We start from the raw sequence: 114709 nt of genomic DNA, 5'->3' as shown, positions 1-114709 counted from the left end.
TAGGAAGAAAAGTGTATTTAGTTCTTCTCCCGCTGGCTAGTAAGTGACTCTTCTGGTAATTCTAATATTTGTCAGGGATACAAGCTTTTGAGTTCCAGATCCAAGTGACTACATTGGCACACGGCAAAAACAGGAACCCTGATTGTGCTCAGCTGGAAAGAACTTTCTCTGTCCAAATGTGGCTTTTAAATACCTGGGACCAAGTTAGTTTTGATTCTTCCAAAGCCTGGAATTAATAACCCTAAAGGATGAATTTGACTGAAGTCCTAATACAAGTGTTATAGAAACAGTATTTACGAGTCACATACTTCCACTTTGTGTTTGCATCTGGAACTTCTTCTTTCTTGTTGCTTTTCTTTAAGTGCTTAGGAAAACCTTAGTGTGACAAAATAATAAATAATAAAGTCTAGGACATAAAATGATATTGTGTAATGTATTTCTGATAAGCAGTGCTCTCACGCGTGGGATGAGCATCTTGAATGCTCCGACTGTCCTGCTTATATCATCTTGTCTTTGTTGGTAACCTGGCTGTTGTGGAATCATCAAACAGTTACCACTTCAGAAAAGTTTGTTTTAAACAAGGAAGCTTTGTCAACCACCATTAATATCACCACTATTCAGCAGCTTAATTATAAGATTTGTGCTATTTGCTGTTCTCAAAAGTTCTTCCCTCCGAAGATGTGATTAGGTAAAACCTAACATTAAAAGGGGTTAGCCCTTGGGATTGCAAGAAAAGCCTGACATTGAAGGTGCCTAGAAATCAGAAGACAAAAAGCATTTCAAAATATTTGTAGTCATTTGTAAGTCACATTCATGATGCTTTAGGATATACCTACCTGATTTTTGAATGTGCTGTTTTTATCAAGTAACAGGTTCGTTCATCTCTTCCCTATTCCTCCATGAATTTAGGTTAAGCCATTTATTCTCTCCTGTAAATCCACTGAGCCACATGTCTCTCTGATGCGTCCCTGCCAGTAGGTCGGATTCAGAGTAACTCCGCGGTGTAAACCCGCTTGTCCACCGGGTGGCAGTGAAAGCCCGAGTCACAAAGGGACGGCCCCGGTGGCTGAGCGGCTCCACCGAGGCTCCCGTGGAGTCAGTGCCGCGGCCCAGAGCACCTTCTCACTGCACCTCCCAGGTGTCAGGCTGTGGCTTTATCAGCAGTGTTTATTTTATGTTAGGAAGCGATAATGTGTTAACTGGTTTGCTATCTACATCTTTAACGAACTGTAAGGAAATAATTTCTTACCCTTAGGCATACCTTCTGCACAGGGCTGGCGGTAGCGTTGCCAACAGCCGCCAGAATATGTCTGTGCTTCCATCTTATGGATTTTGTGATATGTGATATAAATATAATTAGTTTTATAATGTGCTTTATCACCCGGTGTTTTGTGAACGTGTGCTCCTGCCTTATCCCTTAATACTTTACAACTGTTCCTCTTGCTCTTACACAAAGTGTGGCAGCTCCCTAGCACTGGTGCAGTGCTCCCTTGGGAAATGCTCTGACCCCATGGCAGAGCCCTGTGGGTTCTGGGGACCACTTACCATTCCCTAATACTACTTTTTAAAGAAACCCTTAATTACTTCTTTCACTTAACCTGAAAGGATGCTCAGTAAGTTTTGAACTTACTGGTAACCACCTTTTGCCATTCTTCAACTGCATGATGCCCACCTGCCAAGTCTCCTACTAACTTAGGAAGTCATTCCCCACTAATTCTCCCTGCGAAACAAATGTCTTGGCTTCTACTTCTGGCAAGGATCTGAAAGCATTGCACAGCTGCTTGTATTCAAACTGAAAGTGCAGGGATCAGAGAAAGCAGTCAAGGCCTGAACAGTGAGAAGTTGTCTGTGTTCAGAATAATTAAAGTATGAGTGTTTGGAACTAGCAAGATTGAAATTGCCTAGCTGTAGCCTCCCCAGAAGGAGAGAAGAACAGGTCAAAAATCAAGAAAAGATAATCTGAAAGTGGTTCCTTTAAGAGTAAGCAAACATTCTCTTAAAAAAATGTACAAAATCTAAAATCTAATAGTAAAGTGAAAACTATGGCTTTTGGTCCTTACATGTAAATTCCAAGGATGTCTTGATACGGAGGTGCAGCGTTTGGCTTTGTGATTTTGGTTGTACAGGTCAGTAATAGATGCAGATCAAACACTACCGTTGGCTTTAAACCTACTTACAGGTCTGGCAGCAATAAAGATATCTATAAAGTGTTATGAGTCAAATAGTATGACTTTGTCAGTACTTTAGCTTTACAACCCAAGTACATTTCATTACTTTACCATTTGTGGTGAGGGCTGTTATCACTATAACTGATATTGCCATGTTGTCACTACCTGTGCCACTGCCAGAAGAACAGCAGATTGCCTGAACTGAAACAAGGATGTGCACCTCCCTCTTGCATCAGTAGCGACTTTACTGCTACAGCATTTTCAGCTCCGTTCAGTAGTATTTTTCCAAGTGAATCTTAACTAAATGTAAGCGTGTTTATTTATGTTAGTTACTTTTTGAAAACATACTGCTTTCTGTGTTTCCTGAGTGCACAGCAGCTGATAACAACTACTGCGCTTGTTTATCATAAGTATTTTAAGTACTCAGCTCTACCAGAACGGTCAATTGCCTTATTAATAGGCAGTTTTGTAATAGGGATCTGTTAAAATACTGTTCCCCAAAACCAGCTTGAATCATTATTCTGTAAAAAACAATTACTTTCCAAATATTTTTAATATTTCGGTACTAGTAGTGTCTTGGTAACAGGGTTTTCTTTAAGTAATCTAAATGAGTTATGTACATCGGACAAGGATGTTAAGGATATTCAGGCTCTGTGTTAGATTTGTAAAAGCACTTTGGTGTCTCAAAAAGACACCCTCCTGTACCTACCTATATACGGGTACACATAGACATATGTAAAAATGTCGTTAAAAGCTGGCCTTTAGTTTCCAGCAGAGCTGGACATTGGTATCCTTTAGAGTTTGTGTAAACAATGTATGTTGGATTTGTTAGACTACTGAATATGAACCATATTTGCTATCCCTTTGTAGTCAATATAATTATTTATGCTTGACATAATGAAGTGTAATTTTTCCGAAGTGAGAGGAAGAGTAAGCTTGATCAGGATGAGATGTCTTTATACAAATGGAACTGCCATTGTACTATGGTGTTCTGTGGGCATGATGATACTGGTTTTTTTAAAAAAATATCATGTCCCTAACTGACATAATTATAGCCTGAGCAAAAATTGTGTTTTGAACAGGCTTAAACTTTCTCTGAAATTCTATGAGTTAATATGCTGATCCCCTAGAAAAATGTCTTGAGTAAGAAGGTAATTAAAAGCCTCTACAAATTAAGATCACAACTTTTCCCCAAAAGCAAATATACCTAGTCATACTGAAGCTCAGTATGATCTAGTTTAAGAAAAAATGTCTATACGGATTAAAAGTTATTCCCCTGCAGTGGGGAGAAGGTAACCAGTCCCTGCTGGTGCTACTTCTAGAATGTTTTATACTGTCCATAGCTGCATAGTAGATGCACAGAACAGATAGGATAGCTCTTGAATGGCCGATGTCCTCCTTTAGTAGAAGTGATAGATACTGTAAGTACTTCCTTGTGTTTGCTGAATTACTTCCTTATGCAGCACTCCTTTTTGACTTTCCAGTAGTTGACATCTATGTACGATAATTGGAGCTAGATGAAAACAAGAACAGACTACTGGGAAATGACAAAAATATCTACTTGCTTCTCTCTGTGTCCAGTGAGCCATCGCTTTATGATCTTACAACTATCTGCAAATTCTTTTTTTGTTAAGAGCCAGTTAGATCAAGTTCAGCTGATCAAAATGCAGTTAGGCAGTTGGGAAGGTATTCAAATACACCACTTTGGACTTCTTTGTGGGAATTATAGCCTGGAGATTGTCACTAAACTACTACTGTGAATTAGCTTGGCCGTCCCAACACTTTTGAAAAATTGTCCTTTTCTGTCCCGCAAGCCTCAGGCCTGATTTGCTTTTCATTTGAAATTCAGCTTTGTCTATAATGGAAAATGCAGCAGGGAATTGTTAGTTCATCTTTGTCCAGTGCTTTGAAGACATAAAGTATTTTTGGAAGCTGCTTGGTACAGTTGCCCATATTCTGCTCAGACAAAAGAATCTAACATTTGCTCTCCACAGCCTGCCCTTAGCTGAGCATTTAAGGAGCTCTTGCTCCCCTTCTGTTCCCACAAGGCAACTGGGTGTCTTTACTGCCAGTTCTGATTGAAGACACTGATTCAAGAACTCGATTTATGGAGGGTCCTGAATGTGTTTGGCAGATTTCCTCAGCTGCTGTACTTTAGTGCTCAGTGGGAATCCTATATTTCTGGAATTGCTCCTTTGCTTGTCATTTTTATTTTCTATCTTTCACTGCATTTTCATTTTGACTAATTCTTTTTCAAATGTGCACCACATTTAGAGATTTGATTGATTTAAAATTCATAGGTACTGGGTTTAGATTTCTTAGCATCTATGGTGCTTAATGCCCTCAGATGCCAATTCCTAAAGTAACATAAAATAAGTAATTCAAATATAGTGGTGACAATGCTGCATGTTTTACAGAATACAAATAGGTTTTTTTAAGTTCTTAGATCTCTTGCTGTGAAGTACCAGTAATCCTGTGCTAGTCAACATCTGTGCTGTCTGGATGTAGGTGGTCTTGGTTTTCATTTTTTCAGCTAGCAGAGAAGGAATTGTGGCAACCAGATCCTGCAGGGTTAATACTATTTCTTTGAAGTTACTCCTGATACTACTTGCTACATCTTTTTGTCATCATTTTTCAAAGTATCTTCTCTTTCACTGATTGTCAGTTTAAAGGAATGCAAAATGGGTTAGCAGGATAGGAAAAACTGCTGGTTTAAAGCCACGATAAAGCTCTAATCTTACAAATGAGTGTGATATGCAGTGCACAGAAGCTGTGAATGAGGTTTTGCTTTTATGGTTCTTAATAACAGGCAAGACTTGCACGTGTAAAACCCTTTCCATCCAGAATGTAAAACTAATGATATTATGTTAATAGAAATACATTTTTAAGTCAAGAGTACCCTTCTGATGTTAGTGAATTAGTTATACAGTTTTACTCCATTCACTGAGACACTCTATTTCATAGAATCATAGAATGGTTTGGGTTGGAGGGGACCTTAAAGATCATCTACTTCCAACCCCCCTGCTATGGGCAGGGACACCTTCCACTAGACCAGGTTGCTCAAAGCCCCGTCCAACCTGGCCTTCAACACTTCCAGGGAGGGGGCAGACACAGATTCTCTGGGCAACCTGTTTCAGTGCCTCACCACCCTCACAGTAAAGAATTTCTTCCTTATATCTAATCTAAATCTGCCCTCTTTCAGTTTAAAACCGTTACCCTTTGTCATATCACTACCCTCCCTGATCAAGAGTCCCTCCCCATCTTTCCTGCAGCCCCCTTTAAGTACTGGAAGGCTCCTATAAGGTCTCCCCAGAGCCTTCTCTTCTCCAGGGAGCCTTCTCTTCTCTCAGCCTGTCCTCATAAGGGAGGTGCTCCAGCCCCCTGATCATCTTTGTGGTCTCCTCTGGACCCACTCAAGCAGGTCCATGTCCTCCTTATGCTGAGGGCCCCAGAGCTGGACACAGCACTCTAGGTGGGGTCTCATGAGAGCGGAGTAGAGGGGGAGAATCACCTCCCTTGACCTGCTGGCCACACTTCTCTTGATGCAGCCCAGGATATGGCTGGCTTTCTGGGCTGTGAACGTATATTGCTGGCTCATGTCCAGCTTTTCATGCACCAATATCCCCAAGTCCTTCTCCACAGGGCTGCTCTCAATTAATTTCACTTGAGAATGGTTCACAGCTGCACCAGGGGAGGTTAAGACTGGACATTAGGAAGCATTTCTTTACCGAGAGGGTGGTCAGGCACTGGAACAAGCTTCCTAGAGAGGTGATTGATGCCCTATGCCTGTCAGTGTTCAAGAGGCATTTGAACAATGCCCTTAACAACATGCTTTAGCTCAGCCCTGAAGTGGTCAGGCAGTTGGACTAGATCATCACTGTAGTTCCTTTCCAGCTGTAATATTCCGTTCTGTTCCATTCCATTCCATTCCATTCATTGCCTTGCTCCACCCACCCTGAAAAATACAAACAGCAAGCACAGTACTTTTCTGTTTAGTAACATCTCTGTTTGCAGTTCTGTTTTTCAGTGTACCATATTTAAAGCTTTATTAAAAAAAAAAAAAATCACTGACAGTGGAGAACTGCTGCAGTCTAGGCATCTAATTCTAATAATTCATTACTTCCTAAAAGGAATAATTGATCCTTTCAGTAAAGGTAGCTGGCTCATTTATGACTTGCTTTGCAGGCTCCCTCTTACTTTTCACTTGTTAATCATCTAGAGTGAGCAGATGTTTTGTACATCCCGCTCTCTTTGTCTTTAGACATTTAGATATCTTCGTAAATAAGAAGCATATTTAGGAGCCACAGAACAACGTGTATGAAAACTGCCATAGTCAATAAATTAAATCCCTACAGATTTAGGCTCCTCTGTCACTTGGCTGTTTTGGACAACTTTTCCCATTGTGCTGCATCCCTTTCCATTAATTTCAGCATTTCTTCTCATCATATATTTAATTACTGAACAACTTTTTAAAGTGCTGACCTAAATTATCGAAAGTGATCATTAATTTCCTATGCCTCAGATTTTAAGTGTTCAAATTAAGAGTGGATCTTGACTAGCTGGCTCCCTTCCCTTTGCTTTTTTGAAGCTGCTCAGTTTCCCTGCTAAAGACTGAGATACCCCAAAATCACTTGGTGCTTTTGGCAATTTCAGCCAGTGGATACTGAAGTGAAAGTGAAATCGTCTTAGAATTCTACCACAAGTACAAATTGAATGAAAAAGCAGACACAAAGAGACAGATCTTTGAATTTCCATGTACATTAGAAAATTCCTGATTTTTTTTTCCCCTGGACAAGTTCTATTTGTAAACTGAAATACAGCAAGATCAATGCCATATGCAAAAACTTAAATGTCATCTTTTGAAAAATTGCCCCATTAAACTGATGAGTTTCTAATTACAGTAAGATGTAAAAGCTTTTTTTCCCCATGCTATGTAGGATTTTGTCCTAACAGTTTTTTTAAAGCTACCCTGCTGTTAAAATAATTTAACTGCAGTGTTTGAGTATAATTTGTCCTATATTTCTTTTGCTTTCTCTGAGGAGTTACATAACTTCTTTTCTAATGAGTTTTCCTAAATATAAATTGTGATGTTATATTATGCACCTCCTTTGGCTCCAAACCAATTAATTTGAAGTGGTTCAAGGCCAAAGAGACGTCTAGGATTGCATCCTAGCATTCCTGGTGAAAGGTTTGTTTATGCACTTTTTGTTTTAAATAAATGATTCAGTGGTTAAGTCAATCTTCTGTTGAAATTGATCTTATCCTTTAAATTCATGTAATACTTTAAATTAATAGAGGATCATTTGGATATCTGCATGACCCCGTGTTACTTAGATGCTGTTTAAAATCCATTTGTATAATAGCCAGAACATTGTTGTGCTTTCCTACATCAGATAACTTTAGCCATTTAAATGACTATTTAAATCATAAGCAGGATTAACCTGGGAAGAGATCAGTAAAAGATCAACCTCACTTTGCCCCTAAAGCAGTGATTCCTTGCCTTTAAGTATATCCCACCACTGCTCTCTCCCCAAGTCCTTCTGCCAGAGCTCTGCCTCCTCATCGTCAGGACTGTCACCTTTCTGCCCCAGCTTAGCAAAGTGGTGGGTCTGGTAGGTGGGAATAGCAAGAGGCCTGGAGAACAACTTGCCTGTCAGCACTGCCTCTCCCTTTCTCCCCCAGACCCAGAGCACTCATCTCCCCTGCTGTATTTTGGCACCTTCTATTCACTGAGATGAATCTGCAGGTCTACAGACGGTGTGAGGGGAATCTGCCTTGCAGCACAATTTCTCCCTCCTGCTGCATCTGCAAGCTCAGAGCACTGACTCTCAGAGCAATCCTTCTGGCTTTTACTGAGCTGTATTTTATGTGGGTATATCAGTGGGTATATCACTGATGTTTGCTTCACCATTTGAGAAATGCTGCTCTTGAGAATCTGTCATGGTTTAAACCCAGTCGGCAGCCAAACGCCATGCAGCTGCTCACTCCCCTCCCCCGCCCCGCCCCACCACAGGATGGAGAAGAAAATTGGAGGGCTAAAGGAGACTCGTAGGTTGAGATAAAAATAGTTTAATACTTGAAATAAAACAATAATAGTACAAATGGGTAACGCGCAATGCAATTGCTCACCACCCGCTGACCGATAACCAACCCATTCCTAGCTGGTGATCCCAAAAATCCAAGATCCCAAAACCACAATCCCATGAGTGAGAGAGAACCCGCCTCCTTCCCAGCTGCCCCTCCTTTATATACTGCGCATGATGTTACATGATATGGAATATTCCATTGGCCAGTTTGGGTCTGGTGCTCTGGCTCTGCTCTCTCCCGGCTTCTTGTACACCTGCCTGCACATGGGCAGGACATGGGGAGTTGGAAAGTCCTTGATCTCTTAGCAACAACTGAAAACATCAGTGTATTATCAGCATTCTTCTCATACCAAATCCCATACTGAATCCAAAACACAGCACTATTCTAGCTACTAAGAAGGAAAATGAACTCTATCCCAGCCAAAACCAGGACAGAATCTGAGTGCTTAGAACTTCCTCTGTCTCAGTGTTATTCCAATATGCGGACTATTTTCCTTCTGAAAAATCTTTAGATGTCTACATATGAAATCAGGATGATTAACATTAGGAAGCTCAGCTTGAATAAATGTGTGATGTTTTAAAGAACGTCACAGCTTTCCAATGACCATTTCTCTATTTTCCCCAAAGGAGAATTCAATCTCCTTTCCAGTGATTTTGGAAATAACACATATGAGTTCTTCAATATCAATACCTTTATTTCCATTTGGCAGTTCTGCAAATCTGACAGTAACTGGCAGTAACTGAAAATCACAAATTTTTCATATTGCTGTTTTGCGTCACCAAGGTGTCACTTTTGTTCATGCACAAGTTCAATATCCATTTCTCCATTATCCATTCCAGCATGAATGTAACAATTCTAGAGTTGTTCACACATAAGCCTATCACATACACAAATCAGAGAATAAAATCCTAAACAGGAAGTTCAGTTTTAGCTTCATTTCTGTCCTGGTGTGGATTTACTGGGCAGAGAGAGGGACTAAAGGGGCTATATAAACCTTAGTGTATCTGGTGAGATGAACTCCTGGTTGTTTCATGTGCTAGTAGCCCCGCAGCTGGCTCTACCTGTCTGATTTTGCCATGCATTTCTTGCATCTCCTTTGGTACATCACTTAATCTGCGTTTCCCTATTGCTGGCTAGGAGTTTAATATGATTTCTGACAATTATTGGCTTGTTAAAACAGACTAGTGGTACATGAGCATTTATATGACAATGCTCTTCCTTGGTATTTGTAAGTAACCTCAGATACTGAAGGGGTGGACCACTTGGTGCTTTAGGGAAAATAAACTGCTGGGCACCTGACAAACAACAATAGGTAGTGCTTCTTTACTTCAGCAGAGTTTGTCCCTTTTCATGAATGCTTATGTTGCACAAGCAATTGATGCATTGCACTGCATCAGCACTGTTCCTAATCCTGATTTGGAAACATCAACTGTTAACTTGACAAAGCATGACACATGGTGTGTTGAAGTGTTTTCAGCTGCACTAACACAACAAATTGTAATGGCTCCAGAAGAGCCATTTCAGTTGATTGTGTCAATAAAGTACAATCCCCAAAGAAAAAGACATGCGGCCAACCTGAATAAAGCATAATCAAATCACATATAATAGGTTAATGGTCACAATTTTTATCCTTTTAGAAAAAATATTTTGCAGGAAAAAAACCTGTAATTTCTAGAGCTTTTGCCTGTGATGAATCAGAAGTCCAGCCGTATGGAACTTACCTGTTTACAGTATTTCCTTCATTTTTATATGTAGGGAATGTATGACATTATTCTTCATACTGCTGCTACAAAATGAGGACTTGCCATGTGTTCTCAGTTTAGGTCAAAGCGCAGGCTGTCCCGTGCAACTGGCCTTTCTCCAGATTTTGTGAGGCATAGGCCTACTGTTATTTAAGGAAGACTTCTGCATCATTTCCTGGACCAAGTGCCAGCAGACAGAAGCTTGGCATTACTTCCTTTTTTTTCCTCCATTAGTTAGTTCATTAGGAAGAACTACATCTGCTTGATGGTAGCACAGATTTTCTGCTTTCATAGTTAGGCTGATGGTACACACAGTGAATTCTAACCTCACCGAGACCATTAAGGTTTCAGAGTAAGTAAATCAGGGTACAATCTGATTTAATGAGACTAGCTGCTAGGTCATCAATTCTGTACATTGGCTGCCTTTTCTGTTGCCTGCGTACCAGTCAAAACCCATGAGGAGCTATTGTGTTTCCTCAGAGATCACTAACATTAGATAAAGATTGCTGGCCATGACACTTAAGTGCCTCAGCAAGGATGTGCATTATTTGTTAAGCACCTGGAACTTGCTGAGTTACTCTGTAGAAGTTACAGAGGAGGACAGTTCTTTCCCAACATTTACAAGCCCCTGAATAACCATAGCAAAATGACCTACAGCAGGAGCTCTGGAGGAAAGAGGTGTGCTAGTTTTGAAGACACGTTTCAAATATTCTTTACGTTAATATATACTTTTTTGTATCCTTAAGACTGAAACTTCTGACTAGGAAGCATGCCAGTTTTCTTAGTAAGTTACCTCATTCTTTCTTCTAAAACCATCAGCAGCAAACTATAGTTGGTTATCTGATATCAGAAATGAAATCCTCTTAGCTGCTCATTTCACACACCTGGCAGACAGATACTTATTAGCCACAGATATTTGTGTGTATGTATAAGCACATGCACACACAAACACGTTACATCAACAGTAAAAATGCACTTAAAATGAAAAACAGTAAGCAAAGTATTTTTAATAGTACCAAGTGGCAAGACTGCAGTATCTAGTTGATTAACAAAATGCTATGTAAGGATTTTTCTGTAAAACTAGAGAACTGGATAAAACTATGCCTAGTTAGTGTAAGTTCATAAAAGACAGATTACTATTAAAGAAATGCACAGTGCCAAAGAGAGAAAGAACTTACACCGTAGAAAGGCTATCCAAAATTCTCATTTTCTCTGCAAGGGACACTAAAACAGAGTACCCCGTGATTATGCTCAAATAGCTGAAAAAAAATGCCTCACCAGTCAACTGGGGAATTTACATCCATTCATCTTAATCTGACACTTCCTCACGCACACACTTAATACACAATTGCCCATTGCTTTTGACCATCTTCAGCCAACAGAAGGGCTCAAATATAAAATCACAGAAGCTGGAGATGAAAGGACCTAGTCAGTCAATTTGTTAAACCATTTGCTGTGTTATTTTGGCTTCTATAGTATACTGTCAGATATACTTCTGATCATCGCTGGGACTTTTGATGTCATTTGGATGGGTTCTGAATGACTTTGGCTTCACACACAACTGAATGGATTACACTCATCCATCCGTGGGTTATTCATCTGTTCTGTTCAAGAACACTTGCTTGTAAGACAAGGGTATTGCCAAAGTTAAATAATCAAAGTGCTTCTTGTTTTTTGAGAAACCCCTTCATTTCTACTTACAGGTCCAATTTTCTATATGAAATGAATAGCATATCTTTTCTACTTAACACTTCCAAGTGTGATTTATGAAATGTTACTCAAGTAAGACAAGCTTATTTTACACTTTATTTACTCAGAACAGAACACTGATGGGAAAAATAAACAAGATAGACAAGATGATCCACAGTCAGAGACATGACTTGCTTTATGCCACAGCCAGGAAGGGAATCTGGGCCTCTTACATTACAGACCATTGACCTTGGAAAAAGAGAGATGGAATGCATTTTGGATTGTACAACTGGAACAAACCACATAAGAAATCAGTATGTATTGAGAGCTAATGACTGAACGCCAGCCATATCTGCCAGACACATGGGTCAAGATGCTCCGAACATGTAAGGCTGCAAAAATAAGGCATCGAGAGGTATATAAATGCTGCTGCCCTTATAATGCTCAGAGGTAAATTCACTATTTCAGAGTCCTCCTCTTCTTTATTTGGTATGATCTTCAACAACAACAACAAAATCAGAACTGCTTGCAGAGTAATTGAGAGGCACAACAATCAATTTCTACCTTGAAAATGTTTTGTGTTTGTTTGGGAGTATTCTGTTCTATATTTGAGGTAACCTATTCCACTGAGAATGTTTTAAAAATAAGTATTAGCCCACTGATCCTTCTCATCTTCCAGTATGTTTATTTGGCTGCTGCAAAGGTAGTTATCCAGCCAGCAGTTTAACTAATTAAGTCTTACTTCCCAGAACTGTGCTGATGACACTAGCATTATCAATGATGTTGATGACAAAAACCCAAAGCCAATGAAGGAAAATCCATTGTTCTGTGCCCTCTGAGAAAGAAAGAAGAAAAAAAAAAATCAATTATTTGCCAAAGAGAAAAAAGGTAAAGAGATGACAGGAACCAGAGCATTTTTCTTTAGGAGACCAAAAAAATTTATCATTATTATAAATTATTATAACTTATATTATCAATTATTATTTTAAACTGTGAGACTGAGATCTATTTTTATACCAATAGGATGTTAAACAGTCTTGAGTACATTTTTTTCATTAACTCTGCACTAGACTTGCTGAGATTCTCCTATGCAAAGTGAGTGAAATCATGACTCCAACAAAGTCAACAGGACTTTTTCCAGTGACTGTAACTGAACTCAGGTTTCATTTGCACTCTTTAACACCCGAGTTTGCACAAGAGCTGAAAAGGTTGTAGATGGCTAATGTGATTTTCAGACAAAGTAAAATTCTTCGATTAAAAACAAAACTTACAAAAATAAGGGGTTTTTTTGAGATTTGAAACGAACCCAAACCAACCCTTAGTTTTGCTATGCTCTTCACAGAAAAGCCTAAATTCCCATTAAAGACATGAAACTCTGACTTGTAGGTGGAAGGGCTCACTGCTAAAATATCTCTGGTGGTATTTATCTACACAGATTACAACCTTGCCCATTTTAGAATTAGCCCAAATTCAGCCACCGATGACCAGTGTCTGGTGCTTTCACATGCAAATCAGGAATGCCATGTCTGTAACGTATCAGTTTCTAAGAGAAGCTGTGATCAGAATGGTTTGACTTTTATCTGCAGTTCGCATTTGCACTGAATATTTCTGTGGACTGACAGCTGAATCCCAAGCGCAAGCAAACCCATAGTCCCTGCCCCTTGTGGTACCAAGAAAAATCTTGTCCAAATGGTAGAATAAATATAGTGATGCTGTGAGAGCAAGAAAATTTGAAGTAAGAATTGCAGTCACTTTCAAGTTCTACAGTCTAATTTTTAATACTTCACAATATTTTGCCTATCGTTTGTGCTCGTTCAAAGCACAGAAGGGAAGAGAGGGGCTGCTCATGCTATCATCCGTGAAAAGAGGCAGGTTGGTTTTGAAGCACAGAACTGGCTCTGGGCTGAACACCCGTCTCTGCCTCTCCTCAGGAGCTGCGCATCCACCATCCAAGTCACTTGTTGCATCGCCCTCGGTGGTTTTCCCTCCACACGCTGGGAAGCAACGCACCTGCAACAAAGCCAGTGTGCTGGTTGCCTTGGGTTGTAGGAGACAGCACAGTCAATATGAATCACTTTTTTTTTTTTTTTTCCTCCAAGACAGACGAGATCTTAAGATGTCCTCTCACCCGGGCTGCAAAGCTCTGCAATACGCGTTTACCTTGAAGTGACGCGAGCGCCGGTTCCAATATTCGCATCCCCCCCCCCCCCTTTGCAGAGAGGAAACTCGGGTCTCACCGTCCTACGAGCACGCTCGTCCTTTCCCTGTAGGAACGACTGGAGGGAAAAAAGCAGACGCGCTAAGGACGAGGCGAACCGACCGGTGATGATAAAACCGACCGGTGATAAACCGGGGTGATTGATAACCCCCCCGGCCCTCCCCGCCCCCCGCAGCCGCCGCCCAGCCCCGCCGCGGGGAGGGCGAGGCCGAAGCCCCCGCTCCGCCGCCGCTCATTTAGCGCGGTTTCCCCGCCCGGGGAGCCGAGGTTGCCGCCGCCGGGGTCCCCTGGGGCGGGGGCAGCCCGGCCGGGAGCCCCCCTCGCCTCAGGGACAAGGGGTTGCCGTGAGGGGCAGGGCGGCGGCACTGCTGGCCCCCGCCCGCCCCGGGAGCCGTTAGCGCAGGGAATAGGCGGCCGCCGTGCCGTGCCGTGCCGTGCCAGGGGAGGGGCGCGGAGGGCGGCGCGTCCCGTCCCGTCCCCCCGCCGCCTCTTCCTCCTCCTCCTCCACCTGCTGCCGCTGCGCCAGTAGCCGGCTGGGGGGAGCCGCCCGCCTCATCCCCGCGGGGCCCCTTTGTGCTGCTGCTCCAGAGCTGCCCTCAGCCAGGCGGCGGTTGCGTCACGGCCCAGCCACTGCGGCCGCCCAGAGTCACCCCGCGGAGGGAGAGCTGCCGCCTCGCCCCCCGTTCCGCCATTGCTGCGCGGGCCGCGGCGGAACGACGCCTCGCCGCCCCCCGAGGAAGGGCCGGGAGCCGCGGCGGTGAGTGGCGGCGGCGCCGCCCGCCAGCCCGCCGGCCGCGGGGGGCCGTAGCCTCAGCCCCCGTGAGGGGAGGCCGGGGAGCGCCATGGCGGGGTGCGGCGGGAGAAGGGCGCGGGGTCCCTCCGGGCACGGCGCCGCTCCGGGGGGCCGGCAGCGGGGAGATGCGGGGCTGGGGCGGGGGCCAGCACCGGAGCCCTCCCGGTGCCGCGGGCTGAGGGACGATGCCGCAGCGGGGCCGTGTGGGAAGTCACCGCTCGGATCAGGCTAATGTGTCGGGGGTTTTGGGCTGCTTTTGGGGTTTGTGTGTGTTTTGTGGTTGGTTTGTTCGGTTTTTTTTTTAACTTTGACAATAAAGGCGCTGGCCGTCGTTCTTACTTTCCAAAACGCCGAAATGTAACCGAGTCACAGCGATCAACGCGTGATTTTTTTCTTGCCGTAAGATATTTCGGGTTCCCCGGGGGCTGGGGAAAGGTCTGGTGCATCCCGAGTTTCTGACATTTTGCATCTCTGTGCGTGTGTGCCTGTGTGTGCCAGCAGAAAATCCCTCTATCCTGGAAGAATGGTGAAACTGGGGAATAATTTCAGCGAGAAGAGCACAAAGCAGCCCCTTTTGGAGGATGGATTTGATACCATCCCCCTGATCACACCCCTGGATGTCAATCAGCTCCAGTTCCCACCTCCTGACAAGGTACAGTAGGCTTTAGTTTCCACCCTGGAGAATCACACCCAAATCTCAGGCAAACAACAAAAGAATAGGTTATGTGTAACGAGCAGCTTAGCAATGTCAAGTAATATGGGGTGTTTTAAGGAATGCTAGTTCCCTCTAAGGAAAAAAATTGACAATTAAGCTAATGAAAACCCGGTAGTAGTGATTTACATTATAAAGTAGTGGGAAATGTTAGCAATAAGCATATATAGATTTCAGTGCTGCTGCATGACATATATAAACGTATAAATGCAAGCTTCTCTATGCTGTATTGTCGTAGCCCTTTGTATTGTATTTATTTTTTTTTTTTTTTTGGTATCTGGAAGGTACTGTGTATTCTCTATGAAGGATGTGAATTTTCTCTGTCCAGAAAAAGCCCCTCTGAAGGGGGGATAAAGCTGTGCTTCATTTCTTTGCAAGATGTGCATGGGCAGACTGGCCCCAGAGAGAAAGAACTTTGATGTTCCTTCTGTGCTTCAGTAGGAGATTAATGCTAGCCCCAGATAAGCTGAAATAATGAAATGAGAACAGGCCACTGAGTTTTCTCCTTGGCAACTTACTTCATTCAAAACCCTCCAGATAGGTGATTCAGATGCTCTGGTGCTGGAAGGGGACAGTCCAACGTGCTGCTTACAGGTTGAAAGGGAAGTGTGCATCCTGCATTCCTCGTTACATGGCTTGATTACTAAGGATTTAATTTTAAGGATTTAGGAAGGTGATGTGATAGCCTGTAAATACATTCATTCTTCTTGCAATAAAGCATTCAGTAAGTGTTACCATAGGTAAGGCATACGGTAGTAGGATACTTTTTCAGATATTTCAGTATCCTGTTTTTCAGTATCCTATTTTAGTAGGTTACTTACTTGCACATTTCTCACACATGCATCTGGCAAAAAGCTTTGTGGTCTTTGAAAAATACAAAATTTAACTGGGAAATGGCCAGTAGTACCTTCATGCTGACTTTTATTTTTGGCATTGTGTCTTCCACGAGTTCAATTCTACTTCTAGAGCTATACGATCCTCATAGCTCAATAAAAATCATGTAATCTTGTCTTGGGGTAAAGAATTTTAGCTTGTGAAATTTTCCTCGGTAGAGTGTTGCTTGTAGGCAATACAAATAAATTTGTGACCTCCATTTTAATCGCTATCAATATCATTCTGTGTTATGTGTGGTGACCAGTTGGCAGGCATAAATGCAATAAGCCATAACAGCTGTTAGAGAGCCTGAGGGTCCATTTTCTGCCCTCGGTTACATGGGTGTAAATCTTGTAACTGAGGACAAAATTACACCCTAAGGCTTTAAAACAAGTCTTGCTGTGTCTGATAGGCCTGCCAACTGGTGACTGGATATAACCGATTACCAAGGACCAACATTCAAAGGAATTTGTTACATTACTGCACTGCTAGGCAGCAGTCTGAACTAGGGACCTGTATGGTAATAGGTTTAACCTGAGCAGAGCCTCTGTAGTGAACCCAGGAGGTTTGTGCCAGCCTGGCTGCTCCTATTAGAATGGGGTGGAACTCCTCCCACCTTCACCCGCGTTTGCCTTGAAGGAAGACAAATGTGCAACTAGGCTAGAAGCTAAACTAAAGGAATATTTGATTGGCTCTTCTACTCTTTCCACTGTCTATCTGTATATTAACTTTCCTTTCCTTTTGCAAACATAAAGGAGAAAATAAAACCATGTGTTTATTGGTCCTACCGTTTTCCTTCTGTATCTGTCTGGTTAGTCATGTCAGTGTGTCTTCACTGGTTGCTACGGACTCAAAGGCAGTAGTAGAACAACTGATGTGAAAATAAGTTAAGATTGACACACAGATCAAATTCTGAAGTACAGAGACACTTGTGTATAATGAATAGGAGTACATACTTCATACATCTATGCTTACAAGGCTCCGGTATGGCAGTGAAGCATAACTTCTTGGACAGTAGTGACTACAGCGCTAAGAATTTGATGATTTTGACAGCTTCTAAATTAAAGGGATGAGCTGATTTAAATTCATATTTAGGTACGTTAAACAAAAGAAGACATTACATAACCAAGCAGATAGAACTGTATGTTCAGTGTCAGCTGAATGTGATTTGAGTTGCCTTAGATTATGCAACGTAAAAGGGGGAGGAAGGGAAGTAAAATGTTTAAAAAGCAGTCCAAAAATCTTCAGACAGTTTACTTCCATGATGCTGCTGGGCAGTTGTAAAGTTAAATAGTTAACAATTATTATCTGATTAATTACAGCTGAAAATAGATAGTTTCTAAACCTATGTCACATGTATGTGCTGTAAAAGTGTCTAATAAGCTTTGTGGTACTGAGTAGGTACTAGATACACATTCTAGATACCATTTCAGGGAATTGAGGAGAGGGGAACCCAAGGCTTTAATTTCAGTGCCTGGCTACCTGTAACAATCTTAATTTCCGAATAGTGTAGTTGCTCTCGCTACCACGGGCTGCTCTAAAGGTAGAATCTGAATCTAAAAATCTAGAAGAGTCTAGATATTTATTCTTTGGAACAACAGAGAAAATTGAGCAGAACTTAATAGCCCAGTCAGTAAGATAAACTGCACCCTGTCTTGAGAGTGATACTTTGAAAAAGATCCTAAAAAATTGTAGAAGACAAAAATGAGGCAAATAGGTTAGGTATGTGAAAATTCTGTACACTTAGAATGCCTGGGAGAGCACGAGAGATATGACTGACGTAATGAATATTTTAGGAATAAAGGTAAGGTGCTAAATTGTGTAGCTTGGGGCAGTAGCTCATAGCAAGGACTTAAGCTGAAGTTAAAGAGTCTTGGGTTTCAAGAAATCTCATTAACACCAGGGTTTGTGTGCACTTTGTTGCTTGTAGCTGGTAATTTAAAAGTTAGATGTTAAAATAAGAGTGTGAAGAGCTATAGTCTAGCACTTAGTGAATAGCAACTAGGTGGGTCATTTCACTTCTAAACTTAAAATCCTGCCATCAGAGAACATAACTACTGGTGACATCATCATCTGCTACGTTTCTATGGGCACTTTTCAATAATGGTCTCCAATCCTATTGGTCTCCAGTTTGAAATCCCATTAATGGGATCTCCTGAAACAAATGGAGGTGGCTATTTTCAAACTATGCAAAGTGGGAAGCTTCGTGATTTGAATTTGAGCTAAGCAGATGTTTGCCTAGTGTAGCAGCACAGTACCACCACGGCTGAAAAAATTGAACGTTTGTGAAACTGTTGCATAACAAGTTTTCCTGTAGGTCTGTCCAAACCACTTTGTGAGATAATTTTGTGGATTGCCATGACAGGGAAAATAACAACTTACAGCTTCCAAAGAACTACACAAAGTTGGGGGGGGGGGGGGGGGGGAATACTGTGCTAGATGTGCTTGTAATTGGGTAAAAGAAGAGTTAATGAATAAATCAAGATTCCTGTGGCTAGTTTCCGCGGACAGCTTTTTGATTTTTTTTTTTTTTTTTAAAGGTTGTGGTCAAAACGAAAACAGAATATGAACCTGATCGCAAGAAGGGAAAGTTCCGTACTCCTAAAATAGCTGAATTCACAATCAGCATCACTGAAGGGGTTTCAGAAAGATTTAAGGTAAGCAGTGCTATCTGAAGCTGTTAAGGACTCAGTTGTGTTCACATAAGTGCTTAAAATCAATTGCTGATCATAGTCAAAACTGACTGTAACTGAGTAGCTGTTGGGTGTATAGTTGGACATGAGAAAAATAAATTCAGCGTTATAATAGTTCACTATTTAGCAATTAGAAGCAAGAGCCAGTCTCGCAGCGTTATTGCTTGTAATCCCTCACTGGCAGATGAATTCAGAAGGCACTTCTGTCAGCGTGTGGGTTTCAGAATGTGGCTGGCCAGGGTGTATGTGGTCTGCGTGCAGGTAGCTCTCATGGCATGGATAAAGCTCCTGTTACTGTTGAAGAACAAGAATCACAAGAGTATTTGTTTTCTTTTTGGCTTCTTATTTTTCACTGTGGCCAAGCCATCCTCTTAAAAGCGCTGTCATAGTCCATCACATATTTTTTTTATAGTAAAATGTATGACTTGGCAGCTCAGGGTTGTATATCAGAGCTCTTTGCTATCAATTTTTCTGGTCCAATTGTATCTTACAGCTTGGTGACGGCTGTTACTGGCAGATGGCAGTTCAGCAAGCATCTGACTCAGATTTACTCTTTAGTGTCCACACCCCTATTACTCCCTTCAGGAGTCCCAGAGGAAAGCTGAGAGTTTAACTGGTGCAAAGATTGAATTACCTTTCCCCCTTCTCACTGGAGCATAGGTTTTCATGCTCTGTGTCAGTAAAGCAAAGCAGGAAAGTTAGCACTTCGCTCATGCTTTCCTACTTACTCTCTTAACGAAGGAAGGCTACAGCTTTTTGGTGCTGTTAATTTGGCGTCTTACCCAAGGATGGCAAAGCATTTTTAAACAGTAGGCCACTACACTGTTTGGTGCACAAGTACAAATGCATTCGGAAAGCCTAATGTTTAGTATGAGGGAAAAATGCAGAGTTGCAGTAAAGATGTGGGTTCTCCTTATGTTGCACACTTCTAACCTCTGTTTGCATGATAGTTTTAGGGCACATCCAAAGATTCTAGGTCTGTTGTGCCTGACCAGGCCCAAGCCTACCTTCAGAAGTGGATATACAGCTCTCTGTAGAATGGGAGCATGCTACAGAAAGGGAAAGCTCAAGGAGGAGTTAGACACTTCAGGCTACAATTGCAAAGGAACTTTGCAGAGTGTTGCCAGGACAAATGGTTTAAGTGCAGATCACCTGGTGGAGTCTTCAGCCAGACAGTGAAGCATGTAGATTCCCAGTAAACTGTGTGAGAGCTAATAAGAGAGATTATGGGGTGTGGCAGGGATTTACTGAGGTGAGAGACCTAGTTCCAGTTTTTCTGTTCCCTGATTTGGAGCAAGGACATCCCATCCCTCAGGGAAACTGCTACATTGTGACTAACGTTCTCTCTCCTCCTGCCACCATAATACCAGTCCTGGAGAGTAATCCCCTTCCTCTCAGGTGAGGGTTGTGCACACTATATTGTTGGGTAGGATGCAGATGGACAGCTTAGAACAAGGAGGACTTATGTCTGTCTGTCTTCTGTGTGTGTCCTGGTCACTCAAGGGGATCTGAAAACGCTTACTATGTTGTAGAAGAGAAAGGGGAGAAAGTGTTTAGTTTGAGTACCCTGCTAGGACTTCAGTGCCGAGCAACTGAACAGAACCTATACCTGAGGAATTTTGCACTTACCCTCTAGCTGTAGAGACTAAGGGATTTTATTGCTCGAACATTAAATGGTAGATAAGGAAGGGTTTTGAATATCTTAGTTGCATCTAAATGTTTTGTGCGTTCCTTTGTAGATCTGGGTTCTTTCTGTCTTTCTTGGGAGAGCTGAGCAAATGAGACCTCACTGAACAACAAATAAATAGTTTATTGTGCTGTTGGGTAGTCTTTTCTAATCTGTATAGCTGAACAGCCTGAGCATTTTTGTGTTGTATTTTTATATACCTTTGGATGGCATACTTAAATATCTTTTAGATATGACTTTATGATGATCGCTCTGGGATTAATCTTGTACTAGAGGGTTGCTAGGTTTTGCTGCTAGGTAACTACTGCATCAGAGAGAGGTTTCAGTAAGATTTGGTATCTCTTGAGAATTGCAGGGTGATTCACACTGTGGCTGTAAGTCTAGGCTTCTGAAGAAGAGTGTGGGGGTTGATCAATTAGGAAAATTGTGGTTCAGTTAATTGAAAACAATAGTTTCATGCAGAACATTCAGGTCCTAAAAATGTCCCTTAATCTCTATATAACAGTTTTAGAATTGAATTATGCTGCTTGTAACATTTTAAAGAGAACTGACTGGTTCTCCAGCAGGGATGATTGTCATATTCACCACTCCCAGTAGTAAATATAACATGAATAATTGATGAAATCTCATAAATATGTAGATGAAAAGTACTGATTGTGTGAGGTTTTCTCCTGGGTCCCTATTAATTGTGAACCATCATGTTAACTGCTGCTGTTGATTCTGAAAGAGCAAAAGGATATTTGTTTGAAAATTAAATATTTGCTATAATTATGAAATGCATTATTTAACTGGTGGGATATTGACTTTGGTTTGTGTTCATGAAAAAAGCTTCAGATGCTGTTTTAACGACTTTAATATTGTACATCACTGATGCATAAGCTTGCCACAAGACACAGCCCAAATGTTGTGCTAAAAATAAAAAAATCAGTCATTTTTACAAATAATTCACATGTGTATTCTCAGATGCACTCCTTAAATAAGGACAAAGCAGATTGCATTTTTGGGATTCAGCAGTGCAGATCATCTAAAGCTGTTCTTGAGAAATTATACATTATAACAAATGAAGCAACTCCAGCATGTGCATATGTCATGTAGATCATTTGGTGTTTTAGCAGCTGGGTGAATAAGAAGTTATAAAATGTATTTTCTATGTTCAGTGCACATTACCACAGTTATTACAACATAGCTGAGAATGTTTACAAAGAAAACTGCAAGTACAATTTTCCTGTATGAAGCCATGTTCTGAATTGAAATTGGAATTGGTCATAAGAATGTGAAGATTTCCTGATTCTGAGAACCCTGTTGTCTTAATTTAGTTTTATGGCACTAACCACACCAAGGAAGATGTGATTTTTTTCACTGAAGATTATTTTTCATGGAGAAATAGAAGTCTTGCTTTTGTTCTTTGAACAGTGTAGTCTACTGTGGGGAGTTGGTGCTTCACATCTGGAAAGCAGCTTTGAACAAGGCAAATTTTTCTCTCCTGTAAATTGTCCATTGTACAGAATAACACAACAAGGCTGGAAATGTCATTTCAAAGGAGCCTTATGAATCTGGACATAGGAGGAAGCTGTTGCAGGAGAGAAATCATGGTATCAGTTACCCAAGCAAACCTTTGCTTCTCCCATTGACAGACCAGCATTTTTACAAACTCCGGTTGGATTTTGTAGTGGATCTGTGCTGACACCCATTGAATTGGGCTACAGTTGGCAGTTGTGCACAAACACACCAATTTAAAAAAATGTCTGTTGTATCAAAGCATGAGGGTTTTTTTCTGTCTTTAGGGAAACCTGAATAAAGAACATTCAGAAGTATTTTGAAAGCAAACACTTATGTTTCCCAATAAATTTCAAGCCCTTAAATAAACCCAAGCTGTGGTATGCCTTCAACCATTTGGTTCTGTTCAAAGGCAATTCAATTCTTCAGGCTTTATCCTTGACATCTCTACATACATCTAACTGCAGAGCCAAAGCCTCAAGCTTATTTCTGTGGTAAGACCATATGGTGCATGCCATGTACTATCAAGTAGCAAGCAGTTGTTGAAATGTCTGCATGAGGTTATGGAATAGAAATTGAGACTTCCTTTCAAAATCAGTTCTTGCAGTTTTACCTGGTCATTTTAAGACTGAAAAAATGTATGCAACATATATTTAAATACTCCATTTTTGATCTGTCTTAAAGGGGCATCCTTTAAAACATATTTCTGCCTCAAGTTTTTTTACCTGTTCTTAGTAATACCAATGATTATTATTGTTGCAAAAGTAATCAGAGACAAGGAAAATACTTCTCTCTGTTTCTGTGTGATTACTCTGTGTGTTGAGTAGTTCTTTGATCCCACTTAAAAAGTCTGTTAGATGCATAAGATGTCAGCTGATTCCTGCACAGGATATCGCTTCCTTAAGTATATTCCCTGTCTGTCACTTAGTGCTGGAAGAGTGACAGGTACTGCTGCCAGGAGTAGTTCTGTTTTCTTCAGTACAACTACTCACAGGATTAAAGTTGCTCACAAGTGTAAGCATTTGGCAGGCTTTGAATTTTTCCATTATTACTTCAAGTAAGAAAAATAAAGGAGATTCTTCTTTTAATGTGACCACTATTTTAAAACAATTGATGTAAGTAAAGGCAATGCATGGCAACTGTTTTTTTTCCATTTTTTTAAAATGTTTTATAATTCTCTGATATGACATTGACAATCCTCCTGCTAAATTTTTGGCTAAAAGGAATTTTTTTACAGTCAGATCTGGAATATTTAAGTAAAGTGCGTGCCTAACAGCAGCTCCCCTGCTCTAAGTCAGGTACTCTTTACCACTGTATCCATTAGAAATCCTTTTCTTGGATTAGAACCAGTGACACTGGTGATACAGAAGATGTTTTGGGGTGCTCTAGCTGTAACACACACACAGCCTTTCCTCTTCTGTAGTAACCTTTTCCAGCCTTTCTCCTGGCCTCAATAATATCTTCTGGGTTTGTATGGGAAGGTAAGAAAGTTCTTATCTCAGGGCCACACCGTTTCTTGCGCTGCTTCCTCAGATCTCTGCAGTTAAGAAACTAATACATGGTGCCATGTGATAGAAGATGATGGGAGCACTGTCATGAACCGCTGTGTTAAGCCACAGTGCTAGACTCTCAAGGCCACTGCCTTATCTGTTTTGGCCTAACAGTATCTCCCTCAGGTTTCGTTAATTGACTCCCTTGCAGGCCGATTCTGTTGTCTTGCACTGTCACTGCTAATAAGCTCTGGGTCTGTAGCTTCCTTTCAGTTACTGTCCTTCATGAATCTGTCTGCCTTTCTTGCTGCTACTCCCAGTCATCTCCAGGTAAGTACTTATGCCAGTTCTCTCTTCCTCTTTGTCATCTCTGTTTGAGGACAGTCTTGACTTCTCCTGCTTTTTCTGTACAGTCTACCCCAGAACCATCACCCTCTGTGAGCACAAAGGTTTGATGGGAATACTCTGGTGAAGAAGTGGAGTTTAATAGATAGATACCAGTTACACAGCTAAACATGACATATAATGTTAGAAATACTCTTCTGAAATGAAGCACCTGATTGTCTTTTGAGTCAGTGGTCATCTTGTATATGTATGTATATTCCTGTAGCAAGTATGGGAAAGTGTACCAAGTTGTTCTGTATAATTTGGATTGCTCTGTAGGTGAATGAGTCAAATGTTGCACGTATAGATGTGAATGTTCCTTTTTTTCTTTCATGTTGCCATTTATTTAAAATTGAACATTTCTTAATCCTTAAGTGCATGGTTTCAGATATATTTTTCATGTAAACTTCTAGAGACAGGCCCAGGTAGTAGCGAACAAGAATATATTTTTGGAAAAGCAGGGATGTTAGGGGAAATGGAGAGCTGATTTCAGTGTTCTCTGAGGTGCTGGTAGAGGGCATTGTGCAGCTGGAGGTGCAGGATTTTAGTGGAGAGAGGTGAAATGGAGGTCATGGCCATTTGCAGGGAAGTCAATGTGATGTTTTAGGAATTTCAGTCTGTGGGATGTAGCCAGACACAATCTATTATAATTACGGTCTGCCTGCCTAAAATTCTCTTGTAGTTTAAATTGAATAGCAATAATCTTAATTTCCTGTCCTAAATGGTTGTACAGAGTTGCTGTATTTCATCCCAGAGAGCTTTGCATTTCACTGGTGAGCAAAGCATAAATTGGTTGTAAATCACTTCATATGAAAGGTGCTCTATAAATGTATGTCTTCACTTTTTTTTTGGTGCTAGCACTGAGTCTGTGCCTAGCACTTTATAGACAAATCAGAAATGAAAGTTGTGTTCCTAAGAGGCTGCAATTGAAATAGATAATGCATAGATGTAGAGCAGAGATGAGATGTGACCAAGCACCAGTGATTGAGCAGTGAAAATTACTGCATGTCTTGTTAGTTCCACTTCAGTTCCACTTCTTACAAGATCAGGAATGCTCCTAGGTGGGTTTATGTGCTGAAAGGTACATGACGGAAGGAAAAGCATGAAGGAAGGTGGTGCAAAGCAGCACGGTAAGAGTGGGTTAATGAAAGAATTTCAGGCAAGAGGAGGAGGCATGATGAGAAAGGTGGAGGTGAAAGCAGAGGAAAAACAGATGGCACCTAGGCTTTAGTGGGACAGTAGGATATAGGCAAAACGGAAGGAGATAGAGCTAAGGGGAGCAAAAGGGGCAGACTTTTGCATGCCTTGAAACATGGCTTGTAATTTGTTCAGAAAGGGACAGGCACCAAGAAAGGGTGTGAAGAGAAGCAGGCACAGTTGGTGCAATTGATGAATGTTGCTGTGATATTCCAGCTTGGGTAAAAAGGGAGCACAATAAATGTTAGAGAAGTGAGGAAAGAGCAGACTGCAGTAAATAGGCAGAGAAAATGCAGCTTGCGGTGTTTTGCAGCTGTAGCAAAGTAGGATGGACTGGTTGGGAAGATCTAGCAGATCTTGATGGTAAGGCCTTATCATGGGCTGTTTGCATGTTAGTGTAGTTGTCAGATCTGGGGAGTTCTTTTGTTCCGCTAAATGCTTACAGAGTCTGAAGACAGGGATTTTTTGCTGTGGGTACACTTCATTCGTCATCTCTCATTTCGATTACTGTAATGGCTTCTGACTAGACGTTGTCCTTCTGCTCTTCACTTACAATCTATTCAAAAATCTGCCACATACATAATATCTTGTCATCTTTTCTGTTCACTTAGTTTTGCTGCCAGATCCCCTTAAAACCAACTTTAAAGGACACTCTCAAGATGAAAACAAAACCACACTCTGAGTTCCTAGTTAAAATAAATGGTTGTTTGTGCTATCTTGTAGTTATTTCCTAAAAAATATTTTAAAAGCCCATCACTCATGTGGTGTGACAGTCACCTTGGAGTTATGCAGGATGTACATGGCAGTGAATAATCATAGTAATTCAAGAGACTTCTGCTCCCACTGTGTGGGTCCTGCACTCAGCCAGATGGCTACCACAGAGAGGAGATTCAAGGTTTCCATCCAGAAGAGAGGAAGTGGTGCTTGCGCATGCATTGCATCCTCTCCTACCTTGAACAGAGGAAGAGGGCAAGTTGCTGCTAGTGCCTTGGTAGGAAGAAGAGAATAACTCCTGTAGTTTATAGTGAGTGTGCAAAGTTGCTGTGGAAGAAAGCAATAAAATGACAGCTTTGGTAGTGCTTGTGGTCTAAAGAGCAGCTTGTTGCCTTCCCTCTTTTTATGCTTTTATTTCTGGAAGGCATCTGGGAGGAGAGCACTCTGAAGGTGAGGCAGAGAGGTGGAGGAGAGCACTCTGAAGGTGAGGCAGAGAGGTGGAGGAGAGCACTCTGAAGGTGAGGCAGAGAGGTGGAGGAGAGCACTCTGAAGGTGAGGCAGAGAGGTGGAGGAGAGCACTCTGAAGGTGAGGCAGAGAGGTGGAGGAGAGCACTCTGAAGGTGAGGCAGAGAGGTGGAGGAGAGCACTCTGAAGGTGAGGCAGAGAGGTGGAGGAGAGCACTCTGAAGGTGAGGCAGAGAGGTGGAGGAGAGCACTCTGAAGGTGAGGCAGAGAGGTAGGGTCGCACTGTGTTACTGGTGAGGGAGAGAAGCTGGGGATCTGACAACTGTGGACCATCAGTGGTGAGTTATTAGGAGAGTAAAGGAAAATGGCTATTAGAAGGAAGAGAAGGATTTTCAGCTTACAAGGGAGAAGTTTTGGATTGGATTAATAGGTGATCACCTTGGAATCCAGTGATGGATTTCTTTCCATCTGTGGTGTTTGTATGTGTGACTGTCCTTTACTTAAATAGAAGTTATCATATCCTGAAGAGCAGGGAGCTTCTCTCCTAATAGGAAGGAGACAAGATCTTACTTGATTAGGGATTTGCAAATGGAGTGTGATTGCAAATTATTGGAGATAATGAAAGTAAAAATTTACATGTCAATACCAAAATTAATAACATTAGGAAATACAGTAAGTGAAAGAGAAAGATTGCATGAGAATTATGAACCAGGAGCCCTGAGAGCTCTTCCCAGTGGCTTCTTGTGTGGCAATGGAAGAACCATGCTGGACGTGACTCCTATGAGCAGTGAGAACTCACAGCTCCACATAGGTTGCTGAAACAGATAAATGCTCCATGTCTCAGCAAATCAGCCCTGAGGTTATGGCTCTGCAACTTGCCAGGCTCCAGCAATCTGCATAACACTGGGCTTTTGACTTCTTTCCGAAAACGTAATTACTTTCCAGAACAGTTTAGAGCCTTGAAGAGAGTGCTCCCGCAGTGATTGTGGAAATAAAAATCTTCTTCTATTGTCTAATATTTGGTCTCAACTACAAAATAGCATGTTAGCTTTATAGTCTGTTCCTGAGGCCTCATCTGTATGTCAGAATGGTTCCGACTGGGAAATAATATTCTAATTCTACTATTCCCTGCTAGTAGGATGGTCAGGGAATATGGTTAAAATGCTTTGAGATTTGAGAATATTTTTCAAAGCATTTTAAACTGTTTACTCCTATCTGTGGAGAAGACAAATGTGAGCTGAATTGATCTGTACCACAGCAGTTGTTCTTCTTGGTGTCCATGTCCCATGTCACAGGTCTGTGCTCCTAGAGGGAGCAACCTTTGTTGAAGGTTGTGTGGAATATATTTTGTAGGGCAGTGGAAGCCTCAGCAATAATCCCATCTGGATTTTATCTTTTCTATCCCCACTTTCTAGTCTGTCTTTTCCCTTTCTTCTCTTAAGGGAAAGAGCTGTGACTGTCAGCAAAAGGAACGGTATAACACACACCTTGAGTCAGTGGGAAGTGAATGACCCAAAACCTTCAACTTGGACTGGGCCATGTGTGTGTTGTAGAGCTGCTGGGGCTGGCTGGAGTGCTCCCGCCGTTTTGGTTCCTCATCTTCCCGTGCTACCCGGCAGCAGCTGGAGCTCAGCGGGGGAAGAAGGGCTGGGGCCCAGGCATGGCTGGGGCTCCTTGGCCTGGTGGGGCATCTGCATACAGGTACAGCGTGACACAGGCAGTGTGTGCGACTTAGAGATACCAGCAAGGTGTTAGGGAGGCGGGACAAGGAGCCCCGAATGGGAACTGCAAACTTAAGGGAGAAAGGTCAGTTTTCCTAGAACCTGGAGTTCAAGGACAGTTCTGAGGGGAGAACAGAGATTAAGGCTCGTTATGGAAGGTGGGATGCAAGGTTTGGGCCAAGCCAGAGCGTGAAGCACATGTGTGTGGGTGGGGTAGCTGAGGAAATACGGGAAGGGGCCCTAAACACCCATGGAAGAAAAAAGGGAGAGGCCTGATTAAAAACATATGAGCTAGGGCATAGTTTGGCCGGGAATGGGGTGGGTACGTTGTTTGTTATTAAACTGGGCCACAAAGAATGACCAGAAAGGAAAATGTGTTTTATCTCTTGGATTCATGCAGAACGTGCTGAGACATGGGACATGTGAGCAGAAAACATGAGGCTGGCAAGACAGAGTGATCTATCCATGTTAACCTCTGTGTATGCACATGAGTAATAAACTTGGGGAAAGAATAATTGGATGTGAAAATTGATGTCAGTGTGATGGAGGTTAAGGACATGTTTGGGTTTTTTTGGTAATCAGTGACTGTTCTGAGAAACTGAAGATGTTGCTATTAACCAGAAAGGTCCTTTGCTCCGTGTCCCATTTCAGTTGTCATTGTTACATTAATATCTACATTTCTTCTGCTAAATTACTTTCTGATCTGCACTTCTCCCTGCCTCTGGTCCTCCTTTTTTTGCTTATTTTCCATCTAACAAATATCCTTGTAAAATCCTTGGCTTCAGCAGCACACAATGCTCCCCAACCTTGTTTCAGCCAGGAAATTTAGCACTCACTGTTGTCTGCCCATGGTGAAGTTCGCTTCCCAGCATGAAGTCCCTAAAAGTTCATCTCAGTCCTTCAGTGTACCAGTCCCACTGCCACATGCAGTTTGCAGTGTTGCAAATCCTGTTTGTTCTGGGGTTTGTCATAAAGGGAGTGTGTCATGGGTTTTTTGACCAAGAGGCAAAGCTAGAATTTTTTTTGTTGCTTTCTCAAATACCAGATTATTCTTGTTTGCATAATTGACCCTGATGTACCTAAATTCTCTTTTCAGGAGATGTATATAGCTGGCTTACTTGTCTTCCTTTAAAATTTAGATCATACTATACTTTGTTTTAATTAATTAATTACATAATCTTGTTTGTTTCTGTTATGCTGTAGTGCATGCTGGCTTCTTTCTAACTTGCCAAAAAAAAAAAAAGGCTCAACCACTCTTACTCTGTAATCTCCTTGAGCTACTCATTTGTTTATCAGTAGAAGCTTTAGATTAAGAAGGACACACATCTGGAACACTCTCCCAGGTTATGAATGCTATTTACTCAGCTCACAGCTTCCACAAAAATGGGTCTGAATTAGGGAGCTTTGCAGTGTAACTGCTAGGCCAAAATCCTGTGCTTTCTCTTGTCAGCAGGTAGTTCTGTCTCCTGTCTCACCTAAAATGCTGCTGGTCTCCAGCTGCTTGGAATTTATTCCTGGGAAAGGTTAGCTTGATACTGACACTGTCTTCAGATTCAACTTAAGGCGTGCTTTGTATTTTCCTCCAGCCCAAACTCGGGACCAGAGAGGTCCTTAAGGACATGGCGAGAAGTCAGTGCCATGTAACGTGGTCTGTAAAGGCTTCTCTGAGCACTGTGGAAAGGGTTGCAACAGAACTTCTCAAGGCTAGCCCGATGTGGCAGTGAACTAATGTAGAGTCTCCATGTGATGAAGTAGAACTGTTTCAACCTATACATTAAGGACCATTGAGCAACCAAGCATGCAGACTACTGGTGTAACTATCCATACATTTGTAGGAGGTACAACAAACTCTCATCCTAATGAGAGAGGGCAGATGTTACTTTCTCCTTGCCCTGGTAGAGTCACCTTTGTATTCTCTGGATGACACCTGTGCTAACTTACTGTCACCTGATTCCATTGTCAAACAGGCACAGGGAAAACAAACACGCTTACCAGCTGACATAAACTAGACTTTACACTTACATCATCCAAATACTGAAAAAGCAGCAGACCTGAGCTACCTCGATGTGTCCTTCTGGCCTCATGTGTGCACTGAACAGAACTGCAGCCAAAAAAGCATTGCAGTACAGAGGCGATGGGCCACTGACCAGATCATCCGCTTTCTTCTCTGAGAAGAGGGAGGTAGAAGCACTTATGTACTGCTTCCCTGTTCTCCCTCAATGATTAAGAAGCTGTTTTTATCCTTTGCTTGATTTTACTGTAAAGTGCATTCACAGCTGCCTACAGTAACAAACAGCAGTATAATAAGCAGTGCATTACTAACATAAGCATGTTTTATTTTTCTTTACAGGTAACTGTGCTGGTCCTTTTTGCCCTTGCATTCTTAACTTGTGTTGTATTTCTGGTAGTCTACAAGGTTTACAAGTATGATCATACCTGTCCAGAAGGATTTGTTTTCAAGGTAAATTGTGTATGCATTCTAGAAAAATAGAAGATTATCTAATATTCTGTGTTGTTTTTTGCATAACCTTGATTAAGTCATGCTGTATTGCATAGAAATTTGTGTTTGTTTTCATAGGTTAGTGTGCTTCCTGCTATGTTTCTTTCTGCTTAATTCATAATTGAGGTTGCACTATTGCACAGTTTTCATAATGTTATTATTTTGCTAATGCTTTAAACACTGAAAATACAGCAAAAGACCCAACACCAGTGTCCTTCAAACCTACTTCACCTGCAGTTGTCTGGACAAAGCCCTCATTTCGGTCATATGGTTTAATGTTGCATGTTCCTCCAAATTCATGTGTCTTAGGAAAGAAGAGAATGATAAAACCTGGAGAAAAAATTACTCTGGAATGTGTGTCAATGAAACTGTGGAGTGATGTTCTTATTAAGAGTAGCCATAAGAGTTACCGTAGGGTTATTTTTGTAGAAGGAACTTCTTGTTCTAGAACAGTGACCTCTGAGCCCTACTGCCACAGGCCAAAAGTGATGCCAAAAAAGGGAAAACACATTTATTGGAAAAATTACTGTGTTAACTGAACAGGAGGCTGGGGCTCACTTCATTTGTGTGAGATGGTAGTGCTGGCTCCTCAGCTATGACCTGGGCTGAAAGTCAGAAAGGTAACATTGATGTCTCTGTTGTAAATTTAGCAGGGTTGAACTTGGCTGTAATTAGATAAGAAAAGTAGCAGTAATGATGGCATTCTTCCCTCTAATCTTTTAAGAATATTTAGTCACATAATGAATGAAATGATCTTCAGAAGGATTTAAGAAGGAATGGCTGCCTCAGCTCTCCTTGATGATCCTGTTCAGGACTTCTGATTCTGTCTCTTCAGGCACATGAATACCTTACAAGAATCTAGTCCAAGGTTACAATCACTGATGCCCTCGCTGGACTGACTTAGCTCCAAGCATTCAGCTTTAGGTTACTGCTTTCCCTTGGTTCAAGGGCAAAAGATACTGTGGTTAGAATACTTGGCTGTAACCCAGGAGATCCAGCTTGGGGTTCTGCTGTTGGTTTTTTGTGTTGTCTCAGACAAGTGCTGAAAGCCCACTGTGCTCATGTCTCATGGGATGATAGCCCTGTTTTTCTAAGCTTTCTCTTGGCTTTGAGCAATTTGGGGTAGGGACTGTATGTTCCTACCGAGCCTATCTTGATGTGATCCTGATTTGACAGGAATGGCCAGTTACGTGCTCCTGTCATAAGCCTAGTAACAGTCTGCTGCTTCTGCTTCCTTTCATACCACTTTGTCCTCTCCTTCGAATTGCAGCCTTTTGGCTTCCTTTGTCCTTTCTTCCTAGTGTCGCAAATATTTAAGGGGAAAACAGTTTCTTAGCTATATTTCAGTTACACTGTGAACAGAATCTGGTTGGGTTTCTCTCCTTAGGGCCCTGTGTGCGAAACAGAAGTTGGGCAGCATGTCCCATAGCTCATGCTTTGTTTTTAAGGTGCAGCACATACACAGGGCTGCTCTACTATTGCTCTCTTCCAGTGTGGGGCTTTGTGGAGGCTGTTTCCTAGCTGCTTGCTGGCATAATGCCAGGAGACAGCATCTTTGGTCATGCAGCCCAAGAGTTTTACAGGATAAACACGTTAGCAAATGACACAAGGCCTGAAACTAGCAGTGTTGACATGAATTTGTATTTGTTGCCTTTGCATCTTTTTTTGGGAGAGTCCCTAACACGTCATGGCGTAGCTTGGCACAGATGTCCTCAGAGGGATGAAGTTGTCTGTCACCTTGTGACCAGTGCCGCTGTGGACTGGCTTCGTGCTTCAGGTGGACTCAACAACATTCTCTGGCCTGGATGTCCCCAGGCTTTGGATGCTGATGGGATTTCCTGGTTAAGGGCAAAGGTGTCCCCTGCCTCAGGAAGCCTGGTACCATGGGAATTGCTGCATGAAGGCTGCGCTACCACAGCTGTGAGTCACTCTTCTCTGCTTCGATGCTCTCATACATGGAGCAGTTCCCAAGGTTTCAATGTTTTCAGCCTTTCTGCTCTCCTGCGCATCCAGGGCTTGAAGGTGTGCTTAAAAACGTGCTCGTCGTCCTTTGCACAGCAATCTTAAACTGCTCGAGTCTCAGTTTTGTGTTTGCCCAAGCTTTCTGACACAGCCCTAATACTGCTGTTGTGTAGATCACTCCTCTGAAGCACTCTTTACTGGCTGTTGGTGAGACTCACCAGAGTTTTCCCCGAAGACCTGAGTGCACTTCTATCCTGGAGGAATTTCTCCAGGGCTTCAGTATACTCCATACTGCATCTGCACCCTTTAGCTTTCCTTGTCAAGGCACCTGCATTCTGTCAGGCTCATGGACAGTACAATTTCAATGCATTAAAGACAACACCATCATCTATTAAGTTTGGAATTACTGACCCAGCGAAGTTAATGTGACAGAAAATGCTATTTGTAAGTGAATACCACTGGGGTCTTCACGTCAGAGGAACAAAAGGAGTCATCTTAATACAGCCAGATATAGACTGGCAACCAGGGTTTTCTCCAGCATCAAAGGCCTTAACCCTTAACTAGGTTCTGAAATAGAAGGGTTGTGAAAGAAACAAAAGACTGGCAACTCACTCTGGAGAATCCCAGTTTGTCCGCATGGCCTTCCTTGTTACTTCTCTCATCTGGGAACCATGGAAACAAATAAAAAGGATGGAGATAAATATTCTGTGTAAGCTGAAGGTCTCAGGCAAGCGGCAGGATGAGAATTGCCACCAGTTCCCATTACTCAGTTGCTCCTGGGTGCTGCATGGCTTGCCTGGGTTAGGAGCCAAGCAAAGGGGGCTGTCCTTCGGCAGTACACAAGGAGCAGTGAGTAAAAGGGGAGGTTTTTCCTGTCTTTTCTGGAAGCATGAAATCCCAGCAGCAAAAATGCAGTCAAGATGGAAACTCTGCTTTGTGTTTCTTCAGGGTCTTCTGTCAGATGTTCTGCATGTTTGTGGCCACAAAAAATAACATTACTGAGTCATTTGCCTGTTACAAAGCAAATTGCTTCTAAAAGCAACACGAGATTGTGGCATGTTTTTAGACTGGCAGTAATCTTGGCTTGTCTTCAGCACTAATATTTGCTTGAATTTCCTTGGCAGTTGTCATTAGATCAATGGATTGTGTTCCTTCCCCCGTTTTAAATACTTAGAATTGGGACTACATCCCATGACTGGGTGAAACAATCACTACAAAGCTCTCTATATCTATGTACTTTTTAGTCATTTTATCACATCAGAAGTAGTGTCAGTTATCCCAGATGAAGCATGGATAATTCTTACAGAAGACGGCATGGTTGATGTAGGTGAACATGCATATCAGATAGCTCTGTGCCAGATTCCTGGATTTTTTTTTTTTAAATCTAGGTCTCAGTCTTGCAGCTGGCATATATGACGATTATGACCATGGGGAAACCTCTGTTGACCTGAACAGTGCTGATTAGGCACAAGTGTTTGCTTAGCTGGGGTTAAATCCCGTCTGCTTCGTAGGGCTACCTCAAACAAAACTGTGAGGGAGGATTTGCCCTGGCTGCTACCTTAACAAAAGATAACAACTAAACTGAACCTGGGCGGACGTGGTAATTCTGAGCACTGTTGGGAGTCTGACACACATCAAGGCTTCTGTCACACAAGCAGGTTAGAACCGGTGAGGTGTCACCTCCATGGGAGGACTGTCAGTCTTGTGATGGCGAGTCTTCTTTCAGCAGTCAAATTTCCCACAAGATTGTCTTCATCGGGGGCAGGCAGGTTCATAAGACTACCTCCAGGCCTGTGGTTTTGGCAGCTCATCCTTTTCTCTTTCATACTGTTTGATGCTTTTTTTTTTTTCACTCAACATTTTTAGGATGCAAAATCTATATTAAGCCAAGACTGCTGGATCGTCCCCCAATCATTTTGCGCTTTATGATTTCAATAATTTGAAACTGTTGTTACCGGTGCCTATTTATGTCTTTTTTTTTTTTTTCTGACAAGGACAAGAGTCAACCCAAAAGTAAATGTAGACACATTTGAGATAGATAGCACCTGGTGCTAAAAACTGTGACATCTCTGCATGTGTTTCTGTGCTCAGAAATTGCCATTAAGTTCTGTTTGACAAAATCTATGAGAACAGTAGCAGTTCAAAGTTGCTGGGCTGTAGTATTACAAATTTTAGTCTTCTGGTGCTGGAAGCAGAAAGACTGAGTTCAGTCCACTTCTTTTTAAAACAGTCAGAGTAGAAATGATTAAACTTATTTCTTCCTCAAGCTGTAGCTACTCATAACTTATATTTTAGAGGGTCAATTCTGTTGCCCAGGTGACTGCCCCAACACTCTGCAATACTGGGCACGACTGCCTGGACTGGCAGATGCAGCAGAGGACCTGCAGAGAGACCTGTGACCTTCTGGGGCAAAACCTGGGGGGTCACAGGAGTTGTTAAAGTAATTTTTTCCTTCAGTGCAACTAGCTGCTTCGTAGGCTTTTACTGCGTCATCACTGGAAGGGTTGCTAGATGATACTTGCTGACTAATGCACTGCACATGCACATTCACTTTGGTTTTTAAGATGACAGCAAAGTTTGGATCCTACTTAGTGTTTTAACTCTCCAAATCAGGTTATTTCACTTTCAAAAGCTCTGAGCATCTAGCAGTTTCTATGCTCTTGCGCTTCTGGGAAATTAAATAATGTAGTCCCACAGCTAAAGATAGCTTTTTCAAAGCCTGCTGTTGGCTACATCTTTCTGACAGTCACCAAGAGTGAAGTATTTTGTATGTGTGTACACACTTCCACATAAGCTTGGCCACACCCAATGTTCTTCTCCCTGTATGTCTGTCTTACTGGGCTGTAAAACTGTTCATACCTTGGCACCAAGTATCTGTATTAATCTGTCCCTCAGACTGAAACCGCCGTGTTAAAGGATGCAGACACCTGCAGCTGTAGACCAAACAGTTGGAACTAGGTGGGGAGGAAAAAACAGCAAAATACAGCTGGAACTAGAAATGGAATACTTTTAAAAATAATTTTAGGCAGGCATGTTTCTTGTATGTTAATTATTCTGACACATAAACCCAGATTGGTCTTCCTGGCAAATGCACGAGTAGTTTAAGGGTTCCAGGGAAGAACATTTTGAACACAGTAGGACAACACTGTAGTTAATTGCTGCATGTTGCATCTTGACTCACAGAAAGTAAATGTTGGCTTAGACTAAAAGGAAAAGAAAAAACCCCCCTAACCTACTTTTGGTGTGAATGGGGCCATATCTGTAATCTAACTGATGGATTTTCTTTTCAGAATAATCAATGCATTCCAGCTGGGTTGGAAAACTACTACTCTGAACAAGACTCCAGTGCTCGAGGGAAATTTTACACAGTCATAAACCACTACAATCTGGCCAAACAAACCATCACGCGCTCAGTGTCCCCGTGGATGACAGTACTGTCAGAAGAGAAACTATCTGAACAGGAGACTGAAGCTGCTGAGAAATCAGCTTAGTATGATAAGCTAATTATTAACACTATGTCATTTGAAGGTAACTAAGGGACTTTAAGGAACTTTTCATTAAATATAATTATGGATAATTTAGAGGTTACTCATGTTTATGGTGCAATTGCTTCTGTTTGCTGATACTGCTTTGCAAATAAAACAAAAACAAAAACTTGCTGCAGAACATTCACGGGCATAAAACAAGGTGCATATCAGCATTGCTTTAGAGCTTTGACACCATTTTAAATGTTAAAAAAAAAAATCCAATGTTAGATACGTTCTTGCAGTTTATTGGATACTGACAGATTTCTTCACTGGATTTCCAGGGCTTGGACCTTAGATAAATCATGTGTTCTGTTGTCTGAACTGATACTTTATTAATTTTTTTATTCTTTGTCACTTTGCAAACTGAAACACCCCAGCCATAACTAGAGTGATCTCTTGTTTAGCTGAAAGCTATATTTAATGTTTAGTTTTGGCTCAAGCAAGAATGATAGTCAGCGTTGATGTCAAGGGCATAATGTAATGACTTGTATGGAGAAAGAAACTGTCAGGTAGCATTTTTCTTACATTTTCTTTACTGTTGTTTATTTGTAAGTGATAATGAAGTTCTCTGCAACAAGGCATGCTCAATGTTTTATTATTGCTGTCAACAGGATTTAACTGCATTTCCACTGTGGCTTTAGCATCTTGGTAAGGATGTGCACTGAAACACAAACTAGATAGACATTATGGAAAAACACAGGCAGTTTTAGTGATGGATGTTGAGGATAGTGTGAAAATATACAGTTCAGGATCTTCTAATGAGAAACAACATCTTTTGATCATACTTAAGAGGCAGAAAGCCTATTCACAGTAGATGTAGTCCACTATGTAATTTGTTGGATACAACAGAGAAATATGTCTAAATTTTCTTTTATTACATTAACATTTTCCCTTTTTATTAATTAGAAAGAGCTTTCAATTTATGTATGGTTTTGCAGTTTGATACTTTTTAAAACACAGCTTCACAAGTGAAACAATAGCATATTAGATAACACAACTGGCTGTTTTAAAGCTACATGTGAAACAGTGAAGAATAGAACTTTATGTATGGCTTGGGAGGGGAAAAGATGTAGAAGAACATAGTATTGTGGATGCACGTTAAAGTTCCATTGTAATTACAGACTTCTCTCTTCTTTGTGTGAAACCATGTTTTCATTTTTATTATAAATCTTAAATATATATTACAAAAAAGACATTTAATAGACAAAAGTGTGAAGCATCTGGGCAAGCAAGTCACCTTTTTGTTCATGTAACTTGAATGGGACAGGGTGGAGTGGACATGTCATAAGTTCCTTTTTTGTTTTTTTGGTAGAGACTATACAAAAATGAAGGGAAAACGTGAGTTTGGGCTGTTTCTCAAGATCTATAGTAGAACAAATATGGTCAAGCTCTACTTTTATTTTTTTTCAGTAGAATTATCAACCTTTCTTACCAATACAGTAAAAATAACCATTAGTACTTAATTCTCTAGGTTTGATATGAAGTATGCATTACACCATCTATCTGTAGAAGGCTTTTGATTAAGTCATTATGGTATGTGGTATGCACAAAAAGCAATAAGTTATGTGCCAGTTTTTTCTCTGCATTTAAAAATTTCAAGCTTATGTTCAGATACTCAAAACATACCACGTTTGCATTTTCTAATAGGCATATGCTGTATTGGGTGCAATTAATTCATGTGTAACTTCTGACATTTTCACTCTGTGCAGAGGATAGGGTAAGGATGATGTTGGTTGTTGCATATAATGTATAGAAATGTACATTTCAGAGAGATAGCAAAACATTTCATATCAACATATTTACAGAGGACATTCAGATTTTACAAGACGGAAAGATCTGTTCCCCAAGACTGTCCTACATAGAAATGATTCATGATACATCTCCTCCCCTTAAATTTAGAACAATAAAAACTTTAATGCACAAGTAAATACTGATGAGAAACAACTTATTTCTCTCTCTCATAACATCAAAAAATACTAAGCTTTACAATCTAGGAGAAACAGATTGCTCATGCTTCTTCAAGTCAAAATCACTTTTTCCTCTGATTTAACAGGAGGGAGTTTTTTTTGTTTTAGTTAACAAATTGCTCCCAATTTTAGTATTTTGAAGAGTTGGGCTTTCAAATTGTCTATCCTTTGGCATTGTTTGGACATCTCAGAACATCTTTTTGACTGCACAATCTGTTTGTGTTGTATTCTCTCTTTTCACCTAGAAGTAAAGCTCTTGAGCTGACTTCTTACCATTATTATTACTATTAAATCAACCTGATCTCTGACTCAAGTAGTTTCAAAGGATTAGAAGTAGAGGTCATACATGTGCAAAATGATCACTATGTACTGAAGTGGTATGATTAAATAAAAGCCTGAGACAGCGTAGATGCTTTTGCACAGTAACAGTTTTCTCTTCATCTGGTCTGCACACTGGGAGCTGGACTTCAAACATCACAGATGTGTGGGTGACTATGATAAAACCATTATCTTTTTTTCCTTCTGTTAGCTCTGCTCCAGCTTGCAGCTTTCTTACCAGCTCTTTCAAAGGTTTCTATGTTCTTTGCAGGATTAAATGTGGGTTTATGTTTGATAAAGGGATTTAAAATGAATGTTATCAGGTCCCTCTGCACTAATGGATGTATACACATGCTTATTTATTGGAAAATATTTCCATCATAGTGGCATGAAAAAATGCCTAAAATATACAGGTAGGCTGTGTACCCCACTCCATTGAAAAAAAATGTCAAAAGTTTTACAAACAAAGCATGTAGACAGTATTATATTTTTAATTAATTATCATACCAGTCCAGGAAAAGCAAGGAAAATGAACACATTACAAGGAAGAATAGGATCCATACTCTAAATCCAGCGTTGTTTTTGATGGCCTGTGAGGAACAGGTTATCTCCATTATATCACTAGTAAACACATGGTAGAATATCAACAATAGCAACCCAGGATGACTGTTAGTGGCTTCACTCTTCCCTCCCACAGGAAAAAGAACAAAACCTGCCCTTTGTTTCAGGTGAATAAGAGTCAGGTTGGCTCTATCTCGTTAGATTTATCACACTAAAGAAATTTCTCTCAAAATCTTAAAATTGGTAATTTAAAAAACAAAAATCCCAAAAAATCCCAAGATTCCACACAATGAAAATATACTCAAAACATTAAGAACTACATTAAAATGTACATGCTTAAAGATTTAAGTTCCAAAAGTGAAATTCTGTGATTAGAAATAATCAGACCTTCATCATTTAATAAACATCCTCTGAGTGGAAAAAAAAAACCCAAACTAAAACCTGACAACTATTTCTAGAGGTTGATTTAGCACTGTTGATAGTGTATTTCAGTCTCGGAGCAAGGAGCAAGCATTTTTCTTGGATTCTCTTCCCAAAATTGAGACCAGCATATACATGGGGATCTGTTTTCTCTCATTTTTCAGATTTACACACAGAATAGGGTTTTTTTTTGTGTGTGATACAAACATTAATGTGAGTGATGAAGGTTTGTATTTATCACTGTTTCTCAGTTTGGTTTAGGAAACCTAGTTCTACCTACAAATGTGAAAAATGAAGCAAAAATAACTTCAGTTCATGCCGTGTTTGAGGCACTTTTCAGGAGAGCTGAGCAGTAGGTAACTCATCCTTGAGTTACATATTCTGTGTGCTTTCAGGAGGGAGGGAAGAAAAAAAAAAAAACCTGAGATATTTACTCAGTAGCCTAATTTAGGAACTCTGTTTTTATTGAAATCTCAGTTCCTGAGAGAAAACATAATTTCATTCTAATTAGTAAGACAATGGGATAGATTTGTTTACTAGGAGCATGTGAGATGCGTTCAGCATGGTAAAGAGACTCTTCTGCTAAGCACTCAGCATTTAACTCCAGTTTCAACAATTTCAGCGCTGTCTTTATTTGTAGTCTGCAATTTCTCCCCCCCCCTCTTTTTTTTAAAAACAAACTTCACAGGTGCTTAAATGCATGCCAGGTGGCCTTCACATTTTGGAAAAATTGAACTAGTTGGCTGAGGTTCTCAATAGTTCACATTGCTTGTCTTGTTAACCATGATCTGCAGAAATCTACTTGGCCTCACCTTTTTTTTTTTTTAAAAGTCATGTCCCGATGCCCCAACACATGCTGCACCTGTACTGTGGGGGAGCTCAACACTTGGGCAAAAGTGAAAGTTAAGAGAAATCGGTGAGTTTAAAATACAACTTTGAGGCATTACCTCTCTTATGTCCTCATTGCCTTCTTTGATATTTTCTGTTGCACCCACAACTAATTGATGGATATTGTCAATATCAGTTTCCTGTTGAAAAAATAAAATTGAGAAACAGGTATGAACGTCAGGAAAAAAAACACTTCCAAGGACTTGGGGAACAAGCAGAACTCAAAAATGAAATAAAGTCTGGTATTATTAACATCTTAGTTTCAATGATGCAAAGGTATAGAGGCAATTAAGTTATCATGTGTTTACCTGTGATTTTATGAGTCTGAGCAGAGACCACCAAGATCAGCAGGAAGTCTCCCATTTATCTAGAATCCAATCTAACCTATGTGATTCTTGGTATCTCTTTTGGAAGAGGTGCCACCATTTCCAGAAAAGATGTTAAATATGTTAGTTAGTAGCAGGACACCAATTCTAAGGTAGAGACATTCTAGCACATAATGTTGCATTTTCCATTCCTAGTACATACTGATAAGTAACAACGGTAAATATCTTGATTTTGCAAAAAACTTTTCCTTCACATTTGCATCAGATTCATTAATCTTATGTTTACATCTTGCATGCAACCAAGACCGAAATACCCCCAAGAAAATCTTCAAGCTGCATTTGCTGCTGTAGTATTACATTATACTAACCTGTTGCAAGACTTTTTCAGTAAATATCTCTTGTAATCTGGAGATTTCCACCACTTTTCCTTCAATTTGTCTTGGCAAAGAACAGAAATACTTCATTAGAAACTAGTGCAGACATTCCTTGCTCCTGCAGGGTCAGGCTCTGCAGCCCGGTAAGCAGGCTGTTCAGCAGGCACAGCTATTCTGTTAGCTGTCTGTTACGCAGCAGTGGCCTGTGATTAGTGCTCTGACAGTTCCTGGTTGGAAGATGACCAGCCTGCAGTGAAGCTCAGGGAGAGGCACCACTCGATTCTCCAACAGCAGCCTTCACCGCAGGAGCTTTGCATATCTTCCTTCTTTCAGCCAATAAAATAAAATCCATGGTGTAGTAAATTTTGACGTATTCTTTATATATGCTACTAGGAAGTGTGAAATTCACCTTGCCTAGTACTAATGATCCAAAAGTAAAGCTCTAGCCAGAGCTAGCCCTTCAGGTTTTCTGCACAGCACGCGGAGAGCAAACTGCACCGCTGCTCGGCCATAAGGACACGTCTCTGCACGGGGGGCAGCGAGTGCACCTCCCCTACTGCTGTCTGCGCAGCCGATACCACAGTACGACGGGAAAATTTTAATTTTTCTAAATTTAGATAAGCGAGACAGAATGTAAACCTTCCAAATGTAACCAGTACTATTTTGGATAGTTTGTACATCACTCAGAACCACTCTTTACGCTGTGGGACAGCACAGTGTGTAAACTCATACAGTTCATTTCCTGGGCACTCCTATCTTGTCCCTCCTGCTACCACACCACTGCAATTCACACAGCCAGGTGTCCTGCAGCAAATTCACTGCATGTGGGTGTTGCCTGGGTTATGGGACCAGCCTGCACAGCAATCTGTCAGTAGAAAAGTCACAGAAAATTGTACCTGACTTCATCAAAGAGATTATTCATTTCACCAACAAGTCTCTGGTTCTCCTGTTCAAACTGGAAGGAGGAAAGAAGGAAATTGCACACATGAGTTCACATGCTTGGACTCAGGGAACTTTCTTCAACCCCCACCCCTGATCGACCAACTTCCGCCCTTCCTTGCAATCTATTTACATGTCCCAACTAAAAAGATCCGCAAGAATTACTAATCCTGGCCTAAATGAACAACATGAATCTGCTTATTTGTAACCAGGTCACTGTAACACTTGTCATTCTCCTCCCATTAATGAAACAAACCCCTAAAATAACTTGAAGATTTTGCTCAAGTTACTTTGTAGTAAGGAAAAATATAGTGGATAAAATCTGTCCTTTTTTATTATTTTAGAAACTTGAGTGGGGAAAGCTTTCATGCTTGTGAAACATGTGATTCTCTTCCTGACATCTTTGCGCTGTTCTTCACATTATTCCTGTACTGCCCATGGCATGAAGTTAAGAGCTTTTAGATTTTGCTACAATAGGAAGTATTTTGACATCTAGTACTTAATACTTTATAAATGCATTGGCTTTATTTATTCCAGCAGACCTCTTCCATTTAAAACTCATGAGTAATCAATGAAACATTTAAATATACTTTTAGCACTACATTTTCCAAGACACAAGTGTAAATAGAAGGCTTTATACAGGAAAACAAGCTTTGACTTTTTAGATGTACTTGACTGTCAGATCATTTGGGATTGATTACAGAAGAAGCGATTACGCAGCAAATACCATGACAGTTTACTGAAACAAAATCTGCCCAGCCAAAATACAGCCGAGAAAGGACCATGTCTAGAAGGAACCCATTAGGGCACACCGAGCTGGGATTTCCAAGGCGCCTGAATGAGCACGATCCTGCAGCCTGGCAGCCAGCTACAGCTGGTTCCAAGCCCGAGGGGGCCCGCAGCCTGCCGCTGCCTCGCACACTGCCACTCGACTCGGGGCAGCGCTGTAGCCTGCCCCAGGCAAAAGGCTCCTGCCATCAGGGCACCTTGTATTGGAAGGGTCACAAGTCCCATTTTGGGGGAAGGAGGGGCAACGTATTCAAGGTATTCTGCCAATTCTGCGTGGCCAAAGCCTTGGTAACAGCTGGACCTGTGGGGTATGGACACAAGTGACAGGATCTTTGCACTCTTCCCACTGGCTGGGAAAGACCTGGTCTACGTGGTTATACAGAAACAGCACACAGGATATATACATCTCTACTGAAAACATTGTCTGCTATGCACCTCTGACGAACCTGAGTGATACAGGCAGCAGTGCAAATACCAGAAAATAGGATTCAGAATGCAAAGAATTTGAAGTGGGAGCTGTGCAAGACAACAAGGCCTGTTCTAGTTCAGTTAATCTTATTTTGAACTAGCCTACATAACACACTGGGATTTTGGCATAATTCAATCATGTTACAATTTCATTAGCAGTAAAAGTGCAGCAGTCCTCTCAGCCACCTTGCAAGGTCTCATTATCTAAGACAGAGCAGTGTGTTGTCAAAGATGAAAATGCCAACAGAGCAGCACTTCTTACAGGTCAGACTTGGTTTTCAGTCGGTGCTGTAGGAATTGCTCACTCTGAGCATATGCCCAACGCTTAAGCTTTCAAGGAAAGGTATTGCCCAGAGAAGATATTAAGTATTTGAAAACAACTATCATCTTGTGCAAAAAGCAAGAGAATGAAGGAAGGGGAAGAAGTCTGAATCGTGGAGAATCATGATAACAGTGAGAGTCACGTTACATTAGTGAAAGGCAAAGGGGCCTTCTGCTTTTAGAGCAGTGCTACTGATAGCTGAAAGTGAAGCACTTTGAAATTCTTAGTTTAAACAATAACGCAGTTCCTCATTAAGATGCAACGTGAACATTAGTGGCTATAATATGACATAAGTTCATCTGACCCATAGCTTTCTTCACAGAGCCTGTCTGTAGGAGTAGGTACATTTAACATTATTATACTGCTACATTTGGTGACGCTCTTTGACTCACCACTGTGACCCCCGCCCTGCCCCAGTCATGCGACCAGCATCTGTGTCCCAGGTCTTTTAAGATCTTCCTTATAGAGCTTGTGCAACTCCTCATGTGCACTGCTTCAGATGCTGATGTGTGCATCCCTTGAAATGGTCCAGAACATTCCAGCTGAAACTTCTGCCACATCAAGTACTTTCATAATACTAACCCAGACAAGAAATCAGGTGTGTATACTACTTGGGGTGAAGTGAAAAAGATCTAGTGTAACCACTGAGGAATTTGTCCTGCTCCTCCTCCTCTCTCTCTCTCTCCACACACACAGTCCTAAGCAAGTGCTGCTGCTCTTCTGATCTCACAGTATGACATTTTAGCTCACTAACCATTTTTTCCTTCTGACTTTTCTGGTAGTTAGTGAACTGAGTCCCACCACAGGACCAGATGATAGGGCTGGCTTAAGGGAGGGTGGATAGCAGGAGTTGAGCAAGACTTCTGCACTGCCACAGACCAACACAGAAAAGCAAGAAAACAAGAAGAGGCAAGCCACCTTTCATACCCTTTACCTTCATTCCCTCCTCACACCCCACTTCACTGTCCCTCACACCCCACTTCACTGTCCCTCACACCCCACTTCACTGTCCCTCACACCCCACTTCACTGTCCCTCACACATTGTATTGTAACATTTTTCATCTTGCTTCAGAGAAACAGTACCTGACTCTGTGCCAACAGCAAATTAAATGTCAACCTGCATGACTTCAGGGGAAATGGTTACTCTGTTAAAAATCAGAAATTTGTAGGTTTAATTTAGCAGAAGTGAGTGTGAAATGACAGGTATGTTTAAAGAAGGGTAACAGTGAATCTCACAGAACAATGTTTGGTCTTCTGACATAGGGAATTTATGTCATGAAGAATAATGAAAAGTGATTTTTTATTTCTTTTAAAATACAAATTTCTTTTTATACTAGAGGTTCACTATCTACCTGATTGGCAAGAACAGCTTTCTCTCCTTGGTTACAGGACTCCATAGAGTCCAAGATTACAGATGAGGGTGGCTGTCGGGCACTGTCACCTTCATTGTGGGGTAGAAACCTCAGGGAGGGTGCCCAGCCCCATGGGTCAAGGGGAAACAGAGAGGAACATACTGCACAGCTCCCTGAAGTCCCACCAATTCCCATCCTAAAGATCCAGTGGTTTTGTTAAATAAAAAAGCAGCAGTGTTGTAATACATTCAAATGTCATTGTCACTGCTGTCTGTAGCATCTCCTTCTACAGAGCAGAGCATTTGTTAAAATACAATTGACTAATACAGTGATATTTACTTTACAGCAGCAGATGGTTAAAGGTGTTTCATCACTTCACTCCTTTACGTTCACACTACTGTATGTCTCTGATTTTAGTGGAGTGACCTCAGAACAAAGCCAAGGAACAGAGCGATGAAATAGAGCCGTGAGATTTAGCACTGAGTCGACTGGTTGGTCCTTAAGCGACTAAATGGGGCCAGCAAGCTGTAATTGTTTTTCTGACTTCTGTAAGGATAAGTATTTCTGCACAAATATTCAACATCAAAAATTCTCTATTTTGCTGCCTTAGTAAACCAGAGATGATAACTAATTTAGAAGGCAAATTTTCAATAAAGAAGCAGTGAATGATTTTAATCCCTTACAAATAGCTGAAATCCACTTGAGAAAAGTATTCTTTAAAAAGTCCCTTTGATATTTAAAGCCCTCCACTGGCACAGATTGCCTTTTAAACTGCTAAATGATCTCTGCAATTTGAAATCATGGCTGATGGACTGCTTGGCGCAGACAGCAGTAAGATATGCTAAAACAGTCAATTGAACAAAAGGGTAGAATGCAGAACACATCATATAGCAGTGTGTCACAAGGGATTTACATGATGGGAACATAAACCAAACTCTAGCGATCAGTATAGCTCAGTGATTTATGGCTTATTAAAGTAGCCTCTTTTATGACAGTGGAATATTCTGTTACCAAAGTATGGCATAAAGTGACAAACCACTGAAGATACATCTAAGAATCTAATGCATAGAAGAAATAATCACAGTTCTTTTTTGTTATCCCATGAGATAAGTCATTATATGTACTGTACCTGAATTTAAGACAAAAACAGACAAAAGTGATAAAGTCAGGGAGAATTAGATATTTTCACAACTCAAACAGCAGAGCCAGATTTTTTCCCACTCAATGCAACCACAAGACATCTGCTCACAATAACTATAAAAACCATTAATATACCTGTACTCAGGGTTATAAACTGAAATTTATTGTGCAAATCATACAATAGCCTGCAACCATTTTGAACAATGTAAAGCTCTCTCCTGTGGGTAAAAGACTGATAGAAATTGCTGCTGTAGCAGTATGATAGGGCTTTAATTCATTATTTTACCCACAGGAAGGATCACAGAACCACGATTGAGACTTGTTAAGTATGATTTGACACAATACATTCTAATTTAAAACTAACACAACAGTTTCTATACTGTAACATACCCTCCCTCTGAGGACTGCTGGATTTTTTAAGTAACTTAAAAGGTAGTTGGTTCACTCTTCACAAATCAAATGTTAAAAAAGTAGAAGTTAACTTCTCTGTAATAGCAAACATAATGCAGAGGAGAAATAGTTAACTGTCCTTTGAGTGAATAAATTAACTAAAGCTGTGAGGGTTTGTTACATGTTTGTAAAGACCCTTTGATTCCTGTGTTAAAAGCACAGTGAAGTCATTACATACTGCCAAGTTAGCATGAAGGATTTATGTGAGCAATGAAAAAAGCAAGGCACATTCAAATACTCAAAATATTTCCTAGTTACACCTATATTTACACCTTGGACCCAAATTTACCTGAAAATTAGAATAATGGATCCAGTGACTTTAAAGTCTGTTAGGAGTGAAATTACACAGTATCCAACTTTTACTAATAAAGGCCAAGTCTCAGCTATAAATTTCCTCAAAAAATGCACTGAAAGAGCAGTTTCACTGTGAAATAGTCACCACATACATAGCCAGCCTTTATAAACTATTTAGTTATGATATTCATAAAACAACAAACCCAACACCCAACACCCCCCCCCAAAAAAAAATTTAAAAAAAAAAAAAAAAAAATCACATTAGGTCCACAGAACAGAGAATGCCTTGCTTTGCTCAGCTCTGCTCTGAGCATCAACATATTAGTGGCAACATTTACATTTGAAGCCCTGCTGTGCGCATATACGTATTACACAAATAGACAACTGTCTGTTTACAGTTCAACAACTCCAATAATATGGAATCCAATCCAACAGTAAAAAATTACCTGACAAGAAATGACCCTCACTGGGGGGCATTAACCATAATAGAAACAATCAGCTTGCTTTCTACTTGACAACTGATGGAGAAAGAAAAAAAACGTCTGTATTAATACTGCTATGAAAGCTGCTGACTCACTTTTCTTTTAAATCATAATAAACGTAGACTCCTTCCAAGGCATAATGTGGAAGTAACTGACGCTTGTTAATTTTTAGGAGAGGTAGAAAGCAAGCCTGTATTTCTTCACAGAAGCGCCAGAAGCATAGACTTGTAGTCCGTGTGAGAAGCTGAGATACAGACAGCCCTGACTACTGGTGGTCATACTGTCAGCCTGCAGTGAGGTACAACAGGAGAGAACAGCTCTGGGTAAGATAAGAACCACTGCGAGATTCAGCAGGAGATTCAGACATCCAGCTCAGAACGAGCTTTCTCCAAAACTTAGAATAAATTATAACCAGAGAGGAGGCTGTGGTAACGTCCCTTTGCATGATGTTTTCAATTCCAGTTTCCTAGTATCAGTACTAAAACACAAGTACAGAGAGTATGTAAAAAAAATTTTGTATATAAATTCACACATGGAAATTTAAGAATAAACTATGGCACAAGAGCAGTAATAATATTTCAGTGTATTAATATATATAGGACTTCAAAGTATGTATTTTTATTTTGGTAGCATGTTGATCTTCTGCTTCTCTAAACAGACTAGTAAATTTGTCTCTCTCTTCCCATGGAGCGGACTGGCAAACTTAAAGCTGAGATCCAAAGTTTCCAGCAGAATTTTTCTAGGCTTAATCATGTCACTGACATCAAGGCGCTGTTATATACTACACATTTTCTTGAAAACTATAGGCAGAACTGTGTAAGCTAAGATAATGACATATTAGAGCCTGTCTGAGCTAAAAGTTTATTTAATTAGGCGCATCAGTGTTATTTTTATATCGCTTTTCACAGGAAGTGCAACTCCTGAAAGCACAGTAGACATAAATCAGTGTAAAACAACCAGTAAGAGTTTTAAAAATATATAGTAATAAAAAAAAAAAGCACAGCATGGGAGAGCTCTGAATGGGTAAAGAACAACAGTGGATTTTTAAAAAACGTCTGTTGGTTCTCCCCTAGGAAGAGCTGTCCAAATGCCTAATAAGCAGTTTAGGATTGGAGATTTAGGAGTCTAGAAATCCTTCAAAGCATTAAACTATGAACATAGATTTATTTATTTATTTATTTTTAACTTAGGCCTGGAATCACTCCCCCTCACAAGTCAATAAAGAGAATTTATTCCAGGGAAAAATTCAAATCCTCAGCAGGCAAAAATCAGCACTTTAAGATGTTTATCTTTCTTCAGTCCTGATAACAGAAATAGAACAAAACTCACAGACTTCAGCAACTTATCAAAGTCGTGAAGTATCTGGGGCCTTACTGCAAGAAGTATAAAAGGATTTCATGAAAAAGAAATGTATTTATTCCCAAAATACCATTGCAAGGGATGTAACGTGTTTAAAACTTAATTACAGTGTCAGGCCTACAAAAAGCAATCCAACATTTAGTAGTCTGTTATTAGTAAGCCCTGTCAGAGCCATCACCTCTGATACTTGTTTCCTCCTGATCCTTTGCAAGCTTACAGCAAGGTGGCTAGTAATATTGTGTCTAAACGCAGAAGAATGAAAATATGCAAAGAATTATCTTTAAAAGGAAAACAGAAAGCAGGAGTAGGCCTTTAGATTTCAGACTGGATGCTCTCATACTGTTCTTGAGTGCAAGAGCAGCCTCTGAAGAACCTTTTCTCTTTGACAAACCATATCATAATTTCGTGCAACTTACTCATCTCTGACGAGAAGACTGACGCATATTGAGTTTGGGAACACCTCTAATCAGCGCCAAGGAAGCTTCACATATTCATACTGCAAATTCAAAGCCCTTTTGCCTTTGTAAAGCTCACCATTTTGAAAACTGCACATCTACCAGCTAGTTATCAATCAGTTTTTCTTTATGTAAAACAAGGCAATGTGTGCTAATGTAGAGAGCTTTTCTAAGAATTCTGAACCATGTTCAAAACTATAAACTTCAGAAATATTGAAAAGTCGAACAGATAGGTTGTCATCAATCACGCTTACGTCAGAAATTTTGTATTATATCAGTTCAACTGTAAGCAGAATTGGATCAAACAGTACGTAAATGCACGGGTAACAGAAATCCGGAAAAGATAAAATTCATGAGATTCTGTTGTGACAGAAAGCTTGTAACTATTCCTTCTAGCAAACTAATCTGATTTTGATCATCCAGAAAATAAAAATGAGTAAAATGAAGTATAACTTCATAGTTATACTTAAATAGTACAACTCTGTAAGGTGTGTTCTAGAAATAGTCCAAGTAAAAAATGGCCAACACTTTATTCTTTCAGAAGTTTCATAATGCTTTTTCTTATGTTGCCTTGACTTCTATTGTTTCCCGACTAAAGCAATTCATAATTTTAAAAACCATTTTAATTTCAGTTGTTGCAAAATAGTTGTTACTAATTTTATGGCTCCGTGTAAGTATTTTGTAGCAATTTTAAGTATTAGCTGCTACCAGAAGAACCAGGAAGCCATGAGCAAAAGGCTATCGTTATGGCATTATTCTGCATAAAACGAAAGTTGAAAAAGAATTTGGGTGAATCGGTACTTTTTTAACACATATGAATACAGCAGAAAATATAATAAAATGGACAAGAAGACACAAGATATACTTACCATTTGTATTTCTTCAGGTGACAGCTCATCTTCCCCTTTGCCGTCCCCCCATAATCCAAGGTTACTTTGGGCATCAGGCAGATTCCTGTCTGTAAAAAAAACACCAAACACTTGAGACAATGCAGGACACTAAAGAGTAAAGTGAAAATAATTTTTCATCCATTTCAGAATGCTGATGAAATTGTTGCATTTCATTTGTCATTAACTGAGATTCACCCTATATTTACACCACAAAATTACACCAATAACCTTTAACTTCTAGACAGGGACAAAAGTCTATGCATATGTTTAATTTGGTGAACTATGAGGAGTTGCACTAATATGTTGACAGTGAAGCATGTGAAACAACTCACAATGCACCAACATTTGTAAGGGCACAAAATACTGCAGCATTTGTCTTTTAACAGAAAAAACCACACAACTTTCAAAACGGCAGTCTATATGCAAACTATTATCTTCCAATGAGACTTGACAAAACCACCAGCTCCTCATTCCGAAAAGTAAAACCAGAATCTCAAAGATATTTTGAGCAAAGTTCACAGGACAAACTCAATTTCCTCACACTGTTCAAACTGCATATTACAGTGCAAATCCTGCAGCACACTGTGCAAGGGGTCTTCCTGTGTGTAACAGGAACCAGATCCAATTCCACAAACTAACCCTTACACATCATAGCTGCTTCACTGATTTCAACAGCACTTCCCCTTTGATTAAAGCTAATCATCTGCATAAATCTTAGCAGGAGTTGGGCATAAAAGATGTTGAATGGCTATTTCTGGGACATTCTCTTCTGGAAGATTTATTTTTAGGCTTAATTATATACTTCTGATTATAGACAGAGAAGTTAGAATGAGAAAGAAAAAGTATATGCTACAGAAACCTACTGTTTCTGAAGCTGTTATAGCATCAGTGTTTAAAATCCTAACGATAAGACTGCACTCTTGAGAAGGCCTCTCTTTTCCCCACTGGCTGCGGCATTTTTACAAAACCCAAAAGAGATTTACACCACCCCACAATGGATCAAAGCTGAGCCTGCTTTGACTTATCAGATGCAGGTTGCAAATTAAAATACAGAAAGATTTAGTTTTTACTTTTTCATAGATATCAGATTTCCTATTCATCCCAGTCAATTTTTTCAGACATTTACAAGTATTTTCATTTGTTTTGTTATAACCTTCTAAACCTACTTTTTTTCGATTGCATAAGCAGCACTGATGCATCATCATTCCAATACTGACTTGTCTTGGGAAGCCTCTGAAAGGAGTTTTCCTATTTATAAATAAATATATGTGAAGGATTATAAGGAGAAATTTTCCCCTTTATCCTTCACTATAGTATTTGTGAAAATCATTGAAAAGTAAAGATTATAAAAGAGAGTATTGTTGTGTATGTCTCCTTTATAAATGTATATTTTGCTTCCCAACAACCAAACCAGGATGTACAAACAATGACAATATTACAAATGAGGGATGTGGATAAGGAATATAATAAATGTAAAGAAAAAAAAAAATCTCTTCTTTCTCACAACTAGTAAGAAATAAAACCAAGAATATCTTTAAAGATTATTTAGAAATGATTCAACTCTATGTTTTCCATGGGGTATCATCAGTAGTTCAAGTCTATTCCACAGAAACACAAAACTTATTTGTTTAGGTAAACAATGTATTTATGTTATATCAAAACTATAATGAATTATTTACTGGAGTCAAAGAAAGGATAATTAGTTTATGGAGCCAAAAAAACCAAAAGATATATCCCTATTTTATCCCAGAGGAACCAATTACTTTCAGGCACTGTCACCACTGTTAAAAACACAGCACCTGTATCCAATGTGATTGCTAATAAGCAAGCACACTTGCGGTAAGAAGTAAGCAAGAAACACGTATCTCCCCAGGGTTCCTCCTGTCACTGTGGCATGTTTCTGGCTACTGGGAAAGTTGTTCTGCAGCTTTCATAGAGCTGACATTAATGCTTTTCTACAATTCATCCAGCAAAAAACAAAGAACATTTCTTTTGCAGAAAGAGCAGTAGTTAATGCATGACGGAGATACAAAGTAATGATCAAATCCTCTGAAAGGAGACAGCTGCTAAGCTTGTGGACCAGTTCAAAAACTACTCATTATTTACATTTATTTCTATAAACTAAATGTCAAATTTGTAATATGCAAATAAATACTGTCAGCATATAAAAGCAATCTCCAGAGAGACTATTTTCCTACCATGAGGCGTGTCCAGTATAATTCTAATGTAAACAGGTGCTTTGCCTCAAAACAAAAGTAATCACATTTTGCTTCGGTTTCTGCCAAAAAACCAGACAAAACCCAAGTTGTGCTTCAGCACACCATGTAGGACATTCAGCTGTTCATCATAACATTCAAATTAAGCACAGGACCACAAGCTGCTCTCAGAACAACTATCTTTACAGCTGAGATATTTAACACAAGGGACCTAGGCACACTGATGATGGCTAATTCATAAGTGCAAGTGATCACCTTTCTCTAAATCACTACCATCCTGAGGATGAAATAGTTTATTTCTGAACACACTAATTTCTCCAGTTTCTTAAAAACATGAAAAGTTACTTGAAAAAAAATAAAAATCAAAGGCTACAATATTTAAGCTGAGCTTCTCGTTTCCTTGTCACCTCGTTCATGCTATTTCCATGCTTTGACAACCACCTACCAGTGAAGTCACAAGGCTGATTTCTATAAGCAGCAGCAACCAACACTTACTCTTCTGTGAGGAATCATAGGATGTGTGCATTTACAAACTGTTTCAGACAGATTTATTCTGATATACAAGTTTCATAGTTTTCTCAAAGACTAGTCAGCAATCCCTCATAAGTACTGCATCAGAATCACTTATGTGACAGGACCCCTACTTTCTTATAAAAAAATTAAAGCATAAACTAATAAAAGTGAAAACTGAAGTAATCAGAATTAATGTGCAATAAACAAAGCTTCATTTCTGTTTACTGAAGTGGTTTGCTGTGTCCAAGGCAACCAAAGAACAGTGTTTTCCATGGTGTGGCACAGATTTTTGGAGCTAAAAATTGTAATGACACTATGTGGTGGGAGTGCACACTTTCTGAGACTGTGGAGACATTCAGTAACAAGGAAAGAGCACAGGGCAATGAAGATGCTACTACACTGCCGCTCCTCTGCTGGCAGTAGCTCACAGCTGCGAAACACTGATAACGTGTTAAGGTGAAACTCATCTATGTGCCTGTGTGCTGCATCACTTAAGACATACTATAAAAATGTCGTAAGCACTAGAAATGACACATAATCAAAACCTTTACTTCTTACAATAAATTCAGTGTCAAGGGGCTGGTGTGTGTGTGTGTGTGTGTGTAAAAGCATACTGATAGGGCTGCAGAAGTACAAACTGGTTAGGAAGATAAGTAATGCCATATCAGAAAATGAAACCATTCACAAACTGTGAGGTAATTCAGTATTAGAGTCTTCATCCACAAATGGAGTATCCACTTTGCATGAACCCACCCTTTGCATGGCCCTGAAGTCACCAACCAGAGGAACTTCCTTAATAACAATCACCCAACAAACAATAACTGATTATCAGAATGCCATGCAGTGCATTTCTTCTATCTTGATGAAGTATTAACCTAACGTAATGTCACATTTCATACTGTTTCTGACAAAAAAAAAAAACAACCACAATTTCACGCTGCAAATTACAGGGTACCTTGGACTCCTCCAGACAGCACAAGCAGGAGAACTCAAGCCAGGGAAAACAATTCCAGAATCACAGAAACAAGATTTCTCTTTAGGTATGAAACCTGAAATTATCTCCATTGTGGTGGTACTCTGAAAGGCACTCTGCAACAAAGTTCTGCCAGCATACACATCCCAGGACAGATCGAAACGGCTAAGAGAAGGGACTTGCATCCCCCAGCCTCAGAAGCAGGCCACCAAGGAATCAGAAGTAATGTTCACAAGTCCTGTCAAGAATAGCACCAGCTGAAGTGACCCTGGGGTCAGAGATACTGCTTTGGACTTCTGGCTATCTCCTGACCACTGAAGGATGAGATACAATCCTTCCAGCGGGGAAACTCAATGCTGTGGAGAAGAGCATCCCCCAAAACTACTGGATCTGGCCAGTCAGTAACCTCCCCTCTATGAGCATATTCTACCTTCAAGTTCCTATGTAGAAGTGTCCAACTCTGTGCTTAAAAACTAGAAAATATTCCCAGAAAGTCATTGAGCTACCTTCCAATTCCTTGCCATCAGTGAAAGGAATGTGGAAAAAATCACATCTCAGAAGGTATCTAAGTAGATGGATATTGATAAAAATAAATAAAAAGGAAAGTTCATATAGAGTTTATTGACGGGATGAGGAATCCAGCAAGGCATAAAACTCTTTTAGCTGGTTGGAAAAAGCATGTCAGAAGTTTAAGATTTTGCTTCCTCAGTCTCACAATGTGCTTCACAAAAGCCTTATCAACACAGGGAAGATGAAAATAGAAAAGGTGCAACTCACAGGAACAGGCCCTTGTGATGCGAAAGAAGTACTATTGATCAGACAGGCCTTGCCACAAAAAGTAAAATACAACTACATTTTATTCTTACCTTTGCTTTCCTCAGCAGAAAGTTTTTCTTCAGAATCATCTAAAGGATTCTGTGAAGATTTTTCAGGGGAAAGAGGCGATTTGGACACATTGCTCTGCTCAGGTTCGAGTCTGGACCTAGAAACACAAGAGCCTATCATTTAACATTTGAATTTCTCTAAAATGAGAACAACCACAAATTATTACATTTGACACTAACTCTTGCAAACTTCACATTACAGATTTCCCAATCAAGATAGAATATGTACTTATTAACTTTCACAGAAATATTATTACAAAAGCAAAGAAAGCATGAATAGTATTCCTGAACAAAACGCGTTACATGTTCAGAGTTGAAGAGAATTTTGAAGGCTATAGTGTTAAAAGCATAAGACATTTTATTAAACTTCCTTTCAAAAATCCAGTGTATTAAATTACATATATTTTCAGAAAAACAAAACAACATTTGGTCACACTGAAAATTCTTTTTAGTAGCCAACACCACTACTGTTTTTCAAGTAATAGTTACAATTTTACTTTATATTATCCATTCTTATAAAGGAAAAGTAAGAAAATACAGCAGAATTAGCTTTTTCCTGAAACAAGGATTTTTATTTAACTAGCTTTAAACTAGTTTAACCAGGATGAAAGCGATCCTTACCTTGTCTGCCAAAAGACACAATAGACCATTTAGAAGCAAGGAGAAGAAAAAACGTATGCAGTGGACAGATATATTACATTCAAGTCTCTGCTATGTAATTTTAATACAAAGGCAATGCAAAAAATAAGAAGCATATTCAGTGATTACACGTTAAGTACTTGTCGAATACGTTTCACTGTGGCACCAAAAAAAGCTTAAAATTAGTTTAAAATTTCCAGAAAACTTCTATGGTTTATTGTTGTCTACAATGAATCCTGTAGCTGCTACGTAGTAGACAGTAAAACGCTTACCAATTATGCTGTTAGAGAAGCTAAAGAACAAAAAACCAAAAAGCAATGGGCTGAATCACCTCCTGTGCCACCTTCATGACTTCCTCCCCTCTCAAATATAACAGTTAATCTCATTACAATCTGCAATCTTCCCCTGCTGCTTAACAGAAGGTGTTACATTTTGTGTTCCTTTCCTTCTTTGTGTTGTGTCTAAATTCTAACCCCATAATTAGAAAATTCTGAGAAAAAACAGAATATAATGCATTAGTCATCACTGAGTGACTATGTCATTTAAACAAGAAAAAACAGTAATAGGGAACCTTTCTTAGCTCAGAAACTCTGTAGATACTGGGCTTTTGGTCATTTTACAAAAAAAACACAAACCACCACTCTTCTTCATCTCCTCCCTCTCAAATCCCAAATTTGCCTAATAATGAGGAAAAAAAAGACTTATCTGGATGGCCATGTAGTTCAAATAATAGTTCTGATACTAATAAAACACCAGTTCCCCAGATAATAAAAATATCAGCTTGATTTGAATAATTGCATACACAATTCACAAGATATTCTAATGGAAAAAGAAGTTTAAAATTGATATGAAATATAATTTTGAATACCGATAAACATAAAAGCTGAAAGTCACAACCCAGTACCTTTAGAGGAAAAGCTGCTTGTGTTTCTGTTTCTCACCTTTTCATTCTGGGGAAATAGTCCTATGCAATTGGCAGAACTTTTTAATCAAAAAATATGAGTTAATACATAAAGGCAACTTACATAAGAAAATTGTAACACTCAATTTGTTGAAGAGTTTAGGATGTTTATCAGTATAAAAGGACACACAATGAAGAATATTTCTACTGCAAAACTTTCAGTATTGTTTGATAGGCAATTTTAAGTTGACTAAATTACATGAAAGATCTGCACTAGGATTAATTTACTTTTAAAGAAATGTATTCCTTTATTGTTTGTTGCCCGTACTTCACACAGTATGCTAATGTACTAAGTTTTCAATTAAAAATGAACAAAACGCCTGGGATGCACTATTAAAAAATGCCTAGTTCTTTTAAGTGATGGAACATGTTCTTATTATCACATAAAGTGTCTGCTGAAATCCTTGGGGAAATTACAAATCAACTAGTTGAAGGCATATGAAAAAAGACAATTTTTCAAGTCATCATAAAGACTGGTTTATGCCCTGCGATTTAAATTGAATTTTAATTTAAATGACAGTTTAGCTATTACATCACATCTGCAAGGCATACAGACTCCACCTGGTCAACATCTGTCTTCTAGTTCTTACATCCATAAAAAGAGGCAAAGAGGTATTCTCCAATATTGCATAAAAGGACTGCATCTCCCAGGTTATTTTTTAGTGCCTTATTGCTCTTTATTTAAGTGGTATTCTAACTTCCAAAATAGCTCTTTCATTGTTCCATGTTTAGCATACATCAAATTGAGTTGTTTTATCTGTTTAGTCATCTGAGAAATCCTGAATCTGGGATTTCACATGGAAACAATAATGCAAGAGTACAACAAACAGAAGAGCTGGTATTTGTTATCTCATTCTATAACTGCAGATATCATGCTATCTTTCTATGAAGTTTTTTAGTGTGAAGAATACCAATATGGTCATGTATTTTTACACACGAAAAATATCACACAGTTTGTTTCTGTATGTTTTTTCTGAAAAGTTACGGGAGTTACAAAAATACAATGACTTTCCTCTCATTACTTCTTACCAAATTTCAGAACTGGTTTGGGGTGTTCTGTTTACTTGGTTTTGGCTTGTACTACTACTTATGTCTCAGGAGGATATATCTGAGTGAATCTAATTATGCTTAATCATGCTGAATCACTTTGAATAAAATGTACTTATGGACTTTTGAAAACATCTCTCTAGTTTCAACATAAACAGCAGATCGATCCAAACACCAAACTGATAAAGCAGCATCAAGTCTTGGAAAAACATTCAAGAATTTATTTATGGATGTGTATGTTCTAGAATGTTATTTTTAAATTAAAATGTACATGATGGAACTTAAGGCTAGAACTCAAATAATGCAGACTGAGAACACATGGAAAGCCCTTCAGGTATTAAATAAATTGCAAAGCTGTTCATTCTTTCTATCATCCTTACACCTGGGACTGTGAAGAAAAAGAAACGGTATGGTTTTTGATACCTGACTGAAAAAAAAACCCAAAAAAGAACCCAGACCAAAAAGCCAGCAAGCACATCACCTTTAACTTCCCCTAGACATTTTCACCTCTAGATTAGCAGCCTGAACATATGCCATGATAGGAAGCAGAAGCTCTTGTTTCACTTAAGAAGTTACATTCAAGACTTTTGTTTTAATCATGCTTATATTTGCCATGAGGACCTGCCATCTCAAGTAGCATTTACTCACAACATAATCATTTGCTTTAGCAGAAAGACAGTGGCTTAAAAAAATAAAAACAAAAAAAGGGAACAGGGCCGGAGGGGGTGGGGGTGGTGTGTGCAGGGAAGAAAGAGAGAGAAGTGAACATCTGTACCTAAACAGCATCTTTGAGACATGGATTTCATTCTAAATTATTTTATGCAGCATATTACTTAATGACACACACAAAAATATTTTGCTGAATCTGTAGAAGTCCAATAGGTTTATTAACCCACATTTTACTGATTTGGTACTTCATTCATTTACATAAATGGAGAAGTACACTATATTGGCATTCTACCATTTACAGACTTAACTTCACATGCCAGAAGTGTAAGAGAGCTCTGGACTGCAGCCTGCTGACCTGCACCTGATGAGCAGAAATTGCTCATCTAACTACAGATGCCCATTAAAACAATCTCCTTAGAATCTAAACCTGAATAATAGCTTTGTTGAATATCCTACAAACAAAAGGCACAGTTAAACTATTTTTTGACACTACTCACAGTCTCTTCTTATCTATCACTCGCTTAACTCGGATGGCTCTTTGTTCAGAATACAGCTTACACACTCCTGTTCAAGATAGCAGTAAACAAAATTTCAGTTTAAAAAAGCATGATTTCTGTCTTGGAAAATACAATCATTAATTTTTAACCATTCAATAAATACTAAGTACTTTTTAAGTAATCTTCAATGAAGTCCAAGACAGCTGTTCTGTGCTCCTTTACCTGAGCAGACTGGACACCCTTGTGTGCTGAAATACAAAAGAAAGATATAACACAGTCTTTTAACTTTTTACTAAATTGCGCAAACGTTTGCATTTTCAGTTGATATGCCAGTTATATTCAAAGCCTATTAACATTTTATATTTGTTATATATTACTATTTATTTTAAACATAGCTGGATTTAAATACAGGTTCTGTAAAACAGCAAGTCATTACAACAAACCAAAAGCTGAAAACAACTACTGTATTACAATATTTATGTTATTGATTTCTTATATATGCCACTGAGTCATATTATCTCAACTAAATTTCTAAACAAGAATAGATGTCACCAAGCTAAGCATAGCAAAACAGATCTAGAGATTTAATTTCCTTAAAATACTGAACTTCTAACATTTAAAATTCTCCAGTGTATAGACTTATGCGGAAATTTTAAGGATTTATGTGAATTAAAAGGATGCTTGACACAATATATTAATATTTCTTATTTTGATACTATGTAGTTCCCATGCATGACTGACTTTCAGTGATTCTGAATAATACTGAAACTATGTTTAGATGGCATTCAAAGCTGATCAATATACCAAAGATTTTCATAAAACACACACATACAGCAAGTCAACTTGAAAATGGCAAAACAGAAGTTCTCTCTACAACTTCCGTAACATAGTGTTGTAAAGGTATGATCCCATACTCAAGTTGTCAAAAACTGTTACTTTATCAGGACTCTGTTAAAGTTAATTAATTATCTCAAACTTGGAAAAGTTGTACTTGTAATACCTTACAAGTGGACAAGCTATAGACAACCACCAAATTTAGTGAGCTTTGGTTCAGGCCTCTGTGCCACAGTGCTAAATTACTATTCAAGTAGTAAATATTTAAGACTATCTTTTTTACCCTTGCTAATTAGTGTATTTGAACAAATAAATAAAATTCTATGCTTTGGCTTCTCCTTCCACTAACATTAAAGAAAATTAAGTACACTACTAATCAGTCAATGGGATTACACAGATGCAAATGAAAAGGCAATGAGACTTCACCAACCTCTTTTCAAAAGCATTTCAGATTCACCATCCAATATTCAGATTATATTAGCCTTTATCAATAACTAAGAAAAAAACATTTAAGAGTTGCTCAGTTTACCTTCTGTTCTCAGCTGATGGATGGCATCGGCACACGTCCTCATAAATATCTGAGCATCTTGATCTATCTGGTCACGCTCTGTATCTGTCATCCTCACATACTCAGACATAATATGGCTGAGAAACAAGACGAACTGTCACTTAAGAAATCCCCAACATCAAATCTGCGAGTACACATCTTAAACCTTCTTCCCACTCACCATCTCCACAGATGCTTTTCTGCAACACTGATTTTCACAGCAAAAGTAGTAAAAAGTACGATAACCATTACTGATAAAAATGCCACTTCTATAAAGCTGAGAAGTTTTTAAAAACATTTTTGACTAGTAAAAGATGTGGAAAAAAGCAATATATCCTATTATCTTGTACATAATGAAATACTGAGCAGATAAGGAGAAAAATACAACTAGAAAAATGTATCACTGCCCTCAGTACTTATTCCAATGAAGCATATTTCAGTTCTAAAAACCAAGTAGGATAAAGGAACAGCTCAAATATTAAAATAAGTACAAAACCCTGGAACTTATTTTACTTAAATGTATGTTTTCATTATCCTAAATACCAAGCTTCATTTTTAAAGTAGCTGTACTATGAAATCTGTGAATTCAATACAGCGTAAAGAATAATACTGGAAAATAATGCACATTTTTAATATCAAGTCAGTTATAAAATTTATTAAAACATGTTCCCACATTGTTTATTTCTATTTTAGATGATACCTTATGTATTTAATATTTTTAGTATGATTAATATACCTTTTTGTTATTAAATTAATAAAAATGGAGGTCTGCACTGTAGATAACCACCAGAATAATCATATAAACATATTTAATAGTGTTTCCACAGCCACAGACGACAGGATGATAAAACTTTGCTACAGCAGCTTATCCTTGTTCATCTTGAGTTTCCTGATGATACAGTCATCACAGCAGATTATATTTGCTTTTAAAAAAGGAAAGAAAACCTTAACTCATACCCTCATTTTAATTTAGATTTTCATTTATATGTGAAAATTCCCTCACTCATTCAAGGTATGTATAATGCAGCAATATTAATGCAGTAAGACAAGTAAAAAGAAGGGATCTTCATTTGCAAAGCTAGCCTGATACCCTTAGAGATCTCTTACACACTTCACTGCAATAATGCCAAATCTTCCCCTTGCCTGCTGCAATCCCTGCCACAGGAATAGCAACAACCAAGTCACATCACCTTATCTCATCATCTCTCATCACATACAAAACCACCAGTTCCTTCACGCATCTTCAATGTACTGTCAGCGTGGGTCTCTCAGATCTCCTCCACAAAGTTTTTGGTGTACTCTAATGTCCCTGAGTATTATACCAAAACCTCCTAATTCCCATCCTGTATGACTGGCTGCACCACAAGAAAAGCAGCACATGGTTCATCTGGTTTGAAAATTAGTTTCTGCTTACTCGCCAGCTAGTACACAAGGCACAGATTAGCCAGCAAACAATAAAGCAAATTAATTAGAAGTAATATTCTATATTTTACTTGTTTGTTTCCAACACTGCCATGCGTTTGACATTAACATTATTTTGACATTTGACATAAATTGACATTTGACATTAGCACAGCTTCCCCCCCCCCCCCCCCCCGGTTAGAACTATTCTAAATGTTACAAAACTATTTTTTATAACTTACAGAAAAGCAGCCATATACAGTGTTTTCATTTATATTTTACTGGCTGAATTGCTCTCCTTTGGTCAGGACAGACAGGTTTCACGAGTTTGTGACAAAATCCCTATTGCAGCTGTAATCAGTGATCTTCTAAACTATAACTCTAATTTGCACTCTCTGAGAAAACAGCTTCTGAATGATGAAAGATTTGAAATTGTCTGATTTTAGAGACCTCTGATGGAGAGGCTTTCCACAGCCTGGTTAAGATGACATATTGATAGTTACATACGCAATATAAGATAACTCATATTGTTAAATATATTAGGACAGACCTCTTCCCCATTCCCTTTCCAAGCTTATATAGATGGGGCTTTTTATTATTAGTCTGTGACATAAGCAAGTTCTCAGCATGTGTAAAGCCAGAAAAATCCATTCCTACATCCATCTCTGCACAAGCCCAGACAGAAGGGGACCATTAAGATCATCTGGTACGGGATAAAATGCATAACATCATTCACCAAGTCCTGCCTAGAGAGTTACTTCAGCATGTCAAGGCACACAGATTCAGATGGAAAATGAGGATGGAGTACCAGCTTCACGATGGCCCCTTGATGAAGAAAAAAAATCTCCACTCTTCTATTTCAGACTACAATAATAAGTTCTGACTGGTCTACTATTGAACAGAGTATACAGTTTATATGTCTGGGTTCTCGTGCATGCAAAGCATAGAACTCTGCAAATACCACAAAACTGGGCAGGGTACTTTTTAACATTACAGGGTAAAATAAAGATTACAAAATGTAAACCAGAATTTTGTTTTAAATCAAATTTAGAAATACATATGGAAAAGCCTGCCTCAGGCATGCTTTATTTTTTACTAACAATGTAACTCATAGTAATAGAGCGATCGGTACACTGAGGATAACTGTAACAGCTTTAACATTGGGAAACAAGTTGTTCGGTTACTTTTCATAGTTGTTAATACAAAAATATGGTAGATCAAATTCTTAAATACGAGTTTCACAGCTTCAAAGGTAGTAAAATACAGCTTAATCCAGTAAACAAGAAATAGAATACTCTTCCTTTTATAACTGCTTACGGCTTACGTGGTGTCTGGTACCAGCACTTTTGAACAAGAGCTGGTCAAGCCACTCGGAGGCAAGGATACTTGAAACCCAAACTCCTTGGGAAGGCAAGAATGGAGCCATACAATCACATCCCATTACATCAAAACACATATGGCATCCACTAGTACTAACAAGATACTGAAGTCCCCATTGCACTCCCCAGTAAATCTGCACATGCAGATTATACTGAAAAAACATCTAATCATCATCCTCTAGCCCTACCATAAAAAGAATCATTCATTTTAAAAGAACAGGCCAAGGAAAAACAAAACCACAAAAAAACCCAAACAAAACCCAAACAAACAAAGAAAAAAAATCCAGCAGTGTCCTGTATGTCAGAGACACAAATACTTGCTCAGAAGCGTAGTGTCAATATCACAGCAATGGACTGATACATCACTAAATCAAGAAAGGTTAAACAAACCAGGTTTTTCAGAAGCAATAAGAAGAATTAGCCAAGACATGCACTTGCTAACTTATGCAGATAGAAAAGGGAAAAAGGGAGAAAAAAAAAATCTTGTAGAATTTTATCCTAATCAATAGGAGAAAGACTCACGAGAAACTCGGACTGGAAGGCAACTTGGGTTACCTCTGATTTTTAAGAAGGTGTGTGAAGAGCAAAATAAAGACAGTGGCCATCAAATAAGCAGGCTTCCATAGGCTAGAAAAATTACTAGGTTAAATTGTATAGAAAAGGGAAATCTAAAAAGGAACCAAGTTTAGGTGAACTAGTAGTTCTCATATAGAAATTACATTATGATAATTTGCAATTCTGCCCTTGATGAAAGGGAAGAATAGGCAATGCAGTAAGAGATCAGCTTAGCTACTTCATGAGCTCTTCACCGAGCTCAAATGCAAAAAGCAGAATACAGGGAGTGCAAATTAGGTCTGATTGCTACTGACAAGTCTAAAGGAACACAGCATGGAGGGACACAATCAGAAAAGGGTCAAGTGCAGGATGAGACACAACTGGCAAGGGATGACAAAGATAACAAGAGATTGCTCTGCAAGTATTACCAAGAGAAACACCTAAGAATATGGTGTTGGCTTGTTGCTCAGTAGAGAAATAAAATTATATGCAGAGTATGAATAGTTCTAGATGTTTATTGTTTTGTTGGTTTGGGGTTTTTTTTGCATTAACTTTCATCACTAAGGTCACTTGTAAGCTGCAGTTCTATTCCCTTTAGCTTACTGCTTCTAAATCATCTGGGCCCAATTTAGTACTTCCATCATTAACAAAAAACCCAACATAATTATTTGTTGATGCTTTCACCATTAATAACAAGCGTCAGACAATATATTAATAACAGAATGCTGACTGAATGAGTATATGAGTGTGTTATGCAAACCGGGTCATGGCATGAGTGTACCTGAAGGTGCAGTGCCTCCTGGGATAATGCTGAAGGTAAACTTGATGATGTATATATCCCTTCTATCTGTGTGCCAAAGGTGTGCTCTTGAAGGGAACTAACTGACTTCCAAAAAAGCCCAGGGTGTACACATATCCATATAGCGTGCAAAACCAAGAGACTAGGCCCTGGAATGAAATAGGAAATGGATCAAATGAAAGGATATATCCTCACTGCCAAGAACTAGGGGAGAATAAATGAGTGCTAGCTCAATGAAAAGATGAAATATAGCAACTATCTTTAAAAAATAAGGTTAAGGAAAAGAAATAAAGCAAAGAAGTTATAGACCACTCAGCCTAGGAAAATATCAGAACAAATAAACAATTTTTAAGTGCTTCAGAAAGAACAGAAAGATAACCAGTAGTCAAGATGTATCAAGAATAAGTCACGTGCAGTGTAATTTACTTCTGGGATGCAGCAACAGGTCTTATGAATGGATGAAATGCAATCATTGCTATTTAGCTTCTCTTTCGTGGGGCTTTTGTTACCATCTCACATGACATTCTTGTAAGCTACCAGCGAATAAGTGAGTTAGGAGAAACAAGCACCATATGGATGTGAAACTGTTTGAAAAGCTGAACTTGGAGTAGTTATATACCGAAACAGAAGGACACACTGCATTGTGTTCCAGAGGGTTTTGTCCTGAATCTGATGCTGTTTAATACTTTCATTAACAACTCAGACAGTAGAATGGAGTATACACTTAGTAAATTTGCAGAGGCATAAAGAGTAAGTTTGCAGACAACACCAAATTGGGTGGGAGTGTTGATCAGCTCGAAGGTAGGGAGGCTCTGCAGAGAGACCTGGACAGGCTGGAGCGATGGGCTCAGGCCAGCTGCATGAGCTTCAATAAGGCCAAATGCCGGGTGCTGCACTTGGGCCACAACAACCCCCAGCAGCGCGACAGGCTTGGGGAGGAGTGGCTGGAGAGCTGCCAGTCAGAGAGGGACCTGGGGGTGTTGATTGACAGCCGGCTGAACATGAGCCAGCAGTGTGCCCAGGTGGCCAAGAAGGCCAATGGCATCCTGGCTTGTATCAGAAATAGCGTGGCCAGCAGGGACAGGGAAGGGATCTTACCCCTATACTCGGCACTGGTGAGGCCGCACCTCGATTCCTGTGTTCAGTTTTGGGCCCCTCACTACAAAAAGGACATTGAATTACTCGAGCGTGTCCAGAGAAGGGCAACGAAGCTGGTGAAGGGTCTGGAGCACATGTCGTACGAGGAGCGGCTGAGGGAACTGGGGTTGTTTAGTCTGGAGAAGAGGAGGCTGAGGGGAGACCTCATCACCCTCTACAACTACCTGAAAGGAGGTTGCAGAGAGCTGGGGATGAGTCTCTTTAACCAAGTAACAAGTGATAGGACAAGAGGTAATGGCCTTAAGTTGTGCCAGGGAAGGTTCAGACTAGATATTAGGAAGTATTTCTTTCCAGAACGGGTTGTTAGGCGTTGGAATGGGCTGTCCAGGGAGGTGGTGGAGTCCCCATCCCTGGAGGTGTTTAAGAGTAGGGTCGACATAGCGCTGAGGGATATGGTGTAGTTGGGAACTGTCAGTGCTAGGTTAACAGTTGAACTAGATGATCTTCAAGGTCCTTTCCAACCTAGACGATTCTGTGATTCTGTAAGTAAATTAAAACTGTATCAAGAGAACAAGACTTCAATGCAAAACAATATTGCCAACTTGGAGACATCACATGAAGAATTTGAGTAAGGAATGGTCAGAGGCTTTGTTGCAGCAGGAACAAATACCTGAACCCACAGAGAACAGTGAACAACTGACTGGAACAGTTCTTCAGAAAGTCATCCGAGATCATACTGGATCATAAACCAAACATAACAACATGTTGTTGCATAAAAAGTCATCATTACAATGGGTTGCATAAATGCAGTATAATCCATTATGAAGAAAAGGCAATCTTTCTGCTACCCTTAGCTTCGGGCAAGGCCTTAGGTAAAGTTTTGTTTCATTTCGGCACCTCACTGCAACACCAACTGGGACAGTGACCAAAGGAGAAGAAAAAGTATAATTGAAGGTCGAAGAGAACACGTATGAAAAACCAAATATACTGTAATTGTTGATCTCAAAGACACTACGGAGAAACCAAGGTAAGTTAGTGTAAAAAAAAATAAAGTTCTAGTAACATGGATAAGGAAACAGAAAAAAGCAGAAGGATAATATGGAATCTCCACTGAAAGAAATACTTAAAAGCAAGCAAAACACGGTGGCAGAATGACCTAATTGTTCTCTTTTTGAATGTGTCAGCCCTGCTCCTTCCAGCCTATCCTTTCTATGATCCTGTTTTGCTGGCAAAACACAAGGAACCAGAGCTGATGGAGACATTATGCCAGCTTTTAGAATTAGTAACTCTTTCTGCTGGTGCACAAAATATTTTCTGCTTACCAATTCAATGAGGACACCAAATCAAGCAGAACAACTTGATTTTCCTCCAACAACATATTACAAAAGAGAGAAAAGCAATAAACTGAAATAAACCAGTTCTAAAATACTGATAGTTACTGTTTTAGAAGAGATATGCCCAACTTACCACCTGCAGATATTGCCTTACATATATATACATAAATGCTCACACACACACACAAGTGTGTAGGTATATGCACATGTATGTATAACCTTAGTTGTAAATACAGCATACATTTTTAAACTTCTTCCCTTTGGGCATCTAATATGTTTTAAATTATTTTTTACTTAACTACTAAATTTCAACATTATTTATTATGTTTTGTGCATTTTAATTTACTGCCTTTTTTACCCAAATGCTATCTGACATAAATCCAAGGTAAAAACTTGTCTACTCAAATGACAAAATATTCCACAGGAATGTATTTAAAACTTTTTTTTTTTTTAAAGTCTATGGGGAAACTTCAGCTACCAGAACAGGCAGTACAGGCATACCTGAATTAGTATTTTCAGTTTTGTAAAATATTGCTGAGAAATTCCATAATGCTGCTACAAAGAATTACTATTTCTAAAATGTGATATATGAATTTGGTACAACCAAAAAAAGATAAATAATTTGAAAATAATTCCCCAGAGACCAGGAAAATACTATACACTCCTCCATGAAGAAAGTCCTTATAGATCACCTACATGTTTTACTACCTTAGTATAACGAACAAAACCTTGCTTCTTGTAAAAATACAATTAAGTCAAGAGAATAAAGCAGTCTGGCATTGTACAGGCGCCAGTAGGACACTATTTTTAGTCCTTTAATGGCTGCTACTTTTCTTTTATTGGTTAAGCCAAGGGAACAGTCTCCACAAAACAGAGTTTTCTATTAGGTGGCAAACATGTAACTGATTTGTTGCTGCTTTTTTTTTTTTTCAGCTTTACTAGGTAAATAAATGCTAGGGCAAGAGGCATAATTACTGGGCCCCAACATTATTTTTTAAGACAGAAAGAGAATTTGTTAATGAATTTTTTCAAAGTATATTATTTGCAATAACATATGAAATGTTCAAACACTTAACTGCACAGGACGACCACAGAAGCATGTAATAAAGACACATCAGAAGCTACCCATCCAGCCTTTCTCATGGAAAAGGCATAATTTCTACTCAGAACCAATCTATGCTATGCTGATGAACTACAAAAATATCTCTGTAGTTGCAAAAGACATTAGATATCTAATAATCCCAAAAGGAAGGCTCTTCTCTTAAAGACTTTCTTTATAAGTATGAGGTGGTTTCTCATCAAAATCCATAATTCTCTCAATTCCTTTCCAATGTCTGATTAAAGCATAGGAATAACTACTGGTCTTTAAATTGTCTAAAACTGAAAGATTCTTCAGAGAAGCTAGAGGCTGTGGAGGAACCCCAAGAGGACTATTTCAAATTCCCAAGTGTTAGGGCACTACAGCTAGTTCCTTGAACTATACTTAACACAAACGTACAAACTGTCTTGGTGGCTCAATCATCAAAAACATGAAGGAGCCAACGATGAAAAGCAAAGGCCCAACTTGTTCACAGACAACACATCAGAGAATTCACCAAAGACTGAAGACAGGATCTCACACAGCACAGTGTAGAAAGCTGTGTAGGAATGCATTCTAGCAAATGGACTGAGAGGAAGAATATATAGAATGTATAGCAGTCACACATGAAAAATAGGAAGGTAAGTAACAATCCTCATCTGAAAAGAATGATCACAGTTTGCTTAATAAGCAAAAATAAAAGAGCACCCACATCTTGTTAACATCTTCAGGACCAAGAGTCCCTGCCTTCTTTCCAGGAATAGTGATCAACTTGTTTTGCTGGAAACAGTTTATGACAGAAGGGAAATGAAAGAAATAGCCACCTACCCTTACAGCTAATTCTCTACAGAACCGAGAAAAGGAAAAGAACTGTTCATTTTTCTGTTATGGCAACATAAATGAGAAATTATTCCACTAAAGTCAATAAAGGCTCATCAGCATATCACATAAGAGAGAAGAATCAGATATTCAGACTTTACAGAGTCAGGAAGGGTCTTTTTTTGTTGGTTTTGTGGTGTTTGGTTTTATTTTTTAAGGTATTGTTCATCACCAACTCATTAAAGATATGCATTAGCCAAATGCAACATTGCTGGGGAAGTCCTTAAAGATCACAATTTAGCAGGGATAATTTTCTAACATACACATGTCTAGTGTTTACCATATTTACTCATCAATTGAAAATTAATTTTGTGATTATCTAGTAAAGTGAAAAAAAGTTAACCAGTTCTGTTTTAAGGAAAAGTCCTTGGTTATTTTTCTTATACACTGCCTCAAGGACTACACCCCACATGTGCTTTTTAAACATCACTATGAAGCTTAACAAGCCTACTTGAAAAAGCTGGTAAGGAAGTCCTTGGGATAAAACATAAATCAGATATGAACAAATACCCAGATACTGTTTACCATCGCTGGTTTTAAGTATTGTCAGAGCATTTTCCAACAGAAACTAATTAATTTTTAAATACTCTGAGATGTTGTTGTTGTTTAACCCCAGTCAGCAACTAAGCACCATGCAGCTGCTTGCTCACCTCTCCCCCCACCTCTCCCTGGTGGGATGGAGAAAATTGAAAACAAGTAAAACTCGTGGGTTGAGATAAAAACAGTTTAATAACTGAAATAAAAATTAAAATATACTACTACTACTAATAGTAATGAAAAGGAAGATAACAAAAAGAGTGAAATAAAACCCAAGAAAGACAAGTGATGCACAATGCAATCACTCGCCACCCACCGATTGATGTGCAGCCAGTCCCTGAGCAGCAATCCACCCCTCCCAGCCAACCCTCCCCAGGTTATATACTGGGCATGATGTCATATGGTATGGAATATTTCTTTGGCCAGTCTGGGTCAGCTGTCCTGGTTGTGTTCCCTCCCAACTTCTTGTGCCCCTCCAGCCTTCTTGCTGGCAGGGTATGAGAAGCTGAAAAAATCCTGTCTTAGTATAAACACCACCTAGCAATAACTAAAAACATAAGTGTGCTATCAACATTATTCTCATACTAAATCCAACACACAAAGCTATACCAACTACCAGGAAGAAAATTAACTCTATCCCAGATGAAACCAGGCCAGATGTCTTAAAGCATTTCTTGACTGCTGAGTTTCACTTCTTTCCAAAGATTCTTGGAGAGAGACTGTAGTTCACAACAATCACAAGTGACAGCTCAGACACAGCTACTATTAGCAGGAACAGTGATGATGCAATGTCCCATGATTTAGCTACATGTTTCTTATAAAATACACTGCCATTGAAGGTGTTCACTGATTGTGAGTATGACACCCAAAGGGCTTCATTAGGTTTGAAATGTGTATATGAAGCCAGCAAGAAAATAATTAAGTTATTGTTCTTTAAGACAAGGCTCTAACGTTAAATAAAAGCAATGGTACATATAAAGTCATTGGTCCTGCCCTTAGTAGCTGTAATCAGTAATAACATGAGTCACTCACAGTCTTTGCTACTCATTCAGTGTTTTTGTTATTTATTACTTTTCCTTAAAACGTGCGTTGTAGAGGAAGACCAAGTTTTCACTATTATTGCTAATACAACCCCCGATTTTTAAGCCAAATTACAAGAAATAACCATACATTTGGAGAAAAGTTTAAAGGAGGAGCATCTATATGCGCCTCTCTGTAAATCAGTCTTGTAACAGGACAGTTTCAAGTTTCTTCCCATCGTAACTCATGCTGTCAGTGGAAGATGATACCACATCTCTGGTACTGCTAAAGTTCTCAGAAGTTCTACCCAGAGGAGAGAATCACAGTAGACTGGATAAAACAGGCAAGAAGACAAAACAGAAAAGTTCCTTATCACATAGAGTGATAACTAAGGTGTAAGAGAAAGCAAATAAATCCTGATAAACAGGAGAGGATAAAGGTGAAATGGCCTGTAAGTAAACAAGCTTAGATCACTGCATCACTAGTTTCATGAGTTTTACCATTCACATGTTTTATAGCTAGCAGTCAAATCAAGAAGGTGAATAAGCAATTACTAATTCTTGAGCTTTTTGGACTCAATTTAGGTATTTCAGTTAAATATTTAAAGTTTGATAAAATGGGTCAGGGCCTTAGTTTCAATTAACCCTCCTTCCAGTTGTGTCTCTCATTGCTAAAACTCTCCCTCTAAAAAAGAATTAAAAGAGACTCCCTCTGTAGCAGGGTATTTTATATATGTCAAAAATAAAGCCTCTATTTTTAAAGAATTTATAGTCTGCAAAAGTAAGGTTAAAGAGGCAATCAAAAACCTTGATGTAACACATGATGATGAAGTTTTAAAAGGTATACAATAATTCAACTTGGTAATGCAAAAGCCAAAGGAATTTCACCAACACATCATGCTGTAGTTGAAAAAACAAATAGCAGGACTGACAAAATACATAGTCAAATTTCATGAACAAAATTAAACCCCCTACATAAATTCCAGGACAGCCTTTTAGTATTAAATTCTTTAAAGATTTTCCCCATGGCTTAAGCATTGTAAAGTTATTAAAACTGCTGTCTTGAATGAGCGAGGCATTTGCCAAGACTGTATGACTGACAGCATGGATGCTATGATCCTCTTTGCATCCACAAAGTAGAACAGCATAAGCAATCAAGTACGGAATTTGACAGTACCATCTATTTTAAGTTTGACCATTAAGGACAGGATGAACTGCAATTACAGATGAGATTTGGAGGATTATTTTGTGGTTTAATAAAGGAAATTACACTTCCTTTTCCCCTCTCCTTTGTTAATACCCAAGGTATAGGGGGGTGAAAAATCAGAATTACCACGATAATTTGTTAAAAGAGACTTTACAAAAAAACCATTAAAAACTTATAGAAACCAAAAGAGCTTGGACAAATATTTACTCCTCTTATCACTTCAATTTTATGCACACTACTGTTAATAAAATACAAATAGTACCCAAAATTTAACCACTACTGACTGTTTTCTCTTACTGCAGTTATTTGCAGTTTGTCAGCCTATGCATTCATGTGAAGCTTTCATACAATAAAACCGGTTATTTCAGTATTAAATTGGTAGCTCCACCTAGTGTTGTTCATGACCTATTCCAACAGGAACTGAAAAGCAGAGAGCTAGTCATAACACATAGCTGTATGCTACTTCTGCTTGCTGCTTGGAAAAGCAGTTGCTCGTACATTCTGCACACAGAATTGACACCCACACCCCTGAGCTTCATTTTCACCTGCACTGACTCCGAATAGCTCTCACAGCCTTACACTTACAAAACATGCCAAAATCTTTTTTTTTTTTTTGTTTAATTTCTGAAACAACAAAATACTGCTTTTAAAATCTCAGGGAGACAGAAAAGGTGCCAGAAGTCTTCTAGCAACTTACTTAGGCACACATTTTGATACCACTGATTGTACAGTATTGCTATTACTGTGACAGAACCTTTCAGGGTCTAGAAGTTTTTTCTCAGAAAGACTGTTCCTCCAATACGGACCAAGCCTAAGGAATAGCAGATGGCTCATCTGTTCCTATCTTCTCCTGGGGGGTGTGTATCTGTCTGGATAATGCTTCTATTTGGTATCTGCGAAGCCTTCTGGAGAAGGGTATTAAACTGACTTGGGACTCAGTATCTTCAACCCAAGATGACTTTAAAACTGCATATTCTCTACCTTGATTGCAACAACAGCTTAGCTTTAGTCAGGGTTGTTGCAGAATCGGCATGCAGACCGGGCTGACTCACCCCATGCAATACAGCAGTTATGTTGAGGGACTGGAGAAATACAACACAGGAAACTGAAGCTTCAGAAGATCCTTTAAAAGGGAAAGCTTACCTACACTGTTTTATTTGGATATAACTCCCCCTCCAAAAACAGCAGTTTTGAGTGCTTCCTAATAGCTGAAGAGAATAAAAATTTCCTCCATACAATAACAACTACCAGAACTGAAATCTACAGTTTTTGTCACAGAAAAGCAAATCCTGTGCTGCTGTCCTGTCCCCTCACACCATGTTCTCAATAGTGTCCTTCATCTGGAATTCACATTCCAGAGTCAGAAGAGTTTGCATCATTCTCCTCCAACACCTGCTGATGCTACTGACTGTATACTTAGGTCTAGTGAAGGAAAACCTGGATCATTGATTCTAATATTCTATTGTCTCAAGAACCACTTCAGAAACCTGCTCTGCAGGTCTTTAAAAGGTGTTTGACTCAGACTGCCAGGTTGTTTTGGTTCAGAACTCACTCCTAAGAGCCAGAAATCTTCAAATTTTGACTCTCATTTTATTCAGGACCATTTTCTTCTTGTGACAGCACTATTCTTCATCTTAAGTAGCTTACAGTAAGCCCGTTAATAAGCAATCTACATTTTGGTTTTAGTCATTATGCCTATAGATTTTTAAGTGGTTCACTTTATAAACTGAAAATAAATATATTTAAACACAATGCACACTTACCTGTAAGCATTAATGTAATCCTTTCTGTGTTGTAGAAGAAAATCTTTCAGCTTTCCAATATGAGAAATCTAAATGAATAGAAATCACAATTAAATTTCAAATAACTGATTACTCCTATGTTTAAAACTCAGTATTCCAACACTTCAAACATGAATCTGTAAAATTATTTATTCTGTAATTAAATAGAACCATAAGAGTTTACTCTTTTATATTAGAATTTTCACATTTTGCAAGCAGCCAATACATAAAAATAATCTAAAAGACATCTGTTGTATGAAAGTACAACTCAGAGAAGAGTAGTAAATACATGTCTTCTATCCAAAAAGCATAAACACTAAACACTACTAAACAATACATATAAATACAATGTTAAACATTAAAGATATTAAACATGATAATAACAACACAAAACATTATCTAAGCTGGCAATCCAGAATCTAATGTACATTATAGAAAATAAATTCCTTTTAGAAGATCACACAAGAAAGTTTTAAACATTTTACTGATGCAATATGGTATAAATATTCAAAAGTTCAGTTGTCAGAACTTGTAGAGCAAGGTGCTGTCTCTCCTTTCTGGTTTTGCCATAATAGAGTGACCAGTTTGTACCCATTCTAAAGTGGTAACTCTATCATCTGATAATCATTAGTACATTTTGCCAGCACATACATCCCTATCAAATTTCTATTTTTGGATTTCCACTTCACTGTTGATACATTTTACTATAAAGCCACTTGATTTCCTTTATTAAAAGTCTTTACAAAGATTCTTTGAAAAGATGAAAAAACTCCTAAAAATCCAAAAGAACTGTTGCAAACTTTGACTTAAAAGATTTGTTGTTGCATAAGATTAGAGAATGGAGGAACTACAGAAATCTACTTTAATTGGCCACAGAAATGAGATGACCACCAATATGACTTCCTTGGCAGGTCCTGAAGGAGACATGATGGGGGGGAAGGGGAGGAGGGCACTGGAATTACACACATTAGTACTATATATTTTCAATGGGGAGGCAGGTGAACCTTTCTAAAGCATATTCTCAAATATTCATTAATAATTCAGTATAAAAAAGCATGCAAGGAATTCTACAAAACAATAGTTGTTTTAGTTTACAAATAACTGCAGTTTACTCCATGTATCTGGGAAAAAGCATCAGAAGCTGTTCAAGTCTTAAAATCCTATTTTCATGCAAATGTTCCCTGTAATTAAACAAACAAAAAAACCCACAGAGAAAGAACACAGAATAGTTTGGATAAATAGAAGATTAATTCTCCCAATTATTTTTTTCAAAAGGTCAGCAGCTCTTTGAAAAAAGAGGGGAAAAAAAAAAAATCTATTTAAGACCGCAGTGATTTGTACAACTAAAAGTAAGTGTTTCCTTGTGCAAATAAATACACATACATTTCCCTATTATTATTTGCTCTGTTTCTTTCTTACTACAACTCATCATATTGAATAAGAATTTTCCCAGTTTTCATATTTAAAGTTTTCCATGTTAACAGCACAGGAAATTTCATCCCATTCATAGCAGACTGAGTTCTGTTAATACCTCCAGTAGATCTGAAGTTTCCTAAAGTGTGCTAGCACCTTCATAGCAGTAAGAAGGGAAATTCTGAAATCACTACAAGATCAATGAGGCACAAAGACTAAGCTAAACCATTCTACAGATGTTCCTTCTCATTGACACTGGAACTTATTTTTTGTATAGTAATCTCTTTTTCAGCTCAGACTTTGTATCTCATGAAATTTGCTGAATAGGTAAATTAAGGCTGACTATGAAAGTAAACATTTAAAACAGTCATACAGTGTTTCAGTAGAACAATAATACTTAATAGGCAGAAAGTACATACTAGAGGACAAAGTGTAGAAATGTAAAATAAGAAACATTTCAAACCATTTACATCAATATGTGAACAAACACTAAACTAGAAAATAGATTAGCAAAATTTTATAAGTAATAAATCTTAATATTACTGCAATAGCTACAATTTAGGAGTGATTAACAAGCAGAAAGAATCAGAATGACAAGCAAGAACACTGTCTTACAGTAATTAATTCATCTAGTCACAAAGAGCATTCTATTTAGGCTAAAATTGTCATCATGTGTTTGAATTGCACTGACCCCACTTTGCCTCTCCTTCATTTGTAAAGCTATTTTCATGAATTTAGAATGACACCATTATGCCCATACTCGCATCAAGCTCTTAGTTCCCAAGATTTGCATCAGAAGTGAGACTTCTTGTTCTACTTTCCCTCAAATTATAACAGCATCTTCTGTGATCCTGCACTGCTGCTATTTCACTTTTGCCACTTCTTACCATGTACTACTGGCATAGTTTTAAATTCAATTTTTCATTACCATATCAACAAAATTAAACAATTTTTACAAAAAAGAAGGTCTCACTAGCATTAAAGGGAATGTGAATTCTATCCAAAAAATAGGGTGTTGTGGGGTTTTTTTTGTACAATGCTTAACTTTCTGCAGACACAAGATATTCCTGCTCATACAAATATAAATCTTGAAGATATCTCCAGGGTCATCAACCTGCAATTATTCGGGGTTAGAGGCACACCATATACTCTTTACTAAATAATCAAGCTCCAGCCTAAAGGTAATAAAGAATTTCCCTATTCCAACTGAATGTCTTTATTAGAATCCTGCTGCTCTTATGAATAAGAACTGTCAAATTTCCAGGTTTACTGATTACCAACTATCTGTTCTTGCTTCAAAACAGTCCTTTCCCTTAAAAGCTCTACTTCCCTGCATGCATCAATAATCCCATCCCCCGCTAACTTCTGTAGCCCCAGAGAAACAACCCCAAGCTTTTAGTTTCTTCTCACAAGATAGTTCTGAAGTTGCCTAACCCATAACTTTCCTTTGCATGTGCTCCAGTTTGTATTCATCCAATGGAGATGACTAGAAGGACATTCACTCAGTTTACTTTGTAACTCACCTGGAAATACCTTCTACCATTTTCATTGATTTGTGTCAAGCTTATTCTTTGGTTTGGTCTCTAAATACTTATTCTACTGCTGAATTTCTTTCTTCTCCCCACAACTCCAGACCCCAGAGTCATTCAGCACTTGCTGTAACATATCATGCTCCTCCCTCTCCTTCCTCATCATCCCCTCATCAGTAAATTTTACCAATCCATCTTACTCCGGGACTGATTTTAAAACTCATCTTGTTTAGTACTACTCTTATTTTGGGGAATGCAAAAAGCAATTCCACTATTAATCTCTCTTCAGCCCAACACTTTTTTAAACACAGAAGCATTGCTTCTGCTTATTCATCTTGTTAATATTTTCCTCTACTAATCTCCTCTAGACTTCCCATGAGCACTTTATCAGACACTTTACCATCAGACACCAGGTCATCTTAACAATGGAAAAGCAAATCTTCTTAAAGCATCAAGTTGGTTGGGCACAGCCCATTTTTAGTAAGATAGCAAATTGTATCTTCCTTTCTATTTATCTTTTCCCCCTAAATCTTTTCTGAATCCTGGACTACTTCTGGGTCAGGTCCCGCTGATGCCATTATCAGTTTCCCTTTGCTAACTTAATTATAGGCATTAAATTTGCTTCTCTCTGATCAAATGGTACCATCTTCAATTCAATGTATTTTCATTGAAAATAGCTGCCTTCAGAACTTGGGATTTCTCAAATTCACTGTGTCTGAACTCAACCCAGAGATTATCTGGTAACCACAATTTGCATTAAAGTTCTGAGATTTTGTACAAATTTCCAATTCTGTGCTTTGGTTCCCAGTATGTATCTTGCTTTTGACCTGCTGGTCCATGGCTTTTACCTTATTTAGCCTGGAGACCATACCTAAACTATTCTTAATCTATACTCCAGCTGCCTGACAAATACACTTTTTTTTCTAATTCTCTTTTTATTTACATAGCTAAAGAATATTTTAACTTGGGGGGGTGGGGGGGTGTTTAATACCATTAGTTAACTCCTTGTGAATTTGCCAAACCTGACTGGCCAAAAAAATTGTTGCAAAAGGGAAGACTTTGTAGAGATAGTCTCTCTCTCCTCCACACCTTTTACTGCCTCTGGGCTCATTTTTTGTATCTTCTCTAATTAATCTTTCAAGTAGACCTAAACAATTTTAAATCCCACTTTCACTTCAGCATATCCATTTTTTCCACTCCAATTACCCATCCATCATAACTGCAAGTCCCTATGCTGTATATGCCTGTTTTCAAAAAAATTATACCACCAGTTGACACAGCCATCAAAAGGATAGATGAAAGCAATTTGAAGACAAAGCACAAATACATTTGTGTATTGGCCTCTTGTCATGGTTCCCATTCTCTGCCTCCGGAAATTAGCTTTCTTCTCACAAAGCCTGTAGCAGAGAAATAAGCCTCTTCTTCAACCTTGAAATAATGAAATTATTTAATTTTTCCCCTGAAGGGATAGGAGGGCTTAGAGAAATTGCAGCACTTGCACTACATTAAGACTAAACTTACCTTATGCTGAAGAACACTACTGAATTTCCAGATAAAACTGATATTTTTATGAGAATCATGGGAAAAAAACACCTTTCCTCCCAGTATTGCCAACATCAGTTATATCATTATGCTAACAGCATGCTCTTGAGCTTCTGCTCACTACCACAATAAGGAGGGTTACATTCTTTCTGACAGTGAAGACTGATTACCAAACTCCAGGCTCTCCCTCTTCTCTTCCCATTCCCATTGGCACCCCCTTGAGGGTTAATACTGCTCACCAAAACATTGAAATGACTTTTTTTTAAAATACTCTTCTGGAAATGAGGGTTAACATTTAAGACCAAATACAAAGAATCCGTTTCTTTCATTTCAGCTCCACAAATACCTGTATAAGCACAAGGGAGAGTAGAAGCTGGATAGCATCAGTAAGGAACTTCCTAAAAGATGCATCTGTTATAGGAAGGAGGTATATTTAGTTATAACTTAAGAAACTAAACATGATAACCTCCTAAGCTCAGGTACTGAAGCTGGAGACTCCAGATGTTATTTAAAAACTCCCAAATTTAGTTCTGATCATGAAACACCAATTGATTCTGTACAGTGAAGCAGCAGCAGTTTTCCACTGGGTGGCAACAAAATTGTCAGCACTATGCAAGTAAAAAACACCACAAATTCACATTAAAGCCTGTAATGTAACTTTTTAAAAGTTACTTTAGGTTCCAGTTTGCACTTTTAAAAGTTTATCTTCATTGTAAATTACTTCTTTAATGCATATATCCGTGTTTTGTTGCCACTATAGTTTTTTAAACAACTTTTATTAAAACATAAAAGCAAATATTGCATATAATGCAGGTCCAACACAAAAGGAAGCTGTGAATGGCTGCCATCTGCTACCACAGGTGGCATGCACAGCTCTGTTTATACTTGGGGCCTTCACTAGAAATGGTAGATGTTCCTCTATTTAGAGATTTTTCTTATGGTTTTAGAGCAGGCTATATTTTTAAATAAGAAGAGAAACAGAAAGCATTCCCTCCAAAGCAGCACATACTTTAGAACAAAGATGCACATACTTTAGAACGAAGACACTGACTATGCTTCCTTCAGTATCTTAGCAATACATACATTTCTTTCCACTCCCAACAAAGAATTGACCACTCATGAAACAGTAGGTTCCAATTTGCATACGTTTAACCCACTGCAAGAAGCAGCAGCATTGTTTACGATTAAAATGATTGGAGTAGGTTCCCGTGACATATTGTAGAGAATTCGACAGTGCTGAATAGTCATTTTCACTGAACAAACATAGTGTTTTATCAAGTTTACTCTTCCATCAGAATAATAAGCAACTATTTACTACCATATAAAATTGACTGTTACACTTCACACTATATTGCCATTTTGAATTTTTAAAATAAGATATACTTTGTTAAAGAAAACTTTAAGTATTTTTAAACTCAAAACATAATAGAAAGGCTCTTGCAAAAGTCATAAGAGACATGGCATTTACTGTTGATTCAGCAGCATTGACAAGCACTGCTGATGGAAGGGGGTTTTTTTTGTGGTTAGTAAGACAAAAAAGTTTTACATTTAATTTTTCAATATGTCCAAAAAGCCTGATCTTCAAATGTCTTACCTAAGGAGATTCCATCTACAGATCCATGAAAAGGTAACTAAATTCTACAACGACCTCTTCAAAGAGCAGCAAATTTAAGATTGCTATAATACAAGTATCTAGACATCCAACACATTTTTTATTCCAAACATACAGTCAACCCAAACATACCCACTGCCTATTTCAGAAGAAATTAAAACTGTCAATAACACCTTATGTGATGTACAGGGACTGCATGTTTCCGACCAAAATAAAATTACAGTCTCAGTACTAGGCCGAGATACAGTAATTGGTGTAAGAACATAAACTCATTTTTATTACAAAAAAGATTGGTTCCAAATGTCTAAACCATATTTAAAAAGAGGAAATTTTCCATGGTTAGTGCATGTAATGAAGGCAAACATTTTCAGAAATCTGGAATAAAACCCAAACAGAATAGATACTATAAACAGAAACCCAATTTATATAAAATAAATTTTAAAGTTAAGAGCTTGCGCTCTTACCTAAACTGTTACAGTTGGGAAAGGCTAGTTAGAAAGGTTTTGATGTAGAAGTTACTCCTATGAGAAGTTTTCCACTACAAACTACCTTTGATTAGATAGAGTTATGAACTTTTAAAAAATATAACTCATGAAAGGCCAGGTCCCACACAACTTCCTTCGGGGCTATATTTTAAGCACTGTCAGCCCACTGAATTCACACAGGCTCCTGCAGGATGTTGCCTAATAACAGACAAGATTTTGTTTTTAAATACCATTACTTACATTACCTAGATTCTGTACTTCAGAAACTGAAACCTTCTAAAGACGAAATTATATAATTCCCTGCTACAGTGACATGCAACAAAGATTAAACCAATTAAACCAAAGACTAAATTCAGAGCTGAAGTTGTGAAAACTGTTGCTTAAAAGGGTTTGGATGGTGACTTCTTAGTAGGCCATGAGGTGGTGCTGTCCTACCAGAATTCATTGCAGAGGAGCACTGGCTGCCTACATGCCTCAACTGGCCAGTTTTCAGCTGATTTGTCTCTTGAGGGGATACATTTGGTTTAGGTTTCCCCAGCAAACGTGAAAGTTTCTAAAATAGGTCACGCAGATCAATTGCTCTCGTAATCTGAAACCCAAAAGAAAAATAATATCTAAACTGTGACATGGGGGTGGCCTGACGCTGGAAGCGGGTAGCAGGAGGCGAGGAGACAGCCAGCCTGGCTACCTCTAATCTCAGGAAAATTGTGACTTTGTTCAGTTTCTGCTTTACATCAGCATATATGTTACAGCAGCAACAGGCAGGGAAGCATTTTAATTGCATTTTATTAGTAGTCTTGCATTCAGAGCAAAGGAATTAACATAACCAAGAATGGGGTGTTGTATAATAAAATGTGTGGCACATGGGATAAGAACATTCAAAATTGAATTAATTGAATTAAAACCCATGTAAATGAAGACTGAAGCATTTTGACTCTTCAAGGTAAAGATGGTACAAACTTTAAAAAGATTTTAAAAATAAAAATGTGTAATATTATCAGTATTTTTCTAATTTTAAAATACCACTTTTTTATAAAACAAAAACCAAAGTAAAATTTTGAGGAATCACTGCAAAAATTTGCATTAGCCATTGTGGGATATCGGAAGATAAAAGCTGTTTGCAGAATACCACAGGCAATATTCAGTGATCATTACCAAACCGATTAAGAAACCTCTAAACTGCAGTAAGAAGCAAAGCCAATTTCCTAACACCTGGTCTGAACCAGAAAATACTTCCTTTTACTTAATATCAAATTGGCAAAAAGGAAAAGGTATAAAAGCACTGTCTTGCACAGTAAAGAAAAAAAACAGTTTGCTTTTAAAGAAAATATTTTTTGTTTTTTAATTTCTGCTTTACTTAGCATATATTTATAAATACTGCCTATGGTTCAAAAAATGTCTCACTGATTTTTGCTACTGTTAGTTCACATTTGAAATATTTAGCCTCTAAAGTGCACTTTAGATCTGCACTTTGTTATTCTGATTTTTTACTATTTATTATACAAAGTGGAAAATTTGGTAGTAAAGAACTCGCTATCAGCCTAAAAGCCTAACATTTCATCTTCCTAGGCTTTCCTTAATAATAATCCAGAGTTGGCATAAAATTTGGTCAAGTGCATGACGAAGACATTATTTTTGGAATTTTGTGACACAATTGCAAACCATTTTTCGTTCAAGACTCTTCTAATAAGAGTAAAGCAAAATTTAGACTTAAGGGTTAGAAAGCTTCAGTTCTCCACTGACCACAATAAAGACTGAAAGTACCAGTATTAACACTGGATCAAGGTTTTACTGGGGTGCTATTTGGGATGGGGTTGCTGTATGTTTTAAAAATGTGTAGGGTATCTACAGCAAACTCCAACTGTACAGAAAAAATATTTTGAAGCCATTGAACTTTTTTTTAAGATTGAAATTATCCTAAAGCATATTGTATATTCTTATAACAATTTTAACTATTTGTATTTCAGGCATTTATAAATACAGAAAAAAAAACCTTATTTTATAGGCTAATTACTTATAAACACTGAATTTTAATTGTGAACCAGAAAAATATAATACACACAGAATTTAAGATAAAGAGGTCTGTGTTAATTTTGTCACTGTTTTCTTAGGTCTTGTAGGAAACACACTGGTTTGATACCTGCACATCCAGAACCACATCTAAATACTCTGAAAATGGTCTGTAGAGAGTCAATAGGACCATGAGGTGACCTCCAAAAAAATATTAACAATAGGTTTTCTACAATGTAACATCATGCTATATGTTTTTAGTAACCAGTCTTCATTTATTCTGTGTCAACAAATACTTTCAATAAAAAAAGGCAACATCTGATTTTAATAAAACCTACTATTTCCCTTTTTCTTGTTTATTGTCCAACTCTAATCATAACTTTCGTTAACATTTATATTTTTACACAATCATCCAAAACCTCATCGACTAAAATATAAACCCCCACAACAATTGTGGTGAATGTTTTGGTTGAGAGATAAAAGTAAATTGGTCAAAATACATATTTGCAATAATTGGCCTTTACCATTGCTGTTCAAAACGCTCCATTTACAACCTTTCAGTAACGGCATTCAACTTTGCTTGTGTCTTTCTGTAAGAGATATTTTTCTTGTCCCTTGTTCTCACAGTCTGAACTCATTTAGTACTACGTGTTCTTCACTCAAAGATGTTTTACAATATAAAGAGATTTCTAGTCTCATTTAACAGATACACAGTAATAAAAGGTTACTCTGTCTGACCATCATTACAAAGTTCAGAATCCAAGCTTTTGCAATGCAAAAGAGTTACATGTGCATGTGCTTCACTTAGGGACTAAATTGAATCTGCTTCAGCAGAGCCATCACAGGGCACCAGAGCAGTGGAGCCTGTGGCATCAGCTGTGCCGACATGCTCTCTGCCAAAGCCACGGCCGGACTGGAGCCTCCCTCACATGCCGCAGTCCCACGCTCCTCTGCCAGGCCCTTTTCCTTCAGAGTTCTACATTTTTGGTGTATTTACACTAATACACCTATACACTGATCAGCATGAACTGACACAGCACTTACTCTGTCTCAAAATCCTACCCTCTGTCAAATAAGATTCAGGGGGACAAGCACCATTCTGTTTCAGTGTTCAAGTATTTTTCTGGATTTTCATCATCAGTACAATAGCGTTCTTAGCGCAAAATCCTTTCATTACATTGCAGTACCTTCTTTTGTATTACGCAAATGAAACATTACTTTAGTGGTTGCTCTAGCATTTATGCTGAACAAGCTTCTCCCCCTTAAAATACTGGGCTAGACCAAGAAAATGCCCAGTCAGAAATGAGAAGTTTATGATTCCTTACCTAAAAAACATGTATACATCAGGCACAAAATCAAATAAATATACTGGAAATAAGCTAATTCTGTACACATTAAGATTTTCATCCAAGTGCTTCACAGTATTGGCAGAAAAATTAAGACAAAGGACCCTCCCCCCAACCTCCATGTAACAGGAAACCCCAAGACCTAGATCATCTGCCCTAAACCTTAGGAACTTACGGGGCCCTGGTCACTGTAAATCCTTATGCGGCTGATGTGGAGTGACGCACAGATAGAGGCTGCTCATGTCTTCGGTAAATCTAGACAGAGTTTCTCAATCAGGCACAGAGATCTCTTCTGTGCCGCTCCACTTCAAATGGACCGCTTTGCTGCATTTTCCAAGCAAGCTACTATTCCTCTGTTATAGCACCTAGGAGTAGAACCAAACAAAAAAATCCCTCCTCCATCCCTAGGGAAAATAACTCTTTTCCACTAGTCCTTATAAGAGCAAAAAATCTGGCTAAACTGAGGCGAGGAAAACAACAGTAGCAAAAAAAAAAAAAAAAAAATCCTTTTAATAACTCTTGGAGTGGACAGGGATGCTAACAGAGTTAGTCTGAAAGCCAGTCAGCTAATATTATCCTGTTCCCTCCATGCTGCCCCTTCTTTAGAAATAGAAGCATCTTCTAAAAAAGGTAATAAAAGGCAAACCATGACAGGTTCTAACTCTACAGCAAGGGCTATAAGTTTATTGAAGCACAAACTGGCCTTGAAGCACCACTGAGAACAAAGGCACCTTACTTCATCCCCACTCAAGATCTTCTGACATGACTGAAGTCCAGCTGTAATGTCTAAGAAAAATACCTTCCTTTAGAGTACATCGCTCTGTCATATTTCTATTAACTACCAAATGACCATTAGCTTCCAAAGGTAACATACGATGTGGCATGAAAAAGTGTCTCTGGACCCCTGCGTTTGTTCACACAAAATGCTATTCATGTTGGTTTGATCTATCCAGGGGTATTTGCCAACTAGTTTGGCCTATGAAAAAAAATGGTCCCCCCCAACCATGGGGGAGAATAATTTCTACTTGAAAAAAATCCAGTAGATAGTCATGTAGAAACTTCTCCCAAGAAAGTGCTTGCAGAATTTGGGAGCAGTAAGCTTTAGCTGTAATTAAAAGGGACATCAATGCTATTCTTTCACATCTGAGTAATGCTGACAATTCTAAAATGTATTTTTAATCACTGAAAGCAGAAACTCCTGACAAGAATTTAAGTTGTGAAATAAGGCACTTTTCCTTTCTCACTTTTTCTCAGCCATGAATCTCAGTAAGATTTTTTAAATGTCCATTTCCTGTAATTTTGGTAATTTTAGAGTATAATTATTTTTACATTTTTATGATGCCTTTGGGGTATCATTACAAATATTTTTTAAGCATTTAAACTTAGAAAAATAAAATTAAGTAATAGCTTCTCTTAAGGAGAGACTGTCAGCCTTGTTCTGAATAAACAATCCCTTTTAAAAGCAATCTAGAGATTTATATCCATTGTAACCATAGAAATTAATCTTGAGTTTAAACAAAATAGAGTAAAACATAATTTATTTAATGAAAATCAGAACACTGCTATTGCAAATGAAAGTTGGGTTTCTGGTTTTTTTTTTAATTCAACAGACAGCTTTGTATGCAGTTGTAAGATTTTACTTGATGGGCTACTTGTTACAACTTAATCATACTCACTTAACCAATTTGAACAAAGCATTCAGATTGCTGAGTATTTTACTGGAGATAGATGTCAATCAGTAAGAAATGAAGTAAAGACTTTTTAGGTTGAAGAAGCTTAAGTTAAATATAAGAAACATTTTTAATGATAAGAACAATAATGAAAAACTCCTATGACATTGTGAGGCCAACAAGAAAACAACACAAAAATTTTTATGAGTTTTTCATATGAAAAGTTTGGGAATAGCAGAGAAGCAGCACATACTGGGAAACATTTTTTTTATGTCAGCATACCTAAAAAAATGACCTTATGTTCAGGAAAAAGTGTTTCTTATAGACTAAAAGTATTTACAAGGTTGCATGAAACATTCAGCATGCAGACCCTGAAAAACAATAATTATGCAAGAAGAACTTCAAGGTTTAAATAATTACATATTTATAGCTCAGTTAAGTAAGAGCTAAAAGAGCATCAGCATTTACTGTATTTTCAAAAAGCAAGGAAAAAAACCTTGAAGTTCACATGAGGAAACACTGATATGCTTCACAATATAACATCAAAATCATAGCCCAAAACCTAGAAAATTTTTCACATCACAATAAATCGAAATAGTTTCATGTGGGAACACGTGTAACAGCCACATAAATTTAACATAAGTTGTGAAAAATATACAAGTATACAGCAGAAGGAATCTTTACCAAAAGAAATACAACCTAACAGATCATTTCTCTAATGTCCATATGTATTATGGTAAACTATTATGTGGCACTTCTGGCTGCTACATTACCTGTAAATAAAGCCTTCTTCTAAGCCTCCCTCCATCATATCAATAGGAAATTATCAGACCATATCAGAAAAATAAATAACTATATATATTCTATATATTAGAAAGCTAAACTCCGAACTCTATACCAAATTATTCTATCTGTTATACAATGACATATACATAACTGAAGAAGAGAAAGAAAATTAAGCTGCTTAAAAGTCTCTAAAAAGACAGTAACTGCTCCTAAACCAGAGTACCAACTCTGAAGTCCTCAGGAAGCCTCTCTACACAGGGTGACTCACTGTCTAGCTTTGCTATTTGAAAACAAGGCAAGCTGCTAAGATACTTAAAGCTGAAAAACATACTGTTTCTCATAATTTAAAACTTTATTACAACTTCAGGTTTTTTCTCAGTCTGTGATAATGAGATGAGTTTCCAGTATGGCATTGCCCTTACCTCCTTGACTGAGGGTCTTTTAAAGAAGGAAGTAAACAGCTGAACATAAAAAGGGCAACTCTTACAAAAGCATTGATTTCAAAGAGTAGATTTTTGTTGTCAATACATAAAACAACAACATTCTCTACTCCAAAGTATGAACAGTTCTAGGATGCCCTTATCAATCCAACTAGACTACAATTTGTAGTGCTACTGGTTTACTCCAAATACTTTTGTCCATAGATCGCCCTGTAAAACCTCATGTGAGCAAAACCTGAACTTGGCTCTTAATTCACAGCCAGAAACCAAAGTGTTACTTACAACAGCTTTAACTTTTACCATCAAGAAAACAAAGGTAGCACAATGGCACACCGACAACATTGTAACATGAGCTCCCTCCAAAGTCATCTCTCAAACACAGGATGTAGGCAACTTTTCCCAGGAAAGTAACCTCCTGTCTCACAGAAAAGGTGAGTCACATGCTCCTGTCATCCTCCCCCCACATACACCCTCCCAGGAAAGATTTTTGTTTCTTCCATCTGCATTCAAAGCCTGATGACACTGAATGTACAATATGCTCCTCTTACCAGAGAGATTTATGAAAACCTCTATATCTAGCAATGATCCTTAGCAGCAATAGCAAAAATATGTCAAAATAGCACACATTTAGGGCCTGAGGCATAACAGGCCAAATCGATACTTGCTCTTGCAATGTCACTATTATTAGTCAGCAGAAAAGAAACTTGGATGCAATTTGGGGCCGGCTAAGCAACTGTGTAATAAGGCACATGAATATGTACCATCCTAAACAATGCTAACATGGGAGATACAAGCTTCTGGTCTCCTCCTCTTACCCCAGTCCATAAAGGAGAATGATCTAGGAGACTCAGTCAAACTCAAGGCTCACATGGATATAAGAAAGCTTGGCTTTTAATACAAATAGGAAAGAAGAGACTCAATTAAGTGAATTTTGCAATGCCATACAAGACACCTGAAAATACAACAGTCCATTCCTGTGTCCTAACTCATCTGTTTACTGTAATAGGCTACCTCTCTCTGCAATGTACTACTCTTCTGAAAGCATTATGTCTATCTCTACAAAGCCTCAAATTCATAGGAACCCACAACTTAATGTAGTATGTAGCTTTTTGATGGTATGAATCCACAGAAGATAAAATACACAGTGTACAAATAGGGAGAGAACACAGGAACAAACCAAAAAACACTAAGGCAAAAACTTAGCACTGACACACAAGAAGAGGAAAGAAAAGGGTTGGCTGAAAAAAAAGGAAACAGCACCTGCACTGAGACATATGATCACTGGGTACTGCTGCATCCAGGCTGAGGTTTCAGCCAGCAGTCAACTCCAAAGGGCCTCCAAAAAGAAAGGGCTGTAAACTATGGAGTTATCTCCATGGCTGCTCAGGAAAGCAACACAGTCTCCATTCTGAAGTTACTGACTATAAATACAGCCGAGAGCCCAGCCAGCTCTGACACAATCTTAGGCAGCAAGATGGTGAAACACACGCTGCCACATCTTGTATTTATTGACAGATTTATGTTCAGAAGTACTTTGCAGTGAGTGCACACTTCAGTTATCCAGCACCTAAGTACAATGAGATAAGATCATGTTAACTATCAGTGGGAAGAAAGAGATTGTGCTTATTCTGTAAACTCCGATGAGCTTCAGAAGACAAAATCAATTAAAAAACTATTTTGCAAAATGAATTTGAGTTCTGATTTTACTTGAAATAACCTGCTAGAAATAATAAAACAGGGACTGCTTCCCTCCCCCCTCTCGACTTTTTAAGACACATTTTATAGGCCACATCAGTTTTTCAATAGCTTGCAGCACATGAACATTTCAAAGATGTTACAGTTTTCATAGAGGCCTTACTTTTCACAACTTTCTGCTAATCTACATAAGGGCATTGCTGTAGCATATAGGGCAAGAAGGAACCATCAAGTAACTAAAACACCACCATGTCAACAAGTAAACACATACAAACTAAACTGTCTACAAGTTTATAGATTAAGCTGTAAGAGTTACTAAGAAGCCTTGTGTTAGAGATTCAGTGTCCATCAAGCAGTTTCACTGTGTCTCACAAACCTGTACACAGTGAAGAAATCGATGTTACCTCTGTGCCTTTTACCATAACAACTAGATTGCTCAGGCTGGGCTTCAGTAGCTAAATGCTACTGCACTGCAGTGGAAATAACAAAGCAACTGGATAGAAAATACTTGTGTTTCAGCAGATATGCATATGTAGGAATAGGAGTATCTCTTCTAAGATGGTGTCATGTCCTGCTCAGATGAGGGAGACAACTGTCTCGTCTCTCACAGATGGACACTGGTTTATATAGAATTTTTACCCAAGGTTAGAGTAAAATGCTACTGCCATTTGCCACACCAATGTTTCACAGCTCTCATGAATTCTGTGAACAATCTCTCACATCAAGGTCAGAGGTGACACTACATTTTCCAGCTTGTATTTGGCTTACAAACACCTGATTTACAGATGTCATACCACTGTTCCACAGTTCTGCTCTGCATTACTGATGAGTCAGTATTACTGAAATATACTTCATCAGTATTTCAGTATTCTGCCCATGCACTGGCATGATGTACTTAGGGAGAAAAAGGTAAACATGAGGTACATCCCCACTGGGGAGCTATCTCACTAGCAACTTTAAGATGAAAATTTTAAGGCTATGAATCAGAATTAAAACATGAAAGCTTAATACTGTGAAGAGAATTTGCCATAAGGAGACTAGTCAAGATTCCATGGTAAATATCAAGCAGATATCTGACTGTATGAGTAGATTGAGCAGGAGCTGGTAAAGCTCACTGTGGCACAGAGGTGAAAAAAAGTAAGAGCAACACTGAAAAGTAAAGGAAGGGAAGAATTGAAGATGGAAGAGAGAAAAAAAATGGCAGCAGAAGGGCATGGTCTGAGGTAACAAATTTAAAAAAAAAAACAACAAACCAAACCAAAAACCATGTCCTGGCTAAAGCAATAATTATATTTTCAGTGCAAATGCAAGACAGATACCAGAGACACATGAGCTAACATGTACTTGGAAGAACGGGACCCTTGTTTAGTGTAATAAAATAAAAACACACTTAATAGGGGGAAAGAAGCAAACCCCCCAAACCAATAATTAAATCTATTAGGATGTAAAATACTCTTCTTAGAAGTGTTCAAAAGAACCTAAACAAAACACTGTATGCTATATATATGCTAGCAAAGAGAGGATTAACATGACCTCATGTTTTTGATAGAATGTTTTACTCCTTGGCACATCAGCATTATAACCAGTGCATTCCAAAATTATAATTTTTCCCCCACACAACAGCACAATTTCAAATGTCTACAGCTCTAACATTATACCAATGGAAACACATATTGTTGAATGCACTGTATAACTGTATAGCAGCAATGCAGATACTGAAAGTCACAATATCTAAACCAGTTTGAAGGTATTTTTTTCTTTTTTGTCCTGAATGTTCTTCAGTCCCCTTCATAATGATTCAAACACTGTTTCTGCAATAAGCAACTCAAGTGTCTGTCTGATATGACTACAGCATCAATAAGCATGGAATAGACAGCCAAAAATGACTAATGATGGAAAAACAGAGAATGAAAATAAAAACTGTTGTCTAAACAGAAAGTTTTACTAATGTAATTTTGTTTAGTTATATTTAGTTTCACTGGATCCGATTAGCTGAACTGTGACTTTTAATGCAGTTTAAGTAACTTGACATTATTTTTCTTGTATTTAAACTGATTTGAGGAATCTGCACCTTAGAAAATAAAAGCACATAGCTTTAATGACTGCATGCATCTTTTTATTGCTTAATTAGTAGCCATTATTAATACTAATCAATCATATGAATGGAGTCAAGAAGAGCAAGTAAGACAAGAAAGGGAAAAAAAGACAAAGGAAAAATTGATTATATAGATTAGACCTTCACATGGACTGCCCTTTTGCTTTTAATTTCTTTGTCTTACAAGACAAATTAGACAGCAACAAAAAGAATAAGCCTGCCTTCTGCTGCAGAAAGAAAGTAAAATGACTAGATATTTGTGGGCAACAATTTAATCTTCCTGCAGTTAAAGTTTTCTTACCATTTAAATAAACAAGCAACTATTAATTCTGTGATATGTGCTGGTAGAAAATCAGGAAACAAATACACTAACAAAGGAATCAAATGGAGTGCAAATGAAGAAGAAAATACCAACAATAAGAAATCAGTGACACTAAAATTGTGAGAGAGGGATTTCAACAAAGAGCTATGATGAAATACAACACGCAGAGCCAGAAATAAAAGCACACATTCTCAAAAACAGTAAGAGTTGGAAGTAACAAGTGAAGGCAAAAGAAAGCTGCTCCTTTTAAATGAGAGAAACAGGAGACAATGCGGCGACTCCTGAGGAGCCAGTATTTTTGCCAAAGTCAAGTCCAGGGATTATAATACGGTTAATATTCCCTTTAGATTTAAAAATGACCCTACAAGGAAAAATAATGCATTTACTTGAACAGAGGCAGTTAAAAGATGCATGCTCTCCACCTGGTTCGGAGGCAGAGGACGTACATACAATTGTAAGAGCTGACTTAAGTAATCTGGTTTGGAAACAGTCGAGACAAAAATATCCACTGAAGCACAAAGGACAAATACTTTCACTTTTTAAATTTCTCCTTCCATTAAATGGAAAACATAGCTGTTTCTTAAAAAATAATAGTACTGACTGTTTTTCTCTTTACATTACAAATATAAAGTATATGCAATGCACGTGGCAGAAAATCTATTAGGCACTCTTAGTTGAATGTGACTTCTTAACTGAAATTCAGTAGTTTCTTTCAACAGTCACAAACCAAAGTCCTTTTGCTAAACAGAGGGTTGATAAGGTCATGAAAAAATCTTCAGAGAGACTATGAAACAGTCATTTTTCCTGTAATACAATTTTTGTCTATTGTAGCAGGCATTACTCTTAACGATTACTGTTAGCAGCCTTTGCATTTGGGGTGAGAGGAGGAATGTCACTACACCTTAGAATAATCTAGATGAGACTAAACACAGTGCAAAAATCTAGACTTCTCATTTCAGATAACCTACAGACTAAAGGCATTGCCCTAGTTTACTCTCAGAACATACTCATTTTAGCTGTTGGTCTAAAATGCTTTTGTTTCTGAAGTTCTGTACAACACTGAGGCCCTATGAAATGAAATGGAGCACAAGGAACAGATTCAGCATCCTGGATGTAGTGGCCTTTTCCTATGAAGCTATAATACATTTTTATTAGATAAATCAAAAACTCAGAAATTTATATCAACTATCCTTACTTTCAATTACAAAGCCTGGTGGTATGTTGAATGGCAGCATAAACTGTACCAGAATGTCCAGGTGAATTCTTTATTTCTTATGGTAAAGATTTCTTGTGGTAAAGAGTAGGAAAAAAGTGCTAGGGGCTTACTGGCAGCGCTCAATGTTTTCAGACAGCATATGACCCTATCTCCTACGATAAATCTACTAATACAAATATGATTGTACAGCAGATTATGACATTTGCCATTAACAACAGCTGAAAGCCCTTCTTAGCTCCTGATGTGGAGTTAAGGCAGGGAGGAAACAATAAGTTCTCAGTACTTTTGTAAATAGGATTTTGATGAAGGACTGAAACTGAAGACTGGACTTCCTGACTTCTGAGTGCATGACAGTCCCTTTTTGAAAGGAAAAAACCCAAACTGATGTTATATACCAAAACCTACCACATTTCCTCATCATATACTATTACAGATTTTGCTTTAAAATTATGATTATGAAAATAATTTGATATATTTCCATATTACCTTTTCAGAACACTTATTCATCCAGAAAACTACACTACAAAAAACCAGAAGACAAATATTAGAGAACTCTTCCCATACGTACAAAATATAGAGACAAGATACATTCAGAATAATCACTGCAATCTCTCGGGCCTCTCAGCTTTACAGTTACACAACATTTCATTAAATCAGTTTTTTCTCAAGTGTTACAAGGAAAACCAATTACACATCAAAAGATTCCTGCTTGTCACATTAAATTTACCACTCATTGGAACAGTATGCCTTATTTGCTAAATACGTGTTGACTTGGAAGTCATCATGAACCACCCTCTTAACTAATTACAACAACTGCTACAAAATACTGATTACTATTAAGAATCAGTAAGTTAAACTAAACGCACCAATGACCATAGCCTTCACTTGCCAAGAGATGCCATTTCATCAAAAGCACCCTGCACAATTATAAGTTAAAAATACAGTGTTTATTCTGTCCTTAATCACTGTTCTTCCACTGCTACTCAAGAGATAGGAACTGTACCATTGGAACAACAAAAGTCTTGCACACTGCAGTCGGTTTCTGCAAACTACACACATCTTTACTGCAAAGAGCGCTTTTCAAGTGAAGGTTGCACATAAACCCTCACCTAACAAGTAAGAACATCATGCTGGCAATGTTGTTATGTCAGACAGTGAACGCAGCACAAGATACTTCTCAACAAGATGTATATTATGTGCTTTGTTTCATTTGTGGGATAATATCAGAAGATGCCTGGGCTTCAGCTCAGCGGTCAAAGGAATAACCTATACTAGCTGCCACAACTTGGAGCTGTGCATGTATTCTTTAACACTGTCTGTATGGCTGATGGATAGCCTGTTGGCTCCAACTGAAATAAATTAATGAAATGGTTAAAACCCTGTTTTCAGCATAGTTTCTAACCTGTGTCAACTACTGGCAATATTGCAGTCAGGTAGGTTTGGCGTTAATTTTTCTAAAAGAGAAAAAGTTGTTTGTTTTTTTAAATCTGAACATTAAATATACAGATACGAGCACAGAGAATAAATTACCTAATTTTTTTCAGATTCTTTCATAATTTCATTGTAGCAATATTAAAGACTCAAAGGAGCTTGTTAACCCACTTTTGTTACATTTAAAATTATTTTTCCAGTAAACTCTTAGGACTTGGTGTCATTTTATTAACTTCACTGGGATAAAAATGTAGCTGTAAACACTAGGTCAAGAAGTAAAAAAACTTTCATGATCTAGCAACTAAGTAGCAAAATATATCCTTTAAAAACTATCAAACGAAGCTAAAAATAAAATTAGATATAAATTCAAGTTTTAGACTGTGGTCAATTGAGGTCTAGACAAAACCCTATGTTTGTTCACTGCCTAGTCTCCAGTCTGCTCCAAGTTTGAAAAGGTAATTGAACTCAGTCTATAATTACTGGATTAGATACAGATGGGCTCTGTACATTTCAGGGGAGGAAAGAACTGTTTTGATTCATTTTATGATTGCCTGTAAGGTCAAACTTTTCAAAATGTACTTTCATCTGTTAAATGGTTTCTCAAAGTCCCATGGGGACATCTTCAATAACTGATGTTTTAAGCAATTTGGGTCTATCAGATCCAGTCTTTGAATGTAATACGCTGTCCATTTTCTAGAATTATAAATGTGCATGTAGGTTAATTGCTACAACTCGTACATATTTTCAAAACTACACTTTTTTGAAAAATTCCAAGTTTTACCCATCAACTGTTATGCATAAATATTTGTAGAATTATTTTGATTTAGGGTACAGAATATCTTTGGAAATATGAATAAATAGCACAAATTAGAAGTGTCCTTACTCCTAATTCCTTCCCATTTGTCAGAAGTTTCTGAGAATGCTCTCTTAGGCCCCAATTTAACAATGTATGAATAGGCCCAATGAATTCAGTTTACTTCTTACAAACCAAAAAAATGAGGAACATACCTTAATAAAAAAATCCTAAAAAGCACTTGAGAAGATTTCTCTTTCAGTAGTCTCTTACTGAGTCTTCATCCTTACTCTCACTCATGAGATAAAATGTGGAACAATGTGGATTAAACTTTCACTCTGATAAGAATTTTTTGCAAAACCTTTTCTTCAATTAAGTCAACCATATCTCTGCAGCCTATTTCAGTACAATCAGGATTTCATCTTGCGCATCTTTAAGTGTCTTGCTTAGCTAAAAGTTCAAAAGCTCCACAACAGATATCTAGCACTGCTCTCAGGGACTCTCACAGCTACCGTAATAGCAATCAATTTAAAGCAGAAAATACACCACGCAATCAGAAGGCAATATAATAGTTTGGTTCACAGTGTTAAAAGAGGTAGGAAACTTAATTCCAAACAACTTACTACTCAAGAGTTTCAGTTTACTTGCATTACAACAATCTTCTTGCTTATAAAATTCCAATAACAAAGTATTTTTTGTTACAACATATATTGTTGTTGCTTAAACACAAATATCTCACTGGCAACAGGCTCAGTAAGTTATCTTCGTAGGATCAGACACCTACAGAGTTGTTCAGCCAGAGATTTAGTATTTAAGCATCAGTAATAAGGATTAACAGGAAATATGACATTATAATCTCCCTCTGTCTCCAAGTGTGCTAATGAAAGAGGCTTAAGAGCATAGCAAGTTATCTCATGTAATTTCCATGATTAAAATTTTATTGATAGTATTTCAAAGTCCTCCATGTAAGGGACAAAACCCAAAGTCAGAACCAAACACAGCAAAGCCCCAGCAGAAAGATGTATGATAACAACAGTTATTTGTGTGCCTGCTCTGACAGAAGATCGTGCCTGTCATCATCAGGCTGTGCAGAATTCCCACTACAACTTACAAATCTCACTGAAAGAAGAAACTTCTTTCACTGTATTTTAAGAACTGATTGATACAAATCAGTTTGTCCAAACCAGTTCAATCCGTAAGATGCCTGCAAGCAAATGATGGGTTTTTGTAATAGTAGCTCTTTTTTTAAACATAAAAGCACCAGTAACAACCACACATAATAATAATTAAAAAAAAGGGTCTTTGAAGTAAACTTGATTCTTATTAGTGTCAAAAAAAGCACACAAATTTACTCAAAAGATAAAATCCATGTAATAATTGCATTATCTTCCTTCCCATCTCTCTAATGGATGCTTTTAAATGTATTTTTTTAAAGTTGGAATAATATTCAGATTAGAATTTACATAGGGTGTATACGCTTAATTCAATAAAATAAGAGCTATCTAAAAAAGGCTTCCTTTCATTCATTCTAAGCAAAAAAAAATTTCCTTCAAAAAAAGTACATGCCTTATTTTCCTTACAAAATAAAATTATACAAAGTATTTCAAGTGTATTGTGTGAACCCACAAACCACTCCTGAAACTACTGTAATTTTTCAGACGATAAATTTTGAAGAAATGGTAAAGTAATAGCCAGACCACAGCACTGTGCATTCTGTATGTCATAACTCAGAAGAAAATAAATGCAATATTAGAAGTTACACTAGGTCATATTTTAGATCAAAATGTAAAGGAGAAGGAAAAAATAGAGTTAACTAGTTGATTATCTCTAAGAAGCATTTTCCTGTATTTGCTGTACACTCCTTTACATCATATTCAAAACCATAAGAAACAGTATCAGAGACCTCATAAGTATTTACCATCTATACTTTAATGGGTTCCACAGCAAGCTAAAAATCTTAGAATCTGGGAACAACATCATTAATAGAAATAAGTGTATTCTTACAATAAGACAGTCTCACTCACATTATGACTATCACTGTGTCTTTACACAAATCTTTAAAAAAAAAGGAGATACCAATTCATATACATGAAACTGAGTCAGTATGCAGACTACAGCAATGTAATATTATTTAATCAATGAATACCTCACACTGGTGACTCCTTCAGTCTTTAAAAAAAAAATCATTTAACAGTCTTTGTACATCCATTCATCCTCTGAAATTCTGGAGGAAGAAATTAGGAAAAAAACACATTAAAAAGTAGTTTACTTCACAGTAACTTCTGTGGTCAATAATTAGATTAAGCACCCTGTGAAGTCTAATATGGCTATTTTATTTTAGAAATACTTTAACACATTGTTTCCTGTAAGTTCATTTATTATTAAAAATGAAGACAGAACATTCATACATTCGCACAGTCTAAGGGCAGACTGATCAGAGTCATAGGTCAGTGGAGCAGTAGTCTGGGATTTGGAAAACCAGTATCCAATTCTTTGCTTTGGTACAAAGCAGCGTCCCACATGTAAAAAGGAATTCCTGAGCCATCCCTAAGCATTAACTCCTGCATTACTTGTTCAGTACCATACGTATTTTGGAATATATGCACTTGATAAAGATCTCAAGTGATGCAGAATCTACCAAATCAAGGATCAGCTGAATCACACCACAAATGTGTACTTTTTTCAGCACTGTATCTTATTTTTGCTTTTTCATAAGATCCATGAACCAATCAGAGACTTTTTCTTGTGATCATGCTTCCTAACAAAATAGGATGAAAAAAATTTCTCACCACAAAGTAGATTTTTCAGACTTTATATCACTTTTGTAGCTCTTTTCTGTAAAAAAAAAAAAAAAACAAAACAAGCTCCCCACCACCTCCACGGTTCTGAAAAAGGCTGACATCACTACTGGACACATTATTTTGTCATTTTAGTAGCGCTATATGCTTTTCCTTCAATTGATAATTCCCTCTATGTTTCATTACACTTAAGTTTCTTTATTTTGGTATTGACTTCTACGTGCAGCATTTACTAGGAGCCAAAGAGGCCAAATTATGCCCTACCATATCCACAACCAGAATTGATAAATGCCCTACTTATACATGCAAAGGTAATATCACACCCAAGAATCTCTGCATATATGTAATAATTTTTGTATATAGTTGAATAAGCCATGCCTCATTTTAAACCTACATAAAGGAACACTTTCCCTTGAATATCACAGCAGAAACTACAATACGCATCACACTGTCCAGCTGAATCGACACAAAGAAAATTACACAGAAAGACAACTGAAGAAAGGAGAATTTTAAATTAATCAAAAATTTGTAGCTGTCACTTGAAAATGGGTATGCAACAAGTTTCTGAAAGAAGAATATCCCAAGAACATACACATCTGTTTAATATTACAAGCCAACTGTCAACATTCTAAGTGAAGTTTTAATTTAATATTTTTTCTTTCTTGATGTTTTACCTTTAGCCAATGCCTCGTGAGAGTATCAGCTTTCTATAAGAAACTGTTAAATATAAAGAAATGTTATTGTAGCATGTTTATAAAATCATAGTTCGAGAACTTTTTATTTTTCTAAAGCCTGACCACAACTTAATTATCTGCAGGACATTCCAAGCTCACAATTGCAAGCTCCAGTTCCCAAGCAATTTTAAACAATATCTACTGTACAGGACATACGGCACTGCAAATACCACAACATGGTAGTGTTTCCAAAAGTCAGCATTAGAGCCTTTAGACATGGTTTTTATTTTCAATAAATATTTGTTTCCCTACTAATCATTAAATGGTTTTCATCACCATTACATGTTTGTCTTTCACATGTCAGTCTGCTATCACCATTTATTTTTAATAAAAGTGAACTAGTTATAAAAAAGACAGATTATAATGTATAACATGCCTTATGTTACACATAACATGTTATAAGAATAAACAGTATGTTCCTCTGCAGCTCACACAATGTTTTGCTTCTTTTCCAGGAAAGAGCAAGAGTAAAAGCAAGAAAAAAAAAAACCAAACTTGTTAAACTGGAGATAAGTGGGGGGGGGGAAATGAGACCATTAGCTCAGCCAAAAACTCTCAAAGGAAAGCTGGAATTTCTTTAAGAGAAATCTCAAGAAGCCTGGGAATTCAACATTGTTTCTTCTTTGTAAGAACATCCAAACCACCTGAAAATAGTCAAGAAAAAAAATCCTTGATGCAGTTACGTCTGTATTTTACACACATCAAGCTGAAAATCAGCAGATGATACACTTCTAGAACAACTCAGAACCCCAAATGTATGTTTTCCTCCCCAAAATACCAATAGTCTGTAGCATCTTGGTTTCAACACATTGCTGTCAAACTCCTCTGTCTTTCTGCTCCTTTATCAACTTTCCTCTTCTCTGGAGACTGTTTGAAGACTCTCACTACTTTGCACTCCCCGGCACACTGCCACCATGGAGCCAGTGTGAGGAGTCCCCACCGCATCCATGGTGGGCTGCCGTACAACCCAGCACTCCGTTCCCAGCTCCTCTTTTACCTGCCAGGCCTCAGGTGTGTATGTTATTCCAGAAACCCCCCCAAGTCCTGCAGCCAGTTTATTTCTGATCCTCTAAATGTAGTGATATTTTACTTTCACTTGTACTAAACACTTGAGGACTTATTTGTTTTTTTAATGGAAAAAGAAGCAACTGAATTACCATATTAGAATTCTAATTAGAATATTACTCCATATTAGAGCTCTAATAAACTTATGAGTCAGACCAAGACCCCTTCTCTTATTTTCAACCATAGACCAACATAATGTTTAAGAGCTTCTGGATATCCTCACAGAACCTTCACTGACATTCACTTGAAACCTATTTCACACTTGCTATCCAACTGAGACATGGAGAGGTGGGAAACACCCATCAGTTGCATCTTGTACTACAGAAATGAAATACTCAATTTAGAATCAGTGAGATTACATCCACATTCAAAACTGTTTAAAAGTCAACGAAAAAAGGAAATATACAGTGGGAAACATCAAGCAATCTATTAATAGTGGAAAAGCAAAGATTGAAAGGAAGCTGGATTACATTTAACCGTATCTGTTCATTTTGGTTTGTTTGTTTGTTTTTCAAATGCTGGACAATACCTATGGAAATGGAACAGATTTACATTTTAGCAGACACTTTTCTATTGCTCTCACCACCCTCCAGCAAAATGGAAGATAGAGTCAAACTGAAACGGTAACAAGGAACAACAAACACCTCAATACCAGTACCTGATTACTATAAAATGTCATTTTTTGGCAGACAGAAAGCTTTGACACACCACCCTGAAGTCAGGAAACCTACATTTTCAAGGAAGTATCCATCATTTAAAATTCTATGCAATTATATCACACTGTAATATTTTCAACACTAAAGAACGTTTTCCCAAAATTGCTGGAAATGATTCATACCTCCAATTTTCACCCATTAATTGCTTTCACTGCTGAAGCTATCGTACATGTTTTAATATTTGCCAGTCTGAAAAATATTTTCAAGCATAGTGGTCTGAAGTTTCAAAGACAGAGCATATAATTATGTAATTTTTCACTGAAAAATTGTATCCTTTTGTCTATGGTGAAACACACAAAACTTAATCCACTCATTACCAAAAATCACAAGGAATCAGCTCAGCATTACTGCAAGAACTAATCCTGATGACCAAAACCAACCCCAATTAGCAAAACCAAAAGTGTGAGCACTACTTGTTGAAAGCAATGATTTGTAACCGATTTTTGTGAGAAGTTGCAAAAAATTTATGCTTTGAAATAGCTGTTCCATAAGATTAAGAGTAAACTTTTTTGCTGATCACACACCTGAAGCATAGCTAGCATCCTAAATTACAGCATCCCCCCATTTTACTAATATTTCAATACACTTCAGAGTTCAAAGAAATTAACGTGTGTGATGACTCAGAAATTCTGTTTGCTAATTGTCACTATTTAGTCCAAGTTTAGATTTAGCAGAAGCTAACAAAAGTAGAACCACCACACTCTACCTAAATTAACAAGCAGGATACACCATGCACACAGAAAATGAGAACTGCAGGATGGACTCACAGGTAAATTACTCTCTGGGCTACTATCTACCAAACTTGTCCTATTTTCAAAAGAGAGGAGGATGAGAATCAGAACCTTACAAGTTACTAACTTCCAGAGAAACTAGTTTTATTTTGGCCTCGCTGCTAACATCTGCAAAAATATATCCCAACAGTTAAATCTCTAACAAATCACACTTATATTGAGTCTGCTTATTTTTAAATTCATTTGTGTCCCAAACAAAAGATTATATATTAAAAAAATATAAATACAGAGCCCAAAGCTTCCAGCAATCACAATGTATCAAAATACTAAAAATAATGAACTGTTCTTGCTCCAAAATCTTAAATAACTCAGAGAAACAGTAAAGCATAAATGCATCAATTAAATTCACTAACCTGTAAGTATTAAGTTTCATTCTCATTTTCCTTCTTCCATTTCCCTTCCTTTCTTTCCTATTTAGATGTATTCTATCATAACCTCCATATTATTTCCTGGTATTCATTCTTTTTTTTTAACCCATATTTCTGCCTCTCACGTTAGGCTGTCTGTTCTCCAACCTATGTCATTCTGTTTTCTTCCAGCTAAGCCTGTTCACTTTCTGTTGTCTCTCTCTTCTGTTCTATCTGTCCAGCTTTTCAGATGCCACAGAACCCATCACCCTGCCCCTGGCCCACCTTTCTCCTTCAGATGTCATGCTAATGTAACCTATGTTTGAGAAAAGAAGGAGGCTACAGATGACAAACCTCAGCTTTCCTCCGCTTCCATATGCACTACAAGCTTGCATAAATTTTATCTTTATTTGTGACAAGATGACAAATCAAGAACTCATAGGAGGTATGAGTTTTATGGACAACCACAGTTGGGAGAGAGTTCATAGTGACCAATTACATGACAGAACAATTCCTCCAACAACTCAGGAAAGAACCTCCCACAACCAACCTGGAAGGAGGTGAGGTGAGGACAAAGACAACATCCTCAAAATGGGAACTGCAGCCTTAGATACTTTGTACTCCTCAGCACCACATGAGGTCCAGTGAGATAAAACAAAACTAATAAGAGACTAAGGAAAGCTGTCTCCCAAGTCAACTTTCAATCCTGCTGTTCAACTATATTCAGAAACCAATTCCCATGGAGTTAAGAATGGACTTTAAAACAAACAAACAAAGCGGGGGGGACAACAACAGACATTTGCACAGACATTTCCCCAAATGTAAGAGTTCATAACAATTCCCCCAAGGCCAACCTATACCCTCACCATTGTTACTCATGTGAGTTTTGCTAAAACCAAAAGCATCATATGCGGAACATTAGTGATTTGGCATTTAATCCTATTGCATTAAACAAGGTCAGCATTTCATTCCTCTCCAAAAATCTTAAAAAAAAAACAAACCACCAACAAAAAAACTTTCCCCTGCCATTTCCCTAACCATCTTTTTATGTGTTTCTCCTCTACCAATTAAAGTTATCAACTCCTTTCCCTTCAATCTCTCAGGCTAAGTTTCTTCTCTAACAAGGATGAAGGAAATGAGAAGTAAAAACAATAAATGCTCGTAATAAAAAACTAAAATTAACCATAATTTGCAGAGGGGAAGAGATAAATCTGAAATATTAGAAAGCAGTACACTGTAACTCCCCATTTGAAAAAGTATCATTTAGAATATTTTCTGCCTAGAAAATGGGGAAGGGAAAGCCATGAGCATGTAAACGAGTACAAAATGCAGCACCATTGGTGAACTTTGAGAAAAAAGTGACTGTTTGTAACTGTACATAGGAGAAGTCAGAATTAATTGTAATGACCTCAGCTATGGGCCCAATTTATTAGAACTTACCTCTCATTAAAAGTTAAGAAGTGAACTGAAATATCACTTGCTGTCCAAAATTTGGCACAGTCATTAATTTCTAATAAAGACTATAATTGGCTATACCATAAGCAGTATATATTTCCCTTGCATCCAAATATTCTCTCATGGGACTTATTCTTATGTAACCATTACAGTCAAAACGATCGTATAAACTAACCTTAGTAAATCAGGTTAGAATTCTTGTAGTTTGAGTATAAAACCAAAACCATCAAAGGACACCATTTTAACCATTTTTGGCCATTTCCCTCATAGCACTGGCTAGTATCAGCTATTCAACTACAACAGAAGTAGTTCGCTAGGTGAGCATGCAGTCTTTGATGTGTTGCCTGTATTCTGCCATAGACTTTAATAGTACCACTCTCAGATATGGAAGTTTTCAGAATTAAACCCCATTCAGGTCTATTTCAGACCTGACAAATACATGTGCCATCCTATAAAAAGTTAATATATCAAGCTAGCAATTTCATTATTTTGGATACTTCTTGGTTAGCTTAGATACAATTTGGTATGTTCTGGAGACACCAACCTGAACTTGACTCAGAACCAGCAGCATAATAATTATTGTCATATTCCAATAAAATGTTTAATACTTGTCATTTTTATTTTCGCATACCTTTTACTTTTAGAACAGGGACGGTGTTACTCCCTGCATCAACAGATTGGTACCTGCCTACCACTGGAGCTACTATATATCTGAAAGTAGGCAGTGGAAAAGCCTGTGGACCTCCCAGTCTGCAAGCCAACTCCTTACTTATGATATTAAAAGGGTATTAAGCACGATAAATCCTTTGTTTGAAACTTAGATCTAATAATCTACTGATGTTTTTCAAACTTTTTTTGATTTGTAAACCCTTAGAAATTTTTCAGTGAGGGTGCAGACTTGTCTTTCTCTATTAGCACCATGTACCGGCTACTGATTACATACTGTAACCAGATCATTACACAATTTCAGTGGCTGAATTTTATTCTTGGTACCTCTTTGAACAACCTTGAATAGTGTGAAAAGGATTAGAAAGTACACGTTTAAAAACACTCACTTTTAATTGTGCTATGTCAATAATTATGTCATGCTGTTCAAGGTGGTCCTATATGGTCAATTTGTGGGACCAGCTACTGGTTTGGGCATTCCCCGCATTTTTTTAGGCTTTATTAATGCAGTGACAGTGGCAAAGAATAAGCCACTGTAACACCATATACAAACACCCCCACCCCTTTTTTCTCCTACGAGAATGCTCTAAATACCAAACTGTGCAAAGATGTGCAGGAAGATCCCACATTTGGGACCAAGGACCAAACATCAGCTCTCCATCTTGTCTAATAGCAATGCTATTTTGAATTATCCCTTGGGCTGCATTCAAACAATGAGATATGTTGCATTTACACAGGCATGCATGAAAAGCTGTTCTACTCAGTGTATGTTCAATTTAAAAAAACAACCAAACAAAAAACCCCAGAAAAGCGAACCTATGTGTAGTCAGAGAAGTATACTATGAAAGTCAGGTGGCCTTGTAATTAAAAGGTTTGCTCAAAATTTATATTCAATGTCATTTGTCTGGCTTTCACAAGAACTAGTTTTGGAGACAAGTTTTATGTGAGGATTTTTCCTCCTCATTACATATTTGTACAGAGCAGCCGAACATATTTTTGATGTGAATATTGGCCTATCATACCAATTTTTTTTGAAGAATCAGTTAATCATCCTACAGAATCCATACACAGAAGTAATATGAGTAACAGATGTTGTAGCCTCATGAATCTGGCATCCTTATGTGTTCAACAGCTTCAAACACAGACATTTGATCATTCTGAAATTTTGCATTTAAAGACTTAGAAACATTTAACCTTTTAAATTTTCCATTCTCAAGGATATGTTTTCTGATAGGTCTGGTATTGCTTTTGAAGAATTCATGTTCCAGCACTTCATTTTTTAGCTTTTCACAAAACCTTAAAGAAGAGAATCTCCCTAGCAAAGCACAAAATTTCATTCATGGCTGTGATCAAGCCCATCAATTCTGCCTGACCATTAATCCATCTTTATTTCTGTTAATAGGCTGTATCAGCTCTCATTCCATTTCTCCACCACCTATTGAGAAGCCAGCAGTGATAAGAAGTTCTCATTCCTTCAATATTTTCAAATAACTAAGAAGTGTATTTGACAACTGACATTCCCGATAGCTCATACTTGCCATCAAAAAGTAACAGGAAAGGCCTAAATAGTCAGATTTCTTAGGACTGTCCTAAAACAGAAGTTCAAGTGCCAAACACATTCCAAAACTGACAATTTTTTAAAATATCCAAACCTGCAGGTTTAAAACCATGGTAAAGATGCAAACATGTGTCACAAACTGGGCCTATGCTATACCTGAACTGCTTATGTTTGTCACTCACTGAGCACTTCAACTTTTGCTCTAACCTTTAAAATTCTTCAAGCACTTAGCACATTAACTCAGCTTAATCTCAAATCTGATACCATACCAAGGAAATAATGTATTGGGTCTGTGTGGCAAGGTTTTGGTAGTGGGGGGGGCTACAGGGGTGGCTTCTGTGAGAAGCTGCTGGAAGCTTCCCCCGTGTCTGATAGAGCCAATGCCAGATGGCTCCAAGACAGACCCACCACTGGCCAAGGCCGAGCCCATCAGTGATGGTGGTAGCGCTTCTGGGGTAACAAATTTAAGAAGCAGAAAAAGTTGCTGCACAACAGCAACTGCAGCCAAGAGAAGAGTGAGTATATGTGAGAGAAACAACTCTGCAGACCCCAAGGTCAGTGAAGCGGGAGGGGGAGGAGGTGCTCCAGGCAGCAGAGATTCCCCTGCAGCCCGTGGTGCAGCCCATGGTGAGGCAGCTCTGCCCTGCGCCCATGGAGGTTAACGGTGGAGCAGATCTCCACCTGCAGCCCAGGGAGGACATCACGCCACAGCAGGTGGATGCCCAAAGGAGGCTGTGACCCTGTGGGAAGCCTGTGCTGGAGCAGGCTCCTGGCAGGACCCATGGAGAGAGAGGAGCCCACGCTGGAGCAGGTTTGCTGGCAGGACTTGTGACCCCATGGGGGACCCACACTGGAGCAGTCTGTGCCTGAAGGACTGCAGCCCATGGCAGGACCCACGCTGGAGCAGTTCATAGAGTACTGTCTCCTGTGGGAGGGACCCCACACTGGAGCTGGGGAAGAGTGTGAGGAGATCCCCTGAGGAGGAAGGAGCAGCAGAAACAATGGGTGATGAACTGACTACAACCCCCATCCCCCTGCACCACTGGTGGGGAGGAGGTAAAGAAAAATCAGGAGCAAAGTTAAGTCCAAGAAGAAGGCAAGGGGGCAGGAAGGTGTTTTCAAGATTTGGTTTTATTTCTCGTTATCCTACTCTGATTTGATTGGTAATAAAATTAAACTAATTTCCCCAAGTTGAGTCCATTTTGCCCATGTCGTTAATTGGTGAACAATTTCTCCCTGTCCTTATCTCGACTCACAAGCCTTTAGTTACATTTTCTCTCCCCTGTTCAACTGAGGAGGGGAGTGGTAGAGCAGCTTTGGTGGGCACCTGTGTCCAGACAGGGGCAACTCACCACAACTATGTAAGCCTGTAAAAGTATGATGAAATACAAACTTAACATCCCTGTATACTACATTTTAAATAGCCATATCACTGTAGAAGTCTAAGGAAAAAAATAAATGCTGCTTTTGTGCAAAAAGCACTAACATATACATAATGAATTCTAACAGTCTTTTATAAATTGCAAGCAATGGAAAGTCTGTCACTTATTCTAGCTTTCTTGTAGGGAATCCCTCAACAACCCTTTCTTACCTGGTCCTAGTCAATATATAACTGGTGAACAACTGGAGAGATGCCAAAAACATTCACCATACATACAGCATTTGTCATCTTTCATTACATATTGGACAACCCAGCAGTTGTACAATGCAGCTGACAGACCAAAAAAACCCAAACCAAATAAACAGTGATGGGTCAATGCTGGGGCAAAGAAAATCCTTTCAAAAGTCCAAGGCCATAATATTCATCTTTGATTTAGAAGAGCATCCATAGGCAAACAGATCAGTTTTGTCACAGTTTAACAATATCACCAGCAACAACAGTCTCTACAACTACCATTACAATGGTTGTAACATCCTTGTGTTATCAAGTTAGTCTCAAATACAAAAACTTTCATCAGCTCCCCACAGACTGCAGCAATACAGTATACCTGAGCATAAAACAGTCAGTTTTGAAAAAACACAAATTAACACAGAATGTTGAAATATTTTTTGTGAGTAACTCAAAACACCAAGAGCACACAAAAAGCATCCTCCCATCTCTAAACCGGTTTCCCCCCACAATATTGATTCAAGTCAAAGCTCTTATATTCCACATTCTACTTCAACCCACCTAAAAAAGTCATGTTAAGTTTGAGTATGTAAAACAGAACTTTATAACTATCTCTTCATCTGCAATGAAACTTTACCATAAATACAGAAGCCCACTGTGCAGACACAGATTTCTCAAGCAAGAAAAATGAAATTCAACAGAAAATAGGAACTATTACAACTTTCCCAGCTTCTTCTCCAACTGCTAAGCACCTTCAATTTTCATTCTTAAATACCACTTGGAGTCTGTCTACAAAGACGACCAAAAAAAAAGTAAACGTTTCCACAGTCCTCAGATCCTACAGCAAAACTCATAGTCCTTCGGGGGGAAAAAGGAGGAAGAAAATATACTATGTATGATAAAGTTACATCGCTTAATACAGTTCAGCCAAGTGCTCAAACACATTAATAATGTGATACAAAACCTCCATGGGAGGGGCTAGAAAGGAGAACTCTGATCCTACAGCTGTGTGGCCGCCCCAGGCAGGGCTCAGCGCTCTCTCAGCCCTGCACTCCAGCTGTGCTGCCATCTGTTTGGACCAGGGCTGGCTGCTGCTCCCACAGCTTGGAGCACAAGCGGCCTCAGCACAGCTCTTCTTGCTTCTTCTAGCAAGAAGCTAGGCAAACCCACCCAGAATATAAGATTGAAAGGAGGAGGCCTGTGTGTAGACTCTGCATCAAGTATTTCAATATTTCCATATTTACATGTCAAATGGACATCTTAAACTAAGGACTTTTATTTGCCTAGTTTGGAGAAGAGGCTGAGGGCAGACCTCATTGCTCTCCACAGCTTCCAGAGGAGGGGAAGTGCAGAGGGAGGTGCTCTTCTCCCTGGTATCCAGCCACAGGACACATGGGAATGGATCAAAGCTGCGCCAGGGGAGGTTTAGGCTGGAGATTACGAAGCATTTCTTTACCTCTCGGTGGTCAAACACTAGACCAGGCTTCCTAGCGAGGTGGTTGATACCCCAAGCCTGGCAGTGTTTAAGAGGCATTTGGACAATACCCTTAATAACACGCTTTAGCTTTTGCTCAGCCCTGAACTGGACAGGCAGTTGGACTGGATGATCATTGTAGGCCCCTTCCAACAGAAACTATTCTAGTCTGCAATGAAATAAGGCATAATGAAAGTAGTGACTAGGTGTAGGTTATACAGGGTCTCCACCGTTATCCTATATGGAATCTGACCAGTATCTTTCACAACAAGTTTTAAAGACAACACTTGTTAACCATTTGATATGTTCCTCAGATTAAACAATAAACAAAAAACCTGCACATAGATATGGAAGAATTCACTAGCCTTGGGGGAGCTTTTAAATAAAAAGAAATATGTTAAAGAATGAATGCATCTGTCAAAGGTTACATTTGCAAGCTAAGTTGCACAGCCTTGGCAGAAGCAGCTACATTTTTAATTGCGAGGCTACAACAAAGTATTTGAAAGAGGGTTTGACACGCACATAATCAAACCAAACTGTATTTGGCTGAAACAAGCAATTAAAATCATAATTTACTGTACTACAAACCTGCTTATTCTAGCTGCAGTTTCAGTGCTTTATTCACACATTAAAATAGTGGTCTCTGCTCTGGCAGGTTGTTGGCTCACTGTCACAAATGTAACTGAGTTACAGGAGCAAAGCCAATCCATCCCACTCCTACTCACTGGTAAGCATGTTGACAGAAATCGTGTTCAGACTTGCTTCAGCAACACATTTCTAGCCTTGGCTTCTACTCTAAAGTCATTGTTTATCTAAGTACCATCAATTAAACCCATTCTCCCCCCTCAGACAGACCATTCGGCTCACCCACTTTGGCATTAGCTGTTTACTTCACTTGAAGCTCTTGTAATTAAACAAGATACTTTCATCCACATCTTTGCCCTTCTTTCTGTTGCCTGGACAGTGCCCCGAGGAAACTCAGAAAAGAGGTGGAGCTCAGGGAGAAGACTGGGGCCAGAAGGAAATAACAGCTGTGTGAACAGGGGGAAACAAAGCACTATGGCAGGAAGAAAAGGACGTGGCTATAGCATGCCATCACTGCACAGGACTATGGCTGGGCAATGAGAAGATGAAGGTGAGGCTAGGCATGAGTATGAACAGAACTTAAAAAAGAAAACCAAAACTGGGAGGAGGCAAAAGTAAGGAAGAGTTGGTGGTAAGAAGGGGAGAGAAAGAAAATATTAGGAGGAAGGAAGAAATGGGTGTGAGCCTAGTCTGAGGCTACGTATCATTTGGAATACAGACACTGAAACTGAGAAGGAAGAACCAAAGTGCAGACAGAGACAGTACTGGAGGCAATGGGGCAGAAGGTAAAAAGCTTCAGTGGGAACGAACAGAAGTCTGTGGCTACAGAAGAATCTAGAACAGAAGCTAAAAACCTCAGATTTCTTCTTGCTTCCTCTGCTACTGCAAATAACTGAAACACTTTGGCAAAGCGTTCAAACACTATCAAGTGCTAAACCCTTAGAGGGTAACAACCTGCCCTCAGCATCAGCTGAAATGCTGGAGTTCTGAATGGCAGATTTAAAAGTTGCAGCTGTGTTGACGATGCAGATAAATGATGCCCTGTGACAGCATTTCAATCCTTTTTAGGATTCTAGGAATTTACACACAAAGTGTGTTAAAAATTAAAAAGGCTGTCCTGTTCTAGGGTAAGACTGAAGGAGCCTGTTCTTTCTAACACTGCTGAACATGAAATATCTTTAGTTAAAATCAGGAGATGCAGTGGGTGGAAAAAAGGTAGATCTCATGGACCAAGATCTGGAATGTAGTTTTATGGACTGGTCTGATCATTGCAGATAGATCCCTACTGTAGAGCTCACAGTTGACAAGTCAATTTAAACCAACTTTTTGCAATGCTTAATAGTTATATGTTCATTTAACAGGCACCCAGCTTGACACACTCTTCTTAGGCCTCAAAGCAATCACTGAGCTACTGAATGTCAAACACCAAGTATAATAAAACACATTAGTTTTAAGTCTCAGAACTGGGAAAAGTAGTTAGCACAGAAATCTGACAAATAATTTAGTTTTCAAGCACAGATATTAATGTAAGTTAGAAAATGGCAGGAAAAGGTTACTTGTGCATTCTTAAGCCCTAAACTTGCATATGCATTCTGTAAGCCTGTCTCCTCAGAGAGCCTACTAGGAAGTCTTTTTCTCTTGATTTTTAATAAAAATGGTCCAGTAGCTTATTAAATGTGTTATTCAAACCCTGCTTTGGTATCAGACTTTCTTCTCTGCCTTTTACTCAGTACAGAAGAAAATAATCTGCAACAAATTTGTTTTTACAGCATGACTCTGGAGTGAGGGCTATTATTAATGCTGGTCAGCCTTCGGCCTTGTAATTCCTTAACTTCTCAGTGCTTGTCTTTTCAAGTCTTAAAACGTTCTGATTACCTTCGTACATTTAATTTGTATAGAACTGTGGCACTTTACAGCCACAGCGTGTGACGGGGAACAACAACAAAACTAAAGATGGTATATACACAGCGCAACATTATAAACGCTTATGCTCGTATTTGCCACGGAAGCGTTCTCTTACGTGGCAACCGGCATGAGGAAACACTCTGTGAACGACCGCGGCACAGAGTGAAGGGAAGCCGGTTTCGCACGGCGCCAGCTCTGGCAGGAAGGGGACGCGGCCAGGGGGCCCCCCCGGGACGACCCTGCGAGCCCCTGCCGCGGAGCGGGCCCCCGCGCGGGCGGAGCCGCGCCGGGAGGGGAAGGCGGGCGACAGCCGGGCTCGGAGCCTTTTCCAGCCGCCACATCAGCCGCCGGGCTCCCGGCTCTCACGCCGCGCTCCCGCCCTCCCAGCCCACATCCGTGTGGGAAAGAGCTGCCCCGGGGTTGCTTGCGGGCGACTCCGGGGGCCGCTCGCTCGCCCCGGGCCCCCGGGGAAGAGCTGGACGCGGCGGCCCGCTCCGAGGCGGGGGTGAGGGGGGCGGGCTGCCCGCGGCGGCGCCCGGGCGGAGCCGCTGAGGGGGCGCCGTCAAGCGCCGTCGGGCCCGGCCGCCGCTCGCCCTCCCCCCGCCCGGGGCCCGACCGCCGGCCGCCGCCGCACTCACCACCTCCCGCGCCCGGCCGGTGAAGTCGCTCTTGGAGCGGGCGGCGCTTCGCTTGAGCAGCTCGTCCCTGGCGCTGTCCCCCGCCGCCACCCCCAGCGCCTTGTTCCGGGTCTTCACCGTCTTGACGCTGGCCTTGAAGAGCAGAGTGATGTCCACCGCCATGGCGGCCCGCCCCTCAGCCGCCGCCGGTGCCGCCGCGCACTCTTCCCCGCGCAACGCGGCCCCGCGCGGCGCGTTCCGCCCCGCGTAGGGGTGTGGGAGGGCGCCGGGAAGGCCGCGGCCCAGCGCTGCCGCCTCTGCGCTCCCAGTTTAATCCACTGCGGGGCCAAGCTCCGGCCCCCGCGGAGCCCGGGGGAAGCGGCTGCCGACTGCCCCCGCGGCTCAGCTCGGCGCTGCTGAAACCAGCGCCTGCCGGCGGGGTGCTGAGGCAGGGCTGTACGCGCCCCCCCCCCCCGCGTCTGATAGCAGCTTTGCGGAATAAAAGTTACGTTCCGACAAAACTCTGAGGTCTAGACCACCCCTTATGGCGTCGCGGCAGGTGTCGCCAGGTGGTGCTGTTATACGCCCTCTCCCAAATTTTTAGCTTGGCAACCTAGTCATGGAAAGCAGCTTAATTAGAGTTGATTAATACATGTTAGCACATCTGCACTGGGATCTTGGAGTGGCTAGATTCCCCTGGGCAGTGGTCACTCGTGTATGTCACCTGATTACGTACCCCAGAGCTGTATGGGTGGAGCAACCTCGTTACACCTGGAAGGTGCAGTGGTGACTTCTTCTCCACCAGGAAGCTGACCTCGGAGGTCCTCCGACCTGCTGCCATCCACCCCGGGGATAGTATCACACTGGTACCTGGAAGATTTATCACACAGTCAGTTACAATACAGCACTGTCTGTAACCTGGTTCTGAAGAAAGCTTTGTGAAATTACCCTTGGTTTTGAGGCAGCTTTATTACCATGTTCTATGCAGCAGACTAGTGAAATTGCATGGCACAGAGGGGAAAACTTCTGACCAAATAACCAGTGGTGGTATTTTATATATATATATATATATATATATATATATATGCACGTCGTATAATGCACCGGGATCCAGCAGATACCATGTAGTTTTTAACTGTGCTTGTCACTGACCAGAGCACGTTCCCTGAGACAGTCGCCAAAGAACACAATTTCAAAATCCTGCCTTCCCCGGCAGACTGGAACTTAATCAACCACAACTATTTTTCTTATTTACTCTAGGCTTTCTTCCCTTGTTGATTGCTACTCTGCTTTCAGTTCAATTCTTATCAATTCAGCCTTAGCTATAGGCTAGTGGCTCCCTCGTACTGTGATTAGTATTCATTCATACTTTGTTATTATTGTTCTATTTTAAATTGTGTTTTTATTATGGTACAGATACGTATTTCTAATTAAAGGAATAGACTGTTTTAAGTCCCTGTCCTCGGTGCTGGATTTACCATGAAAATATATTTAAGGTCTTAAAAAAAGTGGACAATGAAGGAGATAAAACTTTTAATTCCAGCAATGCCAGCAGTATTTGAACCCCAAGCCAAACACTTTTGCTCTTTCCAGATTAAGAAATTCACTATAAAGATACTTCAGCAAAGGACATATTTAATAAAGCTCTGTGGAATTTACACATAGTAAGTCAGATACTTTCAGGTATGTTTCCTAAAATTGGTTGTTTTCTTTTTCTTTGCATTAACAAAACCAAAGTAAGTACACTTAATAAAATTCCAGGAATGTCTTGATCACACTGACACCCTCAGACTGAAACTCCCTGAAGACACTTCTGAGACGTGTTCACCAATGCTACGTGTTAGGGTAGTTTTCATATGCTGTGGTTCTGCCATCCTTATGGTAACTAATGCCTCACTGCACAAAAACACGTTATTTCACAGGCACTTGCACAGGTAACTTCTTGCCAATACAAATAAGAAATTCACAGCTTGGCCCATGATGGTATGCTCCTGAAAATGTAGGTGATAGAATCAATCTCTGGGTTTGTGCATATTCAGCTATATAGCTTATACCAACATTTAATGAAGCTAACATTTACGCTCCCATGAAGTATTCCCATTTAAGTGGGCATTAGATAAGAATATATAGATTTTTTTCTATTAGAGTGCTGCTTTTTTACATTTAAACTGTAGAAATATGAGAGTTATTTTGAAATTTTAAACGTCACCTTCCCTTCCTGCTTTTAGAAAAAATTATTAGTGCCTATGTGATGTTATAGTTTACTCATTTTCTAATGAAATTTAGGTACTTTAAAACATCTAGAATACTCTATACATTTTGGGGTGAAAAAAAGAAACTACAGTTCATGAAAGCAAAGTAAATTTTAACAGACATACTATAGTTTATCTCCTAACTTTGCAAAGATGTATACACACTAAACCACTGTGAATACTGTGAATACTCACACTGAGGTCAATGGAACCACACATGGCACATACAGTTAAGCACATAACCCTTTTAGTGGATCAGGACCCTAGCTGAAAATTCTTTGGGAACAAGATCGTGTCTTTATTTGTACTTTTACTTATTTATTTGTTCTTTATGTGTGTGACCAGTTGTCATGGAACAAATACCCCGGAACAGTAACAGTAATATTACACAACCAATTCTGAACTTCAACAGTCTTAAAACTTCCATTCGGGCATGAGGAAATAAACAGAGACACATTTTAAAAGAAACACAGTATTAAAATTCCATATAGCTGATCTCATCTGTCAGAAACGGACTGAACAGTTAATCTGGCAAGGGAAAAAGTTAAAGTAGCTTTTTAATGTGAAAAAAGGTCGCTCAGATGGTCTAACTCATTAGGTATATAATACCCAGGGCCTCCGCTCTGGAGATAAATAGATAGCTTTGAAGATTGCAACTGCTTTAAAATCAGTTGCTAAGAACCAGTGCCCAGAGCTTTTATTTGAACTTGATCCTAGCTTCCTGTATACAGTAACTGCATCTACTCAGTAGTTATTTGCACTTCCACAGCCACCTTGTTTTGAAAGTTTAAAGCTTACTTTGGAGCAGATAAGTTTCAATAGTACATGCTGCAGCTTCCTGTAATTGCTAAAAAGACTAACCTTGAAATTTAAGATATTAAGGTTGGAGTAAAATTCCAAAACACACACAAAGGACTACAGTCCCACCACAAGCAATGCAGGTAAATCTGTAAGAATGCGTGCACTGTGCACTCAGTCATGCCTCAGCTGGAGCATGAGTAGAAGAGGAGGAATTAGGAGTTTGCAAACTACAAGTTTTGAGTACAGTGTGAGGACAGCATGCTGGTCATCAGGTCTTGGTGTACCTGCTTAACAGGCATGTCCAATAAAATGTCCTGGGCAACCCTCCCAGTGAAAAGGAGTCCGTGTTTCCCTGTGGTTATCAATCAATGTGCTCATTAAAAAGGGACTGCTGGGCTTCACCTCCATTCAGAGACAGGTAACTCTGCAAATTGTAATTTACTTTTGTGTGAGAGGTAAACAAAAGGAATAAAGCCTCTGAATGTCTTCCCTTTCATGCACTCCATCAACAAAGGTCCTAATTTGGCACAGACAATAGAAAAAACTACATGTGGTCCATTTTATATTTTTTCTGGCATAAAACCAGTAACTTACTTTATGTGATGGCAGTGTTACAAACTGATCAAAATATCACAAGGAGGGCAATTTGCTTACAGTGCACACTTGTAATCAAGACAAATCAAAAGGGGAGAGGCTGTATTTGATGACTGTTTAAACTTTTAAGCCAATAGCATGCATATTTATTGGCTTAAACTCAAAAGTAAATACAACAACTTTGTGGATGTGTAAAGAAATCTTCTTTGGCATTTAAAAGTAAGATTAGAAGGCAATACAACCTGTGTACTGTGTACAATGAAACAAAGTTTTGTGGAAAGAATGAATATGAATTGCATAGCTGTAAGCAACTTATATTATCTATGGAAACAAATATTGACCGCTAGAAACCAGTTCAATTGGCAGTAACATCAAGATTCTCTTATCCCTCTTGAAACTAGACCATCACACCAAAATTTACACCAAAAATAATTAAAAACATAGAAACCCCTCATGCAAGATATATTTTTGTCTTAAAATATATCTGTATATATGATGTCTAACAATAGAAATTAAGGGAAAAATTGATAACTTGATTTTCCAATTTTTCAGAAGCATAATTAATTAAATCTTAACAAGGTATATGCTATCCAAACTATGTCATCAAAGTATGTGTGTGTGTGTGTGTGTGTGTGTTCAGTGCAATTAATCTTGAACTATGGAAATGTTAAAGAGCTGGCTACTGCATGTAAGAATAGTTCTCACGAGTGCTGATTCTTTCTCACATAAATGGAAACACTGTCCCTGCCTTTGGACATTGTATGTAAAAAACAGGGGAAATTCCAAGTGAGGAAGAAAATTGTAGGTCTTCATCAGAAAAAAAATACCTTATAGACAAGGTTTTATAAAAACAAATGTCATGGGTTATATATTTAACCTATGCAACAAAATAAATGCTATCTTCCAAAACATCAGACTGCAGAGGGTAAAATCTTAAGTTCTTTCCTCACAACTCAAATTGTAAACCTGCAGATCCATGCTTATCCTACAAGGCTTTGAATCTTATAGTACAGTGTATATGAAGTGGTTTTGGCCTTATCACTACTGCTTCTTAACTGATCCAACAGCAGCAGTAGTTACAGCAAATGTATTTGTGCAAGTAATAACTCCACTGCTAGTGTTCTAAGCAGATTATCATCTAACTTGGATAGCACCTGACTAGTGAATCCAAAGCAGTGATAGCTAAGAGGAAGCCTAGAATCCAAGCCTTAGGTCAGATTCCCCAAAGGTACTTAGGAGCCTAACTCCTAAGGAGATCTGAATCCCATTCAAAGTATTTATATATCATTTGATTTCAGTGAGTTTTGTGTGTCAAGGCTCACCAACAGCCTTGACTGTCTCTGACCAGCCTCCTCTGGAGCCTCCCTCATGACCTCCCTGTGGGCTGATGTCATGGATACCCGATGCCCTGGACTGGGGGTGCTCCTGGCTGCCCAGCTCCCCTCACTCTGGGGCGGCAGGACAGGCTCCACTGGTGAGGCCCTGCTCTGCTGGCTGTGGTGTTGCAAGGAGCTCCCTGTCCCTGAGTGAGCAGCTGGTGCTCACTCCGCCCTGACACTGGGCACCTAAATATCATCATTATGAATGTCCAGATGTT

General features: G+C 38.8%; 2 protein-coding genes and 1 long non-coding RNA gene across 5 annotated transcripts; 1 reads left to right on the top strand and 2 right to left on the bottom strand.

The window, feature by feature from the left end:
• Positions 1–13438: 13438 nt before the first annotated feature.
• On the bottom strand, positions 13439–14040 carry LOC141942087 (uncharacterized). The gene is made up of 2 exons (XR_012628518.1): positions 13924–14040; positions 13439–13696 (listed from the first exon to the last, which is right to left on the bottom strand). It is a non-coding gene; the product is annotated as an uncharacterized LOC141942087 (long non-coding RNA).
• Positions 14041–14395: 355 nt separating this feature from the next.
• On the top strand, positions 14396–38493 carry NSG1 (neuronal vesicle trafficking associated 1). Of its 2 annotated transcripts, XM_074865757.1 has the most exons (5): positions 14396–14661; positions 15199–15349; positions 18823–18939; positions 30480–30590; positions 35882–38493. In XM_074865757.1, exons 2-5 carry the CDS (start codon positions 15221–15223, stop codon positions 36080–36082), a joined length of 558 nt encoding a protein of 185 aa, XP_074721858.1. In that variant the 5' UTR covers positions 14396–14661; positions 15199–15220; the 3' UTR covers positions 36083–38493. The 2 variants fall into 2 exon arrangements, with proteins under 2 accessions (XP_074721858.1, XP_074721859.1); XM_074865758.1 differs by lacking the exon at positions 30480–30590.
• Positions 38494–38876: 383 nt separating this feature from the next.
• STX18 (syntaxin 18) lies at positions 38877–109800 on the bottom strand. Of its 2 annotated transcripts, XM_074865756.1 has the most exons (12): positions 109487–109567; positions 77591–77655; positions 72743–72810; positions 59676–59791; positions 58483–58560; positions 58313–58379; positions 54482–54597; positions 49893–49981; positions 41869–41927; positions 40967–41036; positions 40332–40412; positions 38877–38993 (listed from the first exon to the last, which is right to left on the bottom strand). In XM_074865756.1, exons 4-12 carry the CDS (start codon positions 59782–59784, stop codon positions 38898–38900), a joined length of 765 nt encoding a protein of 254 aa, XP_074721857.1. In that variant the 5' UTR covers positions 59785–59791; positions 72743–72810; positions 77591–77655; positions 109487–109567; the 3' UTR covers positions 38877–38897. The 2 variants fall into 2 exon arrangements, with proteins under 2 accessions (XP_074721857.1, XP_074721855.1); XM_074865754.1 differs by lacking the exon at positions 77591–77655 and having other exon boundaries at positions 109487–109800.
• Between the last annotated feature and the right edge of the window lie 4909 nt (positions 109801–114709).

The sequence above is a fragment of the Strix uralensis genome, chromosome 4 (assembly GCF_047716275.1).
Source record: "Strix uralensis isolate ZFMK-TIS-50842 chromosome 4, bStrUra1, whole genome shotgun sequence".
In the NCBI taxonomy this organism is placed as follows: domain Eukaryota; kingdom Metazoa; phylum Chordata; class Aves; order Strigiformes; family Strigidae; genus Strix; species Strix uralensis.
Note: the sequence above shows the minus strand (reverse complement) of the source record. Positions and strands in the feature narration are given on the sequence as shown.

Coding starts and splice junctions, on each gene's coding strand:
- NSG1 (XM_074865757.1), top strand. CDS start 15,221: ATGGTGAAACTGGGGAATAATTTCAGCGAGAAGAGCACAAAGCAGCCC. Junction 18,940..30,479: donor GGGTTTCAGAAAGATTTAAG/GTAAGCAGTGCT, acceptor TTTTCTTTACAG/GTAACTGTGCTGGTCCTTTT. Junction 30,591..35,881: donor CAGAAGGATTTGTTTTCAAG/GTAAATTGTGTA, acceptor TTTTCTTTTCAG/AATAATCAATGCATTCCAGC.
- STX18 (XM_074865754.1), bottom strand. CDS start 109,648: ATGGCGGTGGACATCACTCTGCTCTTCAAGGCCAGCGTCAAGACGGTG. Junction 41,037..41,868: donor AATCTCTTTGATGAAGTCAG/GTACAATTTTCT, acceptor TTCTTTGCCAAG/ACAAATTGAAGGAAAAGTGG. Junction 40,413..40,966: donor CTGAAAAAGTCTTGCAACAG/GTTAGTATAATG, acceptor TTTTTTCAACAG/GAAACTGATATTGACAATAT.